This window comes from Lithobates pipiens, unplaced genomic scaffold (genome assembly GCF_037356315.1).
Source record: "Lithobates pipiens isolate NorthernLeopardFrog02 unplaced genomic scaffold, aLitPip1_a1.2 Scaffold_1, whole genome shotgun sequence".
Classification (NCBI taxonomy): domain Eukaryota; kingdom Metazoa; phylum Chordata; class Amphibia; order Anura; family Ranidae; genus Lithobates; species Lithobates pipiens.
This window is the reverse complement of record NW_027507685.1, coordinates 211,700,786-211,844,964: the sequence shown is the minus strand read 5'-3', so window position 1 is coordinate 211,844,964 and position 144,179 is coordinate 211,700,786. Positions and strand designations below refer to the sequence as shown.

At 50.9% G+C, this 144,179-nt stretch overlaps 2 protein-coding genes and 1 long non-coding RNA gene across 3 annotated transcripts; 2 read left to right on the top strand and 1 right to left on the bottom strand.

The window, feature by feature from the left end:
* Positions 1-45,431: 45,431 nt before the first annotated feature.
* On the top strand, positions 45,432-56,045 carry LOC143982774 (E3 ubiquitin/ISG15 ligase TRIM25-like). The gene is made up of 2 exons (XM_077481784.1): positions 45,432-46,303; positions 51,891-56,045. Exon 2 carries the CDS (start codon positions 51,893-51,895, stop codon positions 53,663-53,665), a length of 1,773 nt encoding a protein of 590 aa, XP_077337910.1. The 5' UTR covers positions 45,432-46,303; positions 51,891-51,892; the 3' UTR covers positions 53,666-56,045.
* Positions 56,046-67,687: 11,642 nt separating this feature from the next.
* On the top strand, positions 67,688-72,422 carry LOC143982771 (uncharacterized). Its single transcript, XR_013274506.1, has 2 exons — positions 67,688-69,471; positions 72,120-72,422. It is a non-coding gene; the product is annotated as an uncharacterized LOC143982771 (long non-coding RNA).
* A 7,852-nt stretch (positions 72,423-80,274) lies between these two features.
* LOC143982765 (cytochrome P450 2C8-like) lies at positions 80,275-142,825 on the bottom strand. The gene is made up of 9 exons (XM_077481760.1): positions 142,655-142,825; positions 119,775-119,937; positions 110,997-111,146; positions 110,563-110,723; positions 102,340-102,516; positions 100,462-100,603; positions 97,233-97,420; positions 81,986-82,127; positions 80,275-81,895 (listed from the first exon to the last, which is right to left on the bottom strand). The coding sequence occupies exons 1-9, from the start codon at positions 142,823-142,825 to the stop codon at positions 81,714-81,716; spliced, it is 1,476 nt and encodes a 491-aa protein (XP_077337886.1). The 3' UTR covers positions 80,275-81,713.
* Positions 142,826-144,179: the final 1,354 nt, after the last annotated feature.

Here is a 144,179-nt window from a genome sequence, read left to right as displayed (position 1 = left end):
CCAAGGACTGTGGGGGGGCCGACGCGCGCCTCGGCCCAAGGACGGACTGTGGGGGGCCGACGCGCGCCTCGGCCCAAGGACGGACTGTGGGGGGTCGAGGCGCCTCGGCCCAAGGACTGTGGGGGGGGCGACGCGCGCCTCGACCCAAGGACGGACTGTGGGGGGCCGACGCGTGCCTCGGCCCAAGGACGGACTGTGGGGGGGCCGACGCGTGCCTCGGCCCAAGGACGGACTGTGGGGGGGCCGACGCGCGCCTCGGCCCAAGGACGGACTGTGGGGGGCCGATGCGCGCCTCGGCCCAAGGACTGTGGGGGGGGCCGACGCGCGCCACGGCCCAAGGACGGACTGTGGGGGGCCGACGCGCGCCTCGGCCCAAGGAAGGACTGTGGGGGGCCGACGCGCGCCTCGGCCCAAGGACGGACTGTGGGGGGCCGACGTGCGCCTCGGCCCAAGGATGGACTGTGGGGGGTCGAGGCGCCTCGGCCCAAGGACTGTGGGGGGGGCCGACGCGCGCCTCGGCCCAAGGACGGACTGTGTGTAAAATTTTATGAAGATGTTTTAGATGTATTTTAATATGTACTGTTATAAGAGTCCCCCGATGTTCGTCCTCCCCTAGCCCGCTCTAGGACGGACTGTGGGGGGGCCGACGCGCGCCTCGGCCCAAGGACGGACTCTGGGGGGCCGACGCGCGCCTCGGCCCAAGGACGGAATGTGGGGGGCCGACGCGCCTCGGCCCAAGGACTGTGGGGGGGCCGACGCGCGCCTCGGCCCAAGGACGGACTGTGGGGGGCCGATGCGCGCCTCGGCCCAAGGATGAACTGTGGGGGGTCGAGGCGCCTCGGCCCAAGGACTGTGGGGGGGCCGACGCGCGCCTCGGCCCAAGGACGGACTGTGGGGGGGGCCGACGCGCCTCGGTCCAAGGACTGTGGGGGGGCCGACGCGCGCCTCGGCCCAAGGACTGTGGGGGGGCCGACGCGCGCCTCGGCCCAAGGACGGACTGTGGGGGGCCGACGCGCGCCTCGGCTCAAGGACGGACTGTGGGGGGCCGACGCGCGCCTCGGCCCAAGGACGGACTGTGGGGGGGCCGACGCGCGCCTCGGCCCAAGGACGGACTGTGGGGGGGGGCGACGCGCGCCTCGGCCCAAGGACGGACTGTGGGGGGGCCGACGCGCGCCTCGGCCCAAGGACGGACTGTGGGGGGTCGACGCACCTCGGCCCAAGGACGGACTGTGGGGGGGCCGACGCGCGCCTCGGCCCAAGGACGGACTGTGGGGGGCCGACGCGCGCCTCGGCCCAAGGACGGAATGTGGGGGGCCGACGCGCCTCGGCCCAATGACTGGACTGTGGGGGGTCGAGGCGCCTCGGCCCAAGGACTGTGGGGGGGGGCGACGCGCGCCTCGGCCCAAGGACGGACTGTGGGGGGGGGCGACGCGCGCCTCGGCCCAAGGACGGACTGTGGGGGGGGCGACGCGCGCCTCGGCCCAAGGACGGACTGTGGGGGGCCGATGCGCGCCTCGGGCCAAGGACGGACTGTGGGGGGGGGCGACGCGCGCCTCGGCCCAAGGACGGACTGTGGGGAGCCGACGCGCGCCTCGGCCCAAGGACGGACTGTGGGGGGGCCGACGCGCCTCGGTCCAAGGACTGTGGGGGGGCCGACGCGCGCCTCGGCCCAAGGACGGACTGTGGGGGGGCCGACGCGCGCCTCGGCCCAAGGACGGACTGTGGGGGCCACGCGCGCCTCGGCCCAAGGACGGACTATGGGGGGCCGATGCGCGCCTCGGCCCAAGGACGGACTGTGGGGGGCCGACGCGCGCCTCGGCTCAAGGACGGACTGTGGGGGGCCGACGCGCGCCTCGGCCCAAGGACGGACTGTGGGGGGGCCGACGCGCGCCTCGGCCCAAGGACGGACTGTGGGGGGGGGGCGACGCGCGCCTCGGCCCAAGGACGGACTGTGGGGGGGCCGACGCGCGCCTCGGCCCAAGGACGGACTGTGGGGGGTCGACGCACCTCGGCCCAAGGACGGACTGTGGGGGGGCCGACGCGCGCCTCGGCCCAAGGACGGACTGTGGGGGGCCGACGCGCGCCTCGGCCCAAGGACGGAATGTGGGGGGCCGACGCGCCTCGGCCCAATGACTGGACTGTGGGGGGTCGAGGCGCCTCGGCCCAAGGACTGTGGGGGGGGCGACGCGCGCCTCGGCCCAAGGACGGACTGTGGGGGGGGCGACGCGCGCCTCGGCCCAAGGACGGACTGTGGGGGGCCGATGCGCGCCTCGGGCCAAGGACGGACTGTGGGGGGGGGCGACGCGCGCCTCGGCCCAAGGACGGACTGTGGGGAGCCGACGCGCGCCTCGGCCCAAGGACGGACTGTGGGGGGGCCGACGCGCCTCGGTCCAAGGACTGTGGGGGGGCCGACGCGCGCCTCGGCCCAAGGACGGACTGTGGGGGCCACGCGCGCCTCGGCCCAAGGACGGACTATGGGGGGCCGATGCGCGCCTAGGCCAAGGACGGACTGTGTGTAAAATTTTATGAAGATGTTTTAGATGTATTTTAATATGTATTGTTATAAGAGTCGCGCCTCGGCCCAAGGACGGACTGTGGGGGGCCGACGCGCGCCTCGGCCCAAGGACGGAATGTGGGGGGCCGACGCGCCTCGGCCCAATGACTGGACTGTGAGGGGTCGAGGCGCCTCGGCCCAAGGACGGACTGTGGGGGGGGCCGACGCGCGCCTCGGCCCAAGGACGGACTGTGGGGGGGGCGACGCGCGCCTCGGCCAAGGACGGACTGTGGGGGGCCGATGCGCGCCTCGGGCCAAGGACGGACTGTGGGGGGGGGGCGACGCGCGCCTCGGCCCAAGGACGGACTGTGGGAGCCGACGCGCGCCTCGGCCCAAGGACGGACTGTGGGGGGGCCGACGCGCCTCGGTCCAAGGACTGTGGGGGGCCGACGCGCGCCTCGGCCCAAGGACGGACTGTGGGGGCCACGCGCGCCTCGGCCCAAGGACGGACTATGGGGGGCCGATGCGCGCCTAGGCCCAAGGACGGACTGTGTGTAAAATTTTTATGAAGATGTTTTAGATGTATTTTAATATGTATTGTTATAGAGTCCCCCTATATTCGTCCTCCCCTAGCCCACTCTAGGACGGACTGTGGGGGGGCCGACGCGCGCCTCGGCCCAAGGACGGACTCTGGGGGGCCGACGCGCGCCTCGGCCCAAGGATGGACTGTGGGGGGTCGAGGCGCCTCGGCCCAAGAACGGACTGTGGGGGGCCGACGCGCGCCTCGGCCCAAGAACGGACTGTGGGGGGCCGACGCGCGCCTCGGCACAAGGACGGACTGTGGGGGGGCCGACGCGCGCCTCGGCCCAAGGACGGACTGTGTGGTGGCCGACGCGCGCCTCGGCCCAAGGACGGACTGTGGGGTGCCGACGCGCGCCTCGGCCCAAGGACGGACTGTGGGGGGCCGACGCGCGCCTCGGCCCAAGGACGGACTGTGGGGGGGCCGACGCGCGCCTCGGCCCAAGGACGGACTGTGGGGGGGGCCGACGCGCGCCTCGGCCCAAGGACGGACTGTGGGGGGGCCGACGCGCGCCTCGGCCCAAGGACGGACTGTGGGGGGGCCGACGCGCGCCTCGGCCCAAGGACGGACTGTGGGGTGGCCGACGCGCGCCTCGGCCCAAGGACGGACTGTGGGGGGCCGACGCGCGCCTCGGCCCAAGGACGGACTGTGGGGTGGCCGACGCGCGCCTCGGCCCAAGGACGGACTGTGGGGTGCCGACGCGCGCCTCGGCCCAAGGACGGACTGTGGGGTGCCGACGCGCGCCTCGGCCCAAGGACGGACTGTGGGGGGCCGACGCGCGCCTCGGCCCAAGGACGGAATGTGGGGGGCCGACGTGCCACGGCCCAAGGACTGTGGGGGGGCCGACGCGCGCCTCGGCCCAAGGACGGACTGTGGGGGGCCGACGCGCGCCTCGGCCCAAGGACGGACTGTGGGGGGTCGAGGCGCCTCGGCCCAAGGACTGTGGGGGGGCGACGCGCGCCTCGACCCAAGGACGGACTGTGGGGGGCCGACGCGTGCCTCGGCCCAAGGACGGACTGTGGGGGGGCCGACGCGTGCCTCGGCCCAAGGACGGACTGTGGGGGGCCGACGCGCGCCTCGGCCCAAGGACGGACTGTGGGGGGCCGATGCGCGCCTCGGCCCAAGGACTGTGGGGGGGGGCGACGCGCGCCTCGGCCCAAGGACGGACTTGTGGGGGGGGCGACGCGCGCCTCGGCCCAAGGACGGACTGTGGGGGGCCGATGCGCGCCTCGGGCCAAGGACGGACTGTGGGGGGGGCGACGCGCGCCTCGGCCCAAGGACGGACTGTGGGGAGCCGACGCGCGCCTCGGCCCAAGGACGAACTGTGGGGGGCCGACGCGCCTCGGTCCAAGGACTGTGGGGGGGCCGACGCGCGCCTCGGCCCAAGGACGGACTGTGGGGGGGCCGACGCGCGCCTCGGCCCAAGGACGGACTGTGGGGGCCACGCGCGCCTCGGCCCAAGGACGGACTATGGGGGGCCGATGCGCGCCTCGGCCCAAGGACGGACTGTGTGTAAAATTTTATGAAGATGTTTTAGATGTATTTTAATATGTATTGTTATAAGAGTCCCCCTATGTTCGTCCTCCCCTAGCCCACTCTAGGACGGACTGTGGGGGGGCCGACGCGCGCCTCGGCCCAAGGACGGACTCTGGGGGGCCGACGCGCGCCTCGCCCAAGGATGGACTGTGGGGGGTCGAGGCGCCTCGGCCCAAGAACGGACTGTGGGGGGGGCGACGCGCGCCTCGGCCCAAGAACGGACTGTGGGGGGCCGACGCGCGCCTCGGCCCAAGGACGGACTGTGGGGTGCCGACGCGCGCCTCGGCCCAAGGACGGACTGTGGGGGGCCGACGCGCGCTCGGCCCAAGGACGGACTGTGGGGGGGCCGACGCGCGCCTCGGCCCAAGGACGGACTGTGGGGGGCCGACGCGCGCCTCGGCCCAAGGACGGACTGTGGGGTGGCCGACGCGCGCCTCGGCCCAAGGACGGACTGTGGGGAGCCGACGCGCGCCTCGGCCCAAGGACGGACTGTGGGGGGCCGACGCGCGCCTCGGCCCAAGGACAGACTGTGGGGGGGCCGACGCGCGCCTCGGCCCAAGGACGGACTGTGGGGGGCCGACGCGCGCCTCGGCCCAAGGACGGACTGTGGGGGGTCGACGCACCTCGGCCCAAGACGGACTGTGGGGGGCCGGCGCGCGCCTCGGCCCAAGGACGGACTGTGGGGGGGCCGACGTGCGCCTTGGCCCAAGGATGGACTGTGGGGGGTCGAGGCGCCTCGGCCCAAGGACTGTGGGGGGGCCGACGCGCGCCTCGGCCCAAGGACGGACTGTGTGTAAAATTTTATGAAGATGTTTTAGATGTATTTTAATATGTACTGTTATAAGAGTCCCCCGATGTTCGTCCTCCCCTAGCCCGCTCTAGGACGGACTGTGGGGGGGCCGACGCGCGCCTCGCCCAAGGACGGACTCTGGGGGGCCGACGCGCGCCTCGGCCCAAGGACGGAATGTGGGGGGGCCGACGCGCCTCGGCCCAAGGACTGTGGGGGGGCCGACGCGCGCCTCGGCCCAAGGACGGACTGTGGGGGGCCGAAGCGCGCCTCGGCCCAAGGATGGACTGTGGGGGGTCGAGGCGCCTCGGCCCAAGGACGGACTGTGGGGGGTCGAGGCGCCTCGGCCCAAGGACTGTGGGGGGGCCGACGCGCGCCTCGGCCAAGGACGGACTGTGGGGGGGCCGACGCGCCTCGGTCCAAGGACTGTGGGGGGGCCGATGCGCGCCTCGGCCCAAGGACTGTGGGGGGGCCGACGCGCGCCTCGGCCCAAGGACGGACTGTGGGGGGCCGACGCGCGCCTCGGCTCAAGGACGGACTGTGGGGGGCCGACGCGCGCCTCGGCCCAAGGACGGACTGTGGGGGGGCCGACGCGCGCCTCGGCCCAAGGACGACTGTGGGGGGGGGCGACGCGCGCCTCGGCCCAAGGACGGACTGTGGGGGGGCCGACGCGCGCCTCGGCCCAAGGACGGACTGTGGGGGGTCGACGCACCTCGGCCCAAGGACGGACTGTGGGGGGCCGACGCGCCCTCGGCCCAAGGACGGACTGTGGGGGGCCGACGCGCGCCTCGGCCCAAGGACGGACTGTGGGGGGCCGACGCGCGCCTCGGCCCAAGGACGGAATGTGGGGGGCCGACGCGCCTCGGCCCAATGACTGGACTGTGGGGGTCGAGGCGCCTCGGCCCAAGGACTGTGGGGGGGGGACGCGCGCCTCGGCCCAAGGACGGACTGTGGGGGGGGCGACGCGCGCCTCGGCCCAAGGACGGACTGTGGGGGGCCGATGCGCGCCTCGGGCCAAGGACGGACTGTGTGGGGGGGCCGACGCCCGCCTCGGCCCAAGGACGGACTGTGGGGGGGCCGACGCGCGCATCGGCCAAAGGACGGACTGTGGGGGGGCCGACGTGCGCCTCGGCCCAAGGACGGACTGTGGGGGGCCGACGCGCGCCTCGGCCCAAGGACGGACTGTGGGGTGCCGACGCGCGCCTCGGCCCAAGGACGGACTGTGTGTAAAATTTTATGAAGATGTTTTAGATGTATTTTAATATGTTTTGTTATAAGAGTCCCCCTATGTTCGTCCTCCCCTAGCCCACTCTAGGACGGACTGTGGGGGGCCGATGCGCGCCTCGGCCCAAGGATGAACTGTGGGGGGTCGAGGCGCCTCGGCCCAAGGACTGTGGGGGGGCCGACGCGCGCCTCGGCCCAAGGACGGACTGTGGGGGGGGGCCGACGCGCCTCGGTCCAAGGACTGTGGGGGGGCCGATGCGCGCCTCGGCCCAAGGACTGTGGGGGGGCCGACGCGCGCCTCGGCCCAAGGACGGACTGTGGGGGGCCGACGCGCGCCTCGGCTCAAGGACGGACTGTGGGGGGCCGACGCGCGCCTCGGCCCAAGGACGGACTGTGGGGGGGCCGACGCGCGCCTCGGCCCAAGGACGGACTGTGGGGGGGGGCGACGCGCGCCTCGGCCCAAGGACGGACTGTGGGGGGGCCGACGCGCGCCTCGGCCCAAGGACGGACTGTGGGGGGGCCGACGCGCGCCTCGGCCCAAGGACGGACTGTGGGGGGTCGATGCACCTCGGCCCAAGGACGGACTGTGGGGGGGCCGACGCGCGCCTCGGCCCAAGGACGGACTGTGGGGGGCCGACGCGCGCCTCGGCCCAAGGACGGAATGTGGGGGGCCGACGCGCCTCGGCCCAATGACTGGACTGTGGGGGGTCGAGGCGCCTCGGCCCAAGGACTGTGGGGGGGGCGACGCGCGCCTCGGCCCAAGGACGGACTGTGGGGGGCCGATGCGCGCCTCGGGCCAAGGACGGACTGTGGGGGGGGCGACGCGCGCCTCGGCCCAAGGACGGACTGTGGGGAGCCGACGCGCGCCTCGGCCCAAGGACGGACTGTGGGGGGGCCGACGCGCCTCGGTCCAAGGACTGTGGGGGGGCCGACGCGCGCCTCGGCCCAAGGACGGACTGTGGGGGCCACGCGCGCCTCGGCCCAAGGACGGACTGTGGGGGCCACGCGCGCCTCGGCCCAAGGACGGACTATGGGGGGCCGATGCGCGCCTCGGCCCAAGGACTGACTGTGTGTAAAATTTTATGAAGATGTTTTAGATGTATTTTAATATGTATTGTTATAAGAGTCCCCCTATGTTCGCCCTCCCCTAGCCCACTCTAGGACGGACTGTGGGGGGGCCGACGCGCGCCTCGGCCCAAGGACGGACTCTGGGGGGCCGACGCGCGCCTCGGCCCAAGGATGGACTGTGGGGGGTCGAGGCGCCTCGGCCCAAGAACGGACTGTGGGGGGGCCGACGCGCGCCTCGGCCCAAGAACGGACTGTGGGGTGCCGACGCGCGCCTCGGCCCAAGGACGGACTGTGGGGGGGCCGACGCGCGCCTCGGCCCAAGGACGGACTGTGGGGGGGCCGACGCGCGCCTCGGCCCAAGGACGGACTGTGGGGTGCCGACGCGCGCCTCGGCCCAAGGACGGACTGTGGGGGGCCGACGCGCGCCTCGGCCCAAGGACAGACTGTGGGGAGCCGACGCGCGCCTCGGCCCAAGGACGGACTGTGGGGGGGCAGACGCGCCTCGGTCCAAGGACTGTGGGGGGGCCGACGCGCCTCGGTCCAAGGACTGTGGGGGGGCCGACGCGCGCCTCGGCCCAAGGACGGACTGTGGGGGCCACGCGCGCCTCGGCCCAAGGACGGACTGTGGGGGGGCCAAAGCGCGCCTCGGCCCAAGGACGGACTGTGGGGGGCCGACGCGCGCCTCGGCCCAAGGACGGACTGTGTGTAAAATTTTATGAAGATGTTTTAGATGTATTTTAATATGTATTGTTATAAGAGTCCCCCTATGTTCGTCCTCCCCTAGCCCGCTCTAGGACGGACTGTGGGGGGGCCGACGCGCGCTTCGGCCCAAGGACGGACTCTGGGGGGCCGACGCGCGCCTCGGCCCAAGGACGGACTCTGTGGGGCCGACGCGCGCCTCGGCCCAAGGACGGACTGTGGGGGGGCCGACGCGCGCCTCGGCCCAAGGACGGACTGTGGGGGGCCGATGCGCGCCTCGGCCCAAGGACGGACTGTGTGTAAAATTTTATGAAGATGTTTTAGATGTATTTTAATATGTTTTGTTATAAGAGTCCCCCTATGTTCGTCCTCCCCTAGCCCACTCTAGGACGGACTGTGGGGGGGCCGACGCGCGCCTCGGCCCAAGGACGGACTGTGGGGGGCCGACGCGCGCCTCGGCCCAAGGACGGACTCTGTGGGGCCGACGCGCGCCTCGGCCCAAGGACGGACTGTGGGGGGGCCGACGCGCGCCTCGGCCCAAGGACGGACTGTGGGGGGGCCGACGCGCGCCTCGGCCCAAGGACGGACTGTGGGGGGGCCGACGCGCGCCTCGGCCCAAGGACGGACTGTGGGGGGGCCGACGCGCGCCTCGGCCCAAGGACGGACTGTGGGGGGCCGACGCGCGCCTCGGCCCAAGGACGGACTGTGGGGGGCCGACGCGCGCCTCGGCCCAAGGACGGACTGTGTGTAAAATTTTATGAAGATGTTTTAGATGTATTTTAATATGTATTGTTATAAGAGTCCCCCTATGTTCGTCCTCCCCTAGCCCGCTCTAGGACGGACTGTGGGGGGGCCGACGCGCGCCTCGGCCCAAGGACGGACTCTGGGGGGCCGACGCGCGCCTCGGCCCAAGGACGGAATGTGGGGGGCCGACGCGCCTCGGCCCAATGACTGTGGGGGGGGCGACGCGCGCCTCGGCCCAAGGACGGACTGTGGGGGGCCGATGCGCGCCTCGGCCCAAGGATGGACTGTGGGGGGTCGAGGCGCCTCGGCCCAAGGATGGACTGTGGGGGGTCGAGGCGCCTCGGCCCAAGGACTGTGGGGGGGCCGACGCGCGCCTCGGCCCAAGGACGGACTGTGGGGGGCCGACGCCCGCCTCGGCCCAAGGACGGACTGTGGGGGGGCCGACGCGCGCATCGGCCAAAGGACGGACTGTGGGGGGGCCGACGTGCGCCTCGGCCCAAGGACGGACTGTGGGGGGCCGACGCGCGCCTCGGCCCAAGGACGGACTGTGGGGTGCCGACGCGCGCCTCGGCCCAAGGACGGACTGTGTGTAAAATTTTATGAAGATGTTTTAGATGTATTTTAATATGTATTGTTATAAGAGTCCCCCTATGTTCGTCCTCCCCTAGCCCACTCTAGGACGGACTGTGGGGGGGCCGACGCGCGCCTCGGCCCAAGGACGGACTCTGGGGGGCCGACGCGCTCCTCGGCCCAAGGACGGACTCTGGGGGGCCGACGCGCGCCTCGGCCCAAGGACGGAATGTGGGGGGCCGACGCGCCTCGGCCCAAGGACTGTGGGGGGGCCGACGCGCGCTTCGGCCCAAGGATGGACTGTGGGGGGCCGATGCGCGCCTCGGCCCAAGGATGGACTGTGGGGGGTCGAGGCGCCTCGGCCCAAGGACTGTGGGGGGGCCGACGCGCGCCTCGGCCCAAGGACGGACTGTGGGGTGCCGACGCGCGCCTCGGCCCAAGGACTGACTGTGTGTAAAATTTTATGAAGATGTTTTAGATGTATTTTAATATGTATTGTTATAAGAGTCCCCCTATGTTCGTCCTCCCCTAGCCCACTCTAGGAAGGACTGTGGGGGGGCCGACGCGCGCCTCGGCCCAAGGACGGACTCTGGGGGGCCGACGCGCGCCTCGGCCCAAGGACGGAATGTGGGGGGCCGACGCGCCACGGCCCAAGGACTGTGGGGGGGGCCGACGCGCGCCTCGGCCCAAGGACGGACTGTGGGGGGCCGACGCGCGCCTCGGCCCAAGGACAGACTGTGGGGGGCCGACGCGCGCGTCGGCCCAAGGACGGACTGTGGGGGGCCGACGCGCGCCTCGGCCCAAGGACAGACTGTGGGGGGCCGACGCGCGCGTCGGCCCAAGGATGGACTGTGGGGGGTCGAGGCGCCTCGGCCCAAGGACTGTGGGGGGGCCGACGCGCGCCTCGGCCCAAGGACGGACTGTGGGGGGCCGATGCGCGCCTCGGCCCAAGGACGGACTGCGGGGGGGCCGACGCGCGCCTCGGCCCAAGGACGGACTGTGGGGGGGCCGACGCGCCTGGACTGGACTGTGGGGGGTCGAGGCGCCTCGGCCCAAGGACTGTGGGGGGGCCGACGCGCGCCTCGGCCCAAGGACGGACTGTGGGGGGCCGATGCGCGCCTCGGGCCAAGGACGGACTGTGGGGGGGGGGCGACGCGCGCCTCGGCCCAAGGACGGACTGTGGGGAGCCGACGCGCGCCTCGGCCCAAGGACGGACTGTGGGGGGGCCGACGCGCGCCTCGGCCCAAGGACGGAATGTGGGGGGCCGACGCGCCTCGGTCCAAGGACTGTGGGGGGGCCGACGCGCGCCTCGGCCCAAGGACGGACTGTGTGTAAAATTTTATGAAGATGTTTTAGATGTATTTTAATATGTATTGTTATAAGAGTCCCCCTATGTTCGTCCTCCCCTGGCCCGCTCTAGGACGGACTGTGGGGGGGGGGGGCGACGCGCGCCTCGGCCCAAGGACGGACTCTGGGGGGCCGACACGCGCCTCGGCCCAAGGACGGAATGTGGGGGGCCGACGCGCCTCGGCCCAATGACTGTGGGGGGGGCGACGCGCGCCTCGGCCCAAGGACGGACTGTGGGGGGCCGATGCGCGCCTCGGCCCAAGGATGGACTGTGGGGGTCGAGGCGCCTCGGCCCAAGGATGGACTGTGGGGGGTCGAGGCGCCTCGGCCCAAGGACTGTGGGGGGGCCGACGCGCGCCTCGGCCCAAGGACGGACTGTGGGGGGCCGACGCGCGCCTCGGCCCAAGGACGGACTGTGGGGGGGCCGACGCGCGCCTCGGCCCAAGGACGGACTGTGGGGGGGCCGACGCGCGCCTCGGCCCAAGGACGGACTGTGGGGGGGCCGACGCGCGCCTCGGCCCAAGGACGGACTGTGGGGGGCCGACGCGCGCCTCGGCCCAAGGACTGTGGGGGGGGGGGCGACGCGCGCCTCGGCCCAAGGATGGACTGTGGGGGGCCGACGCGCGCCTCGGCCCAAGGACGGACTGTGGGGGGCCGACGCGCCTCGGTCCAAGGATTGTGGGGGGGCCGACGCGCGCCTCGGCCCAAGGACGGACTGTGGGGGGCCACGCGCGCCTCGGCCCAAGGACGGACTGTGTGTAAAATTTTATGAAGATGTTTTAGATGTATTTTAATATGTATTGTTATAAGAGTCCCCCTATGTTCGTCCTCCCCTAGCCCGCTCTAGGACGGACTGTGGGGGGGCCGACGCGCGCCTCGGCCCAAGGACGGACTCTGGGGGGCCGACGCGCGCCTCGGCCCAAGGACGGAATGTGGGGGGCCGACGCGCCTCGGCCCAAGGACTGTGGGGGGGCCGACGCGCGCCTCGGCCCAAGGACGGACTGTGGGGGGCCGACGCGCGCCTCGGCCCAAGGACGGACTGTGGGGGGCCGACGCGCGCCTCGGCCCAAGAACGGACTGTGGGGGGCCGACGCGCGCCTCGGCCCAAGGACGGACTGTGGGGGGGCCGACGCGCGCCTCGGCCCAAGGACGGACTGTGGGGGGGCCGACGCGCGCCTCGGCCCAAGGACGGACTGTGGGGGGGCCGACGCGCGCCTCGGCCCAAGGACGGACTGTGGGGGGGCCGACGCGCGCCTCGGCCCAAGGACGGACTGTGGGGGGGCCGACGCGCGCCTCGGCCCAAGGACGGACTGTGGGGGGTCGACGCGCCTCGGCCCAAGGACTGTGGGGGGGGCCGATGCGCTCCTCGGCCCAAGAACGGACTGTGGGGGGCCGACGCGCGCCTCGGCCCAAGGATGGACTGTGGGGGGGCCGACGCGCCTCGGTCCAAGGATTGTGGGGGGGCCGACGCGCGCCTCGGCCCAAGGACGGACTGTGGGGGGCCACGCGCGCCTTGGCCCAAGGACGGACTCTGGGGGCCGACACGCCACCCCAGCCTTGGCCCAAGGACGGTCTCTGGGGGCCGACGCGCCACTCTAGCCTTGGCCCAAGGACGGACTGTGGGGGTCGACGCGCCACCCCGGCCTTGGCCCATGGACGGACTGTGGGGGCCGACGCGCCACCCCGGCCTTGGCCCATGGAAGGACTGTGGGGGCCGACGCGCCACCCCGGCCTTGGCCCAAGTCCGTCCTTGGGCCAAGGCCGGGGTGGCGCGTCGGCCCCCACAGTCCTTCCATGGGCCAAGGCCGGGGTGGCGCGTCGGCCCCCACAGTCCGTCCATGGGCCAAGGCCGGGGTGGCGCGTCGACCCCCACAGTCCGTCCTTGGGCCAAGGCTAGAGTGGCGCGTCGGCCCCCAGAGACCGTCCTTGGGCCAAGGCTGGGGTGGCGTGTCGGTCCCCAGAGTCCGTCCTGGGGCCAAGGCCGGGGTGGCGCGTCGGCCCCCAGAGTCCGTCCTGGGGCCAAGGCCAGTGTGGCGCATCGGCCCCAACATTCCGTCCTTGGGCCAAGGCTGGGGTGGCGCGTCGCCCATCACAGTCCGTCCTTGGGCCAAGGCTGGGGTTGGCGCGTCGGCCCCCAGAGTCCGTCCTTGGGCCAAGGCTGGGGTTGGCGCGTCGGCCCCCAGAGTCCGTCCTTCGGCCAAGGCTGGGGTTGGCGCGTCGGCCCCCACAGTCCGTCCTTGGGCCAAGGCTGGGTTTGGCGCGTCGGCCCCCACAGTCCGTCCTTGGGCCAAGGCTGGGGTGGCGCGTCGGCCCCCACAGTCCGTCCTTGGGCCAAGGCTGGGGTGGCGCGTCGGCCCCCACAGTCCGTCCTTGGGCCAAGGCTGGGGTGGCGCGGCGGCCCCCACAGTCCGTCCTTGGGCCAAGGCTGGGGTGGCGCGTCGGCCCCCACATTCCGTCCTTGGGCCAAGGCTGGGGTGGCGCGTCGGCCCCAACATTCCGTCCTTGGACCAAGGCTGGGTTGGCGAGTCGGCCCCCAGAGTCCGTCCTTGGGCCAAGGCTGGGGTGGCGCGTCGGCCCCCAGAGTCCGTCCTCTTTAGAGCGGGCTAGGGGAGGACGAACATAGGGGGACTCTTATGACACTACATATTAAAATACATCTAAAACATCTTCATAAAATTTTCCACGACAGATTCCTGAAAAAAAAACAAAAAAAAATTTAGAACCTGCACCAGAGTCCATCCTTGGGCCAAGGCTGGGTTTGGCGCGTCGGCCCCCACAGTCCGTCCTTGGGCCAAGGCTGGGGTGGCGCGTCGGCCCCCACAGTCCGTCCTTGGGCCAAGGCTGGGGTGGCGCGGCGGCCCCCACAGTCCGTCCTTGGGCCAAGGCTGGGGTGGCGCGTCGGCCCCCACATTCCGTCCTTGGGCCAAGGCTGGGGTGGCGCGTCGGCCCCAACATTCCGTCCTTGGGCCAAGGCTGGGTTGGCGAGTCGGCCCCCAGAGTCCGTCCTTGGGCCAAGGCTGGGGTGGCGCGTCGGCCCCCAGAGTCCGTCCTCTTTAGAGCGGGCTAGGGGAGGACGAACATAGGGGGACTCTTATGACACTACATATTAAAATACATCTAAAACATCTTCATAAAATTTTCCACGACAGATTCCTGAAAAAAAAACAAAAAAAAATTTAGAACCTGCACCAGAGTCCATCCTTGGGCCAAGGCTGGGGTGGCGCGTCGGCCCCCATGGCCGTCCTTGGGCCTAGGCTGGGGTGGCGCGTCGGCCCCCACAGTCCGTCCTTGGGCCAAGGCTGGGGTGGCGCATCGGCCCCCACAGTCCGTCCTTGGGCCAAGGCTGGGGTGGCGCGTCGGCCCCCCAGAGTCCGTCCTTGGGCCAAGGCTGGGGTTGGCGCGTCGGTCCCCAGAGTCCGTCCTTGGGCCAAGGCCAGGCGTGGCGCGTCGGCCCCCAGAGTCCGTCCTTGGGCCAAGGCCAGGCGGACTCTGGGGGCCGACTCGCCAACCCAGCCTTGGCCCAAAGACGGAATGTTGGGGCCGACGCGCCACCCCAGCCTTGGCCCAAGGACGGACTGTGGGGGCCGCCGCGCCACCCCAGCCTTGGCCCAAGGACGGACTGTGGGGGCCGACGCGCCACCCCAGCCTTGGCCCAAGGACGGACTGTGGGGGCCGACGCGCCAAACCCAGCCTTGGCCCAAGGACGGACTGTGGGGGCCGACGCGCCAACCCCAGCCTTGGCCCAAGGACGGACTCTGGGGGCCGACGCACCAACCCCAGCCTTGGCCCAAGGACGGACTGTGATGGGCGACGCGCCCCCCAACCTTGGCCCAAGGACGGAATGTTGGGGCCGACGCGCCACACCGGCCTTGGCCCCCGGACAGACTCTGGGGGCCGACGCGCCACCCCGGCCTTGGCCCCAGGACGGACTCTGGGGGCCGACACGCCACCCCAGCCTTGGCCCAAGGACGGTCTCTGGGGGCCGACGCGCCACTCTAGCCTTGGCCCAAGGACGGACTGTGGGGGTCGACGCGCCATCCCAGCCTTGGCCCATGGACGGACTGTGGGGGCCGACACGCCACCCCGGCCTTTGCCCAAGGACGGACTCTGGGGGCCGACGAGCCACCTGGCCTTGACCCAAGGACGGACTCTGGGGGCCGACGCGCCGCCTAGGCCCAAGGACGGACTCTGGGGGCCGACGCGCCGCCTAGGCCCAAGGACTGACTCTGGGGGCCGATGCGCCGCCTAGGCCCAAGGACGGACTCTGGGGGCCGACGCGCCGCCTAGGCCCAAGGACGGACTCTGGGGGCCGACGCGCCGCCTAGGCCCAAGGACGGACTCTGGGGGCCGACGCGCCGCCTAGGCCCAAGGACGGACTCTGGGGGCCGACGCGCCGCCTAGCCCAAGGATGGACTCTGAGGGCCGACGCGCCACCCCGGCCCACGGACGGACTCTGGGGGCCGACGCGCCACCCCGGCCCAAGCATGGACTCTGGGGGCCGACGCGCCACCCCGGCCTTGGCCCAAGGACGACTGTGGGGGCCAACGCGCCACCCCGGCCTCGGCCCAAGGACGGACTCTGGGGGCCGACGCGCCACCCCCGGCCTCGCCCAAGGACGGACTCTGGGGGCCGACGCGCCACCCCGGCCTCGGCCCAAGGACGGACTCTGGGGCCGACGAGCCACCCCGGCCTCGGCCCAAGGACGGACTCTGGGGGCCGACGCGCCACCCCGGCCTTGGCCCAAGGACGGACTCTGGGGGCCGACGCGCCACTCCGGCCTTGGCCCAAGGACGGACTCTGAGGGCCGACGCGCCACCCCGGCCTTGGCCCAAGGACGGACTCTGGGGGCCGACGAGCCACCCCGGCCTCGGCCCAAGGACGGACTCTGGGGGCAGACGAGCCACCCCCGGCCTCGGCCCAAGGACGGACTCTGGGGGCCGACGAGCCGCCTCGGCCCAAGGACGGACTCTGTGGGCCGACGAGCCGCCAAGGTCCAAGGACGGACTCTGGGGGCCGACGCGCCGCCTAGGCCCAAGTACGGACTCTGGGGTCCTAGGCCCAAGGACGGACTCTGGGGGCCGACGCGCCACCCCGACCTTGGCCCAAGGACGGACTCTGGGGGCGGACGCGCCACGCCGGCCTTGGCCCCAGGACGGACTCTGAGGGCCGACGCGCCACCCCGGCCTTGGCCCAAGGACGGACTCTGGGGGCCGACGCGCCACTCCGGCCTTGGCCCAAGGGACGGACTCTGAGGGCCGACGCGCCACCCCGGCCTTGGCCCAAGGACGGACTCTGGGGGCCGACGCGCCACCCCGGCCTTGGCCCAAGGACGGACTCTGGGGGCGGACGCGCCACGCCGGCCTTGGCCCAAGGACGGACTCTTGGGGGCCGACGCGCCACGCCGGCCTTGGCCCAAGGACGGACTCTGGGGGCCGACGCGCCACGCCGGCCTAGCCCAAGACGGACTCTGGGGACCGACGCGCCACCCCGGCCTTGGCCCAAGGACGGACTCTGGGGGCCGAAGCGCCGCCCTGGCCCAAGCATGGACTCTGGGGGCCGACGCACACCCCAGCCTTGGCCCAAGGACGGACTCTGGGGGCCGACGCGCCACGCCTGGCCTTGGCCCAAGGACGGACTCTGGGGGCCAACGCGCCACGCCTGGCCTTGGCCCAAGGACGGACTCTGGGGGCCGACGCGCCACGCCTGGCCTTGGCCCAAGGACGGACTCTGGGGACCGACGCGCCAACCCCAGCCTTGGCCCAAGGACGGACTCTGGGGGCCGACGCGCCAACCCCAGCCTTGGCCCAAGGACGGACTGTGATGGGCGACGCGCCACCCCAGCCTTGGCCCAAGGACGGACTCTGGGAGCCGACGCGCCACTCCGGCCTTGGCCCAAGGACGGACTCTGAGGGCCGACGCGCCACCCCGGCCTTGGCCCAAGACGGACTCTGGGGGCCGACGCGCCACCCCGGCCTTGGCCCAAGGACGGACTCTGGGGGCCGGCGCGCCACCCGGCCTTGGCCCCAGGACGGACTCTGGGGGCCGGCGCGCCACCCCGGCCTTGGCCCCAGGACAAACTCTGGGGGCCGGCGCGCCACCCCAGCCTTGGCCCAAGGACGGACTCTGGGGGCCGACGCGCCACCCCAGCCTTGGCCCAAGGACGGACTCTGGGGCCGACGCGCCGCCCTGGCCCAAGGACGGACTCTGGGGGCCGACGCGCCGCCCTGGCCAAAGGACGGACTCTGGGGACCGACGCGCCGCCCTGGCCCAAGGACGGACTCTGGGGGTGGACGCGCCACGCCGACCTTGGCCCAAGGACGGACTTTGGGGGCGGACGCGCCACGCCGGCCTTGGCCCAAGGACGGACTCTGGGGGCCGACGCGCCACGCCGGCCTTGGCCCAAGGACGGACTCTGGGGGCCGACGCGCCACGCCGGCCTTGGACCAAGGACGGACTCTGGGGACCGACGCGCCACCCCGGCCTTGGCCCAAGGACGGACTCTGGGGGCCGAAGCGCCGCCCTGGCCCAAGCATGGACTCTGGGGGCCGACGCACCACCCCAGCCTTGGCCCAAGGACGGACTCTGGGGGCCGACGCGCCAACCCCAGCCTTGGCCCAAGGACGGACTCTGGGGGCCGACGCGCCAACCCCAGCCTTGGCCCAAGGACGGACTGTGATGGGCGACGCGCCACCCCAACCTTGGCCCAAGGACGGACTCTGGGGGCCGACGCGCCACCCCGGCCTTGGCCCAAGGACGGACTCTGGGGGCCGGCGCGCCACCCCGGCCTTGGCCCCAGGACGGACTCTGGGGGCCGGCGCGCCACCCCGGCCTTGGCCCCAGGACAAACTCTGGGGGCCGGCGCGCCACCCCAGCCTTGGCCCAAGGACGGACTGTGGGGGCCGACGCGCCACCCCAGCCTTGGCCCAAGGACGGACTCTGGGGGCCGACGTGCCACGCCTGGTCTTGGCCCAAGGACGGACTCTGGGGACCGACGCGCCAACCCCAGCTTTGGCCCAAGGACGGACTCTGGGGGCCGACGCGCCAAACCCAGCCTTGGCCCAAGGACGGACTCTGGGGGCTGACGCGGCAACCCCAGCCTTGGCCCAAGGACGGACTCTGGGGGCCGACGCGCCAACCCCAGCCTTGGCCCAAGGACGGACTCTGGGGGCCGACGCGCCAAACCCAGCCTTGGCCCAAGGACGGACTCTGGGGGCTGACGCGGCAACCCCAGCCTTGGCCCAAGGACGGACTCTGGGGGCCGACGCGCCAACCCCAGCCTTGGCCCAAGGACGGACTCTGGGGGCCGACGCGCCAACCCCAGCCTTGGCCCAAGGACGGACTCTGGGGGCCGACGCGCCAACCCCAGCCTTGGCCCAAGGACGGACTGTGATGGGCGACTCGCCACCCCAGCCTTGGCCCAAGGACGGCATGTTGGGGCCGACGCGCCACCCCGGCCTTGGCCCAAGAACGGACTCTGGGGGCCGACGCGCCAACCCCAGCCTTGGCCCAAGGACGGACTGTGATGGGCGACGCGCCACCCAAGCCTTGGCCCAAGGACAGAATGTTGGGGCCGACGCGCCACCCCGGCCTTGGCCCAAGGACGAACTCTGGGGGCCGACGCGCCGCCTAGGCCCAAGGACGGACTCTGGGGGCCGACGCGCCAAACCCAGCCTTGGCCCAAGGACGGACTCTGGGGGCCGGCGCGCCACCCCGGCCTTGGCCCCAGGACAAACTCTGGGGGCCGGTGCGCCACCCCAGCCTTGGCCCAAGGACGGACTGTGGGGGCCGACGCGCCACCCCAGCCTTGGCCCAAGGACGGACTCTGGGGGCCGACGCGCCGCCCTGGCCCAAGGACGGACTCTGGGGGCCGACGCGCCGCCCTGGCCAAAGGACGGACTCTGGGGACCGACGCGCCGCCCTGGCCCAAGGACGGACTCTGGGGGCCGACGCGCCACCCCGACCTTGGCCCAAGGACGGACTCTGGGGGCGGACGCGCCACGCCGGCCTTGGCCCAAGGACGGACTCTGGGGGCCGACGCGCCACGCCGGCCTTGGCCCAAGGACGGACTCTGGGGGCCGACGCGCCACGCCGGCCTTGGCCCAAGGACGGACTCTGGGGACCGACGCGCCACCCCGGCCTTGGCCCAAGGACGGACTCTGGGGGCCGAAGCGCCGCCCTGGCCCAAGCATGGACTCTGGGGGCCGACGCACCACCCCAGCCTTGGCCCAAGGACGGACTCTGGGGGCCGACGTGCCAACCCCAGCCTTGGCCCAAGGACGGACTCTGGGGGCCGACGCGCCAACCCCAGCCTTGGCCCAAGGACGGACTGTGATGGGCGACGCGCCACCCCAACCTTGGCCCAAGGACGGACTCTGGGGGCCGACGCGCCACCCCGGCCTTGGCCCAAGGACGGACTCTGGGGGCCGGCGCGCCACCCCGGCCTTGGCCCCAGGACGGACTCTGGGGGCCGGCGCGCCACCCCGGCCTTGGCCCCAGGACAAACTCTGGGGGCCGGCGCGCCACCCCAGCCTTGGCCCAAGGACGGACTGTGGGGGCCGACGCGCCACCCCAGCCTTGGCCCAAGGACGGACTCTGGGGGCCGACGTGCCACGCCTGGTCTTGGCCCAAGGACGGACTCTGGGGACCGACGCGCCAACCCCAGCTTTGGCCCAAGGACGGACTCTGGGGGCCGACGCGCCAAACCCAGCCTTGGCCCAAGGACGGACTCTGGGGGCTGACGCGGCAACCCCAGCCTTGGCCCAAGGACGGACTCTGGGGGCCGACGCGCCAACCCCAGCCTTGGCCCAAGGACGGACTCTGGGGGCCGACGCGCCAAACCCAGCCTTGGCCCAAGGACGGACTCTGGGGGCTGACGCGGCAACCCCAGCCTTGGCCCAAGGACGGACTCTGGGGGCCGACGCGCCAACCCCAGCCTTGGCCCAAGGACGGACTCTGGGGGCCGACGCGCCAACCCCAGCCTTGGCCCAAGGACGGACTCTGGGGGCCGACGCGCCAACCCCAGCCTTGGCCCAAGGACGGCATGTTGGGGCCGACGCGCCACCCCGGCCTTGGCCCAAGAACGGACTCTGGGGGCCGACGCGCCAACCCCAGCCTTGGCCCAAGGACGGACTGTGATGGGCGACGCGCCACCCAAGCCTTGGCCCAAGGACAGAATGTTGGGGCCGACGCGCCACCCCGGCCTTGGCCCAAGGACGAACTCTGGGGGCCGACGCGCCGCCTAGGCCCAAGGACGGACTCTGGGGGCCGACGCGCCAAACCCAGCCTTGGCCCAAGGACGGACTCTGGGGGCCGGCGCGCCAACCCGGCCTTGGCCCCAGGACAAACTCTGGGGGCCGGCGCGCCACCCCAGCCTTGGCCCAAGGACGGACTGTGGGGGCCGACGCGCCACCCCAGCCTTGGCCCAAGGACGGACTCTGGGGGCCGACGCGCCGCCCTGGCCCAAGGACGGACTCTGGGGGCCGACGCGCCGCCCTGGCCAAAGGACGGACTCTGGGGACCGACGCGCCGCCCTGGCCCAAGGACGGACTCTGGGGGCCGACGCGCCACCCCGACCTTGGCCCAAGGACGGACTCTGGGGGCGGACGCGCCACGCCGGCCTAGGCCCAAGGACGGACTCTGGGGGCCGACGCGCCACGCCGGCCTTGGCCCAAGGACGGACTCTGGGGGCCGACACGCCACGCCGGCCTTGGCCCAAGGACGGACTCTGGGGACCGACGCGCCACCCCGGCCTTGGCCCAAGGACGGACTCTGGGGGCCGAAGCGCCGCCCTGGCCCAAGCATGGACTCTGGGGGCCGACGCACCACCCCAGCCTTGGCCCAAGGACGGACTCTGGGGGCCAACGCGCCAACCCCAGCCTTGGCCCAAGGACGGACTCTGGGGGCCGACGCGCCAACCCCAGCCTTGGCCCAAGGACGGACTGTGATGGGCGACGCGCCACCCCAACCTTGGCCCAAGGACGGACTCTGGGGGCCGACGCGCCACCCCGGCCTTGGCCCAAGGACGGACTCTGGGGGCCGACGCGCCACCCCGGCCTTGGCCCAAGGACGGACTCTGGGGGCCGGCGCGCCACCCCGGCCTTGGCCCCAGGACGGACTCTGGGGGCCGGCGCGCCACTGCCGGCCTTGGCCCCAGGACAAACTCTGGGGGCCGGCGCGCCACCCCAGCCTTGGCCCAAGGACGGACTGTGGGGGCCGACGCGCCACCCCAGCCTTGGCCCAAGGACGGACTCTGGGGACCGACGCGCCAACCCCAGCTTTGGCCCAAGGACGGACTCTGGGGGCCGACGCGCCAACCCCAGCCTTGGCCCAAGGACGGACTCTGGGGGCCGACGCGCCAACCCCAGCCTTGGCCCAAGGACGGACTGTGATGGGCGACTCGCCACCCCAGCCTTGGCCCAAGGACGGCATGTTGGGGCCGACGCGCCACCCCGGCCTTGGCCCAAGAACGGACTCTGGGGGCCGACGCGCCAACCCCAGCCTTGGCCCAAGGACGGACTGTGATGGGCGACGCGCCACCCAAGCCTTGGCCCAAGGACAGAATGTTGGGGCCGACGCGCCACCCCGGCCTTGGCCCAAGGACGAACTCTGGGGGCCGACGCGCCGCCTAGGCCCAAGGACGGACTCTGGGGGCCGACGCGCCAAACCCAGCCTTGGCCCAAGGACGGACTCTGGGGGCCGGCGCGCCACCCCGGCCTTGGCCCCAGGACAAACTCTGGGGGCCGGCGCGCCACCCCAGCCTTGGCCCAAGGACGGACTGTGGGGGCCGACGCGCCACCCCAGCCTTGGCCCAAGGACGGACTCTGGGGGCCGACGCGCCGCCCTGGCCCAAGGACGGACTCTGGGGGCCGACGCGCCGCCCTGGCCAAAGGACGGACTCTGGGGACCGACGCGCCGCCCTGGCCCAAGGACGGACTCTGGGGGCCGACGCGCCACCCCGACCTTGGCCCAAGGACGGACTCTGGGGGCGGACGCGCCACGCCGGCCTTGGCCCAAGGACGGACTCTGGGGGCCGACGCGCCACGCCGGCCTTGGCCCAAGGACGGACTCTGGGGGCAGACGCGCCACGCCGGCCTTGGCCCAAGGACGGACTCTGGGGACCGACGCGCCACCCCGGCCTTGGCCCAAGGACGGACTCTGGGGGCCGAAGCGCCGCCCTGGCCCAAGCATGGACTCTGGGGGCCGACGCACCACCCCAGCCTTGGCCCAAGGACGGACTCTGGGGGCCGACGTGCCAACCCCAGCCTTGGCCCAAGGACGGACTCTGGGGGCCGACGCGCCAACCCCAGCCTTGGCCCAAGGACGGACTGTGATGGGCGACGCGCCACCCCAACCTTGGCCCAAGGACGGACTCTGGGGGCCGACGCGCCACCCCGGCCTTGGCCCAAGGACGGACTCTGGGGGCCGGCGCGCCACCCCGGCCTTGGCCCCAGGATGGACTCTGGGGGCCGGCGCGCCACCCCGGCCTTGGCCCCAGGACAAACTCTGGGGGCCGTCGCGCCACCCCAGCCTTGGCCCAAGGACGGACTGTGGGGGCCGACGCGCCACCCCAGCCTTGGCCCAAGGACGGACTCTGGGGGCCGACGTGCCACGCCTGGTCTTGGCCCAAGGACGGACTCTGGGGACCGACGCGCCAACCCCAGCTTTGGCCCAAGGACGGACTCTGGGGGCCGACGCGCCAAACCCAGCCTTGGCCCAAGGACGGACTCTGGGGGCTGACGCGGCAACCCCAGCCTTGGCCCAAGGACGGACTCTGGGGGCCGACGCGCCAACCCCAGCCTTGGCCCAAGGACGGACTCTGGGGGCCGACGCGCCAAACCCAGCCTTGGCCCAAGGACGGACTCTGGGGGCTGACGCGGCAACCCCAGCCTTGGCCCAAGGAGGACTCTGGGGGCCGACGCGCCAACCCCAGCCTTGGCCCAAGGACGGACTCTGGGGGCCGACGCGCCAACCCCAGCCTTGGCCCAAGGACGGACTCTGGGGGCCGACGCGCCAACCCCAGCCTTGGCCCAAGGACGGCATGTTGGGGCCGACGCGCCACCCCGGCCTTGGCCCAAGAACGGACTCTGGGGGCCGACGCGCCAACCCCAGCCTTGGCCCAAGGACGGACTGTGATGGGCGACGCGCCACCCAAGCCTTGGCCCAAGGACAGAATGTTGGGGCCGACGCGCCACCCCGGCCTTGGCCCAAGGACGAACTCTGGGGGCCGACGCGCCGCCTAGGCCCAAGGACGGACTCTGGGGGCCGACGCGCCAAACCCAGCCTTGGCCCAAGGACGGACTCTGGGGGCCGGCGCGCCAACCCGGCCTTGGCCCCAGGACAAACTCTGGGGGCCGGCGCGCCACCCCAGCCTTGGCCCAAGGACGGACTGTGGGGGCCGACGCGCCACCCCAGCCTTGGCCCAAGGACGGACTCTGGGGGCCGACGCGCCGCCCTGGCCCAAGGACGGACTCTGGGGGCCGACGCGCCGCCCTGGCCAAAGGACGGACTCTGGGGACCGACGCGCCGCCCTGGCCCAAGGACGGACTCTGGGGGCCGACGCGCCACCCCGACCTTGGCCCAAGGACGGACTCTGGGGGCGGACGCGCCACGCCGGCCTAGGCCTAGGGACGGACTCTGGGGGCCGACGCGCCACGCCGGCCTTGGCCCAAGGACGGACTCTGGGGGCCGACGCGCCACGCCGGCCTTGGCCCAAGGACGGACTCTGGGGACCGACGCGCCACCCCGGCCTTGGCCCAAGGACGGACTCTGGGGGCCGAAGCGCCGCCCTGGCCCAAGCATGGACTCTGGGGGCCGACGCACCACCCCAGCCTTGGCCCAAGGACGGACTCTGGGGGCCAACGCGCCAACCCCAGCCTTGGCCCAAGGACGGACTCTGGGGGGCGACGCGCCAACCCCAGCCTTGGCCCAAGGACGGACTGTGATGGGCGACGCGCCACCCCAACCTTGGCCCAAGGACGGACTCTGGGGGCCGACGCGCCACCCCGGCCTTGGCCCAAGGACGGACTCTGAGGGCCGACGCGCCACCCCGGCCTTGGCCCAAGGACGGACTCTGGGGGCCGACGCGCCACCCCGGCCTTGGCCCAAGGACGGACTCTGGGGGCCGGCGCGCCACCCCGGCCTTGGCCCCAGGACGGACTCTGGGGGCCGGCGCGCCACCCCGGCCTTGGCCCCAGGACAAACTCTGGGGGCCGGCGCGCCACCCCAGCCTTGGCCCAAGGACGGACTGTGGGGGCCGACGCGCCACCCCAGCCTTGGCCCAAGGACGGACTCTGGGGACCGACGCGCCAACCCCAGCTTTGGCCCAAGGACGGACTCTGGGGGCCGACGCGCCAAACCCAGCCTTGGCCCAAGGACGGACTCTGGGGGCCGACGCGGCAACCCCAGCCTTGGCCCAAGGACGGACTCTGGGGGCCGACGCGCCAACCCCAGCCTTGGCCCAAGGACGGACTCTGGGGGCCGACGCGCCAACCCCAGCCTTGGCCCAAGGACGGACTCTGGGGGCCGACGCGCCAACCCCAGCCTTGGCCCAAGGACGGACTGTGATGGGCGACTCGCCACCCCAGCCTTGGCCCAAGGACGGCATGTTGGGGCCGACGCGCCACCCCGGCCTTGGCCCAAGAACGGACTCTGGGGGCCGACGCGCCAACCCCAGCCTTGGCCCAAGGACGGACTGTGATGGGCGACGCGCCACCCAAGCCTTGGCCCAAGGACAGAATGTTGGGGCCGACGCACCACCCCGGCCTTGGCCCAAGGACGGACTCTGGGGGCCGACGCGCCGCCTAGGCCCAAGGACGGACTCTGGGGGCCGACGCGCCAAACCCAGCCTTGGCCCAAGGACGGACTCTGGGGGCCGACGCGCCACCCTGGCCTTGGCCCAAGGACGGACTCTGGGGGCCGACGCGCCAACCCCAGCCTTGGCCCAAGGACGGACTCTGGGGGCCGATGCGCCAACCCCAGCCTTGGCCCAAGGACGGACTGTGATGGGCGACGCTCCACCCCAGCCTTGGCCCAAGGACGGCATGTTGGGGCCGACGCGCCACCCCGGCCTTGGCCCAAGGACGGACTCTGGGGGCCGACGCGCCAACCCCAGCCTTGGCCCAAGGACGGACTGTGATGGGCGACGCTCCACCCCAGCCTTGGCCCAAGGACGGCATGTTGGGGCCGACGCGCCACCCCGGCCTTGGCCCAAGGACGGACTCTGGGGGCCGACGCGCCAACCCCAGTCTTGGCCCAAGGACGGACTGTGATGGGCGACGTGCCACCCCAGCCTTGGCCCAAGGACGGCATGTTGGGGCCGACGCGCCACCCCGGCCTTTGCCCAAGGACGGACTCTGGGGGCCGACGCGCCAACCCCAGCCTTGGCCCAAGGACGGACTGTGATGGGCAACGCGCCACCCCAGCCTTGGCCCAAGGACGGAATGTTGGGGCCGACGCGCCACCCCGGCCTTGGCCCAAGGACGGACTCTGGGGGCCGACGCGCCGCCTTGGCCCAAGGACGGACTCTGGGGGCCGACGCGCCGCCTAGGCCCAAGGACGGACTCTGGGGGCCGACGCGCCGCCCTGGCCCAAGGACGGACTCTGGGGGCCGACGCGCCGCCCTGGCCCAAGGACGGACTCTGGGGGCCGACGCGCTGCCCTGGCCCAAGGACGGACTCTGGGGGCCGACGCGCCGCCCTGGCCCAAGGACGGACTCTGGGGGCCGATGCGCCACGCCGGCCTTGGCCCAAGGACGGACTCTGGGGACCGACGTGCCACCCCGGCCTTGGCCCAAGGACGGACTCTGGGGGCCGACGCGCCACCCCGACCTTGGCCTAAGGACGGACTGTGGAGGCCGACGCACCACCCCAGCCTTGGCCCAAGGACGGACTCTGGGGGCCGACGCGCCACGCCTGGCCTTGGCCCAAGGACGGACTCTGGGGGCCGACGCGCCACGCCTGGCCTTGGCCCAAGGACGGACTCTGGGGACCGACGCGCCAACCCCAGCCTTGGCCCAAGGACGGACTCTGGGGGGCCGACGCGCCAAACCCAGCCTTGGCCCAAGGACGGACTCTGGGGGCCGACGCGGCAACCCCAGCCTTGGCCCAAGGACGGACTGTGATGGGCGACGCGCCACCCCAGCCTTGGCCCAAGGACGGAATGTTGGGGCCGACGCGCCACCCCGGCCTTGGCCCAAGGACGGACTCTGGGGGCCGACGCGCCACCCCGGCCTTGGCCCAAGGACGGACTCTGGGGGCCGACGCGCCACCCCGGCCTTGGCCCAAGGACGGACTCTGGGGGCCGACGCGCCACCCCGGCCTTGGCCCAAGGACGGACTCTGGGGGCCGACGCGCCACCCCGACCTTGGCCCAAGGACGGACTCTGAGGGCCGACGCGCCACCCCGGCCTTGGCCCAAGGACGGACTCTGGGGGCCGACGCGCCACCCCGGCCTTGGCCCAAGGACGGACTCTGGGGGCCGACGCGCCAACCCCAGCCTTGGCCCAAGGACGGACTCTGGGGGCCGACGCGCCAACCCCAGCCTTGGTCCAAGGACGGACTGTGATGGGCGACTCGCCACCCCAGCCTTGGCCCAAGGACGGCATGTTGGGGCCGACGCGCCACCCCGGCCTTGGCCCAAGAACGGACTCTGGGGGCCGACGCGCCAACCCCAGCCTTGGCCCAAGGACGGACTGTGATGGGCGACGCGCCACCCAAGCCTTGGCCCAAGGACAGAATGTTGGGGCCGACGCGCCACCCCGGCCTTGGCCCAAGGACGGACTCTGGGGGCCGACGCGCCGCCTAGGCCCAAGGACGGACTCTGGGGGCCGACGCGCCAAACCCAGCCTTGGCCCAAGGACGGACTCTGGGGGCCGACGCGCCACCCCGGCCTTGGCCCAAGGACGGACTCTGGGGGCCGACGCGCCAACCCCAGCCTTGGCCCAAGGACGGACTCTGGGGGCCGATGCGCCAACCCCAGCCTTGGCCCAAGGACGGACTGTGATGGGCGACGCTCCACCCCAGCCTTGGCCCAAGGACGGCATGTTGGGGCCGACGCGCCACCCCGGCCTTGGCCCAAGGACGGACTCTGGGGGCCGACGCGCCAACCCCAGCCTTGGCCCAAGGACGGACTGTGATGGGCGACGCTCCACCCCAGCCTTGGCCCAAGGACGGCATGTTGGGGCCGACGCGCCACCCCGGCCTTGGCCCAAGGACGGACTCTGGGGGCCGACGCGCCAACCCCAGCCTTGGCCCAAGGACGGACTGTGATGGGCGACGTGCCACCCCAGCCTTGTCCCAAGGACGGCATGTTGGGGCCGACGCGCCACCCCGGCCTTTGCCCAAGGACGGACTCTGGGGGCCGACGCGCCAACCCCAGCCTTGGCCCAAGGACGGACTGTGATGGGCAACGCGCCACCCCAGCCTTGGCCCAAGGACGGAATGTTGGGGCCAACGCGCCACCCCGGCCTTGGCCCAAGGACGGACTCTGGGGGCCGACGCGCCGCCCTGGCCCAAGGACGGACTCTGGGGGCCGACGCGCCGCCCTGGCCCAAGGACGGACTCTGGGGGCCGACGCGCCGCCCTGGCCCAAGGACGGACTCTGGGGGCCGACGCGCCGCCCTGGCCCAAGGACGGACTCTGGGGGCCGATGCGCCACGCCGGCCTTGGCCCAAGGACGGACTCTGGGGACCGACGTGCCACCCCGGCCTTGGCCCAAGGACGGACTCTGGGGGCCGACGCGCCACCCCGACCTTGGCCTAAGGACGGACTGTGGAGGCCGACGCACCACCCCAGCCTTGGCCCAAGGACGGACTCTGGGGGCCGACGCGCCACGCCTGGCCTTGGCCCAAGGACGGACTCTGGGGGCCGACGCGCCACGCCTGGCCTTGGCCCAAGGACGGACTCTGGGGACCGACGCGCCAACCCCAGCCTTGGCCCAAGGACGGACTCTGGGGGGCCGACGCGCCAAACCCAGCCTTGGCCCAAGGACGGACTCTGGGGGCCGACGCGGCAACCCCAGCCTTGGCCCAAGGACGGACTGTGATGGGCGACGCGCCACCCCAGCCTTGGCCCAAGGACGGAATGTTGGGGCCGACGCGCCACCCCGGCCTTGGCCCAAGGACGGACTCTGGGGGCCGACGCGCCACCCCGGCCTTGGCCCAAGGACGGACTCTGGGGGCCGACGCGCCACCCCGGCCTTGGCCCAAGGACGGACTCTGGGGGCCGACGCGCCACCCCGGCCTTGGCCCAAGGACGGACTCTGGGGGCCGACGCGCCACCTCGGCCTTGGCCCAAGGACGGACTCTGGGGGCCGACGCGCCACCCCGGCCTTGGCCCAAGGACGGACTCTGTGGGCCGGCGCGCCACCCCGGCCTTGGCCCCAGGACGGACTCTGGGGGCCGGCGCGCCACCCCGGCCTTGGCCCCAGGACGGACTCTGGGGGCCGACGCGCCACCCCAGCCTTGGCCCAAGGACGGACTCTGGGGGCCGGCGCGCCAACCCAGCCTTGGCCCAAGGACGGACTGTGGGGGCCGACGCGCCACCCCAGCCTTGGCCCAAGGACGGACTGTGGGGGCCGGCGCGCCACCCGAGCCTTGGCCCATGGACGGACTGTGGGGGCCGACGCGCCCCCACAGTCCGGGGACCGACGCGCCACGCCGGCCTTGGCTAGACATGTGCGATTCGTTTCGTACGAATTTCCAAAAATTTGTACGTTCGGGAGGAATACGAAATCCGAATTGCCGTGCGTCAGAATTCTGTACGGAATACGAACTTTGGTTTACGAATTCCGGATTTCGGATGACGACTCAGTCATTATGCTTATTATGACTTGTAAAAGACTTCTGTGATAGAAGTCAATGTAAGTTGCCTGAAGACATCAGTGAAGGACTTTCCTCCTCTCTGGGCAGGCTGCCAAGAAAAGATCAAAGTGATACATTGTTTCTTCTTCAATGGGCTGAACTCCTTGTGTAGAAGTTCTCAGTTTAACCATTTAAAGACTAAATCTCTTCTGACACTTGTTGCTTACAAGTAAAAATCCAGTATTTTCTGCTAGAAAATCACTCAGAAGCCCCAAAAATTATATATATTTTTTTAGCAGAGACCCTAGGGAATAAAATAGCGGTTGTTGCAATATTTTATGTGACGCGATATTTGCGCAGAGGTCTTTCAAACACAAGTTAGCCCTTTTTTTCGGTCGACTTCTAGAGAGCACTGACATTAGCAGCGTGACATACAGCAATGACACCTGCACTGTGATAGAGTGATCTGACACCAGCACCGTGATAAAGAGCACTGACACCAGCACCGTGATAAAGAGCACTGACACCAGCACCGTGATAAAGAGCACTGACACCTGCACGGTAAGCAGCCCCAGGAGGAAGTCAGCATAGCACAGGGATGGTGGGAGCCCCTCATAATAAGCAGCCCCAGGAGGAAGTCAGCACATCACAGGGATCGTGAACTTTACAAACCTACAGGTCATATTTGCAGCCACAAAATAATTACTAGCTGTGCACACATAGTCCCACCACATGGTCAATGACATAACACATGTATGAGGTGAATCTGGGATTGACAACTACAAGCATTCTTTTTTTTATATGTGAAATTCTGAAAATTCAGGACTCTTGAGACAAAGGAGACGAGGGAAGGTGAGGGTAGGCAAAGAAGAGGGTGCAGGAGATGATCACCAGCACCGTGATATAGAGCACTGACACCTGCACCGTGATAGTGATCTGACACCAGCACCATGACATAACACATGTATGAGGTGAATCTGGGATCGACAACTACAAGCATTCTTTTTTTATATGGGAAATTCTGAAAATTCTGAAATCTTGAGATAATGGAGGCGAGGGAAGGTCAGGGTAGGCAAAGAAGAGGGTGCAGGAGATGAGCACCAGCACCGTGATATAGAGCACTGACACCTGCACCGTGATAGAGTGATCTGACACCAGCACCGTGACATAACACATGTATGAGGTGAATCTGGGATCGACAACTACAAGCATTCTTTTTTTATATGTGAAATTCTGAAAATTCAGGACTCTTGAGACAATGGAGGCGAGGGAAGGTGAGGGTAGGCAAATTAGAGGGTGCAGGAGATGATCACCAGCACCGTGATATAGAGCACTGACACCTGCACCGTGATAGAGAGCACTGACATCAGCAGCGTGACATATAGCACTGACGCTAGCACCGTGATATACAGCACTGACGCTAGCACCGTGATATACAGTACTGACACCTGCACCGTAAGCAGCCCCAGGAGGAAGTCAGCATAGCACAGGGATGGTGGGAGCCCCTCATAATGAGCATGATCACGGTGCAGGTGTCAGTGCTCTATATCACGGTGCTGGTGATCATCTCCTGCACCCTCTTCTTTGCCTACCCTGACCTTCCCTCGCCTCCATTATCTCAAGATTCCTGAAATTTTCAGAATTTCACATATAAAAAAAGAATGCTTGTAGATGTCGATCCCAGATTCACCTCATACATGTGTTATGTCACGGTCCTGGTGTCAGTGCTCTATATCACGGTGCTGGTGATCATCTCCTGCACCCTCTTCTTTGCCTACCCTGACCTTCCCTCGCCTCCATTATCTCAAGATTCCTGAATTTTCAGAATTTCGCATATAAAAAAAGAATGCTTGTAGTTGTCGATCCCAGATTCACCTCATACATGTGTTATGTCACGGTGCTGGTGTCAAATCACACTATCATGGTGCAGGTGTCAGTGCTCTATATCACGTTGCTGGTGATCATCTCCTGCACCCTCTTCTTTGCCTACCCTGACCTTCCCTCGCCTCCATTGTCTCAAGATTCCTGAATTTTCCGAATTTCACATATAAAAAAAGAATGCTTGTAGTTGTCGATCCCAGATTCACCTCATACATGTGTTATGTCATTGGCCATGTGGTGGGACTATGTGTGCACAGCTAGTAATTATTTTGTGGCTGCAAATATGACCTGTAGGTTTGTAAAGTTCACCATCCCTGTGATGTGCTGACTTCCTCCTGGGGCTGCTTATTATGAGGGGCTCCCACCATCCCTGTGCTATGCTGACTTCCTCCTGGGGCTGCTTACGGTGCTGGTGTCAGTGCTGTATATCACGTTGCTGGTGTCAGTGCTGTATATCACGGTGCTGGTGTCAGTGCTTTATGTCACGCTGCTGATGTCAGTGCTCTCTATCATGGTGCTGATGTCAGTGCTCTATATCACGGTGCAGGTGTCATTGCTGTATGTCACGCTGCTAATGTCAGTGCTCTCTATCACGGTGCTGGTGTCAGATCACTCTATCACGGTGCAGGTGTCATTGCTGTATGTCACGCTGCTAATGTCAGTGCTCTCTAGAGGTCGACCGAAAAAAAAAAGGGCTAACTTACGTTTGAAAGACCTCTACGCAAATACCGCGTCACATAAATATTGCAACAACTGCTATTTTATTCCCTAGGGTCTCTGCTAAAAAAATATATATAATTTTTTGGGCTTCTGAGTGATTTTCTAGCAGAAAATACTGGATTTTTACTTGTAAGCAACAAGTGTCAGAAAAGATTTAGTCTTTAAATGGTTAAACTGAGAACTTCTACACAAGGAGTTCAGCCCATTGAAGAAGAAACATTGTATCACTTTGATCTTTTCTTGGCAGCCTGCCCAGAGAGGAGGAAAGTCCTTCACTGATGTTTTCAGGCAACTTACATTGACTTCTATTACAGAAGTCTTCTGCAAGTCATAATGAGCAATGTTTTTGCCTTTAAATTCATCGTAAAGAACGAACGAACGACAATTCGTATTTCGTACGAAACAGAACGGAATTTCAGACACGAAATACGAAGTACGAATTAATTTTATTACGAATCGAAATGGAACAGAACGAAACAAATTTATTGACGGCGCCCATGTCTAGTTGTCACATGAAAATATATAATAAAATATTTACAAAAACCTGAGGGGTGTACTTACTTTTGTGAGCTACTATATATATATATATATATATATATATATATATATATATATATATATGGTTCCATGACACAGACACGGCATTCACTTGCTGCCGCAACGAGTCTTTGTGCAGCACGAAAAGCCAAACCACAACTTTCAAAGGTATGGGAATTCTTTAAACAGAGGCCAGATAAAATGGTCCTTTGTTCCCTCTGCAAAACCAAAATGGCGTACCAAGGCAGCACTACTGCAATGCACGAGCACCTCAGAAGAAAACATCCTGGCGCTCTACAACCTCAAACGGACGAGCCATCTTTGTAAGTAGTATTTTTTTAGTTTTGGGAGACAATGGGAGTAATTATTACAATTGTGTTGTGGTCAATTAATATATGCTGCTAGTAAATAATTACGATTGATACATGATTATTAGTGCATGCTCAGGGGTACCCCTATTTGTTGCTGTGCTGTGTGCTGTGCTTTGCTAATTGCTTTTTTGTAGTGGCTGTCTCATGTTTTTTTAAATGTTTCACAAGGCACTTTGCACTGCAGCCCTCAGTGTCTTGCTGATCAGGGGATCCCTCAGGGAATGTTTAACATTGACAACTAACTGCAATGTATGACCCTCACACCTGAGATAAGAGATGCCATGCTTTTCTTCCAAAATACGCAGAGCAGCAATAATATAATATTAATTTATTGCAGAGATTTACTACCCTACCCGTACCCTCTTTGAAATACACAGTACAAGTACATTATTAGCATTGAGCATTCATGTTGGTTAAACTTGGTTCAGGTTCCTAAATGTTAATTATTATTGTGTGTTTTTTGTTGTTTTTTTCTCAGGAAAGGCAAAGCTGTGTATAGGAGTTTTTCTTTCATAAAAAGGATGTCACTGTTTGCACACCCCAAATGGCCATTGCATATACCAATAGCATACTCAACATGATTGTAAAAGATATGAGACCTCTTTCTATTGTAGATAGGGATGAGACGAACACCCCCCGGCTCGGTTCGCACCAGAACTTTCGAACGGATCCCAAATTCGTACGAACGTTAGAACCCCATTGAAGTCTATGGGACTCGAACGTTCGAAATTAAAAGTGCTAATTTTAACGGCTAATATGCAAGATACTGTCCTAAAAAGGGTTTGGGGACCTGGCTCCTGCCCCAGGGGACATGGGCCAATGCCTAAAATGTTTTTAAAAATGGCCGTTTTGGCGGGACCACTGATTTTAATGACGATTAAAGTGAAAAAAAAAGTGAAATATTCCTTTAAATATGGTGCCTGGGGGGTGTCTGTAGTATGCCTGTGAAGTGCCACGTGTTTCCCGTGTTTAGAACAGTCCCTGCACAAAATGACATTAAACGGAAATAACACCATTTAAAACTGCTTGCAGTTTTAATGTTATATCTGGTTCCTGCAATATTTTCTCAAATCATTGAGAAAAATGGCATGGGTAGCCCCCCCCCCCCCCCCTGCCCATTACCAGCCTATTTGGGTCTTGTACGCATATTAAGGGGAACCCTGTACCCATATTAAAAAAAGGAAATGCGTGTGGCCCCCAGGCCCTATATACTCAGAACAGCAGTATACAGGCGATGCAAACAAGACAGGGACTGTGTAGGTTTGTTGTGTTAAGTTGAATCTGTTTGTAATTTTCAACTGGTACATTTTTAAAGTGTAGCTCCAGTCAAAAAAACTATTTTTAAGCTTTTTGGAAAACATAGGGAAGGGTTATCACCCCTGTATAATTAGTTTTGTCGTCCATCTTTTTTCATCTCACTTGCTGTTGTCTCCTTCCGTTTGCAAGTAGGAGATGTTTGTAAGTTGGATGTTTGAAAGTAGGGGCCTGCCCTATATGCTCTGCAGAAATGGCGGAACAAGGTGTTGGTTTTGCCACAACATTGTAAGCCCTGAAAGTGACTCTTGGTGGGCGCTGGAGCGCCCTGCTGTGAACGATTATATCAAGAATTGTAATTACATGCCATTGTTGAACAGTGGTAGAAAAATTGACCTTTGGTGGTTGTGGTGCTGGTGCCACAACACTACAAGTCCTCACAGTTACTCTGGGTGGGCACAGGAACGGGCCCTCCTGTGAAATATTATATCAAGAATTGTAATTACTAGTCCCTGTTAAACAGGGGCAGAAAAATTGGGCCTTAGGCACTGGTGCTGGTGCCACGACACTGCAACCTCTCCCATATACTCTAGTTTTATTGCAGGAATTAGCCCTGCTGCAAAGCATTGCATCAAAAATTGTACTTAAACACCCCTGTTAAACAGGGGCAGAAAAATTGGGCCTTAGGCACTGGTGCTGGTGCCACCACACTGCAACCTCTCCCATATACTCTAGTTTTATTGCAGGAATTAGCCCTGCTGCAAAGCATTGCATCAAAAATTGTACTTAAACGCCCCTGTTAAACAGGGGCAGAAAAATTGGGCCTTAAGCATCACCCAGAACCAGAAATGTTCTTCCAACATATCAGCGGAGGAGGAAGAGGATAGACAATCAACATAACAGGACAGTCACTCAGCATCAGCATAGGCAGTCTTGAAGGGATGTGATATTTCAAAAAAAATTATTCTGTTACATCATCTTCAGGTGCTTGGTAGCTGTGGGTGATCCAAGACTGATTCATCTTGATGAAGGTCAGTCGATCAACTGATTTGGTGGACAGGCGCACCCTGTGATCGGTAACAAAGCCACCAGCAGCACTGAAGGTGCGTTCCGAAAGAACGCTGGATGCAGGACAGGCCAGTAGCTCAATTGCATACTGTGCAAGCTCTGGCCAGTGATCCATCCTCAAGACCCAGTAAGCCAGAGGATTTTCGGTGGGAAAGGTGTCCAAGTCTGACCTTGCTCCTAGGTATTCCTGCACCATGTAAATCAGACGCTGGCAATGGGTGCTGGAACCGATCATACCTTGGGGCTGCGGACTAAAAAATTGTCTGAAAGCATCAGTCAGACGGCCACCTTCTCCACCGCTCCTTCTGACCGATGCCTCAGCAACACGTTGTCCAGGACCAGGAGTTTGTAACCTCCCAGTCTCTGGGAACGCGTTGCACAGACCTTTCTGCAAGGCCTCCCGGAGATGTCTCATCCTCTGCTCCCTCTGCGATGGCAAGATAAGGTCGGCAACCTTACCCTTGTACCGTGGATCAAGGAGAGTGGCCAGCCAGTAATGGTCCCTCTCCTTGATCCGAAGAATACGAGGATCCTTCCGCAGGCTTTGCAGGATCAGGGAGGCCATGCAGCGTAGGTTAGCTGAGGCATTCGGTCCGGAGTCCTCTGGGTCACTAAGGACAACATGATCCGCAGCTACCTCCTCCCAGCCACGTACAAGTCCACGTGTTTCTTGGGACTGTAAATCATCCCTACAAGACTGCTGCTGCTGATGCTGAGTGCCAGCCACCACCTCCATGCTGACACAATCATCCTCCTCCTCCTCTTCCTCCTCCTCATCCTCTTCCTGTGTGATGGGTGGCACAGCAGGAACACTGTCTGGATAAAGGGGGCATTGAGAGGCAAGGAAGTCCTCCTCTTCCTGCCTCTGTTCTGCCTCAAGTGCCCTGTCCATTATTCCACGCAGCGTATGCTCCAAGAGGTGGACAAGAGGTACAGTGTCACTGATGCATGCACTGCCACTGCTCACCATCCTTGTGGCCTCCTCAAACGGTGACAGGACAGTGCATGCATCCCTGATCATGCCCCACTGGCGTGGTGAGAAAAAACCGAGCTCCCCTGACCCTGTCCTGGTGCCGTAGTCGCACAGGTACTCATTGATGGCCCTCTGCTGCATGTGCAGCCGCTGCAGCATGGCCAACGTTGAGTTCCACCTGGTGGGCATGTCACATATAAGGCGGTTCTTGGGCAGGTTCAACTCCTTTTGGAGCTCAGCCAGCCGAGCACAGGCATTAAATGATCGGCGGAAATGCACACAGACTTTCCTGGCCTGCTTCAGGACATCCTGTAAGCCGGGGTACCTGCCCAAGAACCGCTGCACCACCAGATTAAGGACGTGAGCTACACAGGGCACATGGGTCAGTTGTCCCTGTCGGAGGGCGGAGAGGAGGTTGGTGCCATTGTCACAAACCACCATTCCTGGCTTAAGCTGGCTTGGCGTCAACCACCTCTCGGCCTGCCCCTGCAGAGCTGACAAAACATCCGCCCCAGTGTGGCTCCTGTCCCCCAAACAAACCAGCGCAAGCACGGCATGGCATCGTTTTGCCTGCGTACTTGCGTAGCCCCTGGAACGCCTACGGAGCACCGCTGGTTCTGAGGACAGAGCACTGGAAGAGGCCATGGAGGATGAAGAAGAGGAGGGGGTGGAGGAGAGAGGTGTGTCACAACCAATAGTAGCATTTTGGAGGCGTGGTGGTGGAACAACCTCCAACACTACTGCACCTTGTCCTGCATCCTTCCCAGCTGCCAGAAGAGTGACCCAATGGGCCGTGAAAGACAGGTAACGTCCCTGTCCATGCCTGCTGGACCATGAGTCAGCAGTAATATGCACCTTACCGCTGACCGCCCTGTCCAGCGAGGCAAGGACATTGCCTTCCACATGCCGGTAGAGAGCCTGGATTTGCCTTCCGTGAGAAAAAGTGGCATTTGGGGACCTGCCACTGAGGAACCGCACATTGTACAAACTCACGGAAGGGGGCCGAGTCTACCAACTGAAAAGGCAGCAGTTGAAGTGCTAGCAATTTAGCCAAGCTAGCATTCAACTGCTGGGCATGTGGATGGCTGGGAGTGAACTTCTTTCGCCGGTCCAGCAGCTGGGGCAGGGACATTTGCCTGCTATAATCGGACGTGAGTGTACTGCTAGCAGAGTGCCCGGAAGCACTTGGCTGTGACACACCTAATTCTACACCTTCATTCCTCTCAGAGCAGGTTTCAGAGAGGACTGAAGGTCTAGTGGGGTTGGAGATGCCAGCTGATGAGGAGCAAGGAGAGGTCCGCTTTGTTCTTTGGTGTGGGTCTTTGAGGTACGCTTGCCAACGAGCTGCATGGCAGGTCAACATATGTCTGATCAAGCATGTGGTGCCCAAGCGGCTGATGTTTTGGCCACGCGAGATACGCTTGAGACATATGTTGCAAATAGCAGCGGTGCGATCTGATGCACTCGTCTCAAAAAAGGCCCACACCAAAGAACTTTTAGAATAACGTGCAGAGGCAGCGCTCTGCACAGGCGGAGCTCTGCGGTGGGATTCAGTCGGTGTGCTGCCCCTAAGCTGGCCCCCGGAGGGCATCCTGCCTCGTTGGACATGTGCCTCCTCCTCCTCTCTCCTTCCAGGCACCCACGTGGAGTCAGTGCCCTCATCATCCCCTCCCTCTTCATCGCTGTAGCAAACCTGGCAGTATGCTGCAGCTTGTGGAACATGACTGCCAGATTGCTGTCCTTCTTGAGCATCCCCTCTCTCTGCGCTCACGCTACTGCCTTCCTCTAGCTGAGTGTCATCATCAGAGCCCACAAAACACTGGGCATCCTCCTGGAGCATGTACCCAACACTGTGCTCAAAGAGTTCAGGAGACTCCTCAGGAGGACGTGGTGGGTCTAGGGAAGGAGTCACTGATGATGACATTGAGAGGAGGGAAGACGATGCGTTGGCAGCTGCTTTGCTAGTACCCTGAGACTGGGTGAGAGAGGATGAGGAGGATGAAGAGGGCTTGGTCATCCACTCTACCAAGTCGTTGGCATGTTGCGGTTCAACATGTCCAGCTGCCGAAAAGAAGGACAAGCGTGTCCCATGGCCACGTGCTGATGACAATGCACCGCGTCCACGACCAGCACTGTTGTCTCTAGACACAGAGCCTGCTTGCCCTCTTTTATCGGCTCGCGCCTGTCTGCCTCTCCTTGCTGGCCTTCCAGACATGGTAATGGCCTGAAGGGAGTTGGGTAAAACAGCAGTGTAATGGAGTCACACAACACCCACTAAGCCCTGCAGATGGCTCTATTAGAGAACAGCAATAAACGGTAGATACAGGTGTATATTGTACTGGAGTCACACAACACCCACTAACTCCTGCAGATGCCTTTATTATAGAACACCAGAGATAAAAGGGTATATACAGATGTATACTGTGCTGTGCTGGAGGCACACACAACTTCCAATAACTCCTGCAGATGGCAAGTGGGCTCAAATAGAGAAGAGCTATGTAGGTGGATATAGCGGTGTGTACTGGGTACAGAGCACGCAGACAGCACGCACAAGCTCCTAACACTACTGACTGCAAGCTCTATTATAAAAGATAGATCACTAGCTATATAGGTGAGGTGAATATAGCGATGTATACTGTGGTCAGGGCAAGCAGACAACAACCACTACAGAAGAGCAAGATCGAAAATCGGCCAATAACGAGCGGTGTGTACTGTGTTGAAGGTACACAGAACACCCACTAACTGCTTCAGACGCCAACACACTACACTAGGCCGCCGCGCTGGCGGCCTTATATAGTGTGGGGCGTGTACTACACAGCCTGAGCTATGATTGGCCACAGGCATCCTGCCTGTGGCCAATCATGGCTCTCCTCGCTGCTGGCGCTGTGATTGGCCAAGCATGCGGGGTCACAGTGCATGCTTGGCCAATCATGAGCCAGCAATACACTGCGATGACGCAGTGCATTGTGGGCCATGAGCGCCACACGAATTTGGCGCGAACAGCCCATAACGTTCGGAATTCGCCGAACGGGGCGAACAGCCGATGTTCGAGTCGAACGTATGTTCGACTCGAACACGAAGCTCATCCCTAATTGTAGACGATCAAGGATTTCGTGAGATGATCAACACGTTTTACCCGGGATACACACTTCCCTCCAGGTCCCATTTCACTAAGCTGATGGAGAAGAAATATGAGGAGAACTTTGAAAGATTGAAAGCATCACTCAAAGATGTGAAATCAAAAATAACTCTCAACACAGACTAGCATTGCCACAGAGGCATACTTGGGTGTCACATGCCACTTCATCAATGAAGACTGGAATCTTACATCGTACAATCTGACCACTATGCCACTTGAAGATCAGCACACAGCTGAATACATTGCTAACTGGGTGGAAAAAGCAGCTGAAAAATTTGAGATATCCATGGCCAATGTAAATGTAGTTGTCCATGATAATTCTGCAAATGTTGTCGCTGCTCTGCGTATTTTGGAAGAAAAGCATGGCATCTCTTCTCTCAGGTGTGCTGGTCATACATTGCAGTTAGTTGTCAACCATGCCCCGAGGGATCCCCAGATCAGCAAGACCCTGAGGGCTGCAAAGTGCCTTGTGGAACATTTAAAAAAAGTGAGCTGGCCGCTACAAAGCTTAAAGCAAAGCAGCAACAGATGGGTACCCCTGAGCATGCACTAATAAATTATGTATCCGTAAGATGGAACAGTACTTTACACATGATCAGCCTCCTGCTTGAACAGAGGTGGCCGGTGACTGCAACTCTTTCCGATCCTGATGTCACACCATGAGGGAAGCGCTACCTAGATTTAAACATGATCAGTGGAGCTTACTTGGGGAAGTGGAACAAGTCCTGAAGTCTTTTGAGTGTGCTACTGTTTTCTTGAGTGGAGAGTCCTATGTGACTGCTTCCGCTCTACCTCCTCTGGTAAAGGGCCTCCAGAAATCCATACAGAGCACAATTTGCGAGACAGCAGCAGTCAAAGCTTTCCAAAGTGTTGCTGCACAGGAGATGACATCAAGATGGGAGCGGGAAACTAAATTCAGAGATGATGGTGGAGAAAATATATGTCTTATTGCAGCAGCCCTGGACCCCAGATTTCGAAAACTAAAATTCCTGCCAGCAGAGGACAGTTTAAAAGTTCACCTCAAGGTCCAAGCTCTTGCTCTTGAAGTGAAAAGAAGATATGAGGAAGAGCAAACGCAACATCGATGTGAGGAACAACGGTCAACCAGTGCAGACATGAAATTTTCTGAGAAGAGGCAAGTGTCTCTGTTAGACACTTTGCTCGGTTCTTCAGATTCAGATGACCACCACAGTAATGGCGAGGATGACACTGGTCACATCCAAGATCAAGAAACCCACAGTGAAGTTGTGCGGAATGAGATACACATGTATTTCAGTGAGCAGGCTATTCCAAAGGAAGAAAATTCGCTGAAATGGTGGAAGGAAAATGAAAAGAGGTTTCCCATCTTGGCCAAGCTGGCAAAGAGTTACTTGTCTGTGCCTGCAACATCAACCCCATCTGAAAGGCTTTTCTCAGTTTCTGGCAACATTGTGAATAAAAAAAGAGCAAGCCTAACATCAGAGCATGTTGATATGCTAACCTTCCTCCATTTGCAATGCTAAAATATAGCATTGCAATGGAGCAAGTAACATCTTTTGCAAAGTGTTAGGCAGAATTTATATAGCATTCACATTTTACTTTTTGGCACTTTATTTTTGTATATGTCTTTCATGTGTTTTTGTGTACACAGTGTTGAGCAGCAGTGCTTTTGTTGCATTTTTATATGGTATTTTTTAATGCTTCTGGCTCTGAATTAATGGCAATGCCATTGTTCGTGCCTGATGCTAAAGTGTTGTTTACATTTTATTTTTGGCATTTTTTTATACTGTAAAAATTTACCACATTGAAGTACTTTTTGGAAAAAATGTAATAAAAGTTGAAATATATTAGAAGTTGTACTTATCATTTTTTGTAAAGCTATCCAAAGGATTAATTAATCTAATCACAAAAAGAACACACTAGATTAAGTAAAAAAATAAATAAATAATTGTATAGTCAATGACTAATCGAAAAATAATCGATAGATTAGTCGACAGACAAACTAATCGTTAGTTGCAGCTCTAGTATACAATGACAATATACTTGAATTGTTTAATATGCTCTATAAAGAATTGAATCCCACCCCCCCCCCCCCCCCCCACAGATCGCTATAAATATCTCCAAATCTCTAATTTTTTTGAAATCCCTAGAAATCCATCATATTTACCTTCAAAATACAGTATTGAAATTATATACAACACCCACACCCCCTAAAAGGTATATCTTTCTTTTTATAATCTCTTCCAGCACAAACTTGCCTTTATCAAATCACTTCCTTATCAAAAATGGGAGTTAGAGCTTGATAAAACTTTCACAAATACTCGATGGTAAAATGCGCTCAAAACAATACACAGAGTTTCTAATTGTGTAAACCATTGGGAGCTATCCCAAAAAATACATCTGAAGTGATACCTTACGCCCCACAGAATTTCTAGATTCACTCCGACTAACTCCCCACTGTGTGGGAGAGAATGTGGAGCACTAGGCAATATCATCCACGTTTTTGGTCCTGCAAACATTTAACTAACTTCTAAAAAAAGTATATTCCGTTGTATCTCAAACTTCACAGGCGTTTTTACATCCCCCGACTCTAGTATGGCTACACTGAACCTGGGTATAAAAAACCTCCCTACAGGGGGCACATGCGCAGGAGTCTCCAAGATGGCCGCTTAAGCCAGGATCTCTGAGCTGCCACTGGGATGTTCCGCTGCCACTCCGGGACCCATCACACCGGTACCATCCGGCAGCGGAACACCCCAGGAACAGCCACATGTCCACGGTCTCGGCCCGGAGAGAGATTTGCTACAGCAGCAGCACGAGCTGAATCCAAGAAGGCGGGCGCCATACAGCCACACAGAAACTCTCAGGACCCAGACAAACTCTGACACAAGCTATCCTGATCTTCACCCTGGGGCAGTGTTGCCAACCCCCCGAAGAGAAATTTACTGGCAGGATGCCAAAAATGTACAATCGGCACCAATTTTTTACTGGCACTGCAAAAAAAAAATACCTAAATTACAGTTTTCAGTTACAAGCAGTGCAAATATCAATATTTAAACTATAAACACATAGCTAGTGCTTTTAGCAATGTATTTAAGTTAAACAAAAGTAAAAAAAAAACATATTTCTCCATTGACATGAAGGTCAGGTTATAACCCAGAACAGAGTTCCCCCTTACATCAGAGTCTGCAGGGATCCCCCTTACAGTGAAACTGAATGCTTATGTAAAGGGGAACGCTGCAGATCATGATCTAAGGGGGAACACTGATGCAAGGGTGGGGCATGGTGCAAGAGGTGGAGGAGAGAAGCCGTGGACATGGTACAGGAGGTGGAGGAGAGAAGCTGCGGACATGGTACAGGAGGTGGAGGAGAGAAGCTGCGGGCATGGTACAGGAGGCGGAGGAGAGAAACTGCGGACATGGTATAGGAGGTGGAATAGAGAAGCTGTGGGCATGGTACAGGAGGTGGAGGAGAGAAGCTGCGGTCATGGTACAGGAGGTGGAGGACAGAGGCTGCGGACATAATACAGGAGGTGAGGAGAGAAGCTGCGGACATGGTACAGGAGGTAGAGGACAGAGGCGGCGGACATAATACAGGAGGTGAGGAGAGAAGCTGCGGACATGGTACAGGAGGTGGAGGACAGAGGCTGCCGACATGCTACAGAAGGTGGAGGACATGGTAGGATGATGATGACACCCCTTAGCGGATCTCTACATATCACAGATGGCACAGGACATCACAGGAAGTGAGGGGAATCCCCTATAAGTCAGGTGTCCCCAATGGGAGATTTTCCCTCACTTCCTGTTCTGGTGACAACTGGGAATTTTTGGGTTTCCATAAAAAAGGAAGGAGACCCCCCCCCAACACAGCATTAGAAGGGGGAGGGGGTGATCACAGCACACAGGTGTATACCATCCCCTCATATTATCTGTATTTCACACACAGGTGTATACCATTCCCCCCCCCCCCCATATATCACACTCACCCTGGCCTCTCTGGATGGAGATCTCTCATGCGCTCTCTATGGAAGTCTCTGTGTTGCACATTTTACTAGAACACATGTCTCCTGGGTAACGACCAGGAAGGGAGGGCGGTGCTAATTCACTGAAGGCAATGCACTACGTGTAGGCACTGGGGTGTGCTGTGGCTGTGCCCTGGTCCAGTAATAGTATCAGTGCCACTGCCAGTCCGTCCACTCCAGAGAGAGTCCCCTGCACTGCGTGACGTGTCTCCTCCGACCCGCTGCTCAGATCTCTGCTCTCCAGTCTACAAAGACTCCTCTCAGTCTGCCCACTTGGCTCCTGCCTGTTGATAGGCTGGCAGCAGTGTTGGCAGGAAAAAATGCGATGGTATAATTGGTTGCACGGGGCGCGACGGTGGTGGGCTGGGCAAAGGCTGTGCAGGAAACTCGCTCGGCTTCTCAAGATTGCATCTTCTCTGGGATTTCTGGAATTGCGCATGTGCAGTTCTGACCCAAGCCGATCGCCACTATTTTTACTAGCACTTTTCCCTTATTACGGGCTTTCACGAGCACCAGAAAAACGGCTTGTTTTTACGGGCTGCCCGTGAATATACGGGCGGTTGACAACACTGCTCTGGGGTCTGATGTGAGTAATCGCCAGTCAGTGACTCCATCCCTGGCCTCCACAGAATCCCTTATTGGACACAATGGGAGATATCCTTGCCTCCCCCTTGGGGGCCCCCCTTTATCCCACCAGCAGACATCCCAGCTTCTGCTGTACTCCCCTATACTTATATACTCTCAGCTCCTAAACTTGTCATGAAAGTTTCAGAATTGTTGAACAGAGGCCTTGCACAAGCAGCAGCTAAAATCACTGGTGATATCCGGATAAATTTCCAAAACCTGGGATCCAGGATGGAAGCTATTGAACATAAACTGGACATGGCTGTCTCTCGGATCATTTGGATACAGCCCTCTCCAGGATTGACGACCTGGAAAATAGATCCAGAAGACAAACTTCCAAATCAGAGGCCTGCCTGGATCAGTCAATGACACCCTGGCTGTCGTGCAGGATTTCATCAAACAACTGATCCCCAACGTCCCTTCACACAAACTGGAAATAGACTGGGCTCACAGGGCCCTGGGCCTCCCCAGAAAGATGGCTCTCCAAGAGACATAGCGATGAAACCCCATTTCTTCTCAATCAAGGAAGTAACACATTTGACATTTGGGGGGTATTATACTGGGGGGATTTGGGGGTATTTGTACTGGGGGGACATTTTGGGGTATTTGTACTGTGGGTTATATGGGGGTATTTGTACTGGGGGTGATTTGGGGGGTATTTGTACTTGGGGGTGATTTGGGGGTATTTGTACTGGGAGGTGCTTTGGGGGAATTTGTACTGGGGATGATTTGGAGGTATTTGAACTGGGAGGTGATTTGGGGGTATTTGTACTTGGGGGCGATTTGGGGGGTATTTGTACTGGGTTGATTTGGGGGTATTTGTACTTGGAGATTTGGGGGTGTTTGTATTGGGGGTGATTTGGGGGATATTTGTATTGGGGGGTGATTTGGGGGTATTTTACTAGGGGTTTTTGTTCTGGGGGTGATTTGAGGGGTATTTGTAGTGGGGAATATTTGGGGGTATTTGTACTGGGGGGTAGTTTGGGGGTATTTGTACTGGGGGGACATTTGGTGGGTATATGTACTGTGGGTGATTTGAGGGGTATTTATGCTGGCAATCATTTGGGGGATATTTGTACTGGGGGTGATTTGGGGGGTATTTATATTTGGGGGTGATTTGGGGGTATTTTAACTGGGAGATGATTGGGGGTATTTGTACTGGGGGCGATTTTGGGGTATTTGTACTGGGGTGATTTGGGGGTATTTGTACTTGGGGGAGATTTGAGGGGTGATTGTATTGGGGTGATTTGGGGGATTCAGTACTGGGGGTATTTGTACTAGGGGGTAATTTGGGGGGTATTTGTACTGGGGGGGATTTGGGGAGTATTTGTATTGGGAGGTGATTTGGGGTGGTCTTTGTATTGGGGAGTAATTTGGGGGTATTTGTACTGGAGGGACATTTGGGCTGTATTTGTACTGGGGGTATTTGGGGGGATTTGTACTGGGGGGACATTTGGGGGTATATGTACTGTGGGTGATTTGGGGGGTATTTGGACTGGGGATCATTTGGGGGGTATTTGTACTGGGGGTGATTTGGGGGGGTGTTTGTATTGGGGAGTGATTTGGGGGTATTTGTACTGGGGTGATTTGGGGGTATTTGTCCTGGATGGTGATTGGGGGGGTATTTGTACTGGAGGGACATTTGAGGGTATTTGTACTGGGGGTGATTTGGGAAACAGTTGTACTGGGGTAATTTGGGGGGTATTTGTAGTGGGGGGTGATTTGGGGGTATTTTGTACTGGAAGGTGATTGGGGGGTATTTTTACTGGGGGAGATTTGGGGGTATTTGTCCTGTGGGTGATTTGGGGGGTATTTGTACTGGGGGTGATTTGGTGGTTATTTGTACTGGAGGAGGATGATTTGAGGGGGGGGGGTATTTGTACTGGTGTTAATTTGGGGGGTATTTGTACTGAAGGGGGATGATTTGTGAGGTATTTGTACTGGGGTGGCGATTGGGGGGTATTTGTACTGGGGGTGATTGGGGAGGGGTGTATTTGTACTGGAGGGGGATAATTTGGGGTATATTTGTACTGGGGGGGGGGGGTTGGGGGGTTTTCACCAAAGAAATGGAGCTGAATACAATTTTGGAATGTATTTATGAAGAAAGATTATTTGTTTGCAACATTTTATAACAGAAAATAAGAAAATGTTATTTTCATTAATATGCAAAACAATAACCCCCCCCCCAAAGGGTGATTAAATTCCACCAAAAGAAAGTTCTGTGTGAGAAAAATGATATAAATGTGATTTGGGTCCAGTGCTGTATGACTGAGTAATTGTCATTCAAAGTGTGACAGTGCTGAGATCTGAGAACCTGGGCAGGAAGGGGGAGGGTAGTGTCGGGTAGTGAAGGGGTTAAAGTGAGGACGCTCCCCCCCCTAATGGCGGGAACAGAACATGGAGTTTGGTATAAATTGGATTCTTAGTGCTTTCTGTGTGTATAGTAGGAGCGTCTGATAAACACAAAGTTTGTATTTTTACATATTTTGGTTATACATTTAATAATTGTATACATTGTATTTATATTTCATATACTTGTACTAGTTTATATTGTGGACAGATCCTGTATTTGATACATTATGTATTGGGGTGTAGTATAAATACAGCTTCATATGGGGGTGTAATACTGATAATCTCCCACTAGATGGCGGAGTACTTTTAAAGAGGAGAGATAGGGGCCGCCCTGAGGATTATTTCCTCTTTGGTTGGAGAGGAAGGAAATCTTCTGGCGGCCATATTGGTTGTGGAAAGGAAGTTCTCCGGTGGCCATTTTGGATGTGGTTTAGCCCCTGGATCAGCCTATATGGACCTATTCCTCGCGTCTGTAGTCCCATTAATATGGGAAGAGTCACACCCTGGGCGATATAAGAGGCGGGAATACCCCCAGTGAGGTAGGTGCCCCCTCTAAGCTCTGTGCAGATTGTAGGGAAAGCGATGTTTAGATGACAGAAGCAGGAAATTAGATTTTTTGGGGGGCACGCTCTGCACAGACAATATACATTATATTACCAAAAGTATTGGGACACCAGCAATTACACACACATGAACTTTGATGGCATCCCAATCTTAGTCTGTAGGGTTCAGTATTGAGTTGGCCCACCCTGTGCAGCTATAACAGCATCAACTCTTCTGGGAAGGCTGTCCACAAGGTTTAGGAGTGTGTCTATGGGAATGTTTGACCATTCTTCCAGAAGCGCATTTGTGAGGTCAAGCACTGATGTGGACGAGAAGGCCTGGCTCGCAGTCTCCACTCCCTCCCAAATGTGTTCTATCAGATTGAGATCAGGACTCTGTGCAGGCCAATTAAGCTCCTCCACTCCAAACTCGCTCATCCATGTCTTTATGGACCTTGCTTTGTGCACTGGTATGCACTCATGTTGGAACAGGAAGGGGCCATCCCCAAACTGTTCCCACAAATGTCTTGGTATGCCGACGCCTTAAGAATTCCCTTTTCTGGAACTAAGGGGCCAAGCCCAAACCCTGAGGAGCTAAGCCCAGCCCCTGAAAAACAACCCCCACACTATAATTCCCCCACCACCAAATGATTTGGACCAGTGCACAAAGCAAGGTCTATAAAGACATGGAGGAGCGAGTTTGGGGTGGAGGAACATGACTGGCATGGGGACTGCTGGGACTTGTAGTTCTGTATTGGCTGTGTTCTGATGTCTGGTAGAGGCGTCACTAGGGTTGGTGTCACCTGGTGTGGTAAGACATGTTATCACACATCCCCCCCCCCCCCCCAACAATATACTTAGGTTATATACGCTGGTCTGTATATAATGTACAGCACGGTGTCAGAATATAGACCGGGGTAGGCAACCCAGGACACTGGTGCCGCAAGCTGCGCTGGAAGCCTATTTTGCCGGCACTCATCTCCCCCCCATCAGCAGTGCAGTGAAGTGTCGGTGAGACACTAATGCCGCGTACACACCACCGGAGTTCCAATGGAATTCTGACCGAACAGACTTGCCGACGCACGAAAGGACTGTTCGTTTTGACCAGCATACAGACGAACGGTTTTCCCAATAGGAATTGATTCCGTCTGACAGATTTGAAATATGTTCTATTTCTAGGTCTGTCTGAATTTTTGAAGACAAAAGTCTGATGAAGCCCACACACGATCGGAATATCCGACGGAATGGTTCCATCTGACCTTTTCTGCCAGAAAGTCCGGTAGTGTGTACGCGCTATCTGGCATTCCAATTTCAGAATTCCCCACGCCGCACCTGCACTGAGGGGGAGGCACTGCGCCCCCACACATTGTAAAAGATGGGAAACATTGTTTGGTTCTCTAACTCGCTGTAGCTGCGATCCTCGGCTTTTGTGATGGGGTAGATATTGGGTGCAGTTCTGGTGGGGGCAGTCCCTGTTTCCAGGAGGAGGAGGACTGTCATTAGCCAATCACAGTCCTGTTAGCCCCGTCTTCCATCTGGAGGAAGATGACTCTCTTGATTGCCACCACCAATCTCAGAAAGAAGGGATTTCACTGTGATTGAGAAAACCAATCAGGTGACAGTTTGTAGAATTACTGTTGAGCTTCTGGGAACTTTGTTGAAATTATTTCTGAACCTTTGCATCACTACTGAACCCCGACACTAAGTGTCCCTTTAAGCCACAGCCAGTATTCAGCGCAATGAAAATCACACACGATTTTTACCAAACTCTTTTCCTCAGCACTTTTCCTAAGCTGTGGGGGTCCAACTTATGACCCTACACACAGGCCCACTGCTTTCAGAAAGTGACCCTGACCTGAGCTCACCATTGCACATTCATTCCATATGCTTGTATGTGACATCACATACAAGCACATGGGCTGGATCTGAGAGGTGGATCAGCAGGATGAGTGTGGGGATATGGCAGTGGAGCAGATGTGCAGGGAGGTACAGTGGTGGGGCAGATGAGAAAAGGGGTACATTGATGGGGCAGATGAGCAGGGTGGGATACAGTGGTGGGGCAGATGTGCAGGAGGTACAGTGGTGGGAGGGATGAGAAGGGAGTTCAGTGGTGGGACAGAAAAGCAGGGGGTTACAATGGTGGGAAAGATGAGCAGGGGGGTTTAGTGTTGGGGCAGATGAGAAGGGGGTTCAGTGGTGGGAAAGAAGAGCAGGTGGGTACAGCGTTGGGGCAGATGTGAAAGGAGGTATATTCGTGGGACAATGAGTAGGGGGGTACAGAGGTGGGGCAGATGTGCAGAGGAGAAAGGAGGTACATCAATGGAACACATGAGCAGGGGGAACAGAGGTGGGACAGATGTGCAGGGAGGTACAGTGGTGGGGCAGATGAGAAAGAGGGAACATTGGTGGGCAGATGAGCAAGGGGTTACAGTGGTGGGACAGATGAGGGAGTAGAAAGAGAGAGTAGGGAGAAAAAAAGGGGGGGGGGGGCAAAGGAGGCCGGTGTGAGGGAGGAAGAAAAAAAGGGACTGAAGAAAGGAGAGAGCGTGCGTGTGGGGGGGGGGGGATGTTCTGTGTGCAGAAGGCTCATTCACCAAGCATGCCCCCCTCCTCTTAGGCAGAAATGAGTGAGGGAGTCGGAGTGAGGCAGAGCAGAGATTAGAAATGACTGAGGTGGTCAGAGCGAGGCAGAGCAAAGATTAGAAGTGACGGAGTAGAAGCGAGGCAGAGCAGAGATTAAAAATGACCGAGGGAGCCGGAATGAGGCAGAGATTAGAAATGAGTGAGGAGTGTCGGAGCGAGGCAGAGTTTAGAAATGAGTGAGGAGTGTCGGAGTGAGGCAGAGCAGAGATTAGAAATGAGTGAGGGGGTTGGAGCAAGCCAGAGCAGAGATTAGAAATGACTGAGGGAGTTGGAGTGAGGCAGAGATTGGAAATGAGTGAGAGGGTCGGAGTGAGGCAGAGCAGAGATTGGAAGTGAGTGAGGGGGTCGGAGCGAGGCAGAGCAGAGATTGGAAATGACTGAAGGAGTCGGAGCGAAGCAGAGCAAAGATTAGAAATGACGGAGTAGAAGCAAGGCAGAGCAGAGATTAAAAATGACTGCGGGAGCTGGAGCGAGGCAGAGATTAGAAATGAGTGAGGAGTGTCGGAGCGAGACAGAGCAGAGGTTAGAAATAACTGAGTGGAGCCGGAGCGAGGCAGAGCAGAGATTACAAATGACTGAGGGGGTCGGAGCGAGGCAGAGCAGAGATTGGAAATGAGTGAGGGAGCCAGTGTGAGTTAGAGATTAGAAATGACTGAGGGGGTCGGAGCGAGGCAGGGCAGAGATTAGAAATGACTGAGGGGGTCGGAGCGAGGCAGAGCAGAGATTAGAAATGAGTGAGGGAGTTGGAGTCAGGCAGAGCAGAGATCAGGAACCAGCCATCTGAACCTCCAAAAAAGAGCTAAAAAAAGTGTCCCAGCTCCTTCCTTCTCTGTGGACCCATTGGCAGGCAGTGATTGCTTATGGTAGCACCGCCTCTGGTGTCACCCAGTGTAATCCATACCCCCATAGCGAGGCCACTGTTGTCTGGATACTGGGACTGTTGGGACTTGTAGTATCCTATTGGCTGCTGCTTGGACATTGGGTCTGCTGGGGTTGTGATTCTGTATTAGTTGTGAGCTGCTGTCGGGACACTGGGAGTTGTAGTGCCCCCCTGACGTGCAGTCTTTGCTGGAGTGGTTGGAGCCCCTGGATTGATATTGGTGGGACTTGTTATATTCGCCATTCTGGTCCAAAGTCTGAACTTCTTTTGTCTAGAGAATCCTGTAATGTGACCCTGAGAGTCTAATAGGGCCCCGAGGGGGAGGGGTTCCTCTATTATCATTCAGCATTAGTAATAATAATAATAATCTGAAGTATACAATGTAATGAAAATAATGGGGAGTGTACAATGTAATAATAATCATGAGTATACTGTTCACCTTGATTAACATCTCTCCTGTCTTTGCTACATTGATGTCTCCTCCGCTCTCCTGGCCCTCTGTATGAAATCTCCCATTTCTCTTGTATCTGTATTATAAGAGTGGATTTCTCCTCCTTTTAGTATGCTTGGGGGAGGTGAGGTTATCTGCATGAAGTGTTAGCTCTTGGTCCTCTTTGTCCTTTTATCAGTTTCTGATTGGTTTACTGACAAACCTCCCCACCCCATATCCCTATACTTAGAGCAGCCTTTGGGGGTGGCCACAACTTGCTGTGTGAGGTCATTGGTACTCTTGCAATGCCAGTTGTTGCTCTCAGTGTAGTATTTTAGTAGAAGTGTCCTGACACTATAACCTGTCACTTTATCTAAGGCACAAAGAAGGCGACATCTACGGGCAGTGATCCTGACAGTCTACATATGGATCTGTATTTCCCCACCCAGCCTTTCCCTTCCCAATCTGAATTCTGTTCTCTTCTCTCCTCAGACTCCCATTCCTACATCCCTCTCCTCCACCCCATAGATTATATATTTCCCCCCACTCCTGCCGTTTCCATATTACTGCACTTATCACCCCCTACTAATTCTGATCCCACAGAACCTCTAGAATTCTGGGGCATGTACACTAATATAAATCTCATCCGACTTTCCTCACCCTTCTTCGGACATCAGGGGATATTTTCCCCAATCCTGGGCCTCTGCCAGCTAACTTTCACCCCCCACAAACCCAGCATCTTTGTTCTTCTGGCAGGGATTGCAAGCCGAACATTCTAATTTGTATCTCGCTGTTCCCAAGAACCAGTCCCCAATTCTCATGTGCCCCCTGGAATGCCTGCTCTATCTGTAACAAGCCTACCTCTGTCCATGACCTTTTCATCTCCATTTCCCTTACCCTACTTGCTGTTACTGAAACCTGCCTTCAGGAATCTGACTCTCCATCTCCCGCTGGTGACCTCCACTAGACTCAGGAGGGTGGAATCCTATCCTCACAAATCACTTCTATAGTTCTTTTTTCACCTCCATCTCAATCACTCCTCTTTTATAAATTTCACTGTATTTATATATTTTTTTTCTCCTCCAGTTTCTCTGAGGATTGCTGTGATTTATCAGGCTCCTGGATGCGTGTCTGGCTTCCTAGAAAACTTCCCTGCCTGGTTACCCTACTTTCTCCCCTCTGAAATACTATCATTCCTGGTGACTTCAACAGCCTTTTTAATGCTAACACCCCAACTACCCCCCCAGGCTCCTCAGACTAAGATCACCTTCTGACCCAATGGACACGCTCCTACTCACTCTGACGACAACACCCTTGATCTCCAACAATCCTTTTCTTCTTTATAATCACAAACTTAGCAGATACATAATCGCCCTGTCTTCATCCACCTATCCTTCCAACCAGCAAACACTTACCCGTAGAACACTTCAACCCTTCTCTTCTCTATTCCACTACTGGCCACCTCTAACCTCTTTCCTACCCCAACCTGGCCACTTCTGTCTACACCCGCTCACTCTACTCCTCACTGGAAACACCTATTTTTTTTTTACACCCTTACTCACCCTATGTAGGAATGTACAGATCTGGTCAAATTGTTTAATGAGACTTACATTTTCCTATTTTTCTTCCAGCAATGGCGTCTGCTGATCTGAGGAAGGACCTGGAATGTTCCATCTGTCTGAAAATTTATAAATATCCTGTAACCTTAAAATGTGGACACAGCTTCTGCCGGGACTGTATTGGTCGTGTGCTGGATACACAGGAGAGGTCTGGAGGTTATTCCTGTCCTGAATGTAGAAGAATATTCAAGAAGCATCCAGTCCTTCAGAAGAACATTACTCTGTGTAAGATATCAGAGACCCTCCAGACTACACATGGTGATCAGGACAAAACCGGGATCTTCTGTACTCACTGTATTCACATTCCTGTACCTGCTGTGAAATTCTGTCTGCATTGTGAAGCTTCTCTGTGTGACAATCACCTGAGAGTCCACAGCAAATCACCAGAACACATCTTATGTGACCCCACCACTTCCTTGGAGAACAGGAAATGCCCCATCCATAGGAAGGTCCTGGAGTATTACTGCTCTGAGGACTCCACCTGTATCTGTGTGTCCTGCAGGCTGGATGGAGAACATCAGGGACACCAGGTGGAGACCCTGGATGAGACCTCTGAGAAGAAGAAGAAGAAACTGAGGAAAGTTCTGCAGAAACTGATGAGAGAGAGAGAGAAGACTGATAAAAGAGTCCAGAGTCTGCAGGAACACAGGAGGAAAGTACAAGGGAAAGCAGATGGTCAAACAGAGAGAGTCACTGCCCTGTTCAGAGACCTCAGGAGACGTCTGGAAGACCTAGAGAAGAAAGTCCTGAGGGAGATCTCCATGAAGGCAATGCTGATCTTCATCTCTGTGTTTGATGTGATCCGGGAGCTAAAAATAAAGGAGGAGGAGCTGTCCAGGAAGATGGGTGACATTGAGAAGCTGTGTAACATGACGGATCCACTGACTGTCCTACAGGAATCAGACACAGGTGACTTGTGTGATACTGAGGATGCAGATTATGAGGACCAAGAGAGACATGGTGTTCTCCTCCATGATGGAGGGGATCTGGATGTGGCTGGAATCTCGTACACATTACACACAGGTTTATCTGATATCATGTCTGGGGTAAATGTACAGAAATGTACAGGCACACATGTCTATCCACATTCTACTACAAAGGGCAATGGTCACATCAATGCATCCAGGAAACGCCTCAAACTCACTCCCACCGTACAATGCTCACGCCACCAGGCTGGAGGATCAAATATTGGGGCTGTACAGCAAACATGGGAGGTGTTGGGGTTAACAGACATATTACTGGATGTGAGTACAGCTGGTAATCATTTACACATCTCAGATGACAGGAAAACTGCATCCAGGTCAGATAACAGCCAGAATCACCCAGAAACATCAGAGAGATTTGAGTGTCCTCAAGTGATGAGCAATCAGAGTTTCTCCTCAGGGAGGCATTACTGGGAAGTGGATGTCGGGGGGGCAGTATACTGGAGAGTTGGGATGTGTTACCCCAGTATAGACAGGAGGGGAGATCATTCAGTGATTGGATATAATAAGAAGTCCTGGTGTTTGGAGGGGAAGTGGATGTGTTCTAACCAGTACTCGGTAATACATGACAGTAATAGGGTCCCATTACCCACCGATGTCCCCAGTAACAGAGTCAGGATAGATCTGGATTATGAGGCCGGGCGGATCTCCTTTTATGATCTGTGTGACCCGATCCGACACCTCCACACCTTCATCACCACTTTCACTGAGCCCCTCCATGCTGGGGTATGGCTAAGGGGAAGTATGAGTTGTGTAAAGATCTGGGGGGAATCTGATGTAAGAAATCTGCCCAGAGACTGGTGACATCACGGGGCGGAGAATCTGGTGCAATATTCAGCCAATAGAAAAAAAAGCAGAGGACAAGAAACAACATGACTGATTTATGTATAAAGCTGCAGGTTCCGGGCCGTCATCTTCATCCTAAACCTCACCCCCCTACCTAGTGTGTCACTGACCAGGAACAAGCGTGCAGGAGGACAGAGTGTTCAGACTTCACTGGCTGCATGCTTGTTCTGGGTCAGTGACACACTAAGTAGTGTATTAGGAATGGGAAGGCAGCCCTGGAGCCTTCACCAGTGTATCTATAGCCAAAATGTGTTTTATTTTCAGTTTTGCATGGTGTGGGGAAGGATTCAAACCCCTGTCATGTTTTTAATGATTTCTGTAGCTCAATTAGAGAGATTCCCTCTCAATTCCTGTCCTGGTGACAACATCTTACCAGACAGGAAGTGAGGGGAACTCTCCAATGGCAACTTAAAAAAAAAAAAATTCTTTAGTAGAGTAGGGGAAGGCTAAAACCCCTGCCAGATTTAATCTCACCACTTAGAAGATGCTGCTCCCCGGTCCTAAGTGGTGATATTAAATCTGTTCATTCTGTGTGACAGTCAGGTGTCTGGGCAGTGGTAAGCTGTTCTACACCAAGTAGTCAGGTTCCTCTGTTTTGCAGTTATACACCCAAAGTGGCAAGGGTTTATTTTCCCTTTTTTGTTTTATTTTTGCTGTTTTGATATCTTCAATTTTTAACCACAGACTTAATCTCACCACTAAGAAGATGCTGCTCCCCAGTCCTACACAGGAATCTGGTTTCATGGTGGAGCATCTTCCCCAAGCAGCCTGGAAGTTTTATAGAGCCATGAGTGCTCTGTTACACCTGAGCTCATTGTGTGTGTATAAAGGTGCCCTTTAGGTCCCTTTCACACCGAGGCAGTTTTCAGAGCGCCTGTGTAGCGCCTGAAAAAAACGGCCCCTTTTACTCCAGTGTGAAAGCCGGAGGGCTTTCACACTGGAGCGGTGCGCTAGCAGGACGGTGAAAAAAGTCCTGCTAGCCGCATCTTTGGAGAGGTGTATTCACCGCTCCTACCCATCGAAATCAATGGGGCAGTGCGGCTATACCGCCGGCAAAGCGGTTTAACCCTTTTTCGGCCTCTGGCGGGGGTTAAAACCGCCCTGCTAGGGGCCGCATACTGCCACTAAAATGACGGTAAAGCGTCGCTAAAAATAGCGGCGCTTTACCGCCGACGCCCGCACTGCCCCAGTGTGAAAGGTGCCTTAAAGTACTATTGCTCTGGCTTTCCAGAGGTCATGGACGTGTATTAAATTTTCTGGGAAGTGGATACGGTTTAAAGTTTCCTGGCAAACCCTATGGATTATTTAGTTGTGCTCTCTCTTTAAACATATGCATTTAACAGGCTGGATTCCTGTCCTAACTAGCCCAGCTTCAAAGGAATATTCATCACAGACAAACAATGACAGTACAAAACATGAGCAAAATATCGAAGAAAGGGCATGCACTACAGTAGATGTCATAACAAAAGCACCAGAGCGAAATTAGCACATAGAGTATTGATTACCCACATACAATAAAACATCATATAGAGGGAGAAAAATATGCACAGGAAGAGTTAAATTAGGAGTTTAACCACTTCAATACTAGCCACTTATACACCTTCCTGCCCAGACCAATTTTCACCTTTAAGCGCTGTCGCAGCTTGAATGACAATTGTGTGGTCATGCTACACTGTACCCAAACTAAATTTTTACCATTTTGTTCCCACAAATAGAGCTTTCTTTTCTTGGTATTTGATCACCTCTTTGATTTTTATTTTCTGCTAAACAAATAAACAAAAAACACAGAAAAGTTTGACAAAAAAAATGTTTTTTTTGTTTTCATTTACAAAACTTTGTAAATAAGTATGTTTTTTCCTTCACTGAGGTGGCATTGATGGGCACTGATAGGCAGCACGCATGGGTACTGATAGGTGGCACTGATGTACTGTAATGTATGTCACTGGATGCCAGTCAGTGCCAAACAATAATGCCTACCAATCAGTGATGCCCATTGTGGGCACTGATTGGCATCCCTGGTGGTCTAGGGTGGCATACCTGTTGGCGTCCCTGGTGGTCCTAGTGGTGCCCCTGGTTGTCCAGGTTGGTCATCCTCCGGTGGGGGGGGCCCGAACTCATAATCAATCAGCACAGACCCCCGTCAGAGGAGCAGCCGTTCGGCTCTCTACCCACGTCTGACAGACACTGTTTACACTGTGATCAGCCGTGATTGGACAATTGGACATGGCTGATCACGTGGTAGAGTCTCCATCAGAAACTCTTTACCTAGATTGGTGTTGAAGACGTCATATGACGCCTGGTCAGGATATTGAAACCACTTTGCCGTTTTCATTTTGCTATGTGGCGGGCGGCAAGTGGTTAAAGCGGGAGTCCACCGGGACTCCGCGTTTTTTTTTTTTTTTTTTAAAAGCCAGCAGCTACAAATATTGCAGCTGCTGACTTTTAAATAGTGACACTTACCTGTCCAGCGCGCCCGCGATGTCGGCACCCGAAGCCGATCGCTCGCTCGTCTATCGGGTCCTGCCGCCGCCATCTTGGGTATGGGAATCAGGAAATGGAGCCTTTCGGCTTCATTTCCCGGTTCCCTACTGCGCATGCGCGAGCCGCGCGGCGCAATCCGGACGGTCCCCGCTGCCTCTGGGAGCTGTGTGTTTCCCAGCAGGCAGCGGGGCACTTGCTGAAGGGGGCGGGCGCTTGCGGAAAGGGGCGGGCGTAACGTACGCCCCTTTCCGCAGAGAGCTAGCCCGGAAGTGGGTGCAGTTACCTGGATTATCCAGGTAACTGCACCCCCCTCCCCCCTGAAAGGTGCCGATTGTGGCGCCGGAGGGGGGGGGATTCCGATGAGCGGAGGTCCATTTTAGGGTGGACCTCTGCTTTAAACTGAGAGGTAGCCCTAATCCTGCACTACCCCATAGTGCCCGCAGGTAAAACAACCAGCATCTCTAAGAAAAGGGGGGATCCCAGTGTAGTATTGCCTATGTAAAAATTTCAGCTGAATAAATCGGTCCTTGGCTGAGATCATAGAAGGAATAAATGATGAGACACAATCCTCCCACCCCTCATCTCCCAAAGAAGGAATGTTTACTCTCCATCTGCTCAGTGAACTGGAAGGCTTAACTACTTAAGGACCAAGCCTCTTTCTGAGATTTGGTGTTTACAAGTTAAAAACATTTTTTTTTTTTTTTGCTAGCAAATTACTTTGAACTCCCAAACATTATATATAATATATGTAGCACTCGTATTTTTCCCTCCTAATGCTATGTAATGCTAAACAATGGATAATGCTATAAATTGGTATTTGGCTCCCACTAGTGGTATAAACGTGAAATAGACTGTTTATTTTCTCACTTGAAGAGCATAGGGAAAGCCTAATGGGAAGTGACTTAATTGTTTACTTTGCAAAAGGACTCACCTAATCAGAGTGCCCACTCACTTACCCATGAACACTGAGTGGCTGAACTGCATGCTGGGTAGGTAATAAAAGGCCCTGTGTGGCCATTTTCTGTCTGTTTCTGCTGGGACACATGGCCTACCTATAGGGATCTCTGCGTGAGTTTTCGGAAGAGTGCGGCCTACCTCGTGCAGAGCAGGCAGCAACTAAAAAAAGAGCCTCACCACTGTGTGCTGGAGAAGCGGTGTGATCCGACCAGAAGATCCAGAGTATCTGACGGAGCCAGACAGAGGTCCCGCTCGTCTTGTGGAGCTGTGCAGCATTGTGGAGCTGACTGGCAGCAGGACGGAGACCATCTTATTCATTCTCCAAACAGGTGTAGCAGTGTATGCCCAGGAGACAACACAGGTAAAGTGAATATAATCTGTGACTGTTCAATTGTCTTTTATCATTGGGTTTCACGCCAACACTATCGCACAGCTGTGTCAAGCGGGTTGAGCCAAACCATTGGGGATGGAAGGAGCAGAGTACAGGCCCAATTAATTATCAGCCTCTCCTTTGGGTGTAAGTGCTATCTCTCTCTCTCTCTCTCTCTCTTATATATTTTTTTTTTCTAATACCCTAGAGAATAAAATGGCGGTCGTTGCAATACTTTCTGTCACACCGTATTTGAGCAGCGGTCTTGCAAGCGCACTTTTTTGGGAAAAAATACACTTTTTTAAATAAAAAAAAATAAGAAAACAGTAGTTAGCCCAATTTATTTTTATTGTGAAAGATGTTGCGCGGAGTAAATTGATACCCAACATACCACACTTCAAAATTGCGCCTGTTCGTAGAATGGAGACAAACTTTTACCCATAAAAATAGGCGATGTTTAAAAAAATTCTACAGGTTGCATGTTTTGAGTTACAGAGGAGGTCTAGGGCTAGAATTATTGCTCTTGCTCTACCGATCGCAGTGATACCTCACATGTATGGTTTGAACACCGTTTTCATATGTGGGCTCTACTCACGTATGCATTAATGTGAAAAAACTTTTACCTTTACAACCCCTTTAAGGTTAAACACAAGGCTTTCCAAGATGTTACTTTATGTAACTTTAGAAGTTACATATAATAGCAAAAAAGATTGCTGTGCGATGATAACAAAGCAATGATTATACGGTGTATAGAACCCCTCCTACATGGGAGAGAGGGAATGGGCCCACCCCCAGCAGGGAGAAGGCCCGCATTCATCTCAGTGTAGATTCATGGCCACAGTGGAGAGTGTTTCATGACAAGGAAGGGTGCCAGTCACTTTAGGATTTTTGTAGTTTAATTACTCTAGCTCATAAGTAGAGAGGATTAGGTCTCCAAGATTAACCAGGCTTCCAGACTCCATTTGATTCAAAGCAGTGCCAAGATTCTCTGAAAGCAAACATTCTGTCCTTTGGACTAAAGAAGGGCCTGGACTCTCTGAGGGTGGCAACTGTCACCCCTTCAGCAGATTTCCATTGGACTAAAGTAGGGCCTGAACTCTCTGAGGGTGGCAACCGTCAACCATCCAGCAGACATCCACTCGACTAAAGAAGGGCCTGGACTCTGAGGTCGGCAACAGTCACAACTTCAGCATATATCCTATGGACTATTTAGTCTGTGTAAAAGTTATAGAGTTCATAATGGTATATATATATATATATATATATATATTTGAAACCCTGAGGTATTGACTGTCTATCTCATTTCTTCAGGCTCTAAAATGCCCTGGCAAGACAGACACCTTCAAATTACACATTTTTTGGAAAGCAGATACAAGTATGTATTAAAAAAAGATGGTACATTTCTTGATGTTATTTTTTTGCCACAATTTTTTTGAAAATTAGGGAAATTAGAAAAAAATATGTGAAAAAATAGATGCACTTAACCACTTTCAGACCGGACCATTTTGCTGGTAAATGACCAGAGGTCTTTTTACACTTTGGCACTGCGCTGCTTTAACTGGTAATTGCGCGGTCATGCAATGTTGTACCCAAACGAAATTTGCGTCCTTTTCTTCCCACAAATAGAGCTTTCTTTTAAAGGTATTTGACTGACTCTGCGATTTTAATTTTTTGCGATATAAACGTAAAAAGACCGCAAATTTTGAAAAAAAATGATATTTTCTACTTTTTGTTATTAGAAAAATCCAATAAACTCAATTTTAGTCATACATTTAGGCCAAAATGTATTCAGCCACATGTCTTTGGTAAAAAAAAAGTCAATAATTGTATATTTATTGGTTTGCGCAAAAGTTGTCACATCTACAAACTAAGGTACATTTTCTGGAATTTACGCAGCTTTTATTTTATGACTGCCTATCTCATTTCTTGAGGTGCTAAAATGGCAGGGCAGTACAAAACCCCCCCAAATGACCCCATTTTGGAAAGTAGACACCCTAAGGAAATTGATAAGAGGCATGTTGAGCCCATTGAATATTTTATTTTTTTGCCGCAAGCGATTGAATAATGACAAAAAAAAAAATTTTTTTTTTTTTTTACACAAAGTTGTCACTAAATGATATATTGCTCACACATGCCATGGTTATATGTGGAATTGTACCCCAAAATACATTCTGCTGCTTCTCCTGAGTACGGGGATACCACATGTGGTCGACTTTTTGGAAGCCTAGCCGCGTACGGGGCCCCGAAAGCCAAGCACCGCCTTCAGGATTTCTAAGGGCATACATATGTCATTTTACTCCTCACTACCTATCACAGTTTTGAAGGCCATAAAATGCCAAGATGGCACAAAACCCCCACAAATGACCCCATTTTAGAAAGTAGACACCCCAAGCTATTTGCTGAGAGGCATGTTGAGTCCATGGAATATTTTATATTTTGCCACAAGTTGCGGGAAAATGACAAACTTTATAAATTTTTCACAAAGTTGTCACTAAATGATATATTGCTTACACATGCTATGGGCATATGTGAAATTACACCCCAAAATAAATTCTGCTGCTTCTCCTGAGTACGGGGATACCACATGTGTGGGATTTTTTGGGAGCCTAGCCGCGTACGGGGCCCCGAAAACCAAGCACCGCCTTCAGGCTTTCTAAGGCCGTAAATTTTTAATTTCACGCCTCACTACCTATTACAGTTTTGAAGGCCATAAAATGCCAAGATGGCACAAAACCCCCACAAATGACCCCATTTTAGAAAGTAGACACCCCAAGCTATTTGCTGAGAGGCATGTTGAGTCCATGGAATATTTTATATTTTGCCGCAAGTTGCGGGAAAATTACAAACTTTTTTTATTTTATTTTTTTTTTTCACAAAGTTGTCACTAAATGATATATTGCTCACGCATGCCATGGGCATATGTGAAATGACACCCCAAAATAAATTCTGCTGCTTCTCCTGAGTACGGGGATACCACATATGTGGGACTTTTTGGGAGCCTAGCTGCGTACGGGGCCCCAAAAGCCAAGAACCGCCTTCAGGCTTTCTAAGGGCGTAAATCTTTGATTTCACGCCTCACTACCTATTACAGTTTTGAAGGCCATAAAATGCCAAGATGGCACAAAACACCCACAAATGACCCCATTTTAGAAAGTAGACACCCCAAGCTATTTGCTGAGAGGCATGTTGAGTCCATGGAATATTTTATATTTTGCCGCAAGTTGCGGGAAATTTACAAACTTTTTTTTTTTTATTTTTTTTTTCACAAAGTTGTCACTAAATGATATATTGCTCATGCATGCCATGGGCATATGTAAAATGACACCCCAAAATAAATTCTGCTGCTTCTCCTGAGTACGGGGATACCACATGTGTGGGATTTTTTGGGAGCCTAGGTGCGTACGGGGCCCCGAAAGCCAAGAACCGCCTTCAGGCTTTCTAAGGGCGTAAATCTTTGATTTCACGCCTCACTACCTATTACAGTTTTGAAGGCCATAAAATGCCAAGATGGCACAAAACCCCCACAAATGACCCCATTTTAGAAAGTAGACACCCCAAGCTATTTGCTGAGAGGCATGTTGAGTCCATGGAATATTTTATATTTTGCCACAAGTTGCGGGAAAATTACAAACTTTTATTTTTTTTTCACAAAGTTGTCACTAAATGATATATTGCTCACACATGCCAGGGACATATGTGAAATGACACCCCAAAATAAATTCTGCTGCTTCTCCTGAGTACGGGGATACCACATGTGTGGGACTTTTTGGGAGCCTAGTCGCGTACGGGGCCCCGAAAACCAAGAACCGCCTTCAGGATTTCTAAGGGTGTAAATTTTGGATTTTACACCTCACTACCTATCACAGTTTTGAAGGCCATAAAATGCCAAAATAGCACAAAACCCCCCAAAATGACCCCATTTTGGAAAGTAGACACCCCAAGCTATTTGCCGAGAGGCATGGTGAGTATTTTGCAGCTCTCATTTGTTTTTGAAAATGAAGAAAAAAAAAAATAATGTATATTTTTTTTCTTTTTTTCAATTTTCAAAACTTTGTGACAAAAATGAAGGTCTGCAAAATACTAACCATACCTCTCGGCAAATAGCTTGGGGTGTCTCCTTTCCAAAATGGGGTCACTTGGGGGGATTTTGTGCTATCTGGGCATTCCATGGCCTCCGAAACTGTGATAGGCAGTGAGGAATGAAATCTAAAATTTACACCCTTAGAAATCCTGAAGGTGGTGCTTGGATTTTGGGGTACCGTACGCGGTTAGGCTCCCAAAAGGTCTCACACTTGTGGTATCCCCGTACTCAGGAGAAGCAACAGAATGTATTTTGGGGTGTAATTTTACATATAACCATGGCATGTTTGAGCAATATATCATTTAATGACAACTTTGTGCAAAAAAAAAAAAAAAATAATAATAATGTATTTTTTCCACAACTTTTGTCAAAATATAAAATATTCCATGGACTCGACCTGCCTCTCAGCAAATAGCTTGGGGTGTCTACTTTCTAAAATGGGGTCATTTGGGGGGGTTTTGAACTGTCCTGGCATTTTATGCACAACATTTAGAAGCTTATGTCACACATCACCCACTCTTCTAACCACTTGAAGAAAAAGCCCTTTCTGACACTTTTTGTTTACATGAAAAAATATTTTTTTTTGCAAGAAAATTACTTTGAACCCCCAAACATGTAGTGTTTTTTTAAAGCAAAAGCCCTACCGATTAAAATGGTGGGTGTTTCATATTTTTTTTTCACACGGTATTTGCGCGGCGATTTTTCAAACGCATTTTTTGGGGAAAAAACACACTTTTTTTTATTTTAATGCACTAAAAATCACTATATTGCCCAAATGTTTGATGAAATAAAAAATATGATCTTAGGCCGAGTACATGGATACCAAACACGACATGCTTTAAAATTGCGCAGAAACGTGCAGCGGCGACAAACTACGTACATTTTTAAAAGCCTTTAAATGCCTTTACAGGTGACCACTTTAGATTTACGGAGGAGGTCTACTGCTAAAATTAGTACCCTCGATCTGACCTTCGCGGTGATACCTCACATGCATGGTGCAATTGCTGTTTACATATGCCACCAGACCAACGCTTGTGTTCCGCGTTGCGCCTTAGCAGGGGGGGACAGGGGTGGTTTTTTTTTTTTTTTTTTTTTTTATTATTTATTTTGCTTTTTTATTTTTTTTTTAAACTGTTCCTTTCATTTATATATATTTTTTTATGATTTTTATTGTTATCTCAGGGAATATAAATATCCCCTATGATTGCAATAGGTAGTGACAGGTACTCTTTTTTTAAAAAATTAGGGTCTATCAGACCCTAGATCTCTCCTCTGTCCTCAAAGCATCTGACCACACCAAGATCGGTGTGATAAAATGCTTTCCCAATTTCCCAATGGCGCTGTTTACATCCCGCAAAATCTAAGTCATGAAATGCTCGTAGCTTCCGGTGTCTTAGGCCATAGAGATGATTGGAGCCATTCTGGTCTCTGATCAGCTCTATGGTCAGCTGGCGGAACCACCGGCTGCATTCTCAGGTTCCCTGTTGGGACAGGAGAGCCTGAGAAAACCATGGAAGATGGTGCGGGGGGGGGGACATTCCCTCCCACTGCTTGTAAAAGTAGTCTAGAGGCTAATTAGCCACTAGGATTGCTTTTACATAAAAGCCGACCGCTGGCTGAAAAGAATGATACCAAGATGATACCTAAACCTGCAGGCATCATTCTGGTATAAGCACTCAAAGTCCCGCAACATACCAGTATGTTGCTGGAACTGGTTGGGCATATATTGTATTTTTTTTTTCATGCAGCCTGTGGGCTGAACGAAAAAAAAATATTGATCGGTGGGCATGCCCACCATTAGATACCACCCTTCATCCACCCACTTTCTAATGGTGGGCATACATGCACCATTTATATATGCCGAAGCATGGGGGCATCCTCCCGCAAAAGGTAGGAGCAGATCGTTCCTCCACCCCGTATGCCCCCATGCTTCGGCATATATGCTCTTTTTTAACTGTGGTGGTGAAATCACCCCCGACAGTGCTGGAGTCGCGGCTTTATGTATCGTGGGAGCAAACGCTGTTGCTGTCAAGATAAATAAATCCGCTCTGCAGCAGAATGGCGTACCTGCTAAGCAAATGATGGTTAACAATAAAACAAAGTAACATTACAGTATAACAGTAGGACTTACCATACCTGCAAAGCAAATACAAAAAAAATCGCAAAAAATAACACATTTAACACAATCTGTGCCTAAAATATATATATGCCGAAGCATGGGGGCATCCTCCCGCAAAAAAGTTATGCCGCGTACATACATTCAAACTTTTCCACGGGCAAGCCCTCCGTCGGAATTTTGACTGTATGTACGCGGCATTAGGAGCAAAATCGATCCTCCACCCCTTATGCCCCCATGCTTCGGCATATATGCTCTTTTTTAACTGTGGTGGTGAAATCACCTCCGACAGCGCTGGAGTCGTGGCTTTACATATCGTGGGAGCAAACGCTGTTGCTGTCAAGATAAATAAATCCACGCTACAGCTGAATGGCGTACCTGAAAACAAAAAATGGTTAACAATAAAACATTGCAGAATAGAATACAGTACAAAGGAGCAGAACAATAGAGAGAGAATAGAGAGCGAGAGAGAACAATAAAACGACAACTATTTTTGGTTTTTTTATTTTATATTTTTTTTGGTTTTTTTGGTTTTTTTACTTTTTTTTTTTTTTTTTTTTAACACTTTTTTTTGTAACTTTAACACTTTTTCTGTTGTAACGGTTCCAGCGGTTTGGGTCTCTCAAAATGTGATGGCATCTTGGGAGACCCTGTGAACGTGTGCCTAGCTTGTGCAATGCTGTACCCTGCGCTAATACTCAACTAGTTCATGGTAGCGTTCAAAACACTCACCCTGACAAAGACCAGGATTGCCAGGACAGCGGGGACAATAAGAACGGGTGTCACGCCTAAATCCGCGCTTGGTACAGACACGACATCTTTTTTGGGGGGTTCGTTGGGTAGGGGTACTCGGGAGGACATAAGAATAATGCCTCTCATGCAGCCGGCTTACTGCATCTGGTAGGGGAAGGTGAGGTGGAGCACCGCCTGGATACAGAAGGGCTCTGACGATATCCTCCTGGAATTTGAGGAAGGATCCAGTCCGTCCTGAAGCTTTGTGTAGTACATAAGCATTCAGTATAGCCAATTGGAATAAATAAACAGACACTTTTTTGTACCAGCGTCTGGACTTACGGGCAACTAGATACGGCGCCAACAACTGGTCATTGAGGTCCACCCCTCCCATGTTAAGGTTATATTTGTGGACACAGAGGGGTTTCTCCACAACACCAGTCGCCGTAGAAATTTGGACCGTCGTGTCTGCATGAAGGGAGGTAAGAACGAAAACATTCTTATTATCCCTCCACTTCATAGCGAGCAAATTATTACTGCGCAAGCAGGCTCTCTCCCCCAGCCTAAGACGGGACTCTACAAGCCGCTGGGGAAAGCCCCGGCGATTAGGTCGCACGGTGCCACATGCTCCAATCTGCTGATCAAACAAGTGACTAAAGAGTGGCACGCTTGTGTAATAATTGTCCACGTACAAGTGGTACCCCTTTCCGAATAAGGGTGACACCAAGTCCCACACTATCTTGCCAGCGCTTCCTATGTAATCAGGGCAGTTCTCCGGCTCTACGTGACTATCTCTTCCCTCATAAACCATGAAACTACGTGTATAGCCTGTGGCCCTGTCACAGAGCTTATACATCTTGACCCCGTATCTGGAACGCTTGTTGGGGACGTATTGTTTGAAGGACAAGCGACCAGAAAATTTAATCAGGGACTCATCAACGCAGACAACTTGATCGGGAGTAAACAAGGCTGCAAAACGTTGGTTGAAGTGGTTTATGAGGGGCCGAATTTTGTAGAGCCGATCGTATTCAGGGTCTCCACGAGGACGACAGAGTTCATTGTCGCTGAAGTGCATGAACCGCAAAATCATCTCGTATCGTGCCCTGGACATGGAAGCAGAGAACACGCGCATATGGTGAATTGGGTCAATGGACCAATATGACCGCAACTCACTCTTTTTGGTTATGCCCATGTTGAGGGAGAGGCCCAGAAAGATTTTAAATTCGGAAACCGTAACTGGTTTCCATTGTCTGGCAAGGGCGGACTGGGGAATAGTGGCGATGTGTTGAGCAGCGTACAAATTGGTTTGGTCCACAATAGATCTAAAGAGATCTTCGGTGAAAAACAGTGAGTAAAAGTCAAGTGTCGTAAAATCAACTGTTTCCACGTTAATGCCAGGTTGGCCAGTGAATGGGGGAAGTACGGGTTCTGCAGAAGTGGTGGGCACCCAAATAGGATTGGCGAATTCTGCAGGAAGGGCACTATGGGTACGACGGGCCTGTCTTTGTCTTCTTCTTGGTGGCAGCAGGACACTACTTGTGCTTGCCACCTCGCCAGCTTGAACTGCACTTATGGGACTCGCCACGTCACCACGTGTTACTGCAGTGCTGGATGTAGGTCCAGGGTGTACTAGGCCGCTGGTGCTTGCCAGTTCACCAGAAGGTTGAGCGGCTCTAGTATGTCTCTGCTCCATACGAGTGACCTGCGGTTCCTGCACCTCAACAACAGAATACATACGGGATTGGGCACACCTGTTCTTAACAGCGGCCTCATCTCCGTCGTCAGAGCTATCTGTCATGGAGCCGCTGTCCTCTACAGGATCGTATTCTGAGCCTGAATCTGACAGATGAGTGACGTCCTCTTCACTATCTGTCATGCTCAGAAACGTGTAGGCCTCATCACTAGTGTACCTTCGCTTTGCCATTTTGGGCTCTAAATTTAGGGGTACACTAGTGAGACTCACAGGTAAAAAAGCACCTAGCCTGTCAGCGACTGTTTCAAAACGCTACAAAAAAAACTGTTAGCGATCGCAGGGATCAAGCCTGACTCTGCGAACGCTGCAGTTATGTGTGTTGTGTTTTGTAAGTGACAGTGATCGATCGATACTGCACTTGGGTGGGCTGGGCTGGGCTTGGCGGAGGGGCTAAACGCAGGTGCTAGCGGGTATCTGGGCTGATCCCGCTAACAATGCGTTTTGGGAAACCTAAAATGCTGGCAACGCTAATATATATCTGATCAGATACTATATTACTAAGGGAGGTGTATGCTTTGCGCGTGGGTGTTAGCGGTACTGGCACTAACCTGACGCTGGGGCGACGCAGGCCTTATCTGACCCTAAAAAACTTATATCACCCGCCGGGTGATCAGGGGGTTAAACCTTTATTAGGTAATAAATGGCGGGTGCCCTGAAACAAAAAAATATAACTAACCAACCAGCGTCACCTGTAACAGTTATATGGTGATCACTGGTGAAAGGGTTAACTGGGGGGCAATCAGGGGGCTATGCGGTAGTATATGGGGGTCCCTGACGCTATAAAAAGCTGCGGCGAACCCAAATACTTACCTGCCTATCTAGCGTCACCTGTGACACTAATACAGCGATCAGAAAAAAATCGCTTATTAGTGACACTGGCGACGGGGGGTGATCACGGGGTTAAACCTTTATTGGGGGGGTTAGGGGGGCACCCTAGAGCTAAAGGGGGCTAGCCCTAACTGCCCTAACAGTTATTACAGTCACAAATGACACCAATGCAAAAAAAAAAAAAAAAAAATAAAAAAAAAAAAAAATGCACTTGGTGTCACTGTGACTGGGGGGGGCAGGGGTGATTGGGGGGTGATTGGGGGGTGATCAGGGGGGTGAAAAGTGTGCCTGGCGTGTTCTACTGTTAGTGTAGTGTTAGGTGCAACTCACCGATCCTCTCTCCTCCGTGCCGGAACGAAAAAGACCGACACGAGGAGAGAATACATCACTTCCTCTCCTGTGTTTACATTACAGGAGAGGAAGTGATGTCACGGGGGATTTTCATTCGTCGGGAGCGATCGCGAGGGGGTGGCCATGAATGAATGGCCGTCCCCTCGTCCGGGATCGCTCCCGAACGAATACCGACCGCCGCAGGCACCGGGCGGGGGCCCGATCGGGCCCCCGACCCGCGGGAAGGCAAGGACGTACATTTATGTGCTTATGCCTGCCCGTGCCATTCTGATGACGTACATCGGCGTGAGGCGGTCGGCAACTGGTTAATTACATTCCCACCAAAGTGTACATCACCACTGCGCTACAATCAATCAACACCTCTAACCTCAGCTGCTACTTATACAAAAATGATATCAAACCAGTGTAATAATTCTACTTTAAGGCAAGAAAATTATGGGACACATAGCGCTACGTGTCACATAATTTTCTTGCCTTAAAGGAGAATTATTACACTGGTTTGATAGAAAAAAATATGTATTTGCAAAGTAATTTAAACAAGACATTTCTTGCATACTGCATAGGCATAGACATTTTTGCAGTCTAGCTGTATTGAGGCACCCAAAATCCAAGGAGTACCCTTATGCTCTAAGGGGGCATAAATTATATTACATGACATTCATTTTTTGACCACCTATCACATGTTTGGAGTCCCTGGAGAAACAGAACAGCAGAAACACCCACCCCATCCTGGCTTACATTGGTCTGGTGAAACTGGGACTGGTGTGGCAGCAATTAGGAACACTGTTCCTGGCTTACACTAATCTGGTGACACTGGGACAGGTGCGGTGGCAGTCAGGGGCACTGTTGATTGCTTACACTTGTCTGATGACTCTGTACGGATGTGGTGGCAATCTGCAAAGCTGTTGCTGGTTGCACTGGTCTGGTGTCACTGGGACTAATGTTGCCACAATTAGGAACACTGTTGCTGGCCTACACTGGGGCTGGTTTTGCAGCAACCAGGAGCATTGTTGCTGCCTGCATTGGTCTGGTGATATTGGAACTGTTGTGGCAGCAATCAGGAACACTGTGTCAGGACTGGGCTCTCAGCCCTCCCTTCTCAGTGCTCAGGTTGCTCTGCTGACAAGTACATTTCCAGTTCTCATAGTTCCACAGAGGCTCACCTGGTGATCATTTCCTGCTCATCAGTCCAGCCTACAGCCAGCCCTTTCTGGCTATTTAAACTGCCTGGTTCATTCCTTCCATGCCTTTGCTTTGGTCAAACATATCTAGAGACTCTCTGCTGTGTTCCTGTTGAAGACTAGGCGGGAAGATGCAAGCATTCTAAGAGCTGCGGCTGTTATACACCCTGATGTCCATTATCCTGTATTTACCTGTAAGTTCACTACAATAAATAGCTATTTAATACTTGACGGGCTTCTCTATTTGCTGCCTTATTCTTTCATTGGGTGTTGCTGACCTATTGATCGTATGACCACACTCACTAAACAATTGGAGTTCATGATCTTCATAGCTTCATGTGAGGAGTGCCTGATACAATTTGCATTCCATTACTGGAACATCATCTATCCACTATCAGTGTTTGCAGAGCGAAGCTGTGATTACTTGGTATTGATTAACACATGCCCATCTAATATTACTTTCTGGTAAGCAGATTGGATATACGCTGGGTGTGGTGTGCTTTTCCATAAACACTGAAGCTGGTGAAGGGTTCCTTTTCATCTTTCCCTTCTTGAAAAGACTGATTATTTGATTAGCGCCACATGTGGACTTTTATTTCTTGTTGAAGACTTGCCTGGCCGACGTCCCTTCTAGCTCCTGATCCTGTCTACTGACTCCGGCTATGCTGATCTCTGGCTTCCTGATTCACTTGTTTGTTCTGACTATGAGCTTTGGCTACCATACCCTGGCTATGTTTTGTCTACATTTACTGATTTGTACTATTTTTACCATTATTTTAAAAGGAGTGATTTTTACAGCATTTTCTGTCTCTGTCTGATTCATGGTTCTGACACACTGTTTCTAATTTACACTGGACTGATGACACTGGGATTTGTGTGATGGTGATCAGGAACACTGTTGCTGTCTTACACTGGTAAGTTGATATTGGCCCTGGTGTGGTGGCAATCAGAAACACCTTTTCTGTCTGCACTGGTCTGGTGTGGAGGTGATCAGGGACACTGTGGCTTCTTGTACTGGTATGGTGGTGACCAGGAACACTGACTGGCTGCATTGGTAAAGTGACACTATACTGGTGTGGCAGCAATTGGGGATACTGGCCGGCTGCACTGATATGGTAAACGTTACTGGGGTGGCTAGTAATTAGAGACACTGGTAGGCTGCTTTGTTGGCAGTATACTTATTTTCTCCAACATGTGGAAAAACATGTGGAAAAAAATACAATTGGAGATTACTATGAAAACACTGTTTCCTCTCAAAGTCAATCATAGTGAGAGGAAACGGCGCTGGCTGGAAATATGCAGCTCTTGTTTACATGTGTGATTTCCATGCTTGGTCACAGCAATCACATGGTACAGTACCAATTCCATTGGCCCTGTACCCAGCCCTGTGATCTGCTGTGTCCAATGAACAAACTACTGCTAAGATCCCCTGATCCCACTCTGTGGGTCTCCTGGCATTTCTCAGTGAAACTGAGACAAAAAACAGATTTTAGTGAACTCTACAAGACTCCTGAAGAAATTGATTAAAGGTCAATGAAACCTGTTGAGTCTTTTCTTATTACATATTCCGCCACAATATGTAATAATATACAATTGCAAAATCTGTAATTGATTGCAGTGAAAATAATAATATACAGATGTAGGGATATGAGCTGGGAAGTGTTATTGGGTAGATTTTTAAGGATATGTCTGGTTGAGCTTGGCTGTTTTAAATTAATCAGTTACAATAAAGTTATGTTTATATTGAATTATACCATATAGGAGTGTTAAATGGCACCACTTAAAAATAACAGGTGAGCAAATTGTTGTAATTGGTTAACATGTTTCTATCTTTTTTCTTTGTATATAACACATCTTTTTTGCTTTAGGAAGAGCAGGGAAGGGTTTATATACAAAGAAAAAAGATAGAAACATGTTGGATGATCTACTTTAAGTGCCAAAATGACAAAACTTCATCCCTCATATACATATAAAAAATAAAACAAAAAGGAGAAAAATAGTGAAACTTTAAATGAGGGATTTCACTGCAGACAGATATTGCATGGAGATGTAAATTGATCAAATACAGGTACATTTGAAAATTCCATAATATGGGATACACAATGCGTTTATAGCTAGTAATAAACCATATGCAAAAAAGCTGCCATATACAAGAATACACATACATAACATAAAACTGAATAAAATCTTCGTACATAGATCATATATATTATATATGGGCTAATAAATTGGGTCTACCTTGTCAGAGCCCCCTAAAAAAACTCACGTTTCATGGCTCTTTACCATTCGTCAGGAGTTAGGTGCAGGGATATAGGTATAAATACAAAAGATTTGGATTAATGAATGCTACCCTTTAAACAAGTCAGCTGTGAACTGTGCCCAGCTGATCTCAAGGTAGGAGAAGCCCCAGACAAATTGCCTGTTCCGGGCTGCGGCAGGGTGCCCTGCCCTGACCAAAAAGCGAGCCCAAAGACAGGCCAAATCGACATGGCACATTTCCCATGTTAAGCGCAAGCATAGATGAAAGAAAGACAAGATTGAATGCGTGCATGTGGGGGGTCCAAAAATGGCCTCCCTGTGACTTACGTGTAGGAGTCCAATTGGTGGACTCTGTGTCTCTGATGGTGGACACATGTAGAATGGTCTGTCAATCTGCCCTGACTATATAGGCCAGGTCAAGGGCATGTCCCCTGCCAACGTCATGTGCAACGCCAAATAAAGTGATGGGCGGACAGTGAGTTCCTTCTTCAGCACATGCACCAAAGGTGTAGTTACACCCACCCCGTCTCTCGCGCGAGATGGACTGAAAATGTCCCCGCATTCCAGCATCAAAAGATGCCGTGAGTGGGGAGTATCCATGAAGCCGATGCACAGGGGCACTCTCCCCACTCACATCTCAGTGGCGGGGAGGCACCAATGTGCATCACAGCTCTGGGATCTAGACAAGGTCCACGTGCCCCCTATCCATTTGGGCCAGCCACTGTGGATGTTGCTCATATAGACTAATAGAGACCCAATATAGGTATAAATGTATGGGTACAATTTGCTATTAGTGTGGAAAGGATGTGTATGGTAATTAATTGGTAAAATGGCATGGCAGGTCACTATGAGAAGCAGGTGTCTTTCACCCAAGAAATATAGACAAAAAAGGAATGGGAGCTGACCACCACCGCAATGACAAAACTCCATCCTTAATATACATATAAAAACAGAGGAGAAAAATAGTGGGACTTAAATGAGGGATGTCACTGCAGACAGACATTGCATAGAGTATACATGTAAATTTTATTGATCAAATACAGGTACATTTGAACATTCCATAAAATGGGGATACACAATGCGTTTGTAGCTAGTAATAAACCATATGAAAAAGAGCTGCCATATACAAGAATACGCATACATAGCATAAAACTGACTAAAATCTCGGTACATAGACGTGAAATTCATTTAGTTTTAGATTCGTTCTTCAACTAATTTAGACTGTCAGGAATGGGCTCAGCCCTTCCTTCTCTGAGCTGGCTGCTCAGCTGTCGGCTAATTGCCAGCTCCTATCTCTCCACAGGTACTCAGCTGTTGGTGATATCCTGCTCATCATTCCTGCCTACTTAAGCCGTCCAGCCCAGAGGAGCTCTACCTTCGCCTGAGTCAACATCACAAAGACTATCTCCTGCATTCCTGTTAAAAGACTTGCTTGGCTGACATCCCCTCTGGCTCTAGATCCTGCTTGCTGTTTTATTACGCTCATCTCCGGCTCCCTGACTTTTTGCACGTCTGACTATCCGTTCCGGTTACTGAACTTTGGCTATGTTTTTGACTACCTTTGTTCTATTTACTTTTATCATTAAACAAGTGTGATTTAACTGTACTTCTGTCTCAGTCTGATTTCATGGTTTCTGACATAGACAAATTTGTTAATTCTGAAATATCCCAATTTCCGATTTTTCGTAAATTCGAAATCTCGGAAATTCAAAATCATTCAAAAATTCAGAAATCCGAAAAAAAGAATGAAAATCCGAAAATTCAAAAACCTGAAAATTCGAAACCTGAAATAATTATTCACTAATAATAACTTTACTATTACTAACTATTAAATTGTAGGTATTGGAATTTCCTTTCAAATTTGGCTGTTAGTGAACGTAACAAATACGAATTTATCTGAAGTTACAATTTATCCATAATAATGAATGCCGTATCTAAAAGAAGGGAACGTAACAAATTTATAAAAATAAATAACAAGAATATTAATAATAATAAAAACGTATTATTAGTATATATTATACTTTTTTTCCATTCCATTTGTTTTGATGCAGCATTCTTTATTTCGGATAATTCATAACTTCAGATAAATTTGTATTTTTTATGTTCACTGACAGCCAAATTTGAAAGGAAATTCCAATAACTATAATTTAATAGTTATTATTTAGAATTTTTGGATTTTTGCTCTTTCTAATTTTCGGATTTTCTATTTTTCTATTTTTTTTTCAAATAGATATTGGGCCTACCTTGTCAGAGCACCATTCGCCAGGAGTTGGGTGCAAGGATATAGCTAAAATACAAAAGATTTGGGTTAATGAATGTTGCCCTTTAAAAGAGGGGGAAAAAGCTGTTAGGGAGCAATGGATCTGTACTCACAAGTCGGCTGTGAACTGTGCTCAGCTGATATCAAGGTAGGAGGAGCCCCAGACAAATTGTCTTTTGAATTTACAGCTATATCCTTGCACCTGACCAATGGTAAAGGGCCATGAAACACGAGGTTTTTTTAGAGGGCTCTGACAAGGTCGACCCAATATCTACCCAATTTATTGGCCTATGCATATTATATATTATCTATGTACCAAGATTTTATTCAGTTTTATGTTATGTATGTGTATTCTTATATATGCCACCTCTTTTGCATATGGTTTATTACTAGCTACAAACGCATTGTGTATCTCCATATTATGGAATGTTCAAATGCACCTGTATTTGATCAATAAAATATACATGTATACTCTATGCAATATCTGTCTGCAGTGACAAACCTCATTTAAAGTCCCACTATTTTTCTCCTCTGTTTTTATATGTATATTAAGGATGGAGTTTTGTCATTGCGGTGGTGGTCAGCTCCCATTCCTTTTTTGTCTATATTTCTTGGGTGAAAGACACCTGCTTCTCATAGTGACCTGCCATGCCATTTTACCAATTAATTACCATACACATCCTGATCTACTTTAATTATCAAGCTGGAGACATTAATAAATCCAGGCTGCTAAAAATTAGATTAGGTTTCCATGTAGTAAGAACAGAGGTTCATTCTTTCCACTGTCCACAAGTAACTGGTAACAGAATATTTACTAGGGATGAGCCGAACACCCCCCTGTTCGGTTCGCACCAGAACTTGCGAGCAGGCAAAAAAAATTTGTGCTCATTTTAAAGGCATGTTATTGCAAAATGCATGTTATTGCCATGAAAATTGTTTGGAGACCCGGGTCCTGCCCCAGGGGATATTTATCAATACAAAAAAAAAAGTTGTAAAAACTGCAGTTTTTTTCGTGAGCAGTTATTTTAATAATGCTTAAAGTGAAACAGTAAAAATTAAATATTCCTTAAAATATCGTGCTTGGGGGGTGTCCCTAGTCTGCCTGGAAAATAGCGCAGCTTTCCCGTGTTTAGAACAGTTCCACAGCAAAATGACATTTCTAAAGGAAAAAATGTAATCTAAAACTGCTCACGGCTGTAATGTATTCTCGGGTCCCGGCAATATAGATAAAAATCATTGAAAAAAAACGGCATGGGGTCTGGTACGATCATTAAGGGGAATCCCATACCAAAATGTAAAAAAAAAATTGTACGGGGTCCCCCAAAATCCATACCAGGTCCTTCAAGTCTGGTATGGATAATAAGGGAAACCCTGCACCAAAATGTAAAAAAAAATGGCACGGGGGCCCCCCTAAATACCATACCAGACCTGAACATGGTATGGATTTTAAGGGGAACCCCATGCCAAAATGTAAAAAAAAAATTGCGTGGGCCCCCTCCAAAATCCATACCAGACCCTTATCCAAGCACGGAACCTGGTAGGCCGCAGGAAAAGGGGGGGTACGAGACAGCGCCCCTCCTGAACCGTACCAGGCCACATGCCCCCCCTATTTGAATGGGTATCGGGTACATTGTACCCCTACACATTCACCAAAAAAAGTGTCAAAAAAGTAAAAATGACAGCAGACAGTTTTTGACAATTCCTAAAAAAATAAAAAATGTCCTGTAATGTAAATCCATCCTCGATCACAGCGACGACGACGACCCGAGGTCGTCATGTGACGCCACATAAGGTCAGAGGGGGCGGGGTCCCCCGTTTACTTCACTGGATGGCCCCGTCCTCAGCTATATAACAGCCGTCATGGCAAAAAGCCTGCAGTCACTGGGACGCCTCCCATCGAGGAAGTTTTTCCGATTTTGGTGTTTTTTCCCCCCGTTCATCAGCGCTGAGATCGAAGATAGATGGACAATTTATTTTTAATAAAGGAATTGTCCCAAACCGTTTTACTTTTTTTTTGGTGAATGTGTAGGGGTACAATGTACCTGATACCCATTCACTTGGGGGGAAGGATCTGGGGGTCCCCTTGTTAAAGGGGGCTTCCAGATTCCGATAAGCCTCCCACCTGCAGACCCCCACAACCAACGGGCACAAGTTTTGGGAGGAAGAAGCCCTTGTCCTCATCAACATGGGGACAAGGTTTTGGGACCCAAAACACCCTCCCCATGAAGAAGGCATGTGGCCTGGTTCAGGTGGCTGTTTTTTTTCAATGATTTTTATCCATATTGCCAGGATCCAATAATACATTACACCCGCGAGCAGTTTTAACCACTTCGATACCAGGCACTTATATACTTTCTTGCCCAAGCCAATTTTCAGCTTTCAGCGCTGTCACAAATTGAATGACAACTGTGCGGTCATGCTACACTGTACCCAAACAAATTTTTTATCATTTTATTCCCACAAATAGAGCTTTCTGTTGGTGGTATTTGATCACCTCTGCGATTTTTTATTTTTTGCAAAATTTGGGGAAAAAAATGTTTTTTTTCTTTGTTTCTGTTGAAATTGTAAAATAAATTATAAACAAGTACTGCACTGATGGGCACTGATAAGGTGGCACTGATGGGCTCTCATGATGGGCACTGAAAGGCGGCACTGATAGGTGGCACTGGTATGCGGCACTGATGGGTACTTATGGAAGGCACTGATGGGTACTTATGGAAGGCACTGATGGGTACTTATGGGTGGCAAAAATAGGTGGTATGGATGGGTACTAATAGGTGGGCACTGATAGGTGGCACTGATGGACACTGGGTTACATTACTGGGCATCACTAATTTTATTGCGCCATAGAGGTGCCAGTCAGTGCCCATTTGTGGGCACTGATTGGCATATGTTGGCATTGATTTTCACATGTGGATGGCCATGGGGGATGTCTACATGTTAGTAGCTTCCCTAGTGGTCCAGTGTGGGCATCAGACGGGGGGCTGCGCTGATAAACAATCAGCGCAGACACCCCTGTCAAGAGAGGCACCAATCGGCTCTCCTCTACTTGCGTCTGTCAGATGCGAGTGAGGAAAAGCCGATCAACGGCTCTTCTGGTTTACATCGTGATCAGCTGTGATTTGACGCGGCTGATCAATTGGTAAAGAGCCTCCTTCAGAGGCTCTTCACTGAGATCAGAGTAGCGGTGTGTCAGACTGACACACCGCACCACCGATCACCGCGATGCATGCACCCACAGGCGCGCAGCGGCTGTTATCCTGCAGGACGTCATATGATGTCCAGTCAGGATAACTGAACCACTGCCCGACCGTCATTCTGCTATAGGCCGGGTGGGAAGTGGTTAAATTACATTTTTTCCTATACAAATGTAATTTTGCTCCTCACATTCACAAAACTAAGTATGGCCACTATGCAAGCAGCCTAACATAGTGTGGGGCGTGGACTCAGCCCCCTGAGTCATGATTGGCCAAAGGCACCCCTCTCCCAGTAGAGCATGTTGTCAGAGGCGGCTCTAGGCTTTGTGAGGCCTTAGGCAAATCGTAGACATGAGGCCCCACTCATGCCCATAATGGGAAAAATAATTCAAACATTTTCCTGGCCCCCACCCCTAGCATTTTCGCTTTCCATCCCAACATCCCCAAAAAACAAATGCACATAGACTTATCTAAAAAAAACTTTAATAATGTAAACATAACGATCTAGTTCACACTCACTGATTACTCCAGGTTCACTGATTGGTTGCTAGAGGTCACTGCATATCCTTTCTTCTTACTGATTGGTTGCTAGAAGGTATTGCACGTTATTACAGCTCACTGATGGATTGCTAGAGGTTACTACACCTTTACTACCGCTCACTGATGGGTTGCTAGAGGTTACTGCACATCATTACAGCCTACTCATTGGTTGGTAGAGGTTACTGCATGTCATTACCGCTTAATCATTGGTTGCTAGATGTTACTGCACATTATTGGCACCTACTGGTGGATTGCTAGAGGTTACTGCACATTATTACTGCTCACTGATTGGTTGCTATGGGTTACTGCTTATTATTATCACTCACTGTTTGCTCACTGGGTGGCAGGGCCGTATTATGGTGTGTGATGCAACTGTTGGAGTACATTTGGTTGGATGACAGGATGTAGTTTGGGGTGATGATGGCAGTATTGGGGAGAGGCTGAGATCATATCTCCCCTATCATGATAGGGGGTAGAATGATAGGATGCCAGAGGTGGGGTACAGGAGGAATGAAGATGATAATGACAGGAGGTAGGGTGGTAGTATGCCAGAGGTGGGGTACAGAGATGATGAGGATGTTGATGACATGAGGCGGTGGTAGGATGTCAACAGTGGGGTACAGGGGGGATGATGATGAGGTGGGGTGGTAGGCAGCTGACAGTGGGGTACAGGGGATGAAGATGATGATGATAACAGGGGTAGGGTGATGGATGCTAGGGGTGGGTTACATGGGGATGATGATGACAGGAGGCAGGGTGGTAGGATGTCAGGGCTGGGGTATGGGGGGATGATGATGGCAGGGGGTGGGGTGGAAGGAAGCTGACAGTGGGGTACCAGGAGGGATTAAGATGAGAATGATGACATGTGATGGGTTGGTGGGATGCCAGAGGTGGGATACAGAGGGATGATGGGGATGTTGATGAGTGGGATGTCGGCAGTGGGGTACGGAGGGGTGATGATGATGTGGGGTGGTAGGCAGCTGACAGTGGGGTACAGGGGGGTGATGATGATGATGTGGGGTGGTAGGCAGTTGACAGTGGGGTACAGGGGGGAGAAGAAGATGAGGTGGGGTGGTAGGCAGCTGACAGTGTGGTACGGGGGGATGATGATGTGGGGTGGTAGGCAGCTAACAGTGGGGTACAGGGAGGGATGATGATGACGTGGGGTGGTACGCAGCTTACAGTGGGGTACAGGGGGGATGATGATGATGACGTGGGGTGGGAGGAAGCTTACAGTGGGGTACAGGGGGGAGATGATGATGTGGGTTGGTAGGCAGCTGACAGTGGTGTTCAGAGGGGAGGGGTGATGATGACGTGGGGTGGTAGGCAGCTGATAATGGGGTACAGGGAGGGGAGGATGATGACGTGGGGTGGTAGGCAGCTGACAGTGGGGTACAGGGGGGAGATGATGATGATGATGATGTGGGGTGGTAGGCAGCTGACAATGTTGTTCAGGGGGGAGTGGTGATGATGACGTGGGGTGGTAGGCAGCTGACAATGGGGTACAGGGGGGATGATGATGACGTGGAGTGGTAGGCAGCTTACAGTGGGGTACAGGGAGGGAGGATGATGACGTGGGGTGGTACGCAGCTTACAGTGGGGTACAGGGGGGATGATGATGACGTGGGGTGGGAGGAAGCTTACAGTGGGGTACAGGGAGGAGATGATGATGATGTGGGTTGGTAGGCAGCTGACAGTGGTGTTCAGGGGGGAGGGGTGATGATGACGTGGGGTGGTAGGCAGCTGACAATGGGGTACAGGGAGAGGATGATGATGACGTGGGGTGGTAGGCAGCTGACAGTGGGGTACAGGGGGAGATGATGATGATGTGGGGTGGTAGGCAGCTGACAATGTTGTTCAGGGGGGGAGTGGTGATGATGACGTGGGGTGGTAGGCAGCTGACAATGGGGTACAGGGGGGATGATGATGATGTGGAGTGGTAGGCAGCTTACAGTGGGGTACAGGGAGGGATGATGATGATTACGTGGGGTGGTAGGCAGCTAACAGTGGGGTACCAGGAGGCATTATGATGAGAATGATGACAGGTGATGGGGTGGTGCCATGCCAGAGGTGGAATACAGAGGGATGGTGGTGATGTTAATGAGTGGGATGTCGGCAGTGGGGTACAGGGGGGGTGATGATGATGTGGGATGGTAGGCAGCTGACAGTGGGGTAAAGGGGGGTGATGATGATGATGTGGGGTGGTAGGCAGCTGACAGTGGGGTACAGGGGGGATACGATGATATGGGGTGGTAGGCAGCTGACAGTGGGGTACAGGGGGGGAGATGATGATGTGGGGTGGTAGGCAGCTGACAGTGGGGTACAGGGAGGGGATGATGATGACGTGGGGTGGTAGGCAGCTGACAGTGGGGTACAGGGGGGAGATGATGATGATGTGGGGTGGTAGGCAGCTGACAGTGGTGTTCAGGGGGGAGGGGTGATGATGACATGGGGTGGTAGGCAGCTGACAGTGGGGTACAGGGGGGATGATGATGATGTGGGGTGGTAGGCAGCTTACAGTGGGGTACAGGGGGGGATGATGATGATTACGTGGGGTGGTAGGCAGCTGACAGTGGGGTACCAGGAGGGATTAAGATGAGAATGATGACAGGTGATGGGGTATGGGCATGCCAGAGGTGGAATACAGAGGGATGATGGGGATGTTGATGAGTGGTATGTCGGCAGTGGGGTACAGGGGGGGTGATGATGTGGGGTTGTGGGCAACTGACAGTGGGGTACAGGGGGGAGATGATGATGTGGGGTGGTAGGCAGCTGACAGTGGGGTTCAGGGGGAAGGGGTGATGATGACGTGGGGTGGTAGACAGCTAACAGTAAGGGTGCAGGGGGGATGATGTGGGGTGGTAGGCAGCTGACAGTGGGGTACAGGGGGGATGATGATGACGTGGAGTGGTAGGCAGCTTACAGTGGGGTACAGGGGGTATGATGATGATTACATGGGGTGGTAGGCAGCTGACAGTGGGGTACCAGGAGGGATTAAGACAAGAATGTGACAGGTGATGGGGTGGTGGCATGCCAGAGGTGGAATACAGAGGGATGATGGGGATGTTGATGAGTGGGATGTCGGCAGTGGGGTACAGGGGGGATGATGATGATGTGGGGTGGTAGGCAGCTGACAGTGGGGTACAGGGGGGTGATGATGTGGGGTGGTAGGCAGCTGACAGTGGGATACAGGGGGATATGATGATGTGGGGTGGTAGGCAGCTGACATTGGGCACAGGGGGGAGATGATGATGTGGGGTGATAGGCAGCTGACAGTGGGGTTCAGGGGGGATGATGCTGATGTGGGGTGGTAGGCAGCTGACAGTGGGGTACAGGGAGGGGATGATGATGATGTGGGGTGGTAGGCAGCTGACAGTGGGGTTCAGGGGAGAGGGGTGATGATGATGTGGGATGGTAGGCAGCTGACAGTGGGGTACAGGGGGAGATGAGGATGTGGGGTGGTAGGCAGCTGACAGTGGGGTACAGGGGGGGATGATGATGATGACGTGGGGTGGTAGGCAGGCGACAGTGGGGTACAGGGAGGGGATGGTGATGATGTGGGGTGGTAGGCAGCTGACAGTGGGGTACAGGGGGATGATGATGACATGGGGTGTAGGCAGCTGACAGTGGGGTATAGGGAGGGGATGATGATGATGTGGGGTGGTAGGCCGCTGACAGTGGGGTACAGGGGGGATGAAGATAAGGATAACAGGGGCAGGGTGGTGGATGCTAGAGGTGGGGTACATGGCGATGATAATGACAGGAGGCAGGGTGGTAGGATGTCAGAGGGGGGGTAGGAGATGTTGATGACAGGGGGTGAGGTGGTAGTCAGTTGGCAGTGGGGTACAGCAGAGATGATGGTAGGGTGATGGGATTAGAACAGGGGGATTAGAATAAGGATGGAGATGAAGACAGGGTAAATTGGTAGGAAGCTGACAGTGGGAAGTATTACAGGAGGTAGGATGCCAGGAACCGTGGGATGAGGAGGATAATGATAATAGCATGTGGTCAGTAGGTGGCATCATATGCCGGACTGCATGCATATCATCACTCAGAGCAGTGTGTGTGAGGTCCCAGGGGCGGAAGGCAGCGATAATTCTCCGGGGGGGGCCCTCAGTCAGGAGGTGATGTCACGGGTAGGGATGTGTCAGTGTCGGGCATGGGAAGGACTGTACCTTTGAGGTTGTTAGTTGCAGACTGGCTCCTGGATGATCGCCGGGCTCTGACAACAGGTCCTCCTCCATTTCAGATCGTCCACCCTGCAGAGAAGATCGCGGAGCCGGGGGAGCTGCTCAGCTACTGCAAGTATTATCCAAGCTCTGCACATAGCCCGGAGGCAGAGATCCGCGGTGCACGGCAGGAGGGAGGAGCCGGGGGTGAGGAGTACATGGCTCCACCCACTGATCTTCTGACCTTGGGAAGTGGTCAGTGACAGTCCGCCCCTGGGTGGGAAAAACGAGTCGCGGCCCCGGAAGCAAGTCAGGGACACTGACCGGGGGACATTCCCTGCAACTCCCACTCGCATATTGGGCGGCCGCGGAGCCCCTGAGAGTGCGAGGCCTTAGGCAGCCGCCTTAGTTGCCTAATTAGAGAGCCGCCTCTGCATGTTGTGATTGGCCAAAGCATGCAGGTCAGGTATATGCTTTGGCCAATTAGCAGCACAGTGCATTGACGGTCTCGCCATTCATTATGGGGTGTTCCGCGGGCACTTGAATTTCCCATGAACACCCCATAATGTTCTAAATTTGACAAACGGGCGAACACCGATGTTTAGCTTATCCCTAATATTCACCCAGTGCACTTGTCTGAATACGCCCAGCCTCTGAATGTTTAGGTTGCAGTAAGAAGTTTTATCTACATGGACTTGTCTTGGGCATCACCAATCAAACAGAAGATGAGATTATCTGGGCACCAAACATATATCATAAGGCCGATGAACAGTGCTGTTACTGTCTGGCAGAGGAGAGATGTCAATATCTGAGGGATCCTCATCAGATTTTAGGTGAAAGTTTTGCAGGATAGTGGTAATAAATAGGAAGAGTTCCATTCTTGCCATTCCTTCTCCAAGGCACATTCTCTTCCCTGTGGGCAAAGGAAATGCAAGGCAATCATGATATTGACTGATATGAGAAAAAAATTCCTATCACCTATTTATCCACTCCTTCTATTTACCTGTAGAAAATGGTATGAAAGCCTCCTTCTTCTGAAATCCACCCTTCTCATCTAGGAAATTATTTGGGTTGAATTTGTGAGGGTTCTGAAAGTGTTTTGGATCCTTCAGGACAGAAGTCAGAAGAGGAAAAATGGTGGTGCCCTTCAAGAAGATAAAAGATTAATAAAACATTAAAGATAATAATAATAATAATAAATATTAATAATAATATAATATAAATATATACGTTTATATAAATATAAAATATAAGTTTATATAAATATATAAAAGACTTAAATAAAACTATGACCTCCCATAAAAATAAAAGAAAATATGTCTTTTAGCCGAACAACAGTATTTAAAAAGAAATACCGTGCCTTGAAAAAATATTCATACCACTTGAAATTTTTCACATTTTGTCATGTTACAACCGAAAACGTAAATTTATTTTATTGGAATTTTATGTGATAGACCAACACAAAGTGCCAAACAATTGTGAAGTGGAAGGAAAATGATAAATGGTTTTCAATTTTTTTTATAAATAAATATGTGAAAGTGTGGCGTGCATTTGTATTCATCCCCCCGTGTCAATAATTAGTAAAACCACCTTTCACTGCAATTACAGCTGAAAGTCTTTTTTGGGGATGTCTCTACCAGCTTTGCACATCTAAAGAGTGACATTTTTGCCCATTCTTCTTTGTAAAATTGCCAGATTGGATGGAGAGCATCTTTGAAAGCAATTTTCAAGTCTTGCCACAGATTCTCATTTGGTTTTAGGTCTGGACTTTGCATGGGCCATTCTAACACATGAATATGCTTTTGATCTTAACCATTCCATTGTAGCTCTAGCTGTATGTTTAGGGTCGCTGTCCTGCTGGAAGGTTAACATCCACCCACCCTCAAGTCTTTTGCAGGTTTTCTTGTAATATTGCCCTTTTTTTGGCTCCATCCATCTTTCCATCAACTCTGACCAGCTTCTCTGTCCCTGTTGAAGAAAAGCATCCCCACAACATGATGCTGCCACCACCATTTTTCACAGTGGGGATGGTGTATTCAAGGTGATGTGCAGTGTTAGTTTTCTGCCACACATAGCATTTTGCTTTTAGGCCAAAAAGTTAAATTTTGACCTGACCAGAGCACATTCTTCCACGTTTGCTGTGTCCACCACATGGCTTCTAGCAAACTGAAAACGGGACTTCTTATCGCTTTCTTTCAACAATGGCTTTCTTCTTGAGACTCTTCCATAAAGGCCAGATTTGTGGAGTGCACAACTAATAGTTCTCTAGTGGACAGATTCTCCCACCTGGGCTGTGGATCTCTGCAGCTCCTCCAGAATTACCATGGGCATCTTGGCTACGTCTCTGATTAATGCTCTCCTTGCCCAGTCTGTCAGTTTAGGTGGACGGCCATGTCTTTGTAGGTTTGCAGTTGCGCCATACTCTTTCCATTTTTGGATGACGGATTGAACAGTGCTCCATGAGATGTTCAAAGCTTGGGATATTTTTTTAGAACCTAATCCTGCTTTAAACTTCTCCACAACTTTATCCCTGACCTGTCTGGTGTGTTGGTGTGTGTGGTGTGTATGCTCTATCGAACATTTGCTGTCTGACTTTCTGCCAACAAATGTTTGATAGCAGGTTCTCAAATTTTCAGCCAACAAAACTTTGTTGTCGGAAAGTCTGATCGTGTGTACACAAGTCCGTCACACAAAAGTTCACGTATGCTCGGAAGCAAGCAGATGGAGACCTACTGGCTATTGAACTCCCTCTTTCTCGACTCGCCGTACATGTTGTACGTCATCGTGTTCTCACGTTCTGAATTTTTGGCCAACATTTGTGTGACCGTGTGTATGCAAGACAAGTTGGAGCCAACAACCTTCGGACAAAAATCCACGGTTTTGTTGGCGGAAAGTCCGATCGTGTGTACGGGGCATTACTCCCTTTGACCACCACCACTGGTGCATTGCTTCCTCTTAGCACCAATACTGAGGCATTTTTTTCCTCCCAATGAAATCTAATGACGGGGCAAAAGTTCTTTGACTGACCAAGGATATTGGGATATTTAATTTATTCCTATTGATCAATGGTGCTTTTTTTCCCACCCACTAACCAACAATTTTGGGGCATTCTTTCCTCCCACTAATCGCAGATGCTGGGGCATTATATCATCCTACTGATCACCAACACTATGGGGGGTTATTTACAAAAGGCAAATCCACTTTGTACTGCAAGTACACTTGGAAGTGCAGTCGCTCTAAATTTAATGCATGGATTGAACAGTGCTCCATGAGATTTTCAAAGCGTGGGATATTTTTTTATAACCTAACTTTGCTTTAAACTTCTCTACAACTTTATCCCTGACCTGTCTGATGTGTTCCTTGGCCTTCATGATGCTGTTTGTTCACTAAGATTCTCTAACAAACCTCTGAGGGCTTCACAGAACAGCTGTATTTATACTGAGATACAATTACACACAGGTGGACTCTACTAATAAGGTGACTTCTGAAAGCAATTGGTTCCACTAGATTTTAGTTAGGGGTATCAGAGTATAGGGGGCTGAATAAAAATGCATGCCACTTTTTTTGATATTTATTTGTAAAAAATATTGAAAACCATTTATCATTTTCCTTCCACTTCACAATTATGTAGCACTTTGTGTTGGTCTGTCACATAAAATCCCAATAAAATACATTTAAATTTTTGATGGTAAAATGACAAAATGTGGGAAATTTCAGGGGGTATGAATACTTTTTCAAGGCACTGTAGCCTTGCAATGCGTCCCAACCCACATTGTAAGCCCTTGTACACACGGTCGGACATTCTGCCAACCAAATCCGTTGGATTTTGTCCGACGGATTGTGTCCGAAACTGTTGCATACACATGGTCGGACCAAGTTGTCGGAAAATCCGATCGTTCAGAATGTGATGACGTTATTTCGTTACGATGGGACTACGTTCACTCTAGTAGCCAATAGCTGTGGTGTAGGAATTTGATCTGAGCATGCGTGGCACTTTGTCCGATCGGAATTCTCTACAGGTGATCAGAGTATGTCCGATCGGACCAGTTTGTCAGAAAATATTTCCAACAAGTTGGAAAATTGAGTCCGACGGATAATCCGATGGAAACAGTCCGATGCAGACCACACACAGTCGGATTATCCGACAAAACGGTCCAATAGGACACATTCCGACGGAATCTCCGACCGTGTGTACAAGGGCTAAGAGTTAACAGCTTGCTAAATCCTACTCCACACTAAACAGGCCCCCCTCCCTTGGACCCCTAATCAATCCTACAAGGCTTTTTACTGTGCTTACCTGATGAAGTAAGGCATACTTTACTTACCTAAAGCCCCATACACACTATCAGTTTTTCTGCTGTGTTTTTCCTTCAGGTTTACCAAAACCATGTAGTAGAAGGGCCTGTCTGATTGCATACGAATTGAAACTTCTAAGGTTTGACCTCTGTACAGGACGTCGTGGCTGGGTCCTGGAAGGACGCTATATTTCCCCTCTGTTTGGGTTGTGGTCTTTTTAAATGAATAAAATTGATTAACCCACCTGTTAAGGGAGTGCCTTTAAAAAACAAGACAGGAAGTGGTAGGTGGGTGTGGAGGAGTGGAGAACACATGGTGGATGGTGTTTGTTTGGGTTGCAGCAGCTGAAGTGGACAGCAGTGTCCTGTTTGGAAGGCTCCTGGCAGGGGAAGCTACCTGCCATCAAGATCAAGCTCTGTTTCTGATAAAGACTGCTGTTCTGGACTTTGCAAGTCGGTGAGACTACAAACCTTTTTCCTTTTGTTTTTGGCTGCTGTAAAGCGATTTAAGTTTAATAAACCCTTTATTGTGTGCAAAGCCTGTGTCCTGCGATCTACCTGGTCCCCCGAACATTACAAGTGGTGGAGAATGCGGGCAGGACAAAGTAACAGGCGTTTTTCTTGCTATTTTTTATTTTTTTTTGCATGGGATTTGAACTGACATTTAAAGGGACAGTACAGTGAATTTATGTCCTGGGTTAAAGCTGCACAGCTGTTGAAAGCTGAAACAATGGAGGAGCTAATTAAACAGCTGTCCTTAGCTAATATACAAGCGCAGACTCGCCATGAGGAAGCTAATCAGCGCTTAGCAACCCAGCTGGAGGTACAAAAAACGCACCACAACGAGTTGGTGGCCCAGTTAGCAGCCCAGCTAGTGACCCAACAAGAGGTTATGCAGGCTCAGATGGCGGCCTTAAAAGAAGCAGTGCAGCAGCTTTCTCAGGGCCGTGAACAAGTGGCCGTTGCCCCTGGCAACCAGGTGACCATAAGGGCAAGCCATTTTTTTGCAGAAGTTGTCCCTGAGTGATGACGTAGAGGCGTTTCTGGCAACATTTGAGAGGACGGCAGAGAGAGAAGGGTGGCCCCAGGACCAGTGGGCCGGCTTAATTGCTCCTTTCCTCACCGGAGATTCTCAAAAAGCCTATTTTGACCTACCACCAGAAGATGCTAAAAATGATCAAAAACTAAAGGCAGAAATACTGGCTCGGTTGGGGGTGACTACGGCCGTTCGGGCCCAACGAGTGCACTAATGGAAGTATCGTTCAAACCGGCCACCGCAATCTCAAATGCATGACCTGGTGCAACTAGTAAAAAAATGGCTGCAGCCCGAAGTGTTGTCTGGCCCCCAAATTGTGGAGCGGGTCGTGCTGGACCGATACTTAAGGTCACTGCCAGATGACCTTCAACGGTGGGTCAGCCATGGAGACCCCAAAACCGCGAACTGCCTTGTTGAGATGGTGGAACGATATACGGTGGTGGAGGATCTGCTTGGCCCCACCAAGCGTCAAGGGCCCAGTCTGCCACGGCCCTTCCGACCAACTGCCGCCCTTCGAAAGGATGTCCCCAGGAGCCCTGGAACCAACACCCCGGAAGGCCAAGAGTCACACCCGTTACCCCCTCAGCGACCTGTTCCTGATCGGAGAGGAGGGGATGTACAATGTTGGCGATGTCATGCCTGGGGCCATACCCGGGCCCACTGCCCATTGCAGGAAGAACCCATGGAATGCGGGGTTCTTCGGAGGGAGTCTTTTTATGCCCATAAAGCGTGTACAACACATCTTGACCTTGGAGAGGGGAAGTTTGAGTGTGAAGTCCAAGTGAACCACCACCCTGCACAGGCTTTGCTGGACTCTGGAAGCATGGTAACCCTGGTTCACCCTAGAGTAATTGGGAAGATTGGTCCGGTAAGCAAAATTTTGCGGGTTGTGTGCATTCATGGGGACACTAGAGAGTACCCTCTCATCTCGGTGTCCATCTCCACAGCATGTGGCACTAGTACTCAAGAGGTGGGGGTGGTAAAAAACTTGGTACATGACGTTATCATAGGACGTGACTGTCCGTTATTTGCAAAACTTTGGAGACAAGGAGAACTATCTGAAAGGTCCAGAGACTGGGAAGAAACTAGTCCCTCTGTTCCTGTTGTTGAGGGTAATAACCCTGAGATGCCACATGTTCGTAATATGGACCCAGTTGATAAAAACGCCAAGACTTTGGTTAATAATGATGAAAATAGTGCTGATACTGTTAAGGATGTCAATATGTGGGGGTCTCAGACCTACCTGAACACTGAGGGGGGGAACCTTCCCCGCTCCAGGTAATGCTGGGGGAAGAGGATGAGGAAATGGCCTCTACCCCTGACTTGCCAGATTTGGGTGTTCCCCAGGGGGCATTTGGTACTGCCCAGATGCAGGACCCCACTTTGGCCAGGGCACGGGAACAGGTTGTAGTAATAAATGGGGAGCCCCAAGAGCCAGGTGCTAATGAGCGGTGGCCACATTTTTCAATATGTAATGAATTGCTTTATCGGGTTACTAAAGTGAGAGAAAATGTGGTAGAACAATTATTGGTACCCCAACAGTATAGACGCAAGGTCCTGGACCTGGCCCATGATGATGTGTTAGGGGGACACCTGGGAGTTGAAAAGACGGAGGCACGGATCGCAGACCGGTTTTACTGGCCAGGCTTGAAAGCAGAGGTAAGGAGATACTGTACCTCTTGTCCCACCTGTCAGTTGACCGCTCCAGCGACCCATTTCCGGAGCCCGTTGGTCCCTCTGCCCATAATTGAGGTCCCATTCGAGAGGATAGCCATGGATATAGTGGGTCCCTTGGTAAAGTCGGCTCGAGGTCATTCTTACATACTGGTGATCCTCGACTATGCCATCCGATATCCTGAGGCGCTACCCCTACGGAATACCTCCTCTAAGGCTATTGCACGGGAGTTATTCCAGTTGTTTACACGGACAGGTTTTCTCAAGGAAATTCTCACAGACCAGGGCACCCCGTTTATGTCGAAGGTTATGGCTGATGTATGCAAACTGTTCCGGATTAAACAGCTGCGCACATCGGTCTACCATCCCCAAACAGATGGATTGGTAGAACGTTTTAATAAGACCCTTAAGTCTATGCTCAAGAGAGTGGTACAAAGGGATGGGAAAGACTGGGACTGCCTGTTACCAGCTCTCCTATTTGCTATCCGAGAAGTGCCCCAGGCCTCCACTGGGTTTTCGCCCTTTGAATTGGTATATGGGCGGAGACCTCGTGGATTACTGGACTTTGTTAAAGAAGAATGGGAAAGTGAACCAATTCAGCATATAAGTGTTCTTGAATATGTCTCTCAAATGCAGGAGAGGATCCGAACGGTGATGCCGCTAGTTAAGGAACACTTACAAAAAGCCCAGGAGGCTCAACGACGGGTCTATAATAGGGCAGCCAAAATTAGGAACTTCCAAGTGGGGGATCGAGTAGCAGTGTTGATTCCCACTGTGGAAAGTAAGTTCTTGGCCAGATGGCAAGGCCCTTTCGAGGTTGTAGAAAAAGTGGGAGAGGTAAATTATAGAGTCCACCAGCCAGGCAAGAGGAAACCCTTCCAGATATATCATGTAAACTTGCTAAAGCCCTGGACAGACAGGGAACCAGTGACCTCCCTGGCTAGTACAAAACTTGAGCCTCGGGTTGGGGTGGAGAGTGTCCAAGTAGCAAATACCCTGTCTAAAACCCAAAGTCAGCAGGCAAAGGAGTTCTTGCAGAGAAATAAAGAAAAATTTTCAGACTTGCCAGGGCTCACTAGTGTCATAGAGCATGATATTGTCACAGTACCAGGAGTCAAAGTTTTTGTCCGGCCCTACCGCATCCCAGAGGCTCAAAGGAAGGCCGTTTCAGAGGAAGTAAAAAAGATGTTAGACCTAGGGATTATTGAGGAATCGCAGAGTGAGTGGTCGAGCCCGATTGTGTTGGTACCGAAGCCCAACGGGACTCTGCGATTTTGCAATGATTTCCAGAAACTTAATGAAGTTTCCCGGTTTGATGCCTACCCCATGCCCCGGGTAGATGAGCTTATCGAGAGACTAGGTCCAGCCAGGTATATCACTACGTTAGACCTTACCAAGGGGTATTGGCAAATACCGTTGACTAAGGCCGCTAGAGAGAAAACAGCTTTTTCTACCCCAGAGGGGAGTTTTCAGTACAAAAGGATGCCTTTTGGATTGCAAACTGCTCCAGCCACGTTCCAGAGAGCAATGGATAGGATTTTACGACCTCACCGGACAGAGGCAGCTCTCTAATTAGGCAACTAAGGCAGCTGCCTAAGGCCTCGCACTCTCAGGGGCCCCGCGGCCGCCCAATATGCGAGTGGGAGTTGCAGGGAATGTCCCCCGGTCAGTGTCCCTGACTTGCTTCCGGGGCCGCGACTCGTTTTTCCCACCCAGGGGCGGACTGTCACTGACCACTTCCCAAGGTCAGAAGATCAGTGGGTGGAGCCATGTACTCCTCACCCCCGGCTCCTCCCTCCTGCCGTGCACCGCGGATCTCTGCCTCCGGCTATGTGCAGAGCTTGGATAATACTTGCAGTAGCTGAGCAGCTCCCCCGGCTCCGCGATCTCCTCTGCAGGGTGGACGATCTGAAATGGAGGAGGACCTGTTGTCAGAGCCCGGCGATCATCCAGGAGCCAGTCTGCAACTAACAACCTCAAAGGTACAGTCCTTCCCATGCCCGACACTGACACATCCCTACCCGTGACATCACCTCCTGACTGAGGGCCCCCCCGGAGAATTATCGCTGCCTTCCGCCCCTGGGACCTCACACACACTGCTCTGAGTGATGATATGCATGCAGTCCGGCATATGATGCCACCTACTGACCACATGCTATTATCATTATCCTCCTCATCCCACGGTTCCTGGCATCCTACCTCCTGTAATACTTCCCACTGTCAGCTTCCTACCAATTTACCCTGTCTTCATCTCCATCCTTATTCTAATCCCCCTGTTCTAATCCCATCACCCTACCATCATCTCTGCTGTACCCCACTGCCAACTGACTACCACCTCACCCCCTGTCATCAACATCTCCTACCCCCCCTCTGACATCCTACCACCCTGCCTCCTGTCATTATCATCGCCATGTACCCCACCTCTAGCATCCACCACCCTGCCCCTGTTATCCTTATCTTCATCCCCCCTGTACCCCACTGTCAGCGGCCTACCACCCCACATCATCATCATCCCCTCCCTATACCCCACTGTCAGCTGCCTACACCCCATGTCATCATCATCCCCCTGTACCCCACTGTCAGCTGCCTACCACCCCACATCATCACCATCCCCTCCCTGTACCCCACTGTCGCCTGCCTACCACCCCACGTCATCATCCCCCCCTGTACCCCACTGTCAGCTGCCTACCACCCCACATCATCATCTCCCCCTGTACCCCACTGTCAGCTGCCTACCATCCCACATCATCATCACCCCTCTCCCCTGAACCCCACTGTCAGCTGCCTACCACCCCACATCATCATCATCCCCTCCCTGTACCCCACTGTCAGCTGCCTACCACCCCACATCAGCATCATCCCCCCTGAACCCCACTGTCAGCTGCCTATCACCCCACATCATCATCTCCCCCCTGTGCCCAATGTCAGCTGCCTACCACCCCACATCATCATATCCCCCTGTATCCCACTGTCAGCTGCCTACCACCCCACATCATCACCCCCCTGTACCCCACTGTCAGCTGCCTACCACCCCACATCATCATCATCCCCCCTGTACCCCACTGCCGACATCCCACTCATCAACATCCCCATCATCCCTGTCATCCCACTGTCAGCTGCCTACCATCCCACATCATCATCACCCCCCCTGTACCCCACTGCCGACATCCCACTCATTAACATCACCACCATCCCTCTGTATTCCACCTCTGGCATGGCACCACCCCATCACCTGTCATCATTCTCATCATAATGCCTCCTGGTACCCCACTGTCAGCTGCCTACCACCCCACGTAATCATCATCATCCCCCCTGTACCCCACTGTCAGCTGCCTACCACCCCACATCATCATCATCCCCCCTGTACCCCACTGCCGACATCCCACTCATCAACATCCCCATCATCCCTCTGTATTCCACCTCTGGCATGCCACCACCCCATCACCTGTCACATTCTTGTCTTAATCCCTCCTGGTACCCCACTGTAAGCTGCCTACCACTCCACATCATCATCATCCCCCCTGTACCCCATTGTCAGCTGCCTACCACCCCACGTCATCATCACCACTCCCCCCCTGAACAACATTGTCAGCTGCCTACCACCCCACATCATCATCATCTCCCCCTGTACCCCACTGTCAGCTGCCTACCACCCCACGTCATCATCATCCCCTCCCTGTACCCCATTGTCAGCTGCCTACCACCCCACGTCATCATCACCCCTCCCCCCTGAACACCACTGTCAGCTGCCTACCAACCCACATCATCATCATCTCTTCCCTGTACCCCACTGTAAGCTTCCTCCCACCCCACGTCATCATCATCCCCCCTGTACCCCACTGTAAGCTGCGTACCACCCCACGTCATCATCCTCCCTCCCTGTACCCCACTGTAAGCTGCCTACCACTCCACGGCATCATCATCCCCCCTGTACCCCATTGTCAGCTGCCTACCACCCCACGTCATCATCACCACTCCCCCCTGAACAACATTGTCAGCTGCCTACCACCCCACATCATCATCATCATCATCTCCCCCCTGTACCCCACTGTCAGCTGCCTACCACCCCACGTCATCATCATCCCCTCCCTGTACCCCATTATCAGCTGCCTACCACCCCACGTCATCATCACCCCTCCCCTCTGAACACCACTGTCAGCTGCCTACCAACCCACATCATCATCTCCCCCCTGTACCCCACTGTAAGCTTCCTCCCACCCCACGTCATCATCATCATCCCCACTGTACCCCACTGTAAGCTGCGTACCACCCCACGTCATCATCATCCCTCCCTGTACCCCACTGTTAGCTGCCTACCACCCCACATCATCATCCCCCCGTACCACACTGTCAGCTGCCTACCACCCCACCTCATCTTCTTCTCCCCCCTGTACCCCACTGTCAACTGCCTACCACCCCACATCATCATCATCACCCCCCTGTACCCCACTGTCAGCTGCCTACCACCCCACATCATCATCACCCCTCCGTACCCCACTGCCGACATCCCACTCATCAACATCCCCATCCTCCCTCTGTATCCCACCTCTGGCATCCCACCAACCCATCACATGTCATCATTCTCATCTTAATCCCTCCTGGTACCCCACTGTCAGCTTCCTTCCACCCCACCCCCTGCCATCATCATCCCCCCATACCCCAGCCCTGACATCCTACCACCCTGCCTCCTGTCATCATCATCCCCATGTAACCCACCCCTAGCATCCATCACCCTACCCCTGTTATCATCATCATCTTCATCCCCTGTACCCCACTGTCAGCTGCCTACCACCCCACCTCATCATCATCCCCCCTGTACCCCACTGTTGACATCCTACCACCGCCTCATGTCATCAACATCCTCATCATCTCTGTACCCCACCTCTGGCATACTACCACCCTACCTCCTGTCATTATCATCTTCATTCCTCCTGTACCCCACCTCTGGCATCCTATCATTCTACCCCCTATCATGATAGGGGAGATATGATCTCAGCCTCTCCCCAATACTGCCATCATCACCCCAAACTACATCCTGTCATCCAACCAAATGTACTCCAACAGTTGCATCACACACCATAATACGGCCCTGCCACCCAGTGAGCAAACAGTGAGTGATAATAATAAGCAGTAACCCATAGCAACCAATCAGTGAGCAGTAATAATGTGCAGTAACCTCTAGCAATCCACCAGTAGGTGCCAATAATGTGCAGTAACATCTAGCAACCAATGATTAAGCGGTAATGACATGCAGTAACCTCTACCAACCAATGAGTAGGCTGTAATGATGTGCAGTAACCTCTAGCAACCCATCAGTGAGCGGTAGTAAAGGTGTAGTAACCTCTAGCAATCCATCAGTGAGCTGTAATAACGTGCAATACCTTCTAGCAACCAATCAGTAAGAAGAAAGGATATGCAGTGACCTCTAGCAACCAATCAGTGAACCTGGAGTAATCAGTGAGTGTGAACTAGATCGTTATGTTTACATTATTAAAGTTTTTTTTAGATAAGTCTATGTGCATTTGTTTTTTGGGGATGTTGGGATGGAAAGCGAAAATGCTAGGGGTGGGGGCCAGGAAAATGTTTGAATTATTTTTCCCATTATGGGCATGAGTGGGGCCTCATGTCTACGATTTGCCTAAGGCCTCACAAAGCCTAGAGCCGCCTCTGTCACCGGAAGTATGCCTCAGTGTACTTGGACGATATAGTAATTTTTAGCAAAAACTGGGAATCACATTTGCCCAAAGTGCAGGCAGTGCTGGACTCTCTTTGGAAGGAGGGGTTTACAATAAACCCTGAAAAATGTGCTTTGGGAATGGAGGAGGTGAAATACCTGGGTTATATCGTGGGTAGAGGGGTAGTGAAACCTCAGGTCAACAAGATAGAGGCTATACAGAATTGGCCCCGCCCCCTCACAAAAAAGCAGGTACGTGCATTCCTGGGCATGGTGGGATACTACAGGAGGTTTGTACCCAACTTTGCCACGTTGGCGGCTCCGTTGACCGATCTGACTAAGGGTCGGAAATCGGTCATGGTGGAGTGGAATGCAGACGCTGAGAAGGCTTTTTTGGAGCTCAAGTCGGCGCTGTGCCAACACCCTGTCCTTGTAGCACCCAATTTTTCAAAAGAATTTATTGTCCAGACTGATGCTTCCGATGTAGGATTGGGAGCGGTGTTGTCACAGGTTATTCATGGCGAGGAACACCCGATAGTCTTCCTCAGCAGGAAGTTAACACCAGCGGAGAAAAACTATGCCATAATTGAACGAGAGTGTCTGGCCATTAAGTGGGCTCTGGAATCCCTCAGATATTACCTTTTGGGAAGGAAGTTTAGGTTGATTTCTGACCATGCCCCTTTAACATGGCTGAGACAGGGAAAAGGGACTAATGCCAGGGTTACCCGGTGGTTCCTGGCACTCCAGGAATTTAAATTTGTAGTGGAGCATAGGCCCGGGAGACTGCATCAAAATGCAGATGCCCTCTCCCGAGTCCATTGTTTGAGCTCCACTGTTGCCTCCACCTCCTTGGCGTTGGGGCACAGGGGGGGGGATATGTACAGGACGCCGTGGCTGGGTCCTGGAAGGACGCTATATTTCCCCTCTGTTTGGGTTGTGGTCTTTTTAAATGAATAAAATTGATTAACCCACCTGTTAAGGGAGTGCCTTTAAAAAACAAGACAGGAAGTGGTAGGTGGGTGTGGAGGAGTGGAGAACACATGGTGGATGGTGTTTGTTTGGGTTGCAGCAGCTGAAGTGGACAGCAGTGTCCTGTTTGGAAGGCTCCTGGCAGGGGAAGCTACCTGCCATCAAGATCAAGCTCTGTTTCTGATAAAGACTGCTGTTCTGGACTTTGCAAGTCGGTGAGACTACAAACCTTTTTCCTTTTGTTTTTGGCTGCCCTAAAGCGATTTAAGTTTAATAAACCCTTTGTTGTGTGCAAAGCCTGTGTCCTGCGATCTACCTGGTCCCCCGAACATTACACCTCATATTATATGGTTTTGGTAAATCTGATGGAAAAACTCAGCAGAAAAACTGATAGTGTGTATGGGGCTTTAGGCAAGTAAAGTATGCCTTACTTCATCAGGTAAGCACAGTAAAAAGCCTTGTAGGATTGATTAGGGGTCCAAGGGAGGGGGGCCTATTTGTATGGGGCTTAAGACTCCTTCCAGGTCCCTCACAACTGCTGTTCCTGGGTGCTGGGGACCATTGAGTGCTGCAAATACACCTAAGATCACAGGTTCCCCCTGCCATTCCTCTGAGGCGAAGAGAAAGTTCCCCTCTGTAGGTGGGGGTCTGAACAAGGTATCCACTTGTGAGGGATTACGCACACACTTATGTCTCCTAAAGTAAACTTTTTAATAATTGTTTGGAGTTGAAACAGTTCAGTACAGTTCTCAGTACTGTAAGATTAACAGAGGATGACAAGAGGGGTTGTGGTATTCTGTATAGGTTCTACAGCACCATACTGTGTCCATTACGCTGTCCCTAATCGGCAGGAACTTTTCCATGCACTAATCACTGTCCCTAACCAGCAGGTTCCTTTCCCCTACCTACAACAACATACATACTGTGCTTTTGTTTTTAAAGTAAAATGTGAAAAAAAAACGTATATGATAAATGATCAACTCATTTAACGTCATAAGTATTCAGTGAAAACCATAAAGTGAATTCAAACTCCATTCAGTGTGCCCTTTATATCTAAAAAAAATGACATAACTCTTGCAAGAGACTTGCCACACAAATTTGCTACAGATTGGAAAAGTGTCAACTAGAACTTGTGCTTCAAGTGCTCTGCCCTTTGCTTGCCTTTATCCGGCCTTAAGGACACTATTCCTCCCACTGACACCAACAAGGGGACTCCATTCCTTCCACTGGCACCAAGAGTGGGTAACCAGTCCTCTTACTGACAACAAGAATGGAGAATTTTTCTTTCCGCTGATTCCAGTGATGGGGCACTATTCCTTCCGCTGACATGAGCAATGAGGCATAATTCCACCCACCGATATATAAAAAATTAGGCACTATTCCTCCCACTAATACTAATGATGGGGCACTATTCCTCCCACTAATACTAATGATGGGATACCATTCCTCCTACTGATACTAATGATGGGGAGCTATTTCTCCCACAGATACCAATGATGGGGCACTAATCCTCCCACTGATACCAATCGGGCACTATTCCTCCCCCTGATACCAATGATGGGGCATTATTCCTTCCACTCACACCAACGATGGGGCACTATTCCTTCCACTGATACCAATGATGGGGCACGATTTCTTTCACTGATGCTAATGAGGGGGTATTATTCCTTCCACTGGCACCAAAAATATGGTACTATTTCTCCCACTAATACTAATGATGGGGCACTATTCCTCCTTCTACTGACTACAGGAACTATGTAATTTTTTAAATTCCTACTGATGCTGGGCATTTTCTACTGGCCACTACAGCCCCCCTAAAGTCTGAAGAACAGTAAATCGGCCCTTTGTTTTGAAATTTTAGAGACCAATACTAAAGGATATGGAAATTATGCTTTTAGATATAGGAAATGTGCATTTGCATCATGTAATATTTTTCATCTATCATGAGATGATGTATATTGCAGTATACAAGGTGGTCAATGATCTTACAGCAGACCCCTTTATGTGGATGCGATGTCAGATACCATGATCCATGAAGCATACCAGGCAGCACACCAGGAAGAACCAGCAGATGAACCAGCAGTTTGTAAAAACTAAGGTGGCAGCCACTGAGGGTGTGGTGATGCCATATGTAATGTGGGTGGGTGGGTGTAGCAAGATGTTTTGTGGTGGGGAGCCCCTTTCTCAAGCCAAGAGTCTTGAGAAAGGGGCTCCCCATTGTGAAAAATGTTGCCATGCCCACACACCTCACATATTACGTCATCATACCCCAGCAACCCCGTCATGGTTTTTACATACTGCTGGTTCATCTGCAGGTTCTTCCTGGTGTGCTCCCTGGTATACTTCCTGTATCGGACATCACATCTACCTAGAAGGGTCTGCTGTAACACCACTGACCACCACCTGGTATGCTGCCACCTACAGAAGACTTGACAAATGTACTTGCATAATCATATTACATATAAATGCAATATATAATCATTTTTATTATGTTTGCATGATTCCACAGTACAGATCCCAGATCTTTGACTATCATAAAATTCAGACCCCACATGGTTACACACAGTGCAGCTTGAAATACACAAATATAACTTTTTTTAACCTTGGGGATGGTGTAACCTCGGAACACGATAGTCTTAGCAGTTGCATGTGGTACACTCATGGGCAAGACATCTGTAATCCTTTGTGTTTCATGGATCACGGCATCTGTATATGGCATCTTGCTTCGATCCTCCACGTAGGGGCAGCGGTTGTGGCCAATCACACGGTCAATTTCTTCTTGCACTTTAGCTGAGTAAAAAGGATTCATTGTTTATTGCAAGCTTTTTTTTTAAAAATGTGTTCCTCACCCAAAACATGCAGCAATAGGCTGGTTTTATACAGTGTTAGACATTCCGACGGAAAATGTTCGATCGGACCATGTTGTTGGACAATCTGACTGTGTGTGGGCTTCATCTGACTTTTTCCGTCGGAATGTCCGACCAACAAAGTTTGAGAGCTGGATATAAAATTTTCCGACAACATGATCTGATCGGACTTCGCCCGATCGTTTGTAGAGAATTCCGATTGGACAAAGTGCCACGCATGCTCAGATCAAATTACGAGACCAAAGCTATTGGTTACTAGCCTGAACGTAGTCCCGTCGTAACGAACGAACATCACCACGTTACGAACGATCGGATTTTCTGACAACTTTGTCCGGCCGTGTGTATGCAACACCAGTTTCGGACAAAATCCATCGGAAAAAATCAGACAGATTTTGTGGTCAGAATATCCGACCGTGTGTACGGGGACTTACAGAGTTTCCTGGCGCATTAACAATATACAGTACTGTGCAAAAGTTTTAGGCAGGAGTGAAGAAATTCTGTAAAGTTAGAATGCTTTCAAAAACATATTTTAACTGCTTATTTTTTATAAATTTATCAAATGCAAAGTTAGTGAACAGAAGAAAAATCTAAATAAAATCAATATTTGGTGTGACTAGCATCAATTCTTATGCCGCTTACATACAACTGGACTTTCCGGCAGACTAGTTCCGGCGGTCTTCCCGACAGACTTTCAGCGGACTTCCGACGGACTTTCCGAACTTGCGTTCGACTCGAACATCAGGCTCATCAGGCTTATTCTTATTCTTCTGCTCAGTCCAGGGTTCTCCTATAGGAGAAACTCTTTATTCTCCATTCAGTCAGACTCTGTAGTCCAGGAATCATCCTACTTTCTGCTTTTGCATGAGAATTCTGGGTTTAATGATGACCTCCTTCAGGGCAGGGCAGTCCATTGTTGACTCTCGTAGGTTCCATGGGCGCATACAGTACCTGGTGCATTGGAAAGGGTACAGTCTGGAGGAACTCTCTTGGGTCTCATCCTCTGACATACATGCCCCTGTCCTCCTCCGTGATTTCCATAGACGTTTTCCCCTCCAGTCTGGTGGTCCTCCGAGGGGGAGGGGTCATTAAGGAGGGAGTACTGTTAGGACTTGGGCTCAGCCCTTCCTTCTCTGATCTGGCCGCTCAGCTGTCGGCTAATTGCCAGCGCCTATCTCTCCCCAGTGACTCACCTGTTGATGGTATTCTGCTCGTCAGTCCTACCTACTTAAGCCGTCCAGTCCAGATGATCTCTGCCTTCACCTTGGTCACATCTCTAGAGATGCTCTCCAGTGTTCCTGTGAAAGACTTGCTTGGTTGGCATTCCTTTTGGCTCCAGATCCTGCTTGCTGTTCTACAACTCCTTTCTCTGGCTCCCTGACGTTTTGGCTTGTCTGACTATCCTTTCCTGAACTCTGGCTATGTTTTGACTACGTTTACTTTTTTTATTATTATTAAACAAGTGTGATTTAACTGCACTTCTGTCTCAGTCTGATTCATGGTTTCTGACACTAGGAGATCGCAGCTGCATGCTGACGCCCCTGCATTAAACCCTGTCTATGGCTGAGCTTTCCTGGTCCCTATTTATCCCCTGTGATCGCACAGAGCCTCCCCTCCAACTTTTTGTGGACCCACCTGGTGACTTCTCTTGATCTCTCTTTGAGCTATATAGCTATATAAAAACTGGTGGTCCGTGGCAATCCCTTGAAGAGGCCTATGTTGGCGAAACATGTTACGATAAGAAATCAAGCACTTATCAGGTCCTGTACATGAATTCCAGTGATCAACAGTACTAATTATATTATGCTTTGCCATTAATTTTTATACTATGTCTTATTGAACCCTTTATTTTTTGTGTTTGTGTAAAAAAAAATATATTTTTATATAAACTTTGTATTTTTCTTTGATATAGGCACCGCTATAATCCCAATCATCCCACTGTTGTCTAGTTCAATATTTGTTTCATCAGACCAGAGAATTCTATTTCTCATGGTCTGAGAGTCCTTCAGGTGCCTTTTTGACAAACTCCAGGCGGGCTGTCATGTGCCTTTTATTGGGGAGTGGCTTCCATCTGACCACTCTACCATAAAGGCCTGATGGGTGCAGTGCTGCAGAGATGGTTGCTCTTCTGTAAAGTTCTCCTCTCTCCACAGGGTAATGCTGGAGCTCTGTCAGTGTGACCATCGGGCTCTTGGTCACCTTCCTGACTAAGGCCCTTCTCCCCTGTTTACTTGGCTGGGTGGCCCGCTCTAGGAAGAGTCCTGGTGGTTCCAAACTTCTTCCGTTTATGACTGTTGGAGGCCACCCTGCTCATTGGGACCTTCAATGCTGCATTTTTCTGTACCCTTCCCCAGATCTGTGCCTCGATACAATCCAGTCTCGGAGGTCTACAGACAATTCCTTGGACTTAATGGCTTGGTTTATGCTCTGGCATGCACTGTTAACTGTGAGACCTTATATAGACAGGTGTGTGCCTTTCCAAATCATGTCCAGTCAACTAAATTTACCACAGGTGGAAACATCTCAAGGATGATTAGTGGAAACATGATGCACCTGAGCTATATTTTAAGTGTCATTGCAAAGGCTGTAAATAATGATGTACATGTGATTTTTTTTAATACATTTGCAAAGATTTCAAACAAACTGCTTTCATGTTGTTATTATGGGGTATTTTCTGTAGAATTTTTAAGAAAATAATGAATTTAATCCATTTTGGAATAAGGCTGTAACATAACAAAATGCGGAAAAAGTGAAGCGCTGTGAATATTTTCCAGAAGCACTGTAAGTGTTGAATCCTAGTTAAGTGACTGAAACCTGGTTATTTGATTTTGGGTTTATACGTGTGACTGAACAAACATAAACCCATTATGCTGTAGCCTATTTTGTCAAATGTACCAAAAAAGTACCATTTCCATTAAAGCAGAAACAGGATTTTTCAAGAGAAAAAAAGTATTTGCTCACACTTACCTAAAATGTCTGGGTACTTTAGCAAAATCCGTAAGCCGAGTCTTATTGTCGTACTTGTTGTTTCTGTCCCAGCTAAGAAAATATTTATCACGGTGACAGATAGGTTTTGAAAGACAAACTCAGTGTTAGGGTTATCCTTCTCCTAAGAGCACAAAATAAATGATTTAAAAACTAGATATAGTTATACTCTTAACTTTCTGTGCAATGGCAAAAAAAACAAAATTTCTGCCTTAGGTTGGTGTGATTTGTGAAGCGAACAACAAATAGGACAAAATAACAGAAAAAGTCAATGTGCATAACTATTCACCTCCCCCTAAAGTCAATACTTTGTAGAGCCACCATTTGCAGCTATCAGAGCTCCAAGTCGCTTTGGATAAGTCTCTATGAGCTTACCACATCTTACCACTGGGATTTTTGCCCATTTCTCCTTGCAAAACTGCTCCAGCTCCTTCACGTCTGATGGTTTGCGCTTGTGAACAGCAATCTTTAAGTCTGACTACAGATTTTCTATTGGATTGAGGTCTGGGCTTTGACTAGGCCATTCCAACACATTTATATGTTTCCCCTTAAACCACTCAAGTGTTGATTTAGCAGTGTTTGGGGTCCTTGTCCTGCTGGAAGGTGAACCTCCATCCTAGCCTCAAATCACACACAGAGTGGTACAGGTTTTGCTCAAGAATATGCCTGTATTTAGCCCCATCCATCTTTCCCTCAACTCTGACCAGTTTCCCATTCCAGACTGCTGAAAACATCCCCACAGCATGATGCTGCCACCATCATGTTCCACTGTGGAGATTGTGTTCTTTGGGTGATGTGATGTGTTGGGTTTGCGCCAGACATAGCGTTTTCCTTTGATAGCCAAAAAGTTACATTTTAGTCTGATCAGACCAGAGCACCTTCCTCCATACATTTTGGGAGTCTCCCACATGCCTCTTTTCGCAAACTCAAAATGTGACATTTTGTTTTTTTGCTGAAAGTAATGGCTTTCTTCTGGCCACTCTGCCATAAAGCCCAACTATATGGAGCGTACGGCTTATTGTCATCCTATGTACATATACTCCAGTCTCTGCTGTGGAACGCTGAAGCTCCTCCAGGGTTACCTTAGGTCTCCGTGCTGCCTCTCTGATTAATGCCCTCCTTGCCCGGTCCATGAGTTTTAGTGTGCGGCAGTCTCTTGGCAAGTTTTCCTTTGTGCCATGTTCTTTCCATTTGGTTATGATAGATTTGATGGTGCTCTTAGGGATCATCAAAGATTTGGATATTAAGATGACCTCTGCCTTGCTCAAGAAGCTGAGGGTAAAGGTGATGGACTGACAAAGGATGTCTCCAGACCTAAACCCTGTTTAACATCTGTGGGGGCATCATAAACAGAAGGTGGAGGAGCGCAAGGCCTCTAACATCCACCAGCTCCATGATGTCATCATGGAGGAGTGGAAGAGGATTCCAGTGGCAACATGTGAAGCTCTGGTGAACTCCATGCCCAAGAGGGTTAAGGCAATACTGGAAAATAATGGTGGCGACACAAAATATTGACATTTTGGGCCCAATTTGGACATTTTCACTTAGGGGTGGACTCACTTTTGTTGCCAGCGGTTTAGACATTAATGGCTGTGTGTTGAGTTATTTTGAGGGACAGCAAATTTCCACTGTTATACAAGCTGTACACTCACTACTTTACATTGTAGCAAAGTGTAATTTCTTCAGTGTTGTCAGATGAAAAGATCTAACAAAATATTTACAAAAATGTGAGGGGTGTACTCACTTTTGTCAGATATATATATCTTTTTTACCCCGATATATGCTTTATTCCCTACATGTACTCTAGAAATCGACAGGTCCTTTACAAACTCAAAGTATTGTGACTGAACTCTTACTTGCCTGCTCCATTTTTATAAGGAAGCAATCTATGTAATCCCTGGGACAGTTTTGGTCCAGTGTCTTCTGATGCTCTTTAACTTTATCCATCACAAATTCATTCAGAGTGAAGAAATTTTGAATCACTTTATGATGTGGCCCCGGCAACTGGTGCATAATTTTTGGAAAACAATTCAGCAGCTATTTTTGGAAAGGGGAATAAAAAGCATATCAGATAAACTCAACAACTGCAATAATTACATTTAAGAAACAGTAACTTCTAATACTAATATCTACTACCCCTCCTGACAATGATGTGATCTGCTTACCTTTCTAGAAAGATGACATTGTCTTTGGCATTTTAAACAGGGTCATGATCCACTTCCTAGACTAAGATGTTGGCACAGAGATCACACAGTCATATGAATATCAGTGCTTATGTGTCATAAGTTGAGACATGGGCACTACTCCATTGAGAAGATGCTTCCTCTGCAAGTTGAATTTAAGAGGCAGCTGGTATTTTGTCAGGGACTTCCTTACAGGAATATTGGCAGGCTACCCCCCAGGTCAATCAATGGATACTGGCAGTTGCAGAGGTGGGTAGGTGCCAGATGACAAGGCTAGATGCACGAGAGAGACAAACCATCACAGATAGAGACACAGACCCATCGTATCTGAGTGGCTGCTCCTGCTGCAACTGGAATAGAAGAGGTAGCTGCTATTCCACCATGGGCCCACTCATGTGAAATTTAGTGTGGCTCAAGACTACACCCAGATCAATCAATAGATACTTGCAGTCACTGAAGAGGGTGTGTGTCAGGTTATGAGGAACTGGAGCGGGAGAGAAGCATCAGCACAGAGTAGCTGGGAGCATAGATTCAGGCTGATGGTGTAGCAGAGGCTGGAGGCTCCTGGGCAAACAAGGGTACAGGTGAAGCAAAGGTACCGACTGGGTTCAGCAGAAGTTGCGGGTGCAGAAGAAGAAAAGTAGAGGTTTAAAAGCAATTTCAGACTGGATGCAACGGAGACTACAGTTGCAGTGTAGGATGAGACTGTGGGTACAATAGAGACTGAGGTTGTGAAGGTTCAGACTACAGATGTGACAGAGAGTGCAGGTGCAGTACAGGCTGAGACTGAGTATAGTGGAGGCTAAAGCTATGGAGGTTCAGAGTGTGAATGCAGTGCAGACTGAGAGTGCAACAGAGACTGAGAATGTAGAAAGGGTTTAGTAGCATCTGACCAATGTGAATCTGGATTGGTTGGGAGTTCCAAAGGCTTCTTGAGATCAGCACCATTATGGGTCAGGGCAGAGATTACCAATAACAGTTTGTGAGCTCAAGGAATGATTGAGTTTCCTTTAGGCTGGCAGGACATGTCCAATTTGCAATGGCTGTCACCTTCCTTGGGTCCATATGGAGTTAGTCCTTGGAGACAATGTCCCCAATTAATGGCACTTCCTACTTCTCAAATATGCTTATTTTCCCATAGGTATTGTAATTGTTCGTGGAGGTCAGATAACTAGACAAGAATGACATTAAATACACCACACACACACACATAGAGAAGGGGTCTGATGGTGTTTAGGCCCTGGTAGTCTTAGTACTTAGTCTGGTAGCATTGGATCATTGGCACAGTCACAGGTTGTGCGAGAAATCAATATAGGAAAACGAAACATGTCAAATGGGAATGGCAAGGGAAATATGAAAAGTTAGGCTGCTATTACTGACCTTCTAAAAGCAGAACTGGAGCGGATGGTTGTGTGAGAGTCAAGCTCCGCATTCTGGGTCATATCCAGCGGCTCAAAGCAACTTCTCAACAGCAAATTTATTTCGGCTCTGGTGGGAGGCACTCAAGCTGGGAACCGAGCCACCATGTCAGGCAAACGTAAAGACCGAGAGAAGCCACAAAAATACGTATTTCTTCATCCTGGCCGCAGGCAGAGGAGGACAAGATGGTGATGGACAAGCATATGCAGAGCAATTGGAGGCAGCGGCGGTTCAGAGAAGAGGGAAGAGTGACAGCTCTCACACCACAGCCTTAAAGGCAGGTATGGATGGCATTACAACACCCATCAGCAGCCCTCTAAAACAAAAGAGGCATCTGCAGGAGTAAGGGGAACATAGAAAGGTCTCTGTACATGAAGGGGAGGAAATTGGGGAGTCAGCTGCACATGAGGCACACCTTACTGCTTTTCCCACAACTGGGCAACCTGTAATTGACAGAGGTGCCTTAAAACGTGACATGGCGTCATTTATGCGCTCAACCAATAAAAAGTTAGAGGCCATTGGTGACAGGATGGACTGTATGGAGAACAAGATGGGGGACTTTGGCACACAATAAACCTGTTGATTCCCACTTAGAGCTGGAGGAGGAGCTTTAATCCCTAAAGCTTAAAGCTGCGGACCTGGAGGACAGGTCTAGTTGAAATATTATTACATTTAGAGGGATCCCAGAATCCATTAAACCTCCTGACCTACGCTCTGTACCTGCAAAAGATTATGTTAGAGCTCATACCCTCTTTTTCTCTTAGTGATGTTCTTATTGACAGAGCACACCGACTACCTAAGCCGGCCCACCTACCAGAAAGAATACCAAGGGATGCGATGGCAAGGATTAATTTTTTTGCAGGTCAAAGACCAGCTTATGCGCTTCTCTCAGCAATGCCTGGCTCTACCAGAGCCTTACTCAGGAGTATCCCTCTATACTGACTTATCCCAGGCCACCATGTCAGCACACAATAACCTCATCCCTACTACTAAGATTGTGCTTAACCATAAGATCACCTATAGATGGGGTTTTCTGGCTAAAATTTTAATTGATTGGAATGGTGAATGCTTTACAGTGTCCTCCCTGGAAAAAGGGTTGGAACTGCTTCGCAGATGGGGTCTCCTACATGAGAATGGTGAGAAAAGATCTGACCCGCACCGCAACTCAAGGAGCTCTTCACACCATCAACAGTCACAGGACTGACACCTGTTCCATTTACCCACAGTTCTTTATTGGTGACACTCAACCTTTACTATTCAAAGAGCCTTAAGACTGGATTTAACTTCTGGATCTATTTGAGATATTTCCCAAAATACGGCAGACCACAAGTATTCCCCTGATGCCTTATTACAGGGCTTTCTTGTATTCTAACCACTTACTTGGTGGTTATCCATGCTAGCTTTCAGTTTATTTTGTTGGCTAACGGCTCCTCTAAAAGGAAATGTGTATTGATAGCAGTTAAGGATTCAATTGCCTTTAAACTGATTTATCTTTGCACTGACTAACAAGGTTGGTTTATTATCATTGTCGCTAAGTTCAAAAATGTTGTTCTTACATTAGTGAATATACCCAACAAAAAGCCTACACAATTCCTCCACAAGGTGCTTAAATTGGCTAGACAAAAGCAACATTATGCTGTGCAGTGATTTCAATATGGTTATTGACACAGCAAGAGTGCTGTGCAAGAGTTCTGGTGCTATGAGGAAACAGCAGGATCTGGGACCTCTCTGTATTAAGGGGGATCTCTACGATCTGTGGCGTTGCCTCCATACCACATAAAAAGATTTTATATTTTTTTTCATCTGTGCACAATAGCTATTCTAGAATAGATTTTTTTTCCTTACTGATAAATATTTCCTACAACTTAATTAGGCGACTATTAAAAACATTGCATGGTCTGACCACACCCCTGTAACCCTAGTGGTGGTAGCTTCACGATCAAGACGATCTGTCTCCCTTTGGCGAAACAATACTTTTCTTCTCTCTAATCCCCAGAACAAAAGGAAGATAGATGGAAAAATAAAGAATTTTCTTTTTCTTCAACAGTACACAGGACAGCCCTCAATGCTGTGGTGTGCTCACAAGGCATATGCTAAAGGCATATTGATACAACTAGTGGCTAGAGAGAAGGAAAAGAGAGCATAAACCATAGCCAAATTACTTAAAGAAATAGCAAGACTTGGAGTCCCAACACAAATTGGTTCACCTTGGTTTATTGGTGCCCCTCACATGGCTTAACACTTGTAGCGAGGAACTCAGCAAATCCTAATTTCAGATTATGACAGGTTCCGTAAACATCTGAAATGTTCCCATTATTCTCAGGGTAACAAGGCAGGTAAAGTCCTCGCCAACCAATTGAAACAGCATCAATGGCAACATAAACTTGCCTCCCTTAAACACTATAAGCAGAATACTGTTTATCATAACCCACAAGACAAAGCCTTTGCATTTGGCGAGTTTTACGCTTCCCTGTACAATCTTAGTAATGACCCTGAGACCCACTAACCGACAGACTTGGAAATAACAAACTTTCTCTCTTGCCTCAATCTTCCCTCAGTCAACTGGGAGACCCTTCATAAACAAAACAGGCCATTAGAGATAAATGAAATTACAGAGACAATTAAATCCCTACCTATGCAGAGACAATTAAATCCCTACCTATGCATAATTCTCCCGGGATGGATTTTTTTTCCGCTCAGTACTATAAATGCTTCTCGGAGATCTTAGTACCCTATCTTAGCCCTTGTACACACGGTTGGACATTCCGACGGAAAATGTCCGATCGGACCATGTTGTCGGATAATCCGACCGTCTGTGGGCTTCATCTGACTTTTTCCGTCGGAATGTCCGACCAACAAAGTTTAAGAGCTGGATATAAAAAATTTCCGACAACATGATCTGATCGGACTTTGTCCGATCGTTTGTAGAGAATTCCAATTGGACAAAGTGCCACGCATGCTCAGATCAAATTCCTAGACCAAAGCTATTAGCTACTAGCCTGAACGTAGTCCCGTTGTAACTAAATAACGTCATCACGTTTCGAACGATCGGATTTTCCGACAACTTTGTCCGACCGTGTGTATACAACACCAGTTTCGGACAAAATCCGTCTGAAAAAATCCGACGTATGTTGTTGTCGGAATGTCCGACCGTGTGTACAAGGGCTTAAAGATGTCTTTAATAAAACAGCAACATCTAGCTACCCCCCCCCCCCCCCCCAGATGCTGCAAGCTGTTATCGTAATGCTCCCAAAACCAGGGAAAGACCCATTCATTCCCCAAAATTTTCTACCATTTTTCTATTAAATTCTGACTTGAAAATATATGCAAACATTCTAGACAGTCGGCTACTTGATTTCGCCTCCTTATTGTTAGATATGGACCAAGTCGGATTCATAAAAGACCGCCAAGCCCCTGATGGCATGTGGAGAATGGTTGACCTTCGTTATGTGAAACTAAAATGTGAACCCTGTGTATTTTTAGCTTTAGAGGCTGAAAAAGCTTTTGACAGGATCCATTGGGGCTATTTAGCACAGACCTTAACAAAATTTGGCCTCTCAGGCTTAATTAAACCTGCAATAATGTCCCTTCATACAAAACCCTCAACTAGGGTATAAACTTCAGGGATGCTCTCCAAACAGTTCAGCTTAACAAATGGTACCTGGCAGGGGTGCCCCCTCTCCCCACTCATGTTCTCCTTGGCCATTGAACCCTTAGTGGGGTCTATTCGATCTAACTCTAGGCGTGTACTCATTTTTGTTGCCAGCGGTTTAGACATTAGTGTCTTTTCTTCAGTGTTGTCACATGAAAAGATATAGTAAAATATTTACAAAAATGTTAGGGGTGTACTCACTTTTGTGAGATACTATATGCATCATAATCCGATTACCCCGGACTACCCTACCATTCAAGGAATAGGAGCCTGGTCAGCATTAATTACCATAGATCTAGCCATCCTGATGAGTATTCTCGCACCATAGATTGCCATTAAAGGCTTATAAATATGTGATACCTGATTTATCTGTAAAATACTTGTCTACTAGAGGTATAAACGTTCTTATTGAAACTAGAGGTGCGCAGGAAGGCGTTATAGCAGTGTATAGAACACACCAGAACACACATTATCATAACACCAATCCCTTAGCAAAATAGAAGTCTCCCGAAAAATTTGGGACTTTATCATGAATAACAGCATTGTACACATTAGGGGCATCTCACTCTTCTTTAAGTCCTGTAATTATTACCCACTACTCAATAAGATTGCACCCATGGTAAAATGGGAGACAGATTTGAATCAAACATTTACATTGAAACAATGGCAATGTGCCATTGCGGCCAATAAGAGAGCATTTTCACGTATTGACCACTGGGACAACACCCAGAAGGTCATCCACAGATGGTATATGACCCCCATGAGATTGCATACATTTTACCCAAACGCTTCAGAACTATGAGGAAATGCCAGCAGAGGGGAAACTTATTACACACTCTTTGGAGCTGCCATAACCTTAACCAAAATCTGGAAAGAGATTTCCCAACTTAAATTGGAGATGTCAGGTACACACTTTTCCCTTACTCCTGTGCTGGCACTACTCAGCCTAGGTTCAGAAATGTTCCCTCCAACCGTTCGGACTGTAGTCCTACATATCCTGTTTGCAGCCTGCATAGCCATAGCGAAAGAGTAGAAATCCACAATTGCATCCACCGTGGAATCAGTAATTGCTAGAGTAAATACGCAATGCCACTTTGAGAAGCTGATTGCCTACAAAGACCATAAGGCACATATTTGCCATAAAAAATGGGACACATGGAAGAACTACTCTAAGGCCTCACCACACGTATAATTGAAAGTAACATTGGAATGTCAACATAACACTCCCACAGAATGTAATGTTGAACTGTTCGAATACTGCTCTTTCTTTTAATGATAGTGGCTTATCTCCCTTAAGGAAGGCTTTCCTTAAGGTCCTTGTTTGATATAGGGCAGGGCCTGGTCACAGCTTGAGCTCATCTGGGGTGTCAGGCTCTTTCCCCATATAGGGGGTCCTATAAAACCTCTATATCAAAATGTGTGTGTATTTTGTATTAATACTGCTGAAGAAATTGAAGCATGTCAGTTTTGTTTCATTGCATTATTGTTCTCTTCAGTTGATACAACAAATCTGTACAAATTGAGAATATGTTTTTCATATCTTTCATATTTTTCAATAAAAAACGATTGTTATAAAAAATATATATATTTTAATATTCAAAGCAAATTTACACATCCATCCATGTCTCCATGCTTTATTTTGCTGAGAAATCACTCTAAAGGAGAAGTACAGCCAATGTCACAGAGCCGATCCAGGCTCGGGCAAGATCGCGACAATGAAGGCAGGATCCGCCCACACGCATGCACCAGAACCTGGCTCAGCCTTTCAGCGAGCCGCTAAGAGGCTGAGCCAGCCACTTCCTAGCTCTCTGCTCAAGGAGTTGTGGAACTGAGCGATCGCCAGTGTTTGATTGCTCGGTTCTCAGTGTCAGAGGTATCAGGGGGCAGATGTGGCATCGGATCCCTCCTCCCCTCCTGGAGACTCCTGGGATGTATGACATTATTTGTCTATTCCTGGAAACCAGGAATATAATATACATTCCTATTGATTTACTAATATTTACTAATACTAGCAACATAAGGATTAAAAATAGTAAACATTTATGGGAGTGTTAAGTTTTGCTTTAGGAAAACACTAAGGCCGCGTACACACGGGCGGACTGTTCGCCCAACTTTGTTCGTCAAACAGTTTGACAAACAGTCCGCTCAAAATTAGCATGAGCGGACTTGACCACACACGACGAACGAACAGTCCGCTGAAAACTTGCGCGATGACGTGAACGGCACGTACGACGGGACGAGAGATTCGAAGTCCTATACACTGCAATGCAACCTTCGGCGTGTAAATCCTTTTTGAGCATGCGCGGAACTTAGTTTGACGAACAAGCCTACACATGAGCGGACTGTCCGCTCAAACCAAGTTTCAGCGGACAGTCTTACGGAAATTCCGAAAAACTTTGTTCGCCAGACTGTCCGCTGAAACTGTCCGCTGAAGCCCACACACGAGCGGACTGTCCGCTGAAACATTGTTCAGCGGACAAAGTTGGACGAACATTCCGCCCGTGTGTACGCGGCCTAAGAAAGAAGGGAGAGAGAAAAAAGGAAGAGAGGAAGGAGGGGTGGGGGAAGTCAGTAAATAGGATTGGCTATTTCAGAAATAAATTTAGGCTGCTGTTGCTGACCTTTAGAAAACACAATTTTTTTCTGACTATAGAAGAGGTATGAAGTATAAGTTAATGATTTTTAATAAAGAAATAGCCTTCATTAGAGAATATGTAAGCTGCCATTTCTGGCCTCCTTCAAAAATCCTTGTTCTTCTGGCTACCCTCATTACAGCTCCCCTTTAGGAAAAGATAAATTTTGCAAGTGAGCACAGAATAGTTGTTTTACCTGACCAACAAATGAGTTTCTTATTCTGAATGCATTTTTCAACATTGCAAAAAGACCAAGAAAGTTCTTGTCCTCATAATCAAAACGTTGACCAAAGATAATGGAACAGATCACATTTGATACTGCCAAGGTCACCAGGTATGTAGGGTCGAAGGGTGAACCTAGAGAAAAAAGAAATGCCTTCTGTGAATCAAGTAAACAATTATTCAACTGATTCATCAAAACTAGTGAAAAGAAATGAACGCAAAAGTGGAGGTGTTGTGCTGTCCATAGTGACCAATAATGATAAAGATGGCACTTGAATGGTCATCTCCTAACAGCCAGCATGTCAGTATTATTGTATGATTGGCTCAAAACCTTTTCATTTTGATTAATGCTCTAAAGCCTGAAGCCAAACAGTTCACAGAATATTCAGTAGAGCATTTCAAACCCACCTGCTTTTTTTCTAAACTCCTCTATAAGGCAGCGAGACTCCTCCTGGATCCGTTCTTCAACACTTCTCTTCCCCATCCCGAAGTTCCTTAGTGTAGTAAGAGAGAAGCGGCGCAGCTGTCTCCAGCGCTCCCCATTACTAAGCATCACCCCTGTTGACAAAAAATTTTTTTTATGAAAACAATTTTTTATAATTATTGTATACCTGTATGTAAAGCCAATTTTTTTTATCTCTAGTGGAGTAGGTAAGAACTAAATAAATAAAATAAACAGTGGGGTTTATTTACTAAACGCAAATCCACTTTGCACTACAAGTGCACTGCAAGTGCACTTGCAAAATTGTCCGCACTCGGCAGTCTGGCGGACAATCCAACCGTCTGTGTGCTAGTCTGCCGGACTTTTGAAATGAACGGACTTGCCCACACACGGAGAAAAGTCTGTTCATTTTGAACGCGGCTCCAGGTAGACGGGACTAGCGAAGGAGGTCAATGTCGCCGCCTCCATCGGCGAGATTGACACCTCGCTGGCCCCGTCACCTGGTATGGACTTAAAGGGGAAGCCCTACGCCGAAAAAACGGCACGGGGGTCCCCCCAAAGTCCATATCAGACCCTTATCCGAGCACGCAGCCCGGCCGGTCAGGAAAGGGGGTTGGGACGAGCGAGCGCCCCCCCCCTCCTGAGCTGTACCAGGCCCTGTGCCCTCAACATGGGGGGGGTGCTTTGGGGAAGGGGGGGCCCTGTGGCCCCCACACCCCAAAGCACCTTGTCCCCATGTTGATGAGGACAAGGGCGTCTTCCCGACAACCCTGGCCATTGGTTGTCGAGGTCTGCAGACGGGGGGCTTATTGGAATCCGGGAGCCCCCTTTAATAAGGGGGCCCCCAGATACAGGCCCCCCACCCTATGTAAATGAGTATTGGGGTACCATGTGCCCCTACCCATTCACCTGGTGAAAAAAAGTGTAAAGAAAAAAACACAACACATGTTTTTAAAATAATTTATTGCACAGCTCCGGTGGTCTTCCGTCTCGGGGGTCTTCTCGCTGGACTGCTCCGCTATCTTCTGCTAGCTCTTTTACTAGCGGAGGAGCCCGGCTTTCTTCTTCGTCGCCGCCGCCGTCCGGGGGTCTTCTTCTGACTTCGGGGGTCTTGTCCCCCTCTTTGGGGGGGTCTTGTCCCCCTCTTTGGGTCTTCTTGCCGGGCCTCTACTTTCTTCTTCCAGCTCTTTTACTAGAGGTGGCCTGGTCTTCTGTCACCACCGCCGCCTAATCTTCTTCTTCTTCGATTGCATTGTGCAGGCAATGCCCCGTTGAAACTTTTTCAATATATCATGAGTCAAATTTTACTGGTTATATATGGTTTGGCTCTTGGCCGAGAATGTTGAGTCATCTGCCAGTCTGTTCAATGGTACATAGATGATTACATTGTTTTGCATTCTACCTCATTGCATTTTACCTGAGATTTATTGCCTGATATGTTGACAATGCTTAACAGATTGTTTGATGGCTAATCTATGTAACTTCTTGTTACAAGAAGAGCAAAACGCAAAGCAGCAGGGAAAGATTGACCCTCCCTCCTAAAAAAGAAAATCTCAGTTACCCCCGAATTAAAAGTTGACTCAGGTCCAGTTAGAATAATTACTCAATTTGGAGCAGAATGGGAAGTAGTACGATCTATACTTCAGAAACACTGGGATATTCTCACAAACACACCGGGGTTAGCAAAAATCGTAGGCCCGAAACCCACAATGGTGGCCCGACGGGCAAGAAATCTGAGCGATCGATTGATTGCCTCAGAATACATCAGAAATACAGATGATTCTTGCCTATCCCACTTTCCACGTAGCAAGGGAATGTTCCCATGCGGACATTGTCAGGTTTGCCCATATGTACACCGAGCTACAGACTTTAGTGATTTACAGAACAACAAGAAATTTGAAATTGAAAGTCTTATTAATTGTGCTACAACTAGAGTAATCTATATGCTAACTTGTCCCTGTAATAAAATGTACATTGGGAAAACCAAACGACAATTTCAAATCCGCTTGGGGGAACATATGAGGGAAATATTTGAGAAAAATACAGACAAACCAGTTTCCGACACTTTGTCCGTGTACATCAAGGCAAACTGACGGGAATGCAGGTAAAAGGCATTTATGCTCTAAACATGTCCCCAAGAAGAGATGACTTTGATCAGATATTACAACAAAAGGAAAAGATGTGGATATTCCGTTTAGGCACACTTGCTCCACGAGGCTTGAATACGGAACTGAACTTACAACCTTTTCTACCTGCATAGATAATTGGTGGTAGGTAGGTTTCTTTGGACTGATTCCCCTCTGTTTACCATGATAATATGTGAACAGTTTTGGTGTAGGAAGTTATTTAATTTTTTTATGGCTGATGCCATGACACCACACCATATAAGAGTATGGAAACACTGGAAAATAATGTAGTAATAATAATATTTAAACTGGCCTGGAACATCTAAACTTGACTAGAATGAAAAAGAAAAGAAAGAAATAAAAAAACTCTTTAGCTAAATGAACAGGAGTACACTCAGGATACATTGATTTGTCTAAACATATTTTGGATATAAACTCTGTTTAGCAAACAAATAAAATGATAAAGGTGTCAACTGTCCCCGTTATGTTTAATCAGTTTACATGTCTGATTGTCCTCTGGAACTTTTGTCTTTGGTCTCCTGTCTTTGTTGTAGTTTGTTGTTTGTTTTTGGTTCTGGGTTACTTCTCCTCCTATTTCTTTATTCACCGATTTTTTGATTTAATTTCTGATTCTTGAGCTTTCAATCTTTAATTGTGGTCTGGAGGTCCACCATATGTGGATTCCCAGGCAAACCTGATTTATATTCCAGGATAGACCAATGAATGTGAGGCTGTGATATACTTATTGTATACTTTTCATAGTAAAGAAACATATATATGCGGCGCTACATGTTCACAGTAATTGGCAGCTTGAATATCCTTTATTTCCATTTACGATCTTACCATTTATTAGTTGATACTTTAAAAAGAAAATCTGTATAAAAGACATGTTTTATAAAGCAAAGAACGTCTTTGATGATTACACTGATGGGGACTACTCCTTTAGTTTATTTTCTAAAATGGGCAGCCGTGGGAAGCGAGCTGAATATAAAAAGGAGTGCCCGTGCATGCCCATTACGTCCAGACGAAGCTACACACTTGTTGTTGTGAAACGCGTTGACGTAATTTCTGCCTGGACGCCACGCTGTGGTGCAGCGATCAAGGATCCCCCATGAAGCCACAAGCCTATTGGTGAAGGCAGAGGAACGCATGAGGGGATACAGGAAGCAGCAGGGACTGTACTCACGGCTGACACTGGAATCAGATGGTGTTGACTGACAACAAGCAGAGGTACCTTTGTACTGTTGTATATACCACGGATGAGCCGAACGGATAAACCGAAGTAAAATACACTGAACAGTAGCCATATGAGTACCTATATCCCGATATGACCACATCATTATTAGTATGACCAAGTATTATTTCAATTTACAGTGACCATTGCACCTATTTGGATCATTCCACTATCCATACAGCACTGTGACAATAATCCATTGACTAGAAACTACTTCCATATTGAAGGAAAGATCAAAAACCGGATAAGAGACTAAGCCTCAGAATGCGTTAATACATTGTTTACATGACCTTGGCACTTTGGTGATGGTTTTTCTGACTATCCTCTAATTATTTAACCCTTTAACTGGCTCGAGCTACCGGGGGGGATACGGTTCTGGCCCCATACTGCCAATTAGATGCAATTGGTACCATCATAAGGCATTAATTTGGGACCAGTCCCGGATCCTACTGGTGTCCGGACGTATGTGTTATATGTTTGTGATATTCACTGTGTTATGTGTGATCTGTGTTCCTTCCATGTCAGTGTCTGTTGAGTTCAAACATTGACTTTTGAACAAACAACAGCTATACCAACTTTTTTAGGTGGCCCTTCCATATAAATTTTCTAGTGTGTTTTAGTGATATCTATTAGTACATTGTTGGTAATTGAATACGATTCATGTGTTTAGTACTTTATAATTAAATTTTCATATTTTATGTATTACTGGTGCCATGGTCCTCAATGAGCCTCACTTTTCTTTGGGTTACCTGTCTGTGGGTACCCGTGTTTATAGTTTATCCATATTCTACACCACAATAGAAATATGTGTATTCCAGAAAGTTTAACAATCAGCAGATAAATAATAGAAAAAGGAGTCCTGCGCAAATCGTGCCACTCATATAATATAATCAAAAAACTCACAATAGTAAATCGTGAAATAATCAACATATGAAAAAGAAGAAAAAAATGTCCATAAAAAAGCACACAAACGGGTGAAGATAAAATATGGAAAAAAGGGACCAATGATGCAAAGTCCACTAGTCCGGGCTCTCAGAACTCTCACCTTAAGATGGGATAAACAAGCAGATCAAAGATAACCCCAGAAATCTTTCATTTAATTCACTGTATTCAGCCACTAAGGAAATGCAGATGAGGGATGTAATAATAAACTTCCGCCACTAGAGGGCCAATCCCAGCATATAGGCTTTGCACTGTAGATCCTCCAATCTATTCCGTAGTGTATGGCTCAAAAAACAAGAGGGAGAGGGGAAGGAGAGAGAGAGAGAGGACTCCAATGGTGTAGTATTTGAGATAAGCAGATCGATTTATTAAAATAATATCCAAGACTCTCACATTTAAAACAAAGTAAATATCACAGTAAGGAAGATGGTTGTCTGGCGTCTTCCGCCAGTCTTACTCTACTTCCGGTTCGTCCTACGGCCACTCCCTACGCGTTACGTCATACCACGTGACTTCTTCATGGGGATCCCCCCGTAGGACAATCCAGAAGTAGAGTAAGACTGGCGGAAGACGCCAGACAACCATCTTCCTTACTGTGATGAACCGGAAGTAGAGTAAGACTGGCGGAAGATGCCAGACAACCATCTTCCTTACTGTGATATTTACTTTGTTTTAAATGTGAGAGTCTTGGATATTATTTTAATAAATCGATCTGCTTATCTCAAATACTACACCATTGGAGTCCTCTCTCTCTCTCTCCTTCCCCTCTCCCTCTTGTTTTTTGAGCCATACACTACGGAATAGATTGGAGGATCTACAGTGCAAAGCCTATATGCTGGGATTGGCCCTCTAGTGGTGGAAGTTTATTATTACATCCCTCATCTGCATTTCCTTAGTGGCTGAATACAGTGAATTAAATGAGAGATTTCTGGGGTTATCTTTGATCTGCTTGTTTATAACATCTTAAGGTGAGAGTTCTGAGAGCCCGGACTAGTGGAATTTGCATCATTGGTCCCTTTTTTCCATATTTTATCTTCACCCGTTTGTGTGCTTTTTTATGGACATTTTTTTCTTCTTTTTCATATGTTGATTATTTCACGATTTACTATTGTGAGTTTTTTGATTATATTATATGAGTGGCACGATTTGTGCAGGACTCCTTTTTCTATTATTTTCATTTGATAGTTTGTGTTCACTATTTTGTCTTGCTGCATTTTTTTGCACTATTGATTAGCACATGCACTTTATATCACTCAGTGGTTCACATGTCATTTATTTATTGATTTTATATTTTTATATATTTCTTTCCATTTATATATGAGTACTAGTTTAGATACTGATTCACTTTAGTCACTTTTTATCACCAATTTGCGCGAGGGCTTATTTTCTCTACAATCAGCAGATAAAGATACTCCAAACACCTGGTGTTAGCGCTTCAGTCATCCCGAGACCATGGTTGTTATGGTGTCAGGATGATTGAAGTGCATTATTTCTATTAATACATTGTTAATATAAAATTAAATCATTCAACTCACCATAATGCAGAATCAGTGGGAGCCCTGAGCGTGTTACCTGCCACCAGTTGCCGTCAGGTGCCCCCAGCAGAGTCGCTCCTTACATCAGGTGCCCCCAGCAGAGTCTGTCCTTGCATTAGGTGCCCCCAGCCGTAGTCTGTCCTTACATCAGGTGCCCCCAACAGAATCCGTCCTTACATCAAGCACCCACAGAGGAGCCCTTCCTTACATCAGGTTTCCCCAGCAGTGGAGCCCCTCCTTACATCAGTGTCCCCAGCAGTGGCGGCGGGCATTTTTTTGTAGCACGCCAGCTGTTTTTGACAAAAACATTCCCAATTTCCTGGGACAAAGGCAAAATCCCAGGAATTTTATTGGGACAAACTCTGATCGGGACGAAGGTCCCAAAATCAGGATTGTCCCGGGAAAATCAGGACTGTTGGTAAGTATGCATAGTAGATATTTATCCTCAATTACTGAGCCATATAACACATCCCTGGGTTTATGCTATAAGGGGAGGAGAGTGGAATGGGATTGTCCGTAAAGGATCCATATATATTAAAGCCTTGTCAGGCCAGCTGTGGATTTTGATGCAGGAGAGAAGAAGAGAGTGGAACGTGAATGGCCATTAAGGATTTGTATACTAAAGCGCCATTAGACCTGTTGGGGTCTTTGTTTAAGGTGAGCTGCTAGGGCACACCCCTGGTGGATGCCTGGATGGTGGGAACAATTGTGTTCACAACTTTCAAGAACTGTTTTTTTGAGACCTTGATCTTCATGCCATGGGGGATGTACCTGGCCATCCACATGTTAGGGGCATCCCTGGTGGTCCTGGGGGCTTCCCTGGTGGTCCAGTGTGGGTACCCGAGGGGGAGCTGCGCTGATAAACAATCAGCGCAGACCTCCCTGTCAGGAGAGCCACCGATCGGCTCTCCTCTATTCGTGTGTGTCAGACGCAAGTGAGGAAAAGCCGATCAACGGCTCTTCCTGTTTACATCATGATCAGCCATGATTCGTCACGGCACTAGTCTTTAATGCTTTTATACAACAAGTGAGTTGGGGAAGTGAACGTTTCAATCACTTACTAGTGAAAGTCCATAAGATTTCAAGGCTGAACAGCAGTATCCCCAATACTTGCCTGTGGCGAGTATTGGGGATACTGGATTGGGGACTGGATAAGTGATAAGTTTACTAGGGCTGATTAGCCATTAGAAGAGAAAGTTTATTATACAAGAGTTTATATTAGTACATATCCATACATGGCTTAATTAGTAAAAAAGGTAAACGTGTAGTCTCAATAAGATATGGGTGGAGAAGAGGCAAAAATACCCAAAAAGAGGCTGAAGTGGGATACCCCCACACACATAAGGACAGCTCCAAAACATAGGCAGCGGAAAGGGGACCCAGAGAACAAAAAGTTCATGTTAAGTTTAGAATGCAGAGCTTATTGGTATGTGGGCAGAAAAATCAACCAGGACCTAGGAGGAAAAAATAACCCCCATTAAAAAATGTAATTAAATAGCAATGGCAGTAACCACTGAAACTATTCAAGCAAACAAGCAAACAATTTGTACAGTCAGACATGGAGGAATGACCTCCACATACAGGCAGGTCCACCTGTAAATATAGCTCCCCTGCTTACCTGTAATTCAGCCTGCACAGATTTCCCCCCTAAACAATCATCCATCGCATCATCCAGCAGGCACTACCTGCTAGATATGGTCCCCAACTCGGCGTCAAACCCCACACCAACGGGTGTATATATGTACTAATATAAACCTTTGTATAATAAACGTTCTCTTCCTTGCTGTGAACACGTCCAAACTACCACGGGATCCAAGATTGTGATAGCAGACTTCAGTCACCCCAGCAGAGATATGGATCTGGCATCAGAATTTGAGGGGGTCCTGCAGATCGCCCTTTCAGTATACCCCAGGACTGTGTATGCAGATCCATACCTGGAGCTCAGGCAGCAGATTCAGGAGGAGCTCAAGACTGGAGCTCTCCAGGTTTCTGGTATGTACCAGTATGTACCAGTGCTATCCAATCCCAGAGGAACAGGCCAGTGACCAACGGAAGTTGTGGATGAAATTCTTGGGAGAGCAGCCCCAGCAGCAATGGGTGAGAATACAGAGAGGCTATGCTCGGTATGCAGGGGTCTCAGAGCTTAAACCTGATCAGGAATACTTGCTAAGGAAAGAACAACACCTGGAAAGGGTATACAGGGAACTGCTAGAACACGTTCAGGAGCATGCCATAGGATTGGCAGTAGAAACTCCGGAGATTGCCATCCCCAAAGCTGAAGTGCTAACAATAGAGCAGAGCTCTGCTAGTCTCTGTCCAGCACCGATAACATCTTCTGGGTTCCATGGACAGGAGATGGTGAACCTCTATCCCCAGACACTAGTTCCAGAGACTGGGGATTCAATAGACTTTTCTGCTGAGGAGTAACATCCCTGTGAGCCTGCAGCAGAAGAGCTATATTTCAGAGTATGGTGCTATTGACTTCTGCCTGCAACAATCAACTCTGCAGGTGCTCCAGTAAGAGAATGCAATCGGCAACTCACACCTGCAGCTTGAGGTGGTGTCTGTGGATGGGACCGCAGTCTCCGCTGACAGCAACCCTGCAGAATAGCTTGCAACAGGACAGAGTGCTGCTGACCTCTGCCCTCAACTAACAACAGATGGTTTTCCTTTGGTAGTGAATGGGACTGCAATCTCTACTGGCACAACGCCTGAAAAAGGTCTGGCATTAGGACAGGAGGATATTAAAACTGTGAGTTGCTCAATACTTGTTTCATGTCAATGAATTGCAAAGTATTGGAGTAGATCAGCAAAACATCCAGCTAGCATTTTCAGAAGGAGGTCAGCTTTGGTAGCTCTCTTAGCTCTTTTAGGAAGGGTTTACATTTGATTAGAGGTGTTGCATACCATAGTCTTTAAATACAAGTTGTCCTGCAGGAAGTTTTGCTCTATCACCGAAAATATCTGAGTTGTCTACTAGAGCCTCCTTAACAGCATCATATCCATGAAGGACCACCACTGCATTTCTTCCCAAGTGGACAGTAAATACATCTCCATGGATCTTCGCAAGCTAAAAGAAGAAAACACATTTGTTATTGCTTTACCTACTCTGAACTTCACACCTGTTGTCTGCAATATGTAAAGAAGTCTTTGTATAGATATTTTTTTTTTTTTAATTTTGGATAAAGTAAGGAAGGATTATAATCCTGCCAGGTTATTTATTTGCTGTCTTTGTATCATTAGAGATGTGGCCCTTAACTTCACAACAAGAAGTCAGAGAAAATCTTCCAAAGTGAGGGAAATTCCTGTCTTAGGCCGCGTACACACGGGCGGACTGTTCGCCCAACCTTGTTCGGCAAACAGTTTCATCAAACAGTCCGCTCAAAATTTGCATGAGCGGACTTGCCCACACACGAGCGGACTGTTTGACGAACAAGGTTGGGCAAACAGTTCGCTCAACTTTTGAAATGAACGGACTCGCCCACGTAAGGCGGAGGCAAATCCGCCCATTTCGAGCGCGTGTACAGGTAGGCGGGGCCCGCGAAGGAGACGTCGCGGGCTCCGCCGCCTGGAATGGGCTTAAAGGGGAACCCCAACGCCGAAAAAAATCGGCGTGGGGGTTCCCCCCAAGTCCACACCAGACCCTTGTCCGAGCACGCTACCCGGCCGGCCAGGAAAGGGGGGCGAGCGAGCGCGCCCCCCTCCTGAGCCGTACCAGGCCGCGTGCCCTCAACATGGGGGGTGCCTTGGGGAAGGGGGGGCCGCGCGGCCCCCCCACCCCAAAGCACCTTGTCCCCATGTTGATGAGGACAAGGGCCTCTTCCCGACAACCCTGGCCGTTGGTTGTCGGGGTCTGCGGGCGGGGGGCTTATCGGAATCCGGGAGCGCCCTTTAAGAAGGGGGCCCCCGGATACCGGCCCCCCACCCTATGTGAATGAGTATGGGGTACAATGTACCCCTACCCATTCACCTGTGAACTAAAGTACAATAAAAAACACAACACAGAGAAAAAATATTTTATTGCACAGCTCCGGGGGTCTTCCGTCTTCGGGGGTCTTCTCGCCGGACTCCTCCGCTATGTGTGTGTAGCTCTTTTGCTAGCGGAGGAGTCCGGCTTTCTTCCTCCCCGCCGCCGGCCTCTTCTCCCGACTTCGGGGGTCTTGTCCCCCTCTTCGGTTCTTCTGCCGGGCCACCGCGCCTGGTCCGGTGGCCCGGTCTTCTGTCGCCGTCTTCCGTCGCCGCCTTCGGTTCTTCTGCCGGGCCACCGCGCCTTCTTGTAGCTCTTTTACAGGCGGTGGCCCGGTCTTCTGTCGCCGCCGCCGCCTTCCGTTCTTGTTCTTCTTCTTGTTCTTCTTCTTCTCCTGGAGATGTTGACTCGACGATCTCTCCGGCCGGAATGCCAGAGCCGCGCTGTGCGGTCACTTATATAGTGACAATGGGGCGGTGTCACATGGGTTGGTCACATGGGTTGATGTCACATGGGGACTATGACATCGTAAGGGGGCGGGGTCACCATGTGACCAACCCATGTGACATATACCATGTGACACCGCCCCATTGTCACTATATAAGTGACCGCACAGCGCGGCTCTGGCATTCCGGCCGGAGAGATCGTCGAGTCAACATCTCCAGGAGAAGAAGAAGAACAAGAAGAAGAACAAGAACGGAAGGCGGCGGCGGCGACAGAAGACCGGGCCACCGCCTGTAAAAGAGCTACAAGAAGGCGCGGTGGCCCGGCAGAAGAACCGAAGGCGGCGACGGAAGACGGCGACAGAAGACCGGGCCACCGGACCAGGCGCGGTGGCCCGGCAGAAGAACCGAAGAGGGGGACAAGACCCCCGAAGTCGGGAGAAGAGGCCGGCGGCGGGGAGGAAGAAAGCCGGACTCCTCCGCTAGCAAAAGAGCTACACACACATAGCGGAGGAGTCCGGCGAGAAGACCCCCGAAGACGGAAGACCCCCGGAGCTGTGCAATAAAATATTTTTTCTCTGTGTTGTGTTTTTTATTGTACTTTAGTTCACAGGTGAATGGGTAGGGGTACATTGTACCCCATACTCATTCACATAGGGTGGGGGGCCGGTATCCGGGGGCCCCCTTCTTAAAGGGCGCTCCCGGATTCCGATAAGCCCCCCGCCCGCAGACCCCGACAACCAACGGCCAGGGTTGTCGGGAAGAGGCCCTTGTCCTCATCAACATGGGGACAAGGTGCTTTGGGGTGGGGGGGCCGCGCGGCCCCCCCTTCCCCAAGGCACCCCCCATGTTGAGGGCACGCGGCCTGGTACGGCTCAGGAGGGGGGCGCGCTCGCTCGCCCCCCTTTCCTGGCCGGCCGGGTAGCGTGCTCGGACAAGGGTCTGGTGTGGACTTGGGGGGAACCCCCACGCCGATTTTTTTCGGCGTTGGGGTTCCCCTTTAAGCCCATTCCAGGCGGCGGAGCCCGCGATGTCTCCTTCGCGGGCCCCGCCTACCTGTACACGCGCTCGAAATGGGCGGACTTTCCGAGCGGGAACAGTCCGCTCATTTCGAAAGTACAGCGGACAAGCCCACACACGGGCGGACTGTTCGCTCAAACACAGTTTCAGCGGACAGTTTTTCGGAATTTCCGAAAGACTTTGTCCGTCCAACTGTCCGCTGAAACTGTCCGCTGAAAGCCCACACACGAGCGGACTGTCCGCCCAAACACTGTTCAGCGGACAAGGTTGGGCGAACAGTCCGCCCGTGTGTACGCGGCCTTAGACAGTTGTCCACGAAACAGGTATCTCTGGGAAGAATTTGAAATTAGGCTTCCCCCCTCACGGAGGGTGGTGGAGTCAAACTGGCATCATTGGTATATGACATATTTAGATGTAGCAGATACCAAGTCTCATTGTAAAAGTCGTGTTTCCTTCTGCTGAACAACAGTCGTGACATAGTGGCTAATGAAACGAACCACAATGTGCAGCGAGGAGGCCATGAGGCTGAGTTCTCAAAACTGGAGAGTGCAATAACCTGATGCAGATGTGCATGGTAGCCAATCATCTTGCAACTCCATTTGTTTAACCACTTAACAACCGCCCATTGCCGATTAACGGCATCAGGGCGGTTGTTTAACTCTAAGAGGCCGTTAATTAACGGCCTCCCAGAATTCTGCTCTCGCGCGCCCCCTGGGGCGCGCACACGAGAGCATCCGTGACCGCTGGGTCCAGTGGACCCGGCGCATCACGAATCACGGTAAACGGCCGCTCATCGCGGCCGTTTACCACGTGATCGCTCCGTCAAATGACGGAGTGATCACTTGTAAACAAGCCGGCGTCATGTTATGACGCCGGTTCCTCCCTCCCCCTCTCTGTACCGATCGGTACAGCGGAGGGGGAAGAGATCGGTGTCAGCAGCGATGTGGGCTGCATCTGCAGTGCCCACATCGCTGCTCACCGAAAATTAACCCCTCAAATCCCTGCAAATACTCTGCATTACTCTGCAATTCCCTGCAAATACTCTGCATTACTCTGCAATTCCCTGCAAATACTCTGCATTACTCTGCAATTCCCTGCAAATACTCTGCATTACTCTGCAATTCCCTGAAAATACTCTGCATTACTCTGCAATTCCCTGCAAATACTCTGCAATTCCCTGCAAATACTCTGCAATTCCCTGCAAATACTCTGCAATTCCCTGCAAATACTCTGCAATGCCCTGCAACACTCTGCAATGCCCTGCAACACTCTGCATTGCCCTGCAACACTCTGCATTGCCCTGCAACACTCTGCATTGCCCTGCAACACTCCGCAATGCCCTGCAACACTCCACAATGCCCTGCAACACTCCGCAATGCCCTGCAACACTCCGCAATGCCCTGCAACACTCCGCAATGCCCTGCAACACTCTGCAATGCCCTGCAACACTCCGCAATGCCCTGCAACACTCTGCAATGCCCTGCAACACTCCGAAATGCCCTGCAACACTCCGCAACGCTCTGCAATACCCTGCAACACTCTGCAACACCCGCCAATACCCTGCAACACTCTGCAATGCTCTGCAACCCCCGCCGATACCCTGCAACACTCTGCAATGCTCTGCAACCCCCGCCGATACCCTGCAACACTCTGCAATGCTCTGCAACCCCCGCCGATACCCTGCAACACTCTGCAATGCTCTGCAACACCCGCCAATACCCTGCAACACTCTGCAATGCTCTGCAACACCCGCCAATACCCTGCAACACTCTGCAATGCTCTGCAACACCCGCCAATACCCTGCAACACTCTGCAATGCTCTGCAACACCCGCCAATACCCTGCAATGCTCTGCAACGCAGTACTCTGCAACACCATGCTCTGAGGTACCCAGCCATAGTTGGTGATACCCTGCAATACCCAGCCATAGACATCTCCCGCCGCCCTCCGCCCTCCGGTGCTTCTACCGAATCGCTAATACGATCAAAGCCAGAATCTTTTTTTTTTTCAGGCTTCCCAGCTTATGCCCCGTACACACGAGAGGGATTAAGTCTGACAGACCTCCAAAGGAGTTCCGCCGGAGTTCCGACGGAGTTCCGACGGAGTTCCGACGGAGTTCTGGCGGACTTTTCGACCGAACGGACTTGGCCACACACCATCACACCAAACTCCGACGGAGTCGAACGTGATGACGTACGACTGGATTCGACGTAGGAAGTTCATAGACAGTAGCCAATAGCTGCCCTAGCGTCGGTTTTAGTCCGTCGGAGTAGCACACACACGAGCGAATTTTTCGAAGGGACCGGGTCCGGCGGAGTTCCGTCGGGAAAATTTGAAGCATGCTTCATTTCTAAAGTCCGTCAGACTTTAGCGAAGCTAAAGTCCGTTGCAGCCCACACACGATCGAATAGTCTGACGGACTCAGTCCGTCAGACTTTGGATGTCGAAAAGTCCGCTCGTGTGTACGGGGCTTAAGAGGTGAGATGTGGGTCTTATTGACCCCACATCTCACTGTAAAGAGGACCTGTCATGCCATATTCCTATTACAAGGGATGTTTACATTCCTTGTAATAGGAATAAAAGTGATCAAAAAAATTATTTTTGGGGAAAAAAATGTCAAACTAAAATAAATAAAGTAAAATGAACAATAAAAAAAAATGTTTTTTTTAAAGCGCCCCTGTCCCCATGTGCTCGCATGCAGAAGCGAACGCATGCGTAAGTCCCGCCCACATATGAAAACGGTGTTCAAACCACACATGTGAGGTATCGCTGCGAACGTTAGAGCGAGAGAAATAATTCTAGCCCTAGACCTCCTCTGTAACTCAAAACATATAACCAGTAAAAAAAATGTAAATCGTCGCCTATGGGGATTTTTAAGTAGCGACGTTTGCCGCCATTCCACGAGCGTGTGCAATTTTGAAGAGTGACATATTAGGTATCTATTTACTCAGCGTAACTTCATCTTTCACATTATGCAAAAATTGGGCTAACTTTACTGTGTTTTTTTTTTTTTTAAGCACAAAACAGTTTTTTTTCCAAAAAAAAGCATTCGAAAAATTACTGCGCAAATACCGTGCGAGATAAAAAGTTGCAAAGACCACCATTGTATTCTCCAGGGTGTTTGCTAAAAAAACATATATAATGTTTTGGAGTTCTATGTAATTTTCTAGCAAATAAATTATGATTTTTACATGTAGGAGAGAAATGTCAGAATTGTCCTGGGTGCTCCAGAACACCTGATGGCGCTCCATGCATGTTGGGCCTCTGTATGTGGCCACGCTGTGTAAAAGTCTCACACATGTGGTATCACCATACTTGGGAGTAATAGAAGAATGTGTTTTGGGGTGTAATTTGTGGTATGCATATGCTGTGTGTGAGAAATAACCTGATAATATGACAATTTTGTGAAAAAAAAAAAAAAAGTAAAAAGAATCTTGATTTTGCAAAGAATTGTGGGAAAAAATGACAACTTCAAAAAACTCATCATGCCTCTTACTAAATACCTTGGAATGTCTTCTTTCCAAAAAGGGGTCATTTGGGGGGTATTTGTACTTTTCTGGCATGTTAGGGTCTCAAGAATTGAAATAGGCCGTCAGTCCTTCAGGTGTGATCAATTTTCAGATATTGGCACCATAGCTTGTGGACTCTATAACTTTCACAAAGACCAAATAATATCCACCAATTTGTACTTATTTTTACCAAAGATATGTAGTAGTATAAATTTTGGCCAAAATTTATGAAGAAAAAATTACTAATCTGCTAAATTTTCTAACAGAAACAAAGAAAAATTCGTTTTTTTACAGAATTTTCGGTATTTTTTCTTTTATAGCACAAAAAAAAAAAAACCCAGCGGTGATTAAATACCACCAAAAGAAAGCTCTATTTGTGTGAAAAAAAGGACAAAAATTTCATATAGGTCCAGTGTTGCATGACTGAGTAATTGTCATTCAAAATGCGAGAGCACCGAAAGCTGAAAATTGGTCTGGTTATTAAGGGTGTTTAAGTGCCCAGTGGTCAAGTGGTTAATTAAACTTTGACAAAACCTGGAAGCTGATTGGTTTCTATGCAGAGCAGCTACACCAGATTTTGCATTCTCCAGTTTTAGGAAATCAACCCGCATGCATCCAGGGGTGGATCCAGAGTCTAGTCTCGGGAGGGGCACTGGCAGAAAATAATTTTTTTGCGGGCAATTTATCAGGAAATGGCTGGTGTTGGCGCTTTCATCATTACTGCACCATGGTTGTTATGGTGTCAGGATGATTGAAGCGCATTATTTCTATTATTACATTGTAATATAAAATTAAATGGTTCAACTCACCATAATACAGAATCACTGGGAGCCCCGAGTGTGTCACTTTCCACGTTGACCTGCCTTCAGATGCAGCTTGTCACTTGCCACGTCCCTGCTACAAGCTGCAGATTGTCACTTGCCTGCCACCAGATGCTAATTGTCACTTGCCAAGTCACGTGCCACATGTTGCTGATTGTCACTTGCCACGTCACCTGCCACACATTTGGGATTACACTTGCCACATCACCTGCCACACATTGCGGATTACACTTGCCACGTCACCTGCCACATGTTGCTGATTGTCACTTGCCACATAACCTGTCACACATTGCAGATTACACTTGCCACATCACCTACCACACCTTGCAGATTACACTTGCCACATCAACTGCCACACCTTGCAGATTACACTTGCCACATAACCTGCCACACTTTATGGATTACACTTGCCATGTCACCTGCCACATGTTGCTGATTGTCACTTGCCACGTCACCTGCCACACATTGCGGATTACACTTGCCACGTCACCTGTCACACATTGCGGATTACACTTGCCACATCACCTGCCACATGTTGCTGATTGTCACTTGCCACGTCACCTACCACACATTGCAGATTACACTTGCCACATCACCTGCCACACCTTATGGATTACGCTTGCCATGTCACCTGCCACATGTTGCTGATTGTCACCTGCCACACATTGCGGATTACACTTGCCACGTCACCTGCCACACATTGCAGATTACACTTGCCACATCACCTGCCACATGTTGCTGATTGTCACTTGCCACATCACCTACCACACATTGCAGATTACACTTGCCACGTCACCTGCCACACCTTGCGGATTACACTTGCCACGTTACCTGCCACATGTTGCTGATCTTCACATCACCTGCCACACGTTTCTTAATGTCATTGGCCTGCTAAGGTGCAGATTTTCAAGTGAAGACAGGCAGCAGAGAGATTTTGTAATCTCTCTGCTGCCCGCGGCTGTACATTGAGGGCGGACTGCAGTGATGCAGAGCGGCAGTGAGAGATGATGTCATCTCTCTGCTCCCCACCCACCAGCTCACTGACTGGCCAGTCTCTCCTTTCACCTGTGGACCAGCCCACCCCCTCACTCGATGTTTGCCCTGCATGCCCACACACTCACCTGGCGACCCCCCCTCGCTCATCCGCTGACCTGCCTGCTCAGGTTCTCTCTCAGCTGCTGACCCTGCCGACTGGCGCGCTGGCTCATTAACCCACACACTCTTCTTCCTGTCCGCTCACTCGTAAGCTGACTGGCCTGTCAATCACCAATTTCTCGGAGGGGGCAATTGCCCCCCGTTGCCCCCCCCGATCCGCCCCTGCATGCGTCCATCGGGCAAAAGAAAAGACTTGACGCATCTTCGCCAGAAGGGTAAGTATTAAATATGCAGCAAATTTCCTTTTTCATTTTTTTTCATCAATCAAGAATCCATAAAGAAAAATAACAGTACACCTGTGAACTTGGGATGCTAAGATGAAAGGAATTTAGTTTACCCAAAATGGATTTGACTCAACTAAGCTGAGAGATAAGAACTTTGATCATCATTATTTTAGGGCCATATCACAGTAGTGCATGCATCACAACATGCTTTATTGTGTATTTCGGTGTGCTGTGTTACCATAGCACTTACATTTTGGACTCCAACACAAGAGAAATTATTCCTGCTCCATTTATTTTTATTTTTTTATTGCAGTCAAAGCAAAATGTGCATTATGATGCTCTGTAATGCTGGTAAACTGTGTTTATGCATTGTGGTAGGTGATACGTAAATGTGCAGTAACTCACATTTTTAGCACGTTACCACTATGCCATGTTGTGAAAGGGCCCTTAAAACGTAATTTTTTAATCAAAGCATTAATTTTGTTAAGACAAAGTCATGGAACAATTTTTTCATGAGAAAATGTTATTTCACTTCTATTAAAACTGAAATTTATGTATGGATGTTTTTGCATAATAACACTGTTCCAGCTTGGACCAATATAGGTATCATGTGCCATACCTGGCCAATCCCCATAGAAAGAGGACCTGGTGGACGGAGAGTGTGATGAGTCTGAAACATTATGGGTAGAACTGCATACAGATGTGCGTAATTCAAAGTTAATCTATGGAGTTTGTTATAGACCACCCAATGTTAATGAGGAGGTGGAGACTCAGCTCCTTGCACAGATATAAAGGGCTGCAAGGGCTGGGACAGTGATAATAATGGGGGACTTTAACTACCCAGAAATTGACTGGAGTAATGACACTGCTGAGACAGTTAAAGGGCAAAAATGTATAAACCTATTACAGGACAATTTTATGGTCCAGTTTATTGAGGCCCCAACTGGGAATAATGCTCTGTTGGACCTGGTAATCTCAAAACCATGCAGAGCGTATTACTAATGTTCAGATAAAGGAACACCTGGGTAGCAGTGACCATAACATGATTTCATTTGATGTTAGCTGTAAGCAAAAATCACATACAGGAAAGATAAAAACACTTACCGTATAACACACACTTTTTTCCCCTTAAAATCAGGGGAAAATCGCGGGAGCGTGTTATACGTCGATCCCTTTCAGCCGCCTTCGGCCTTTCTTGGCGGCTTTCGGCCGCCTTCGGCCCGGGTAGTTCTCGGCAACCATCGGCCGCTCTCGGCGGCTATCGGCCGCCGAGAGCAGCCGATGGTGGCCGAGAACTACCCGGCGCCATTTTTAAAAATAAAAGGCAAGGCTGCCATGAGGACAGGGCTGCAATGAGGACAGGGCTGCAATGAGGACAGGCTGCATGACAAGGCTGCATGACAAGGCTGCAATGAGGACAGGCTGCATGACAAGGCTGCAAATGACACTGACAAGGCTTCAGATGGACACTGATAAGGCTGCATTGATGGGCATTTAAATGTAAGTTTTTTTTTTACTTAAAATTCCCTCCTAAACTTGGGGTGCATGTTATACGCTGGCGCGTGTCATACGCCGATAAATACGGTAATTTCAAGAGAGCAAATTTTCCCACCTAGACTGGGAGAGAATATTGGCATCAATGGGCACAGAACAGAAATGGGAATTCTTCAAAAAGATCTCACTGCAAAGTATATTCCCATGGGCAATAAGTTTAAAAGGCTAAAAATAAAACCTATGTGGCTCACGGCCAAAGTTAAAAAAGCTATAAACTATAAGAAAAGAGCTTTTAAAAAATATAAAAATGAAGGAACACTAGTGTCATTTAAATGTTACAAAGAATATAACAATATGTAAAAAGGAAATGAAAGATGCAAAAATTCCAAATGAAAGACAGATTGCAAAAGATAGTAGGACAAACCCCAAAAAATTCTTCAAATATATTAATAGTAAAAAGGTCAAGTCTGAGCGTGTAGGCCCTTTACAAAATAATCTGGAGTGGGTGACTGGGGACAAAGAGAAGGCTAATTTATTAAATACTTTCTTCAGCTCTGTGTATACAAAGGAGCATGGGGGAGCTCATGTCCATAATGGGGGTGATAGTGACACAGCCCCAAATCCATAATGGCTCAAAAGTGATATGGTCCAGATATATTTGGACAGAATAAAGGTGAATAAAGCACCTGGACCTGATGGCATCCACCCACAGATCCTAAAATAATTGAGCTCTGTAATTTCAAACCCATTGTATCTAATTTTTAGGGACTCATTAATGACAGGAATAGTACCACTGGATTGGTGCAGGGCCAATGTGGTGCCTATATTTAAAAAGGGAACAAAGTCTATAGACCTGTTAGTTTAACTTCTATAGTTGGGAAGATACTGGAGAGATTAATAAAAGAACACACAGACAAGTTCTTGCAGGAAAAAACATATTGTAAGCAACAGACAGCATGGATTCATGAAAGACATAAGTTGTCAGACAAACCTGATTTCTTTTTATGAGGAGGTAAGTAAAACCTTGGACAGAGGGGTGGCGGTGGACGTGGTATACTTGGATTTTGCAAAAGCGTTCAATACAGTTCCACACCCATGGCTCATGTGTAAGGTAAAGTCTACAGGTTTGGAAATATCAGTTTGTAAATGGATAGAAAACGACAGAATTCAGAGAGTAGTGATTAATGATTCTTACTCTGAATGGCTTAAGGTTATCAGTGGTGTACCCCAAGGTTCAGGGCTGGGGCCCTTACTTTTTAACATCTATATAAATAATATTGGGTCTGGGATCAAAAGTAACATTTCTGTCTTTGCAGATGACACCAAGCTATGCAGTGGAATAACCTGCTTACAGGATATCTCCAATTTACAAGCCGACCTCAATGCTCTGTCTAATTGGGCGACTATGTGGCAGATGAGGTTTAATGTTGAGAAATGTAAAGTTATGCACTTGGGGGCTAAGAATATGCATGCATCATACATACTAGGGAGAGTACAACTGGGGGGATCCATAGTGGAGAAGGATCTGGGGGTTTTGGTAGAGCATAAGCTCAATAATAGCATGCAGTGCCAAAGCTGTGGTTTCCAAAGTCCTTTCTTGTATTAAGAGAGGTATGGACTCCAGAGAGAGAGATATCATTTTGCCCCTGTTCAAATCATTAGTAAGACCTCATCTGGAATATGCAGTTCAATTTTGGGTACCAGTTCTCAAAAAGGATATTGAGGAACTGGAGAAAGTGCAGAGAAAGGCAACCAAACTGATAAGAGGCATGGAGGAGCTCAGCTATGAGGAAAGATTAGAGGAACTGAATTTATTCTCTCCTGACAAGAGGAGATTAAGGGGGGATAGGATCAACATGTACAAATATATAAGGGGTCCATATAGTGAACTTGGTGTCAAGTTATTCACTTTACAGGAAACAAAGAAGACAAGGGGGCACTCTTTACGTCTAGAGGAAAAGAGATTTCATCTCTAAATACGGAAAGGTTTCTTCACAGTAAGAACTGTGAAAATGTGGAATAGACTCCCTGCAGAGGGTGTTCTGGCCAGCTCAGTGGATTGCTTTAAGAAGGGCCTGGATTATTTCCTAAGTGTACATAATATAACTGGGTACTAATATTTATAGGTAAAGTTGATCCGGGGAAAATCCGATTGCCTCTCGGGGGATCAGGAAGGAATTTTTCCCCCTGCTTTAGTAAATTGGATCATGCTCTGCTGGGTTTTTTTTGCCTTCCTCTGGATTAACTGTGGGCATAGAATTGGGTATATGGGATTGTATGATATTATTTTTATTTGTGGTTGAACTAGATGGACTTGTGTCTTTTTTCATGTAATCTCTGTTTTGTCCAATCAGAGGATGCTTTGAATTAATTGAGAAAATGCAAAGTGTTCTCTGAATGACACCTGTGCTGAGCAAGTAACCTCCTGTAACGGTACCCTCGTAAGGGCTGCTAAGCGTTGGGGTCTGCCTGTCACCCTGCCCAGACAGGCACACGATTTCAAGCATCCAGAGACAAGAAACAGTCCTTGTACTTGTTTTTTTTGTATTTTTATTGAAGGGAATTAACTTGGATTGGGATAGGGAAATATGAGATGCCCAGATGATTGAAAGTCAATGTTGGGGCTGAACTATATACGCTAACGGTATATACAATCTCCTCTCTTCCTCCAGAACATCACTTGCTTGCACTTCCCGGACCAGCTAGCACTGATTTGTAGGCCTGCCATTGGCTCAACCAGGCCTAAAGCAGATGCCCTTTGCAGGCAGGGACCATGAGCTTCTTTAGTGTAGAAAAATATAGGAAGTCCCAGTGCTAACTGTCCACATGGCTACTGCTCCCAGCACTACCTCTTCAGGCACTGCCAGCCATTGGGGCTGCAGCTGCCCCTTTCCACTGCCCGTGCCACCACAATCCGCCCGACTGGCTCTGCACCCATCCCAGACTGCTCATCCCAATCCTCTCAGGCATGCATCCCCAGTCTTCCTGACTGTGTGTTACTCACCAGCCCTCTTTGCTGCCTCTGTGGAACTCCTGGAGACTTACCCAGCAGTGTTCTCCCCCTGTCCTATCTTGTTCCTTCTGCGCCTCCTGATCAGGATACCTCCGTGGGTTGTAAGAGGGTCCCGTCCGCTCCTGAGCCCAGGCCCAAGGTCACCCAAACTGGGGAGCTCCCCCAAAGGCCCCCAACAGAAGTAGAAGGTCTGGGTGATGCTGTCTGTGAGTCACTAGCTCTACTCTGAGTCACTCCCAACCCAGATCTAAACACACCCAAGCATGGCTGCCAGCCAAGCCTGGAAATTTACCCACTCGCACAAAACTTTGCAATTCTACTTCTAGCACACTCCTTTTTTCATTAAGTAGGAGGGAGGCTGCTTGGCACAGGACCCGGTAGCTAGCAGCTATCATTATATAGCAACTATTGAACATTTCTGATATGGGACTTTATACTATTGGTTACCACAAATCATAAATAACCAATATATAAAACAATCACATTTTATTGCAAATTTAATAAAAAAACAAAACAAAAAAACCCATAAATGGTCTGCAGGTTTTTCCTGCTTCTTCAGGACTGACAAATAGTTTAAAACATATCATGGGTTGTACATAATAGTAGAATGATCTCTAATAAAGAAAGTAAAACAATAACAAATGTTTATTATCCAAAATAATATGACATAGTTATACCATACATGTGCAGTGCAGGAATGTATCAACATAAATGCATGTGAAATGTATGCATTTATACAGATATAGCATTGTGGATACATAAGTATCGCTTAAAAGTATCTTATCCTATAAAAGAATATGTTCAGGGGTGTAATTTATCCAGAAACGTCAAAAGCCACCACTATATATAAGGGGAGATATTACAACATCTCTGTTCAGGTCAAATGGTTCTATGTTTTGATGGCTATCTGATTTTTTTTTCCCCTTTTATCATACAGTTGTGCTCAAAAGTTTGCATCCCCTGGAAGAAATTGTGAAATTTTGGCATTAGCAGAATCTACAGAGAGTAACAGAGGAAATAATTTTATAGGAGGGTCCTTACTAGAAGTTTTAAGGTTTTATTTTTACACCCACTACTGTATACAATGTAGTGGAAAAAGTGGAAAAGTGTTTTGTGACTATGCCTCTGCCTACCGTTTGGACTGCTTCCACTTGAACTGACCCTGGCCTGTTTTATCAACTACACTACTGCCTACCGCTTGAACTACTTGCATGTGAACTGACCCTGGCCTGTTTTATGGAGTATGCTTTTGCCTATCGCTTGGACGGATCTGTTGCCCTGCTACTGTAGTATACAGGGGTCTCACATATGTGAGGGGCTCCAGAATTGCTTTTCCGAATGGAGAAAAACATTTTTTTGGTTTCTCCGGGTTTCAAAATTTCCGGATTAGGGTCTGGAGTCCGGAGGCTTCATAGAGATTTGGGTGGGTCGAAGCCTCTAGCCCGTGCACAGGTCTTACCTGATTGCGACCCTTACCCTTCTGCTGACTTACTGCCATCATGCCTCTGCCTGCCGCATGAATGGACCACACCGCTACCTGGACTATGCAAAGATTTATCTGTAGCAAGAGGCAGTATGTTTATGAAGGGCTGGAGAGCGGTACAATAATGAGTGTCTGCAGTGTACCAGGGCTAATATTATGCCTGTGCTGGCTGGCTCTGCCTGGACAATTTCTATGGATGGTGCTTTGTTGACAATATCCTTGTGCTGACTAAAGACAATATTCCTGCCTGCTGCCTGGATAATTACTATTGCTGTCGCTAAGCACATCCCTGCCTGCGGTATAGACCAGTGCTCTCCTCTGTGGAAACGACTAAAAGCACTGGTAATGCTTTTTTTTTTTTTACCCTTTCTGCAATAGAATTTATTTTGGATTGCAATACTTGGTATATGCATGCTATGTTTTAGAAAAATGAAGGGCCTTCAAAAATTATAGGTTGCCATGTCATTAATGCTCCTAGAACGCCTCATGGTGCTACTTGGATGTTGGTCCTCTGTATGTGGCCAAGCTGTGTAAAAGGCACACACATGTGGTATCGCCATACTCAGAAGGAGTAGCAGAATGTATTTTGTGGTGTCAGTTTTGCTATGTATTTGCCATGTGTTGGAAATATCTTATAAATGGACAACTTTGTGTGAAAAAAAAAAAAATGCGTTTTTATTTTTTTCCGACATTTTCGAAAAAAATTAACCATTTAAAAGACTCATTATGCCTCATAGATTATACGTTGAGATGTTTGCTTTACAAAATGGGGTCATTTTGGGGGCAATTCCATTGTCCTGGTGCTCCAGGGCCTTCAAAATTGTAATAGGTGGTTGAGAAATGAGATGTGTCCTGATTTTTATGTTGCCCACACCTGTTACTTGCCCCAGGGCAAGTTTAAAGGAGCAGCACATGCTTGAAACAATCTTATTTATCCACAATTTTGAAAGGGTGCCAAGAATTTTGACCAGCCCATTTTTGGAATTTTGTGTGCCATTATGTCCAATTTACACACAAAGGGAATAAACATGTATATAGCAAAACATGTGTTACTGCAATACTTTTCTGTGAGAAATACTTGATTTTCTGGAAAAATTTCTGGGGTGCCCACAATTTCAGCCATGACTGTATATATATATATTTATTTATATATAAAATGTGATTGGAAAAGTAGTTTATCCATGTTGAAGTCATATTGTCTTTTGTACCTCTTCCATTTTAAGTAGAATTGTCTGTGTTTACATATGCTGATAGTCAGCATGCCAACAATTAAGCTAGAAGGCCATTCTGGCCACAGGACTGTACAGTCAGTACTCTGTAAATATGTCTTATCAATCATTTGTTTTTTACAATGAAAATTCATTTTGTAATGAAAAAGCATCTCAGCTGTTATTTTCTCCACAATGGAGTTTTTGCCTCTTTGGCCAGGACTACCTCCACCAGTGGAGGTTCCAGGTTAAAGATGATAGCAGGTATGGTTAGTGATCAAAATGTTGATCAAAATAGAGGAGACTGTAAAGGAAATTTGTAAGTTCTGTATATAATTGTATTCTATTTTGTATGTATTGCACACTGCCATCATTGGGCACACGGATCTAATAATGTTTTCATTACATATTTGCATTCTTTTGAGTCCTAATTAGAATTAGTCTGCCTATGTTACGCCCTTTGTTACCATAAACAATTGTAATATTAATGTGATACCTACGTAATCATGTGTATAAAAACTTTCAATTGCGTCATAATAAAGCAGAACATTATTTGGAAAGAGTGTATCTTTTGTGTCTGTTCCCTACTGCAGTAGTTATTATTAATTTGGAACCACTAATCAATATGAGGATAGGAGTTGCCTATCTATAGATTCCCATGTCAATATTAAAAATATGACTGATCATTCCAAAAAACTGTATTTTATTTAAGGATAGTGACCATATGAAGCCATTCATTATCACATTATTGATTGGCTTCTTTTTAAAACATAAGGATAACAGAAATCATCCAAATGGTCCTGATCAAATGTTTACATACCCTGAAATGTTTGGCCTTGGTACAGACATACAAGCTGACACACACAGGTTAAAATGGCAATTACCGTATATACTCGAGTATAGGCCGACCCGAATATAAGCCGAGGCCCCCAATTTACCCCCAAAAAACTGGCAAACTTATTGACTCGTGTATAAGCCGAGGGTGAGATATGCCTGTCCATCCCTGTGTGTGTGTCCGTCCCTGTGTGTCCGTCCATCCCTGTGTGTGTGTGTGTCCATCCATCCATCCATCCCTGTGTGTGTGTGTGTCCATCCATCCATCCATCCCTGTGTGTGTGTGTGTCCATCCATCCATCCATCCCTGTGTGTGTGTGTCTCCATCCATCCATCCCTGTGTGTGTGTGTCTCCATCCATCCATCCATCCCTGTGTGTGTGTGTCTCCATCCATCCATCCATCCCTGTGTGTGTGTGTCTCCATCCATCCATCCCTGTGTGTGTGTGTCCATGTGTGTGTGTGTGTGTGTGTGTGTGTGTGTGTGTGTGTGTCCAGCCTACCTGTGTCCCGAGCCTCCGTCCCGTGCCTTGCCTCCTTGCCTCCGTCCCGTGCCGTGCCTTGCCTCCTTGCCTCCGTCCCGTGCCGTGCCTTGCCTCCTTGCCTCCGTCCCGTGTCGTGCCTTGCCTCCGTCCCGTCCCGTGCCGTGCCTTGCCTTGCCTCCGTCCCGTGCCTTGCCAGGATCGCCTCGGCGGCCATTCTAAAATTCAAAAGCCCCGCCTCCGCCTCCGCCTGTGATAGGCGGAACACTGAATTTCCCAGCAGCCTGTGTTCCGCCTATCACCGATATCGTCTCATCCTTGTACTACGGACGAGGATGAGACGATGTCCGTGATAGGCGGAACACAGGCTGCTGGGAAATTCAGTGTTCCGCCTATCACAGGCGGAGGCGGAGAAGGAGGCGCGGCTTTCAAATTGTAGTATGTCCGCCGTCTGTCTGCTCGATACGCTGATCGAGCAGTCAGACGGCGATGACTCGAGTATAAGCCGAGGGGGGCACTTTCAGCCTCAAAAAAGAGGCTGAAAATCTCGGCTTATACTCGAGTATATACGGTAGCCACTTGCCGACCGTCCATAGCCCGAAAGATGGCTGCAACGTGGTCAGATAATTCTGGGAGGGCGTACTATAACGTCCTCCCAAAATTGCACGCATCCGGGAATATCTATGAACGCCTGCACAGATCTCGGTAAAGGGCCAATGATATCGGCCCTTTACCACACAATCGCTCCGTCAAACGACGGAGCGATCCATTGCAAGCATGCCGGTTCAGCTCTCCCCTCTCTGTACCAGTCAGTACAGTGTGAGAGGAGGGGGGATATCAGGTGCAGCAGCAATGTGGACTGGATCTGTAGTGCCCACAGCGCTGCTATGTGCCCATTCCTGCCTCAGCCATCCCATCCATGCTGAGTCATCCCATCCATGCTGAGTCATCCCATCCATGCTCAGCCATCCCATCCATGCTCAGCCATCCCATCCATACTCAGCCATCCCTTCCATGCTCAGCCATTCCATCCATACTCAGTCATCCCCATCCATGCTCAGCCATCCCACCCATGATCAGCCATCCCCATCCATGCTCAGCAATCCCAATCCATGCACAGCCATTCCATCCATACTCAGCCTCCCCATCCATGCTCAGCCATCCCCTTCCATGCTCAGCCACCCCCCTGTGTTTGCTTTTCAAAATGGGGTAATTTTTTGGGCGTTTCTATTGTCCTGGTGCTCCAGGGCCTTCAAAATTAAAAGAAGATGTCAAGGAATTATCTGTGTAATTTATGCTCCTAAAATGCCTGGAGGTGCTACTGGCATGCTGGGCCTCTCTATGTGGCTAGGCTGTGTAAAAGTCTCACACATGTGTTATTGCCATACTCAGGAGGAATAGTAGAATGTGTTTTGGGGGGGGAATTTGTGGTATGCATGTGCTGTGTGTGAGAAATAACCTGTTAATTTGGCATTTTTGTGAAAAAAAAATAAAATCTTCATTTTGCAAAGAATTTGTGGGAACAATTACAACTTAAAATTTTTTGCCATGCCTCTTACTAATTACTTTGGAATGTCTACTTTCCAAAAATGGGTAATTTGGGGGGTATTTGTACTTTCCTGGCTTGTTGGTGTCTCAAGAAATGAGATAGGCCATCAGTACATCAGGTGTAATCAATTTTAAATGATTTGTGAAAGAAAATGGGAATACCACAGCACAAACAAGCTTATTTGGGTAATAGTAAAGTGCTAGTGACAATATAGACTAAATGTGCAAAAAATACAAAAAAATCTGTGAAATTTCATAAACAAGCATGTAGCCAGTGAAAATTCAAAATGTGCAAAAAAGCATATATACAACTTCAATTACGAAATTGCTTTATCAAGTGCTAGGCTTGAACTAAATGTGCCAAAAAAACAATAAAAAACGGAGATTTATAAACAAGGATGTAGTCAGTGAAAGTTCAAATAAATGTGCAAAAAAAATAATACAATTCCAATTGCAAAATTTATTTTGCAAGTTTTATGTTTAGCCACTTCAGCCAAGGAAGGATTTGCCCTCTTAATGACCAAGCCATTTTATGCGATACGATATTGCGTCACTTTAACTGACAATATTGCGGTAATCCAACGCTGTACCCAAACAAAATGAATGTTCCTTTTTTTCCCACAAATAGAGCTTTCTTTTGGTGGTATTTGATCACCTCTGCAGTTTTTATTTTTTGCGCTATAAACAAACATAAAGCGTCAATTTAAAAAAAAAAAATTTTTTTTTACATTTTGCTATAATACATATCCCAACAAAAATATATAAAAGAACTAATTTATTCATCAGTTTAGGCCGATATGTATTCTTCTACATATTTTTGGTAAAGTAAAAAATCGCAATAGGCGTATATTTATTTGGTTATTCACAAAAGTTATAGTGTCTACAAAATAGGGGATAGATTTATGACATTTTTACTATTTTTATTTCTTCTTACTAGTAATGGCGGCAATCTGGGATTTTTAGTGTGACTGCGACATTGTGACGGACAGATCAGACACTTTTGACACTTTTTTGGGATCATTGACATTTATGCAGCGATCAGTGCTATAAACAGCCACTGATTACTGTTTAAATGTCACTGGCAGGGAAGGGGTTACCACTAGGGGGGCGATCAATGGGGTTAAATGTAGGGTTGCCACCTATTCTTCAAATCAAACCCCGAACACTTTAGTGGCACACAGCATATTTTTTAATAGTATGAACTATAGATATATTTTGCTATTAAATTACATTTCTAATCATATGGCGTTAATAACAAGAGTCCCCCTTTACATCAGAGCCCACAGAGTTCCCCTTTTACATCTGAACTGGCAGAGTTCCCTTTCACTGTACGGGGGATTCTACAGACTCTGATGTAAGAGAGAACTCTGGGGCCTCTAAGGGATGCTCTGGGAACCCTGATTTAAGGGGGAACACTATGCATTCTGATGTACTGAGTGGAATCTGATGTAAGGGGAGAACACTGTAGCCTCTGGTGTAAAGGGGAACTCTGATGTAAGGGATGCTCTGATAACTCTGTTTTACCTTTTAGTGTACTCACTCAGAGGCAGGAGAGAGAAGAGGAGGGAGACTTCAGTCACAGACAGGGATGGATGGTGAGCTCACTCACCCCTTGGGAGTCAGCACCTCTCATTCAGATGTATCTAAGGCTGCTAGACTTCCAATTTCTGACCCCCACTATCCTTTTTCTGAGACACAGCACCGGGGATTGGATTGTGGGCAGACACAGAAGGGTGAGTGGGGGGGGGGGGAGAAAGAGGTGCAGATTGAGCCCTCTCTCCTCTCCTGTCAGTACAGCGGGCAGGGGGTGGGGAAATTGTTAGTATTGTTAGTGCTGGCTTTGGGCAGTGTGAAAAAGAGTGTAACACACACTCTCAGCTTAGCCAACTGCAGCCAGAAAACCTGCTGGGAAGCCATAGTCCAGTCTGAATAATGTGTCCGGGTTTCAGGCAGTCTGACTCCAAACCCGAACTGTCCGGGTGAATCCCGGACATGTGGCAACCCTAGTTAAATGTGTTCCCTCAGCGTGTTCTAACTTTAGGTGGGATGGGCTACCAGGGACATGACAGCAATCACTGTTCCTGATCACTGGGAACAGTAGATCTCTGACGCGTCACCTGTCACAACGGAGAATTGCCTTGTTTACAAAGGCAGTTCCCCACTCTGCCTTTGTATAAGACGATCGTGGGTCGCCAGAGGACATATATGATGTGATGTCACTGCGGTATCGTAGTCTGCAACTGATGCATTTCACCCCTCCCACAGCACTTTATCAAAGCCCTGTGATAAAGCCCTGAGGGAGGGGCGAAATGCATCAGGGCAGACTATGACACCGCAGTGATGTTACATCATATGTTGAAATGCAAATACGGTTGTGAGAGAACCTGCTGCCTTCTGGAACTAGCAGACTGTCTTTTGATGCTACAGCCTTGTTTTTTACTATGGAACTTTGCTTGATTTTCACTGAATAAAAAGATGATCTATAGTATGTGAGCTCTTTCTTCTTATGTCCAAGTTTGAAACATCACCAAAAGGATTGTATCCTGGAGTTGGCGTCTCATCACCCTGCTCACCAGACTAAGCCTGTTTGACCCACAATGCAGTATTGCTTCAGTGGATCTGGTGAGTCTTTCTAACCACGGGGGGGAGGGGGTTGGAACACGTTGTCACCTGCGTGGATATCAATCATTTCAGCATTTTATGAATTGTTAGCACAGCAGCATTGGGAAAGAAATTTTGCAATTGGAACCTTATATATGCATTTTTGCACATTTATTTGAACTTTCACTGGCTACATGCTGGTTTATGAATTTTCACTTTTTTTTTTTACACATTTAGATAGGGCACAACACTTGCAAAATAAATTTTGTAATTGGAATTGTACATATTTTTTTGCACATTTATTTGAACTTTCACTGTTTACATGCTTGTTTATGAATCTCATTTTTTATTGTTTTTTTGACAGATTTTGTTCAAGCCTAGCACTTGGTAAAGCAATTTCGTAATTGGAGTTGTATATATGCATTATGCTTTATTAGCATTAGCACTTTACTATTACCCAAATAAGCTTGTTTGCGCTGTGGTATGCCCATTTTCTTTCACATTTTGACTTATGTCATGAACAGCAGCAGCAAGTTTATCGCTAATTACCATATGTAGCACGGGTGATTTACTGTTTATTCATTTTCAATGATTGACACCATAGATTGTAGACTCTATAACAATTCACAAAGGAAAAATAATATATGCAGATTTAGGTTATTTTTTACCAAGGATATGTAGCAGTATACATTTTGGCCAAACTTTATGAAGAAAAATTACTAATTTGCTAAATTTAATAACAGAAATTAAGAAAAATGCATTTTTTACAGGATTTTCTGTCTTTTTTTTATTTATAGCCCCAAAAAAATAGAAAACCCAGGGGTGATTAAGCACCACCAAAAGAAAGCTCTATTTGTGTGAACAAAGGACAACAATTTCATATGAGTACAGTGCTGCATGACTGAGTAATTGTCATTCAAAAAGTGAGAGCACTGAAATCTAAAAATTGGTCTGGTTAGGAAGGGGGTTTAAGTGGTCAAAGGTTAATTTCCCACATCTGTGACTTTTTAAATTGCAGTCAGAGTCTGCATATAAACAGTCAATGGGTTTGTTATCTCTCATGTGGATGCACTGAGCAGGCTAGATACTGAGCCATGGGGAGCAAAAAAGAACTACCAAAAGACCTGTTAACAAGGTAATGAAAGTTATTAGATGGAAAAGGATATAAAAAGATATCCAGACCCTTGAATATGCCCGTTAGTACTGTTCAATCACTTATGAAGAAGTTGAAAATTCATGGATTTATTGATAGCAAGTCGAGGCCATCTTTATAAAGTTCCATTACCTTGCATTACCGGTTATTTCCTATTCTGCACAGCCCATTATATGTTATAATCTCCTTGTCGGTCCTGAAGAAGAAGGAAAAACCCACAAAGCTTGTCAAACTATTTCAAGGATATATATATATATATATATATATATATGTATATGTGTGTGTGTGTGTGTGTGTGTGTGTGTGTGTGTGTGTATTTTGCTCTTTTTTTAATTTTCTTATTTATTAATATGTGTGGACCATTTATGGTAATTTTTAGTAAATTTGTATAAAAAAATGATTGTTTTCCATATTTGTCTCTTTATGATTTGTGGTAACAAGAAGTATACCGTAAGTAAAATTCCCATATCAGAGGTGTTCAATAGTTGCTATATACTTATGGCATGATGCCACATACCACAATTGGCGATACACCATTCATCTTCCTCTGGGATCTTCAGGTAGGACACATATATATTTACCTTGGTCCAAGCTGGATCAATGTAACTATGCAAATATATCCATTTCTAAACTTCAGCTTTACATATCTTATTCCCACCTGTACTGGCTCTGTTTTTGATCATAAGACACAAAGTGATGAAAATACTTAATTTGTTGCACTTTCAAGAACCAATCCTAAAGTAAGCACACATGACATGAGGAGCAACTTAATTTGGTCCCCCTTATCTCAGTGGTCATGTGCCTGCTGCACCCCTTGTAGCTGCTCCCTCTCACCTTTATGAACGACTTAGGCAGATCTTTCATGTTCAGCTGCAGTACATTTCCCAATAAAGGGAGAGGAGAAGGCCCTGGAGGCAGGTTCTCGTACTTTTTATTTCTGTTTCTTAACATGAAGAATATCAAACAGGCGACACAGAGAGACAGGATCAGCGTGCTAGAATCCATTGGCCTTGAAATTTGCTACCAATTGCTCTGCAACATAAAAAAAAACATAAACATAACACACACAAAATCTGTATTAACAATGAGCCTCACCCAATACTGTTTACATGTAACAGAAAGTTCATATGTGGTTCGTAATGAATCAAAATGTATACGAATCTCCAAACAATATTAACAAATTTTAATGAATCTGAAATACATTATAATGAAACAACAAAATTAATTTGTTTTACTTGGGTCTTTGAAGCGTCCGAAGTAACAAATGATTCAAATTGATTTGTGAATAGCTTGTTGTTAAGGAGGGAGCGGCCCCCACATCCTTAACAACTATGACTCATCTGCTGTCAGCGGGGTAGCCCGCTGACAGCAGAATGTAAACAAAAGAGCCAGCATTAGAAAAGAAAAAAAAAGAAAAACAATGTGGGGTCCAGTCCAATCCATGACAGGCCCTTTGTTTCTGGTATGGATTTTTAGGGGGACCCCCAGTTATAAAAATTTGTGGGGTCCCCAACAATCCATATCAGGCCCTTAGGTCTAATATAAACTTCAAGCCCAAAATCCAAACCAGACTCTTATCCGAGCATGCAGCCCAGCAGACCAGGTAAGGAGGGGGGGGCAAGGGAGGGCCCCCCACTTCTGAACCACACCAGGCTACATGCTTGGTTCCCCCCTCCCTTAAAGCACCTTGTCCCCATGTTTATGAGGACAAGGGCCTCTTCCCCACAACCCTGGCCCCCGGGATCCCTGCCCCCCCCCAAATGAACGGGTCACCAAAAAATATATCAAAATAAAATTAAAACCCAAAGTTTTTGACAAGTCCCTTATTAAAAATAAAAAAATCTAAAGTCCCTTGAAGTAGATCCAATGCCAATCACAATGAATGCCGATCCACGTGAAAAAAATACAGCTGAGCATCACGTGTCCCATGGAAAGACACTTGCCAAATGACAGATAAATATGAGGCAGGGTCTTCTGGTGACATCTCCGTGAGTTACAGGACTAAAGATGGGGAGGCGTGAAAAAAAAAATTGTGAAAGAACAGGTTTTTATTTCCGGAAGAATTGGGGGAAAAAAGAAAGAAGCATAGAATATGTTCTTTAGAAAGATAATTCATTTATCTATGACACGGTAATCAAACTAAACAGTAAAAGGTAAAAAATAGTGTAGCGCTTCTTAAGTGATAAATGTAATCAACATGTGTTAAGAGAATGATCATATAACAAAGATCGTATAAATAATATATATGAACAAAATAAAGTCCAAGAAATGGGTATAAGCTTCCGTGATAAAGCTGGCACGAAGATGGTCAGACCGTATCAAAGTAAGAGGCAAATCCTACTAAACGAATATGTCCATG

Bases quoted from the DNA above. Each gene is read 5' to 3' on its own strand.
- LOC143982765 (XM_077481760.1), bottom strand. From the start codon at position 142,825: ATGGATTCTAGCACGCTGATCCTGTCTCTCTGTGTCGCCTGTTTGATA. The intron at 100,604-102,339 runs GCAAGTAAGAGT...TTGTGCTCTTAG, and splicing joins TCCTTATAAAAATGGAGCAG to GAGAAGGATAACCCTAACAC. The intron at 81,896-81,985 runs GTAAATAGAAGG...CTTTGCCCACAG, and splicing joins TTTCATACCATTTTCTACAG to GGAAGAGAATGTGCCTTGGA.
- LOC143982774 (XM_077481784.1), top strand. From the start codon at position 51,893: ATGGCGTCTGCTGATCTGAGGAAGGACCTGGAATGTTCCATCTGTCTG.